General features: G+C 45.9%; 3 protein-coding genes and 1 long non-coding RNA gene across 7 annotated transcripts; 2 read left to right on the top strand and 2 right to left on the bottom strand.

The window, feature by feature from the left end:
* Positions 1-10,935: 10,935 nt before the first annotated feature.
* LOC115604159 lies at positions 10,936-26,213 on the bottom strand. The gene is made up of 3 exons (XR_003990139.1): positions 26,113-26,213; positions 22,978-22,982; positions 10,936-10,957 (listed from the first exon to the last, which is right to left on the bottom strand). It is a non-coding gene; the product is annotated as an uncharacterized LOC115604159 (long non-coding RNA).
* A 3,732-nt stretch (positions 26,214-29,945) lies between these two features.
* SESN3 (sestrin 3) lies at positions 29,946-73,816 on the top strand. Of its 2 annotated transcripts, none has more exons than XM_030476959.1 (10): positions 29,946-30,209; positions 53,219-53,284; positions 56,358-56,555; positions 57,294-57,476; positions 57,856-58,092; positions 59,445-59,592; positions 61,831-61,946; positions 64,337-64,527; positions 64,942-65,086; positions 65,906-73,816. In XM_030476959.1, exons 1-10 carry the CDS (start codon positions 30,108-30,110, stop codon positions 65,990-65,992), a joined length of 1,473 nt encoding a protein of 490 aa, XP_030332819.1. In that variant the 5' UTR covers positions 29,946-30,107; the 3' UTR covers positions 65,993-73,816. The 2 variants fall into 2 exon arrangements, with proteins under 2 accessions (XP_030332819.1, XP_030332818.1); XM_030476958.1 differs by having other exon boundaries at positions 30,011-30,209; positions 59,424-59,592.
* Positions 73,817-79,370: 5,554 nt separating this feature from the next.
* Positions 79,371-89,847, bottom strand: ENDOD1 (endonuclease domain containing 1). The gene is made up of 2 exons (XM_030476315.1): positions 88,989-89,847; positions 79,371-84,368 (listed from the first exon to the last, which is right to left on the bottom strand). Exons 1-2 carry the CDS (start codon positions 89,280-89,282, stop codon positions 83,235-83,237), a joined length of 1,428 nt encoding a protein of 475 aa, XP_030332175.1. The 5' UTR covers positions 89,283-89,847; the 3' UTR covers positions 79,371-83,234.
* Positions 89,848-104,655: 14,808 nt separating this feature from the next.
* Positions 104,656-122,963, top strand: CWC15 (CWC15 spliceosome associated protein homolog). Of its 3 annotated transcripts, none has more exons than XM_030476317.1 (7): positions 104,656-104,731; positions 106,855-106,993; positions 109,067-109,179; positions 110,098-110,186; positions 110,957-111,067; positions 119,945-120,063; positions 120,787-122,963. In XM_030476317.1, exons 2-7 carry the CDS (start codon positions 106,863-106,865, stop codon positions 120,914-120,916), a joined length of 693 nt encoding a protein of 230 aa, XP_030332177.1. In that variant the 5' UTR covers positions 104,656-104,731; positions 106,855-106,862; the 3' UTR covers positions 120,917-122,963. The 3 variants fall into 3 exon arrangements, with proteins under 3 accessions (XP_030332177.1, XP_030332176.1, XP_030332178.1); XM_030476316.1 differs by lacking the exon at positions 104,656-104,731 and adding an exon at positions 104,755-104,860; XM_030476318.1 differs by lacking the exon at positions 104,656-104,731 and adding an exon at positions 108,602-108,730 and having other exon boundaries at positions 106,920-106,993.
* Positions 122,964-140,629: the final 17,666 nt, after the last annotated feature.

A 140,629-nucleotide genomic window follows, 5' to 3' on the forward strand; every position in this document is an offset into this window, starting at 1 on the left:
TCATGACTTTAAGGTCTGCTATCTCTCAACTTGTCAAAGAAGATGTCGGTGGTCCCTAAAAAAGGCTGAAAGTTTATCTTTTCCAGTCATATAAAATTCCCTTTTCCTATCCTGCACAGTCACACAATAACTGGATCTCAACCTCATTTTTGGTCCAGGACCCAATATTGTCTAGGCTGCATTTCCATGGGTAATTACATGGGGTGTGTGGGAAAGGAATTTCCCAACAAGGGGGAAGAAAGGAAGCAGTTTTGTGCAGGTTGGTCCTGCTTCAAGGCCTGCCGGCTGCTGCCAGCCTCAGGGAGGTTTTGGAGCGAAAGGAGCACCCTTAGGAGATGGATTAGCGTGGCTGAGCACAGCGGAGGTGGTCAAAGGTGCACAATCAATCAGGATCACTGCCACGGATTCTGTGTGTATGTACGCGGGTATTTACGTGCGTGTGTAACGTAATACATCCCCATTGTTGGTTAAAAGGATCGTTGCCATCTCGCCAAGTACTTCATGATTTTTTATGGTCTGTTTAGCCTTGGATCGGGTGATACACTGAAACGGACCAGTAAGTGCTGTCTAATGGATTGCAGGCCCCTGTGAAAAACCACTATCAGTGCTGCAGCAGCGCGCTGTGCATGTGTCAGAGAAGTGCACTGTCAGCAGGATAGCGCCTGGGCGTCTATCCACGTTTTCCTTACTTTTAAAAGAGCCGGTGACCTTCCAGAGGTCTTGATCGAAATGGGATGAATAAAAACTAGGTTAGGCATTGTAATTCTCTGTGCTGCTCCTTTCCTTGTGCATAAAGTGGTCTGTATGTCCATTTGGGCACATGGAGATGGGGTTTGAACACTACTTGGGCACTTGGTGTGAATTCATCCACACAGGCTGCTACTGTCGTGCCAAGAGCAAACTGCACCTTGTGCGACAAGCTTCCAGAAGAGGATCTGGAAAGCTACAGAACAAACAAGTGAAAAACAAAATACACCTCCAAAGCACAAAATTCAGCCCATATACCCAGATTGCTTTTCTCACTCAGTTCTCGCTCTCTTTGCTCTCCTGCAGCCTTGTTGGATGAAGGTATGGACAGAATGTGCCTGCTGCTACAATTTGGGTGTGTTTTTTGAGCCAATGTGCTTACACAAGACATAAAAAGCACTTGGTGCTGGAGGGGAAGAGGCAGGAAGAAGCAGAACAAGAAGTACGCTGAGGAGATGCAAAGTAAGCTTAGAAGTGCTCTAGGTACCTGGCTTTCAGCGCTTCTTCCCAGCACTGGGAATTTGGTCAGGCAACAGCTGCCAAAACAATGCTATCAGCATTATTGACGGACAAGGCATGCCATTGGGAGGATAGAAAAGGGACCATGAAACACTCCTTTTGGGACTGAAGTCCCTCAGAGGCACTGGAAATCTGCAAATGGCTCAAAGTGATGTATTACTCTCAAAACTGAAGAGATTTCTAGACTTTTTAAGGAGTAACGCTCGAAGAGTGCCTGAGATAAGGGGTCCCTGGCTTTGGAGGATCTCAGCATACTGTTGACATACAGATGATAAATGCCTTATTGAGAGCTTGCTAACAAAGCTGGAAACACAGGAGCAGGCAGAGTCCTTCATGCACTGCATGGCTCACATTGTACTTTCACCAGTAGGTCTCAGGGCCCTTCAGGATGATTATCCCCACTCATGGATGGGGAAACTGAGGCAGGACCACTGGCAGCTCACAGCCACCCAGCAGGCTGGGGAGCACAAGGAGGGGGTGCAGTGGGCTGCCACACTCAAGCCTTCTGCTAGGAGATATGGTAGAAAAACCAGGCAAGTCTAATCTGTCCCATCCTAAAGGGAAAGCACCCCGTTGGGCTTTACTTCTGTGTCCAGCACTACAGATTAAACCAGATCTTCCCTGCTCACTGCATCACAGCACAGAAGGGAATTATTCAAGTTTTGCTGGCAGGAATGGCATGAGCTGCCCAGGCTCTCTGAGGCATCAGGACTACCTGCAGCCACCCAGGAAAAAGCTCAAGGTGCTACTTAAAGTAAATCATCAGGGTACAGTGACAGTCACACACAATGCTGCAAGGAAGGGTTATTTAAAAGCTGTGAGTCAGGCTGCAGGTATTGTACCACTCCGTTTTGCTGGGTGTTCTTTAAAGCACTCTCTATAAGGGTATGGCAGGAAGAAAATAAAGAGGGGAAGATCAGAGATAAAGCAAATCTTTCAGAGCAGGAGAGGATGAATCACAGCTTCCCAAGTGCTCTTTCCCATATATTGTCAAAGCCAATGGTCCCTGCGCTGTGTATTTCAAATGAAATTTGAAATGGAAAATAATGTGAGATGGAAAATCCAACTTTCTAATTGCAAGCATATCTTCACAACCATTTGAAAATGTCCCGGCCCGGTCTCTTTGGAGGCTGCTGCTACCCAGCCTCTGCCCCTGCCTCACTCCTTTGCTCTTCCACCCTTTTCCAGGTGTCTTCTCCTTGCTTTCCCATCTGTGGGCTCCTGCAATTCCGTTCTCCCAAGCCTTAACCATTACTTGGGTACACACTCCTTATCCTGTCCCTCTTGGGTGTTACCACCTCCTGCTACCCAGCTGGTGCTTGAACCCAGCTAGCACTAGCCTCTCCCAGTGGCAGGGTAATGGGCACACTGGGCAGCCCCTTTGACTCGCTGTGTCAGCATGTGCCTTTCCTTGCATGGGCACTGGGCCCTGCTATCCATCCCTTACAGGGACACAAATATGATACTTGAGGGCACAACAGGACGTTATAATGTGAAGAAGAAATCAAGACGTATTTTTGCCACTGCCTTCTGCAGGGTTGGGCATGTCAAATCTGAGCTGGTTTAACTCTCTGTTCTTGGGATGTCCCTTTTCAGTCAATTCTACATTCTGGCTGTAAACCTACGGCAAGAGATGTGGAGAAATGACCGGGCTAGGTGCTCCTGAAGAGCACATTGATGCCAGGAATCCCTCCATCTAGCAGAGTGTATTTCAGTTTCTGCCTGACAGGGAGGGTGCCGCTTGGTCTGTTTCAGCAGAAGGCTCTCAGAGGTAAGCTAGCCTTCCCTAACAGCGCACTCGCCTTCCTCCCCCACGCTCCCCCTCACCCCTGCCAAACTGGATGGACTGGATACCTTCCCAAGATACACCCCGGCTTTCAAAGTGCCGTTCTGCTGACATGGTCGAATTCACGTTTCCCTTCAGCTCCTCCGCGTATGGTGACACAAACTCCGGCTGACTCCCAGGAGAATGGTCATCGAGGGGGCCTGAGTTGCTGCACAGCCCGGGAGGGCAGGCTCTGTGCCACCAGGAGCAGCCAGAAGGATGTTTATCCCTGGAGGATGAGCCAGCAGCAGAGCTGGAGGCAGCCTGGCTGCAGCTTTGCGGTCCCCATGGGAAGCCTATTCAGTCTATCAATCATGTTCCTCTTCTGTACTCAGAGTTTTCATCAGGATCACGTGTAGTTTAAGACACATCATCAGAAATTACTGTAGCAGCAAAGGTGGCCCATATACTTTCAGTATGGGTTTGGTACCATTGACTGGGAGAAGATGGTTGGTTTCCATTGATGTAGGAACCGACTGACTCAAATAGGGAGATCACGAGGAGCAAAGATGCGCTGCTTCACAGCATCCACCTTTCCTCCCACTGGTCAAAGCCCTGCTTTGCCCTCATCCTTAGAAACCCTTGTCCCCTGCACCCAAACCTCTCCAAGGACAGGACAGCAGCATCAGGATTTATGAGGCCCTGCACAGGATTTGGTTGGTGGACACTAGAAAATACAAGCACAATTTTTGGTCACACAGTCTCAGTATTAACTGGAGTGAAAAGAAATCAGGTCATATTTTGAGGAGAATAGGATGTGTGTGCAAATAATAGCTCTCAAAATTCCATTTATATTTTTAGCTTTCACTATATTTGATCTGTGATAGTCCAGCACCCAGACTGACCTCTAAAACAAACAAGTAGATGTACTTTTTCACCCAGCACACAATTACATTGTGCGACTCCATGGCATGAAATGTTGCAGAGACCAATAATTTACACAAGTTCATAGAGGCCAGACCTACCAAGGGCTGCTGAAAGTAATGTTCTGGATATAATTTCCTGGCCAGGAAGATCTCAGACTGCCAACAGTGAGAAGATGTATCTCTTTATTGAGCTCCTATTACTGACCAGATTGAGCCCAGACTGAGCTGGATGGACGTTTGCTCTGGTTGCAAAGGATGGTTCTTCCCTCCATGCATGACCTCTCTGCCGTGAACATAAAGCTTTTATTTCTCCAGCACAGCTGGAGAGCCACACTTTGAGGTCAGATGTTTGCTTGTTCTGGAGGGGTATTCATTTGCTTGGGTTTTGGTTGGTTTTGTTTTGAAGAGTGGTGCGGTTAAATAAAAAGAGGTGCAGGCTGGACTCCTGCATTATTCATCAGTTAGGCAATCCCAAACAAAAGCCAGGTTGGCATTAGTGGGAGTTTCATGTGCTACTTGTTCCTCAAGGAGATCTGCTCCATCAGCGCTAATTGGTAGCCTCTACACCAGGAATCCGTGTCTCCATCTCCGACTTTCCCAGGGTATGATGACATGGAAGTCACTTGTGGCTGCTGCAGCCACCATCCAGCATGTACCCACATTCCCCATGGGCTCAAAGGGAGAATGCAGAAGTAGCAAGGCAGCTAACCCATACCTGGTTGCAAGAAAAAGTAGAGGAAGGTGACATGGATGAGTGACACCTGAATAGGAAATGGGATACATTACGTTGGGTTTTCTCTTCACATACAGTGACACACAGCAAGGCCTGCAGGGACATAGAGCGGATGGTGATGGCCCAGTAGAGAGCCCATGGAGCCAAAGTAGAGGTGCTCAGCTATTCCTGTGTTGTTGATATGCGATGTACCCAGAGGCTGACTCATTCTCATGCTACTTTGGTGGATCCCCTTTGTTGTCAGTGTCAGCACAAAACAAGGAATCACAGAGCAGTGATTTCGGGAGCTGGGGAGTGGTGTTTCCACTAGACTCAGCCTCTGTTTGCCATATTCTTTGCTGTGAAGAACACATAAGGCTATGGCATGAACTGAACTTTTAAACCCGGGCTGTTCAAGTGGGTTTGAAATTAGGACCTTCTTTACTTAATTAAAAATGAAAGGCTCTTCACAGCATTAAAATAGCCTTTGATACAGCTAAAACTGCAAGAAAGGAGATAAACCAGAATCCTAGCTGGGGTTTGGAGATGTAGTTGTTTCACTTCAGTGGAGCACAAGTTGTTTACAAAACTGATGTTTACAATAGGAACAAAGCACTCCCAGATAAAGCAAGAAACCCCCCTTTTACCTGTGGGGAGAACTGGTAACAAGATGCCTGAGCTAAAATCCCTAGTTCAGCAGGGCATACCAAAATGAGTTATTTTGTGCTGCTTTCTGTTGATTTAAAATGAGATGACACAGAGACAGATTAGCTAAAACCACAGACATTATAAATTGCAATTTGGCCTCCAAAGTTGAAATGCTTTGATCTGCGACTCAGTTGGGGCCAAACTGAAGAGCATTTAAAGAGGGGGAAACATGTACAGGGGGAAAAAGGCTTGGACATAAACATTTTCTCAAGTTACAGTAGCTGACCTGAATAAGTCTTTGCCATTATTTTCACCAGAATTTAATCATGTCCACCAGGAAAGGTGCATGGAAGCATCCACACATGGAGTTTCTGAGACAAAACATGGCAGTCTCTAGTATGTTCATTAACCACAAGCCTAGAAAGCATTTCTTCTTTGCTGCCCAGTTTGGGGCTCATATTCAGTCTGGCTTTTCTGTGAGAAGTGCGGTAAGAGATTTTGGAGCTGATACATAAGAAATTGGTTTGATTTAGTTTTTTTAAATAGAGTCAGAAAACCTAGGATTTGGCAGCTTTGAAAGTCCTCAAGGGTTAAGAATATGCTTGAAGTTAGGTATGTGAGTCAATGTGAGCAAAACTGTACTGCTCTTTAGTGAAAAAGATTCCCCACCTCTCCCTCCCTCCCTTGGTTTCTGCTCCATGCAGCTCTCCCCACTCTACCCAGTGGGTCATAGGGCAAAATCCTGGCTCATTTTCTCAGCAACATGAGCTCCTCTCACTGCTCTTTATGCAATCGGGAGGTCTTTTGCCATCTCTTACAATATTTACCTTTTAAAATCACATTTTTCTTTCACCTTGTGAGCAGGTCTCCTTTGTGCTCCCAACTCCCTTTACACGTGTCCTTGCTACATCCCAACATCAGAGGGCATCCAATGGAGTCTCTCTGGAGCACAGCAGAGATGTCAGATTTGCTTTGCCAGGAGTTTGGCACAGGTAGCTTAAGGCTAGAGGATTTTCCCACTTCCCAAAGCATAAGGAAAATGCACCTCCAGTTCTTCTCCCCTTGGCCTTGTTATTGCTCAGTGAGCATTAGCACAGCCGCATGAAGAGCCCCTCGAGACCCATCAGTGCCTCTCTATCCTCTTTTGGCATGTAGTCATAACCTGGGGGGGGGGGGGGCGTATTGCTTTTCAGAGGCTTACCAGCACAGTGTTGTAAACGCTGCCTTTCATCCCAAGAAACATCCTTCCAGATGAGAAGAGAGCCCTGGACTCCCTGGGATTACCTAGACTGGAGCCAAGAGGCTTTTGATGGTGGCATTTGGTGATCCCATGGTCTAGTCCTGTGTCTGCCATGGCACTGATTGATTTGCCACACACCATCACCCACTTGGTTGTTCTGCCTCAGCTTCCCTTTGGCAAAAAATCAGCAGTCATATACCCCAGTGTAATTGCACTGTTTAATGAGATAGCAGCCCTTGTCTTGCTTTTCTTCCTTTAATTGCTCCTACTGAAGACAGATCCATCTCCAGAGTAGGACAAGCAGGATTTAATGCAGTATTTGCACAGACCTGAGAGGTGAAATGCTGATAGGAAAGTGTTTGGATGAGAGAGTAAAGATGACTTAGAGAGAGTAAAGACAACTTACTTTCAGAAAGGCTCAACTTGGAGAGGTCAATAACTTAGATACCGATCAACATACTGCTGAACCAAATGCCGCTCTTCTGTGTGCAATTCCACTCTTACCACTCGTGCTTAAAATTAAGCATATGCTTAAATACTTTGCCAGATGAGGTCTTCAGAGCTCCATTAGTGCTGTATGTTTTTGCTCTAAATTCACTGTAATTGTTTCTCATTGAATAGATGCTCACTGAGTAAGATATAAAAAGAGCATGGGAACAAAGGGGCCCTCAATCTGAGACTTTGATCCACATATTATTCAAATACATAATGACTGCTTTGATTTATGGATTTATAATTCTATTGAGGCATTCTGGAGATTACCCAAAACATTCCAGCTCCAGCCGACGCTGGAGGGTGTTACCAGAGCCCCTGCCTGGAATTAGAGGGATAAAATTTAGTTGCCTGTTTGCTGCTGAGATTACATCACAGATTGCAGGATAAGAGCAAGCTGCATGGCAATGCACTCATTTATATTTGGTGCTAATTGCAAAGGCTTTTTTTTTTTCCCTGTCACCTAAGAAAAGCATCTGAAAGTACAGTCTCTCTTCTACTCGCAGTATATAGAGTTTTGGCAGTATAACAAGACAGCAGACTACATAGTGGGTGTGTTGAAAGAAGGAGCAGATGGTAGATTGCTAGCACAAGGATTTAGCAATGCATTTAGAAAACAGATTATTTTGGAAGATGAGAAATTATGAAGTATGATTAGCCCTGTCCCCTCTACTCCCACTCCCCTTCCCAAACATATCCCCACAAAATGTTCCTTTGGCCATGCACCACAGGAGTGACTCAGCTCCGACACTCCGTAAGACTTCTGCAAGAATTCAAATAGGTGACAGCTGTGAAGAAAAAGATGCCCTGCTTTTCATTTGCACCAATACCAGCTTAGATCTGTTGCTAACAGTGAGATTTCTAGTAAAGGGACCTGGCCTGCAAGAGGGACTGTTCCCAGATGATGGAGACTCATCACCCATCTCAGGACCTGGTCTTGCTGTTTGATCCCCACCTACTACCAGTCTTGTGGGTAGAGATGTTTCTCTGTCAGTGGTTACCCAGATCTAGGAAGGACTGACCTTCCCACCTCCCCAGCTGTAAAATTTCCTTTCTCCCATTCATTATATGTTGAGAGATTTAGGTGTGGGATAGAGTGTGATGATTGCGCTCTGTGAGCAAGCAGAAAGAATAAGACTTTGCTAAGTGCCGAATCTCTTAATGTGATCCATGTAGTCTGGCTTCTGGGAGAGAAAGAGCAACATCAGAAATGGGGTGAACCTGTACTGGTAAACCCTAGGGAGCCGTCTTTCTACATAAGGAGCCCTCTCTGTCTTTAAAGGTGGTCTTATCGGGGGGAGAGGACAGGTGAAGGGCTTTCTACTGCGACTGGGTGAAACCCCTGGCAGTAACAGGGACCCGATATGAATATCAGCAGGGGAATCTCATGCTCTCAGTCCCTGTGGCATCTTGAAATTAGATAATGGCAAACCACAGAGACAATGAAGGTCCTGGACAAAGACTTTAATTTTGGTCCTTTCCAGCTCATCTTCTCAGGATCTCAAATTTTTGGGACAGAAGGTTGAGATTCACTTGAAGACCTGGATCACTTTGGACGTTTCAATTCATGTCACCCTAAATAAAAGATCTAAAATTGCATTCTGAAGGTGCCTGTTTCTTCCAACAACTATATGATGAGCCCGGCGTAATCAGCTCAGACATAGGTTATTACTTTGTAATATTGTATTAACTTATCTCATCCAGCTGAACTGTATTAGCCAGTTAAGCTGGGTGAGATGAATGCCACCCAAAGATCCTGGTTAACTGCAAGAAATGTTCTGGTGGTAGGAAAATCAGCCACCTGCAACCCAAAAAATAACTGTAGTGTGTTTCCTATGCATGAGAATAGCACTGAACACAGCTGTCCTTTAGCAGTATACCATGACTTAAAGCCATAAGGGAGAAGAGGAGGCTGTACTGGTCACTGAGAGTAGATTCTCTTTGGAGATGAAAATGTCTGCTTCAGCTGAAATGACGCCGGCTTTAGCGTGTTATTTCACCAGGTGCAGCACCATCAGATTAGTTCATATCACTTCACAACTGAAATGATCCTTCAGTGCAGTGACATCGGACATGGCGTCCACCTGCCTGGAGATGATGGAACTGAGAAGGCAGACAGCAGCTATGCCTCAGTGACTACCACGAGCTGAGTGTTTGGATCTCATTTTTGAGTTGGGAGAGGAGTGTAGGAAACCTGATCTTACACCATGCATTAACCACTACCTCAGTATTTCAGAGGGGAGGCACATCCCTCCAGAAACCACCTGTTTTCCATTCACGCTAAGACTGTGTCCTTTTCACTATCCAGAATCCCAGGAGAAGTTTCTTCTGGTTTTAGATAGACTGGTAAGTCTGGATGGTCTTGATCTCACAGCAAAGCCAAGTGCCTATAATCAGGAAGGAATTGCTTTTTTGTGGATAGGACTGGTCTGGTACTGGAACAAACTCATGAAGTAACAGAGCCCTCAGCTTCTCTTGTGGAGAGTGGAATATAGGTACTCCTAAGATCATAGAATCATAGAACGGTTAGAGTTGGAAAGGACCTTAAGATCGTCTAGTTCCAGATGTTGGAAGAACAGACATTATCTTGCATCTGTGTCATCTGTGGTGTATGAAAGCTGGTAAAGAACTATCAGGTCCTTGGCTTAGAGATGGTCAGCACTGCTTTTGCAGGGTTGATTTTGCTTTGAAGGAGTCAATAAAGTGGTTTTCTTTTTCTCAAGAAGTCATTGCTGAATATTTGTAGTCCCGGTCACTCTCATCTACAGCATTTTCTTTTGGGTTCAGGCTGCAGAGAGGCATCTCTCAGAGGAACCAAGTGCATTTGTTCTCCTTAGTCTCATTATAGACCTGTGTAAAATGCAGAGTTGGCTTAGAATCCTCCTTCTGGAGACTTGTGATCACCAGCGACATACTGCCATTGGGCCGACTGCTGGTTGCAGACTTCCCAAATGAGCTGCTGATGCTTTTTTTTTTTCCTGAAAATGCTGATCTGACACAAAGGAACATACTTTGGGAATGGGACGATTCTGACAATACTCTGACAGAAACCAGGCACGTTTCCAGAGCAGCCCCACTTGCCAGGTGCGTTTCCAAACCCTCCTCGCTTCTTGTTGGCTCATGCACAGCACCCCTGGCAGGATGCCCTGCTGAATCCCAGGAACAGGGCTGGGGGGTACAGCAAGTTCCTGGAGCTTCCCTATACTGCATGGAAAGAGGCCAGCAAAGGTGACTGATTGCAGGTTTGCAACGCTAAGAAAGCCATCCTCCCCGAGTCTTCTCTCATTGGGAATGCTTTTAAGTGCTTGACACACAAAATACCATCTTAAAGTTTTCTCAGATAACTTTTGGAACTTTGCCATCTTAAAGTTTTATTTGCTTTTGGAGTAGACTTTTCCCTCTTTTTTTTGGTCCCATCTGTGGAACTGAGCATGGAATAAAACGTAGATCCATATGTTCGAAACTACCGATTTACGTCTGACTCCATCAACAGAAAGGTGTTGCTGCGCTGCCTGAAAATGCTTCTGGTAGTAGGTGTGACTTCTTCTCAGCAGCTTCATGCTTTCTCCCTCAGAGATCTCCACAAAGTCCTCACACATCCTCCCAAAGGGCTCTCAACCATGGGGCACCACAAGGTGTTAATCCTGTCAACCAACCTCTCTTGTTCCTGGTGGCCACAAGGAAAGGCTATTCAGCAAGATGCAGCTCTCTTTATTTTTATCAAGTCTACAATAGTCAAAGGCATGTCACTGTTTCCTCTGGTTGGGTTTTAAGCCAATCTGGGTTTTTTGTGTTGAGGGAGGGGTGGATCTTGGGGATTTCACAGAATCGTAGAATCACAGACTGGCTTGGGTTGGCAGGGACCTTAGAAAACATCTCGTTCCAACCCCCTGCCACAGGCAGGGACACTTTCCACTAGAGCAGGTTGCTCCAAGCCCCGTCCAACCTGGCCTTGAACACTGCCAGGGATGGGGCAGCCACAGCTTCTCTGGGCAACCTGTGCCAGCGCCTCAGCACCCTCGCAGGGAACAACTTCTTCCTAATATCTAATCTAAACCTACACTCTTTCATTACCTCTCATCCTACCCCTACTTTCTCTTATAAAAGCCCCTCTCCAGATTTCTTGTAGACCCTTTAGGCACTGGAGCTGCTCTAAGGTCTCCTTGGAGCCTTCTCTTCTCCAGGCTGAACTAGCCCAGCTCTCTCAGCCTGTCTCCATAGCAGAGATGCTCCAGCCCTCTGATCTGATCTGACCATCCTCGTGGCCTCCTCTGGACTCACTCCAACAGCTCCACGTCCTTCTTAAGTTTGGGACTCCAGAGCTGGACACAGCACTGCAGGTGGGGTCCTATATGAGCAGAGTAAAGGGGCAGAATCCCCTCCCTCGAGCTGCTGCAGTGCCAGGCACTGCTCTCACATGCTGCAGTTGCAAGCAGGGCCAGGAGCAGCGGGGAGCCCCTCGCTGGCACAGGGCTGGGCTGGCAGCTGATCGAAAGCACTTGGTTCCCTCTTTAAAGAAAGACTTGAAAGGCTCCACCATGAGGGAAGAAAAACACAAGAGCAGTGGTATGAGGAGCTGGCTGAAGGGACAGAGACAGGCTGCAGGCTGGGGTTTAGCAGCTGAAGCCTATTAAACAGAGAGATCAATCAATACCCCTTTCAATGGGAGGGAAAGATCAATCTTCTCTCTTTCCCTGCCTCATGGCTTACCACTACCCCTGCTCCCCCACATTCACTTCTTATAGCCAGGTCAATTTGGGAGAGCTGGACTGTGGGAAGCTGGATTTGGCCCAAGAAAGTGGCACTGGAGCAGGACCCTGCTGTGCTGTTCTGTCTGTGCCAGGGGTCCCCTCTCCATCCCAGTCTGGCCAGTGAATACCCACCTGCCCCTGGCACAGCACCTGGTGCTGTGCAATGGACACATTGCTCCGGGCAGGGAGGTGGGAAGTTAGCAACAGTCATAGTGGTATAACTCATGCTGTTAAACAACAGGGTGAGGTACAACACCTGGTTTTGACCAGAACCAAGTGAAAGACCTGTCCTTACAATTTATACCCACAGCTGAGGAGGTCACTCTCCTGTTTCCCATAGTGAGCAATGCTGGAAGCTTCAGAAGATGGGTCTAGCACCTCTTCAGCAAGCAGATGTGGTCTCTCCCAATTGGAGATTAGCTTCAACCCTGACATGTTGCTTCAGAAATGTTCCCATCAGCATTTTGCTGGGATCTGTACTTGTCCATGGGTAAGCAGAAAGCCCATGAGTCTCAAAGACTGGCCTTCAGCATCCCCTTCATCCCCTGCCTACTTAATTTAGAAAGTTCCAAAGCACAGGCCAGCCTGCTCCCGTAGCCCCCTCCAGAAACATGCAGTGCTCTAGACATGGTTTTTATTCCGAGCCATGGAAATAGTCCTCCCAGTCAGACAGGCAGAGCTCTGTATTGTTAGGAGCTGGTTCCACTGGGGAATTTCTGAATTGAGATTGCCCAACTCCCGCTCGGCAGGGCTGGGTGCCAAGGTATTTGGGCACAAAACGGCCAAGTGAGGTTTCATTCTTTTCTCTTTTTTTTTTTTTTTCTTTTTTGTAGGCAGACAATATTTTTATGCCCCGTCATGGCTGGGCAATCAAAACAGCAATTAGGTTGCATCAGCAGATGTGCTCGCTTTTAGTGACTGCCGGCCTCAGCGGCGCACAAGCTATGTTCTGTTTGGTACAAAGATCTTTTGATTTCCAAATAAAACTTGGACCTTTTAAAGTGCTTCATCAACCATCTGTAAGCTGAGCAGGGCATTCGCTTCTAGCACTCTCAGCCCAGAATGCTGCAGCTGCTTATCCTGAGCAGAACCAGTAGGTGAGCAGAAAATAGAGCCCCTGCATCTGCTTGGAGAGGGCAGGCAGAGCACAGCCTGTGCCATCGCTTGCAGTGCTGGACAGGAACAACAGAGCTTGTTTTGTTTCCACATCAGCACAAAACCAGCCCAGGTTTTGTCTGCCATGGCCAGCACAGCTCCACATCATTGCTCTTTCCCCCAGAGTGGCCTGGCCCAAAGTTAAGCAGCTCTCCTGAAAATCATGTAACGTCTCTTTGAGATTTGGGATGGTGATGGTGCTGCAGGAGGAGTCATCTGCCATGAGCTCCCCATGTCATGAAGTGGTGCCTCCTGTTGTCCTGAGCATTGACAACAGAATAGACCATCTCCTGAATGCTCCTGCCTCTGCAGTAACTGGAGAAGGTGAGCCACAGAAATGTGGCACTTTTTGCTTTTAAATGACCAAAGCTAGGTGCCATGAATCCTGCCCTCTACCTATACATAGCATCTGCACCCAGCATTCCCCAAACATCCTGCATTCCCCAAGCAGCAATGAAACTTGCTGGTACCTGTCACTTTGGAAAGTCAGGTCTTAGCCATGCCTCAAGCTTCACAGGAATTTTTGCAGGTTGGAGCAACTAGGGGATTAACTACAATAATACACATGAATTTCACTCAAATTAGCCAAGATGCAGCAAGGTAGTTACATAGGTCTAGGAGAAAGATTTGTCTCCTGCCAGTTCAGGTCATCATGGGTGCATCCTGGCACCAAGGGAGGGCAGGAACATCTACCTAGTGGCATGGGCACCTTGGGTTACAGCACACCACCCTGGAATCATGCTGCAAGGAGACAATGCAGAGAAAGCTCAGGGCTTGAAAAGCACTTAAGAAAATGGGGCTCCATTTTCATTTGAGCTTCTTTGGTATTAATAGAGTATGAACAGAATTTAACATGCTACTTCATATGGCAAAAGCACGACTTGCTCATCTTCAGGCTGTCATTAGGCTGCCTGAAAGGAAAATAGTTTCACCTCTCCGTGTTAGGTCATAGCAAATAATGTCTGAAGTTAAGATAAGCCCCTTATTTTTCCATATTGCTCTTGCTTCTGTTGTATTCACTTTGCTCCTTTCTCTCCCCTCAGGTCTGCACAGGCAGATTTGCACTGAGGATGCTCAGCTTGTAGGAAGTACATGATTCACTGGATGCTACTGGAACTGGCTCAGAAATGAATTCCACATCTAGGGTCTGAACCAAGGCAAGTAAAGATCACCCAGGAGTCTTTTACAGGCTTAGGAGGAATCCTACATATCTCCTGTATGTAAGGAAAAAACCTCCCCCAAAAAAAACCATAAAAAAACCCCAACAACAAAAAGAAGCAAATTCTGAGCCTTCCAGCTTTGATCCTGGCCCATCAGTTAGTCACTGTGTGTGGCAGTGGCCAAAGCACCAACTTCACGGTGAATGTGGGACGAGCTGGAGAAAGGGTTCATGAGTGCTGAGAGGGCAGGGACTTTTCCACATGAAGCTATGAGGGCCCTGAGCTAGGGCTGATGGAGTGGCTGTGATGGATGAGCCCGGCACTGAGAGCCAAAGGGTTCCCTGGGGCTTTCTCTCCAACGTGTCCCTTGCAGGCAGATTTCATCAGATGCAATTTAAAAGATATCAAGCTCTTTCCTAACTTCATTTGTCTGTATAAATAACTGCTGCAGCTGACAAAGGGCTGTTCCAGGATCACAAAAGGGATGGGAGCTAGTACTCAGAGCTGGAAATGGGAGAACAGACTTGAGACAGCAGTGTTATTCCTAGGTGAGCTGTCTGGGGCATCCTTTAAGCCTCTGCAGCACCCTGAGTCCTTGTCACCTCCTGCATGGCTGGGACACTCAGGCTGGGTGAAAAAGGTTGGCTGATGATCCTTCACTCATTACACGGATGGAGGATTTCAGCTGTGCATCCCCCTTTCGATAGAGAGTGGTTTGGTACTTGCTACTCATGCTATGTTACTGTGCAATTTATGTCTATTAAAACCCACATCAATCACCTCCACTTCACCAGCCTGTGTAACCTCCTTACTGAAGCAGAGCCACCAAGGCTCGGGGCAGTAAGTGACTACCGAAACATTCCACTGCATTGTGGCTCCTGGTTTCTCCGGCCTATACCAAGACAAGACTCTCACCAACACCAAGACTTGGTTTGTCTTCCTGCCCTGGACGCATGGCGGAGAGTGACTACCAATGATGGCTTCAAGGATCTATGTTTATTGAGCTAAAGCCTTGGGGGCTGATCTGCCCAGAGCCCTGGGGAGACTCAACCATTTCTCTCATGGTGTACACATCTGGGCATCAGGACATGGCCATAACACAACCCAGGAACCAAGGAGGATCCCCAGACCATGCTGACTGCAGTACTAGAGAAGGCATGGCTACATGCATGGGAACCCACAGGTCAGCATCAGACACATGTAAACCCTGAAATACCAACATACTGTAAGGCTTAGTCTCATCTGGTATCACTCACAATTATAGGAATTCCCAGTGATGCTTCAGATTTCAAATGGACTGATTTACCCTTTGGGAAGGTCCATCCCTTTGGGAAGCTCACTGCAAAGGGAGTCTGGCACATCTATTGTCCCAGCTTAAACACCTCTGCTCTGCACATAACTCAGGTGACCTGAATAATGCCCAAGAGTTGTTCATGAAACTGCGCAAACACGCACTGAGCTCTTGGGAGGAAAATGTTTGTTCATTCCTTAATCCCTTATCTGGTGTGCTGCAAATGCTAAAAGAGGCCAAAGAATTTGGCTCAATAATAGTGATGAACTAGGAACGGAGATTAGCTCCGTTCCAAACAGGGGCTCTTGGTGCAGTGGCATTTTGAAACAGGTGGCAAAAGAAGGGTATGAACCAGAAAGGAAGATTCAGTTTACTTTTGAAAGAAAGACTGGGCCTTTATATATATATATATGTAAATTCAGTTTTTAAGTTGCCTGAGAGTCTTTCCCTTTTTCCTGCCTCATTCTTACACGAAGGACAAATGCAGGGGGTGAGCAAGAGAACTGCAACACCCTCTGAATACTTTGTCAGCCCATTTGTGTCCCTCACTACCCTCTACACTACAGCAACTACAGATTTCTGTGAGAGTAGCTTGCAGCAAAGTGCTGCCTGTTGCACGTATTCAACAAAAGCAGCTGTTGAACACCTTATTCCTTTGTGGATTTTTCAAATAAGGTTTACACCCAAGGACCTGCTTTACATGCAACAACTAGGCAGAAACACCAATAAGGACTTCTTATAACAGGGGCTGTTATAAAAGTACCATTTAGGCAAAATCTCCATCTCACTTGTTGGATGCTATCCCTTTCAATGACGACTTTGCAGTATCACCAGGATGTCCTGTGTGATGCCCTTAGCTAAAGAACATCTCTGCTGGCAAAGGATTTTTCTGCTGGCGGGGGAGAGCTTGCAGTACAACCTAAGGAAGAGTACAGCCAAGTCAGATGGTTTCTGGAGTGCACCACTGCAGTAAGGCAGATTCAGAAGTTCAGTTCTCAGCTGTGCCCATGACCTGCGCCATGACCTGCACCAAGTCACTTCATCTTCCCGTTTCCTCTCCAACCTTTTCACATTTATCTCCATGACTTGTGAGCTGGGCAGATGAGTTTCATTGTGTTCGTACAATACATGCTAAACCAGAGCTGTCAGCCTGATTTGTGCCTCTTGGCACTGCCAGTGCTACCAGTTCTTGGGGATTTACTGCATGTCTGCATGGTCGGTAGCTCTCATGAAGGCTCTTTTCCTGGGGTGATGCACCAAATTAATTTTCCTTTTAAAAGGAAAGCACATTTTTAGGCAAGCTTGAAAAGACAGGCGCTAGAAGTTCATACTTGAGAGTGGAATTAATGCAGAGGTGAGGTGGTGCTACTTTGGATGTGCTAATCATTATTTTTAACACTTGGTTAAAACACGTGTTTTAACAGCAGCGTGGCAGCAACATGGAAAGAGCACAAATGACATACCCACAACAGTAAAATTAGTAGAGAGTCAAAATGCTCCTGTTGCAAAGGCACTAGACAAGCAAGCATCTAATTACCGTGTTTTAGCAGTATGGGAACGCAGTTCATTTACCCGGGGTTGCATAATGCGTCTGCATATTGTGTTTACAAAGGAAGATGCTGCCATTCAAAGGCTGTGGGGTTGTCGGTGGGGATTTTTCAGCGTGTTTATCAGCCCCACCACGCCCCTCTGCACAATGCCACTGGCGGCGCCTCCTCCAAACAGCACTGCTGCGCCAAAATCTGCCTGCTCCCTATGCATGGCGCAGGGCAGCCCTCCAGGAAGCGAGAAAAGGGGCTGGCAAGGAGGAAACATGGACTTTCTATTTCGCTGTTGTTGACTCCATGGATGGCTTGTTACGGCGTGTGATGGCCTGCTAGCCCGCCTCTAGAATGGGGATAATGAGTCATTATCCTGCCAATAACAATGTGTATCTTTATTTAATTCTCCTCCTGGCACTGGCTGCCAGCAGGTGATGGAGATGGCCTGTTTTGGGTGACAGCAAGAGGTACCAAGCATCTGGGGTGAGTGCTGGGTGTACATACACATACCGGGTAGGTGACAGCACCCAAAGGCCACCTCATCCATGGGCCTTTTGGGGAGATGCTGGGCAGGGGATCACCACCCCAGCGAGCTGGGCACAGTGTGCTGGGGAGAGGTGGAGAGCTCAGGGGCAGGGCTCCAGCCCAATGCCCCTCATTGTATTCACTTGCATGGAGTACAAAAGCAGGTTTGTTGTATTGCCCCTCAAAAGGTAGGAGGCAAAATTACTTGCCCCCAGGTCAGCCCAGGAGCCTGTGGCAAAGTCCAGCCTGCAGGCCAGATTTGTGAAGGGAGACAAAGGAGATGAGACCTCCCTCTGATGTCACCCATAGGATGCCCTGAGACTGCAGGGGGGAAAGCTTGCTGTTACCTACAAGTAATCTGATCAAGCCAAAGCTGAGGTAAGCAAGTCAAATTGCTCACTTTGGTAGCTTTATGCTCAGATCCATCCTACCTTGGTAGTTTATGAGTTTCCCAGTTTATCTGATGCTGGGGGGTGCACAGATGCTGCTGTGCTGTGCTCCGCCAAGGGTACCTTCTCGGTCCTGGTGCTGCTTGTATCTTGGCATCAGATCTTGCTGGGCTGGCGTGCCGCGTACAAACCATTACATGCAATAACAAGTAAAGCACTGCTTGAACCTTAGCACAAAGAAGCGAAAAAACAAAAACAATAAATGTATTTTCCACAAGGGCAGAGACAGCAGCCTTTGAATGGGAGTTGCTGGATCGGCTTATGACTCAGCTGGCTGCTCGCAGAGCACTTCAGCACATGCTCAACTTGGGACGGCAGCTGGGGCTCTGATGGATTTGTTGATTTCAAAGCCAAATGCATGCGGAGATGCGTGGTAAAGGGTGTGGGGTATGGTCAAGGTCTATAGCACTGGTAGAGCATGGGGATGTGTTGCCCACATCCCTCCATGTGATGGGGTCACCCTGCTGCAGGCAGCCCCTCAGGATGAGCTGGGATGCACCATGATGGGTGAAGGGCACTCTGTGCTCGGTGTGGTGTGGGGTGCAACATGCAGGGCTTGCGGGATGCGTTTCACCACCCGGGTCAAGCCCTGCTTGTTGGAGTGGGAGGAGGGAACCGGCCCAGGCGCCAAAATGTCTGTGACTCTGCTTAGATCATACTTATAATGTTTTTCTGCATACGGATCTACGTAAATAGAAAGGAACCATTCATCTCAGCTGGGAGGACTGGCAGCCTTTGGAGTCACCCTGTCCACTGATAGCTAGCCACCTTATTTTTCGCCTGGTCTTTGATTTCTGCCCTCCTCCCCCCACCAGCACTGTTCCCAGGGCATCGTCTTCATGAAACAGCCTTTTGTTCATAGGTGCCCGAAGCCAGTGTGCCTCTTTGACTGGCTGCTTCGTTTCACGCCGACACCCTTAACTGCTGGTTTCATCTTCCTGGTAGCGATTGTCTCAGATGAAGTTTCAGTATCACTGTTTCTCATCTGCGGCTTCAGAGTCCCATTTTCACCAGCCAGAAGCCAAAACCCTTGCACTTGCTTGACCTCTGCAATTACCAGCGGGACTCTTGCTCCATGGCGCTGCAGCCTCTGGCCATGGGGAAACTTTAGAGCAGGGGCCATATGGATAAGCCACGGGAGACCCAGGAACGGCACAGGGTTTGTTTTAAATGTCTGGCTCTTCCTGCAGTTTAATTCAGACTCACTGCTGCGGCCTCACTTGCTGTGAAGCACAGTTTTGATTGCAGTGTCATTTGAATACTGCCTGTGATGGCAGTGGGCCTGTCCTCACCTCTGGAGGGTCTGCTTGTTTCCTATTGTTTTTTGCTTCTCAATCTAAAAGCCACTAACCACTCTAGATTGCAAGTCTCCCATAGATCTTCCTGAGCAAGAGGCAAAGGAAAGCATTAAACACAACTATTTGGGGATTTCTCACCTCCAATGCGTATTTATGCAAGAGTTCACGCAAGTCTCTTGGAGCTGCTCAGGATATTCTGCCAGATGCGCACCACCTTTGGTTTTCATTAATCATGAACATCCGTCTGACTTCAGCCAGCAGCTTTTAATAGCTCTGCAGCAAACCCCACACATTTGCCAATGCTTTCAGCAGTGTAAGGAGCCCACAGCATATATATCTACCATCCTCTTGAAGAGCAAAGTGTGTTAATACTTCTGTAAGAGATTTGAGCGGCAAAATGGTGAGCCCGTTTTGCCCATAATGCTGCTGCACCGAGTGGGTCTGGTTTTGATTTCAGCTGCAGCACATGGGAGTCTGGCCTGGAAACCCCCGTTACACCACTGCTGCGCCGAGGGCGTGATGAGGTCCAAATGTGAACTGTGAAGATCATTAAAGCACCCAAAGCTGGTGTTTGGGTGCAGTGCCATGGGAAGCCTGCCATCAGAATACATTAACTCCAAGCCCCCTGGAAATTCTGCAGCAATTAGGCCCAACATTTAAGATAACAGAGAGGCCCGGGACCTGCCTGCCTTCCTACAGGATCTTCTCATTCAGCTATTTGTCCCTCCAGGGAAGGCTGCTTGATGGAGCAGCAGCACCATGCGATGGGTTGGAGGCCCATGGTGCTGCTCACTGGCTCTGCTCAGGGGCTGGAAGAGGGACAGACATTCAGCCCAGCATCGGGGAAGCTAACAGCTCTGCTCATGGACCAGATGTGTCAGTACAAGCTCCAGGAAACGCAAGCTTGGAGGTCTAGCACTAGCTATGGCCATGCATTGGTTTACCCAAGACAAGAAGTATTCTCCTCTTCCCATTCATTCCCCTATCCCAGCTTTGGGGGATGGATACAACCATGGTACTGAGGGGGAGGGAAAATCTGCTGTTCAGGTTTTCCCCTACGCTAACCAGTGGCAGCTAATTAGATGGCTAATGTCCCACCAGGCCTTGTATTTCTCCTAGGAAACCCTGCCTTGGCTAATCACTTTAGCATGAACTGCAGGGAAGTGTTGATAGCAGAAGAAAATGAGATCACGCTAGAGCTATCACACTGCCTTTCTTGGTGAGAAGAATAAAATGTATTCCCATCCGTCACTCAGATAACTGTGCATGATCTGTTGAGCTCTTCCCATTGCTGCCATTATCAAGAGCTCAGCAGCCACATCAGCTTTGTCTTGAGTTTGAGGATTTTCCCAATTTACTTTCTCTGCAGTTTACATAGACACTGTTCATTGATAACTCCATGGATAACTGCTCTTTCTGGACTTTTATTTTCACTCTTCAGCACCTTGTGTAAGTGGATCTCAACGTACTTTGGGAAGCCTTGAAAGGGAGTATCAGGAGGCAGGGTCTGATTCTCCAGTGCCTCATTTTGTCTTTTATGACTACACAAAGCTTAAAGACCTCCAAAGCAATTTTAGGCGTAGGAAAGGAGAATCCAGCCTCATGGATTTGCAAATCCTGGCTGCTTTTCATGATGGAGCTGGATGCCGGTGAGCATCGTGTCTCTAGAGACTAACTCTCACAAATCAGAAGACACAAGAGGTCTGCGGCAGCCCCAGAAAGCAGCAGTCAGCTGTCCTAGCTCCCAGTGCCTTGTATGAAGAGTGAGCCACAGCACACAGAGCCAGCTTGGGTACCAGGCAGCTTGGGAAGATGATGGTATTTTTAGCACTGAGGATCTTCATTGCTGCCGCAATGCCTGCCCAGGACAGGTGCCTCCACAGCAGCCAAGAGCACCCCTTCTTGTTTCTGAATAATCTCTCACATCCATAATCCCAGTGGGCAAAAGGAAATCATGCTGCAGAAAGGACATGCCTCCGTTAATTTTTTTACCAGACACCAACTATTTTGTCCAGTATTTTTCATATTAAATGCCAGCTTCTCTGCTTTGGGGCAGATAGCTACAGGTCTGCAAACCCGAAGACGTGATTTATTCACTTGTGCCCCTCTCTCCCACTGATCGCCAAACAAGCTGGTGATGCTTTAACAACAGCTGCCTGTGGGGCTCAGAACACAACTGACAAAATTACCTGGCACGGTTGCAAGTTGTTCACCACACTGACAAACAGTTACCAGTCACTTTCTTCTGCCTCCCCTAGCTTAATCATATTGCAAACCACATCCTTCTGTTGCAGTATGACTTGTCTCCACCACTTGTGGCACGTTTTCTGATTAGATGCGTGAATGCCATGTTTATCGTGGGGAGAAGTCGCTGCAGAGGTGTGGAGGATCCCCAGCTGGCACAAAGGATGCTTTGCCCACCAGCTGCAGGAGCTTGCTCAAAGCACCAGGACCCCCTTGGCCTTTAGCTAAGCACTATCCTTATGTGATGGTGGAATTCTTGGCTCACATGCTACTTGCATGGTAGCACATCACTGCTACTTCACTCAAAGGGAATCTTACAAACCTTCCGGGGAAGTAAAGGGAGAAATTCATTTCTCATAAACTGACTGTGAAGAGACAAATTCTCTGCCTACCAACAGGAACGTGCCTATGCATAGCCCCAGTGTTAACACAGATTACATATTGCATTGAGCATGGTTACTGCCAGACACCTCTTCCTGAAATTCAATAGACATTGACATTTATATCCAGTCTTTGAGGTTTAGCATGCTCCAGCACAAATATACATTTATTAATACCGCAATACACTGGGTCTTATTGACTTTTATTGAGTCTCATTCCACTCACAGATGCACTTTTTTCCCCAGACTGTCATGCTTGAAATAAGTTAAGCCAAGAGTGAATGATCTTTCAACAGAATAAGTAATATGCTTAAGGCCACATTCAGCATTATTTTCCTTACCTCCCTTGACCAAAGTGATATTTACAGAGAGGGTTACATTCTGCTCAGCAGTACATTAGTGTCAATGATATGTGACTCCAGTGATTGCAGCAAAGTGGCTCTGAACATATATCGACAAAGCAGGGAGCGGGAATTTGGCCCAGCATTCTCAGAATAGGAGCACTAGGACTGGAGTTACGCCAGGGAAGAATTTGGCCTGTACGGTTTCTGAAATGAGGGAGCCAAATAATACAGAAATGTAAACTGATCTGTAGTCTGTTCATAAGAAAACTCTGATTTCCAGTGATTTAAAGAGCCCAGCTAGAGAAAGGTTAAGTTTCAAGAGCAATACAACATGACTAGAAGTTATTTCTCCCTGTAAAAGGACATTTTCATAGAAATGAGGACAAATAAAAATCTAAAGACATGACCTTGCTGTGAAAATACAATCCTTTTATGTTTTCCATCTCAGATCATGCTCCTGTGCAGTACAACAACATTGCTCTGCCTATAAAAGTAATTTCTCTGCTTCTGCTGTCCAGCATTCCCCTGAAACTTCATCAATATAAATGCTTCAGTGGCGATAGTAAATAGTCAGGTCTGCGTGCATAAGGTTCAGTTATACCAGACAGATCTGGCAATGAGCAGAGCAAGATGCAATGACCCCTGTTATTATTCATTTATTTGCCCAAACAGCAGCCAGGTTCTGCCATTTCCAGCTCAGGGGCTCCAGCACTGAAGCTGTGACTGCCAGGGCTTCACCAGCAGAGCAAGGTGCATTGCTTACAACCTTTTTTTCTCCTTCCAGGCTGACCCTCCCTTTCCCCTCTCCAAAGATTATAAATAGAGATTGTGCCTACTGCAAAGCCAGGCTGAAATAGGTCAGAGAGTCTTCAAAGGCAAATCTACATGCAGGAGTCATGCATTTCCATCCGGCGGCAGACAAACTGGCAGGCTAGAGGAGGTGGGAGCAGAAAGGAGTTGGCTGATGTTGGTCCAGGGAAGCTGCTGCTCCTTTTCTCTTGCTCTGCAGCACCAGATGGCCAGGCCCATCCTGTTTGCTGTATTTTGGTGTATCACAGCGGGCACTGCCTGGCCATGCAGGAGGGAGAGAAGCAGAAGTGCCAAGGTTAGCGGGTTGCATGGCTCTGCACAGGCATGCTGTGCTGCGGGTTCAGTCAGCCAGCTCCCCCACAGGGGGTCTTGCTTTAAGGCTAAATCTCAACATTTGGGACCTCTCCTGTCCAAGGATATTCCCGGCATCTGGATGGCAACTGAGGAAAGAAGAAACACACCATGCAAACAAGCCTTCAGCACTTAGCTGATTTTGCTGGGGAAGATCCCATGTGCTAACTGCCTTCACTCACATGCCTAATTGCTTCTAAGCGTGGTACCTTCTGAGGAAATCCCATTTACACTGACACGCTGTTTTTTCAGGGTGTAACTGTCAGACAAATAATGAAACAGGGTAAAAACATTTTTAAATCAAAAGAAGCCAAGTCCGTAACAGATGCAAATCTTTCAGCACTTCAGCTCTTCTTTGTCTAGAAACAAAGAATAAAGCTCTGTCGTAATTCAGCCTGATCTTCCAACATACTTATGTTCATATCTTGGGGTCTTCAATGGGAAATGGACCTAAATTATGTGCCATATTCCAAAAGCTGTTGAGTTTTGTATTTGCTTTCTGTATTTGTATTTTGTATTTGAAAATAATGAAAGTCATAACATTGCCAGTGAATACAGGAAGCTAATTTCACTGATCAGCTCCATCCTTAATGTAGCATCCTGCCGTACCATGTGTTTCATTTGCAAAATATGAACAGACAAGTTCTGCTGCTTGAGACATTTTAGGATTTGTCAGCCAAAGATGTTTGTGTGCTTCTCAGTGGCTGGGCACAGAACGGAGCCAAAGCAGTGCAAGGAAACAGGCAGCAAAACCCTGGCTTCCAGTTCACCTCCCCAACCAGCAGGCATCCGAGCCAGCTGCCTCCTGCTTGGCTTCTCTTAGCTCCTTGGCTTTTGAGCTCACGGTATGCAGAGGAGGGCTCAAGGTGTTTTTACCCACCCTGACCTGCAGTGGTTGAGTTGCACTCTCCAGTGATGTGCAGTGTAGCTGGGACCCGAGGCGTGAGCTCCCACTTCCCGGCCAAAGGCCAGCAGCGTTTCTCTGTCTTCTGCAGGAAATCTTGCCTTCTAGACCCAGGCCCACAGCACTGGGGGACTCCTACATCTCACAGAGATGCCATAACCACAGCTTTGATGCAGGCACCTATGTTTAGGGGAGGGATGAAACTTCAGCTGCATCCTTCCCAGTGCCTCATGTCGTGGTTTCATGGCCAGTGCCAAGACCCAGACTTGTCCCTGTTCCACATGTACGACCCCAGGCATCCGTGTCTGCCCCATGAACTCCACCTCCAGCCCTGAAGGGAGAGGTGCTTCTGTCACCAAAAGTAGTCCTGCTGCTGTCATTAAATCTACTATGTAGGACTATCTTCAACAGTAATATACACTGCAAGGGATTACTTATAGTTGTCTTTTTGCAGAGAGTAAGACCAGGCTACCTTTGTCCTGCCTTTCAGGTTCTTTTTCAATTAATGCATTTCCCTGCTGTATCACTCCCAGAAACTGTACAGGCCAAAATACTTCCAAAGCTAACTCGAAGCATAGCCTATTTTTTTCCAGATGATCCCTATTTTCATGCTCACAGCATTGGCCAGTGTGTTCTCAGAAGGCTGAACTGAAGTAAACAACATGTTGAAATATATTTAGCGAATTACCATGCAAACCACAGAAGAACATAAAGAGAGAGAGGACAAGAGATTTCTTGGTTGGGTAGCGATTTAATGCTTTTCTGAGTTATTTAACTGTCAAAGAAATTAGATATTAAAAAGGCCTATTAGGTCAGTGCACTCAGCTCTCCTGGGCCAGGCTGTAATTGTTTCTTAAGATAAACATAATTTCGAGTGCTTTATCTAGTCAGGGTTTAAAGGCTGCAAATGAAAAGGCGTGTGCCCCCACCCTCGAGGAAGAATTCCACAAACTATCACATCTCCCTGTCTCGTGCAATTATCTGAACACTCATTTTGCAAATTAGGATGTGTAATCATAAGGAAGGGAAGTTGTTTTGGAGTGTCAAAGTGTGCGTAACATCACTCAGGGCACAAACTTTATCTGCTGCCCTTCCTTCCCCTAACAGTGTAATATAAATCCTGTGCAAATGAGAGCAAAACGGTGCAACAAACACCATGATAATGAAGGCAGGATTATCACTCGTTTGACGTAATAGCAATGGGCTGGATTTTTGGCCTGGAGAAACCACATCTATTTTCCTTTGTATCCATGTTTAGTATGGCTTTACTGAATGATTCATGGGCTCTTGAAACGTAAGGCATGTGACATGTGTCGATCACCTCGTCTAACCACGCGCACAGCACTTTATTGTGGCAGTCGGACAGGGAGAGTGGGTACGGCTCCGGAGCCGGGTGCTCAGGCTTGCCCTCCTTCCCTGCTCCTGGGCAAAACTTGAGGATCTTTTAATTTCAAGCAGGATTTCTAGTCTTGCAGCAATCCTGTCAGAACTATTGCGTGGCAGCTGCCCCCTCCCTTCCTCTCCCTCCGAGCTGCTGGAAGTCTATGAATCACAAACATATTCACTGCATAACGAGTTCGATTTTACAGCTCTTGATCTTGTCAGTCCAATCTTTTCAGGAAGCATCGCGCTGTTGCATTAATGTATGAACAACAAAAGCACTGCACACTTTATACAGTAGGTGCACAGCTTGGGGAAGCATTGTACCAAGTGCTCCGGCAGCATCTGCACTGCATGTAGCAGGTAGGCTGGCTTTGCCGGGACACAATGTAGGGTCAATACTGCACAGCTGATCTACAGAGCTACTTCTTATTGCAAGAACAATCATAGAATGGTTTGGATTGGAAAGGACCTTAAGACCACTAGACCATGACACCCAAGGCCCCGTTCAACCTAGCCTTGAACACTTCCAGGGATGGAGCATTCACAACTTCCTTGGACAACCTGTGCCAGTGTCGCACCACCCTCGTAATAAAGAACTTCTTCCTTATATCTTACCTGAATCTCCCCTGTTAAGTTTTAACCTATTCTATCACTCTGTGCTCTCTCATGGATTGGTAGTAGAGGGAATGATTGTGGGTGTATGTATGGAGGTGATGAGGTATTGCCCCATCCCTGGTGGACACAGATGCATTGTGTCCTCATCTCAACCTTCTCTCAGGAAATTCTAGGCAGAAATATTGCAGCCCCAGCAGGGGTTCAGAGCTGGTATCACACTGTTAAACCACAGTATACGTGCTCATTGTGGGGGATGGAAGCAGCTCGATGTTTGGATGAGCTATGGCTCTTAGCCGATCTGTTTGAACTATGTTCATGAGCTTGAAGGCTCACATGGCAAAAGGGTCTGGGAGAATGTTGGCCTTCCAGCAGAGGCTGTCACATCTCATCCACTCCTACAGCAACGGCAGCAGTCCACGCCTGGCTGCAATGTGCCTGCCAAAAGTGCATCTGGTGATTTCAGGAGGCAGAGAAATCCGCACTTCCCTTGGAAGTTTGTTCCTGTCTTGTTTCATCATAGTGTTTGTTTTTTAAACTTTGCAAAAGTTATGATCATTGATGATAAAAATCTGTTTAAACCCATATCACTTGTGCAACTCTGTCTTGGCAGCTCAGTAATCTCTCTGGAAGGATGTCATGGTCTCAAGCCAGTATGCTCCGTATCACCAAGAAAAAAGAGGTCTCCACCTTTCCCACACACAGCAATGACCCACAGCCACTCCAGGTGACCTCAGCAGAAAGGACTGGTTGGGTTTATACAACTGACAACCTCCTTAGAGTTTCCAGGCAGGTCAAGATGAAGATGCCAGGCTGCTTGTAACTCATTTACCTCTTGTTTCCAGGATTCTGCTTTCCTGTACAAGTCAGTAACTGGGCAAAACTTGAAAGAAATCCACAGCAGTGGATGGAGAGTGAGGTGCAGTTGGATCATAAAAGCTGTCAGACAATTGTGAAGGGAGCGCTGAATGTTTTCTGCAATACTTCTTCTGAGAAATAAGTTTACAAGGAGAACTTCCAAGAATGTGGATACATTCACGAAGAAGCCAGCTTGCACAAAGAGAGGCTTTTACTCTGCAGAACTTATGCATATGTTTAACTCAAAATGGAACAAGCCAAGAGCTTATAATCTATACACTATACACTAATTATCTAATACTGGACAAGCGCTGCATCTGGCCCTGTTAGGTCAACTTCTGATCTCTATTAGGCATCAAAACTCTTTATAAAAAGAAAATGCAGAGGAAAAAAATGAATTTCAGAAAAGATATCCAAGAGAATTCCTGTTGGGTGTGGGAAAGGATTACAAGCAACTTCCATTTGCAGTATTGTTTCCAAAAACAATGAAACACTTTCAAAGTTTATGCTTCTCTTGACATTTCTCAGCTACTAAAGCACTGAAAGGCAAGTCTGAGAGCCACAAAGGTACTTAAGAGTTTATGGTTTAAGTGAGGGTTAGTCAACCAAATACTTCAAGCATCTGGGCATACACATCCTGCCCCTTGCGCAAGAGGTTTGTGGCAGAACAGCGACCAGATATCAAATTTACTTGCCTTACAAGTCAGCCTAACTTTCACACTTGGGAAATGGGAATTTTCCTGGGTTTAATGGGCTTTGCTTTGGAGTTGTCATTTCAGTGCAGTGTTTGCCAATGTCCCAGTGTTAAATATTAAGAATAACTGAGCCTAACTCATTCTCTGACCTGTGTTTCAAACTTGCCTGCTACCATCCTTGCCAATGGATTTGAGTTTTGACCCAGGCACTTTGACAGCAAATGACTTAAAATGATCCTTCTCACGGTAAAGAGTCAACTCTCCATTCCTTGCAGCTATAATAACTGATCCTCTTCTGCTTCTTCTAAAACTTCTCATTTCAGATAACATTATCACAGAGCTCAGCAAGAAATAAAAAGCCATTTACATCACTCATGCTGTTTACTTACATTTTTACATGTGTGGCACTTGGGGACATGGTTTAGTGGTCAACTTGGCAGGACGGGGTTAACAGTTGGGACTTGATAATCTTAAAGGTCTTTTTCCAACCTAAACAATTCTATGATTTTAGCATTACATTCAAATTAGACGATGGCAACCAACCTGTTTGGCTCCCCTTTGTCACTTGGTTTAAAAGCACCATGCTGCAGCACGTGGGATTCAGACTTGGCACAGCAAGTACCTACACTCAAGCAAACTGTTTTCTCACATTGGGATGCCATTTCTATGACACTGCTTGGAAAAAGAAACCCACTTCCATTTATTCCTCTCCAAGCATTTTGCATGGCTGCCTGTGACTGCAACATTTGGATGCATTCCACACTGAATTGACTGGCAATAGCGGAGTCCACAGAGCGCCTGTCTGCAGAAGGCAGCTCCGCCTGAGGAAAAGATCCCTTTGGAAATGGATGGAAGGGGAAGGATGGAGGAGGATTTTGCTGTGGATGGAAGGGGAAGAATGGAGGAGGATTTTGCTGTGGATGGGGTTCTACTTACGATGGCAAAGTCTGATCTGAGAAGTTTTCCAGCAGCTCTCAAAGGCAGATCTAGGTACAATCAGTCCCCTTTAAGAGATGTAAATCACTAATTGCATTGTGCCCTTTGTAGGCAGCCAGTTGACTAAATTACACAACGCCTCATTCTGCAAAAACAGAAAGTATTCCCAGGCAAAGCAGATGACAGTTCTCAAGCAGCTGATTTACAAGTGCCTTGCCAGGAGAAACCTTGAAAACAATGTATGCAACACCCCAAATCTGCTTGGAAATTTCATAGGGCTGTAGCATTGTTTCCATAATGAAATCAAATCCAGCTATGCCATCATCTTTCACGACAGGAATTATATAATGGCCGATAGTAAAGTTTTATGTCAGTGGGACATGTTAAAGCTCATACAGGCGTATTTAAAACCTAGAGATGAGCGCACAAACAAGGCAAACTTTGGTGATGCCGTGGTGTAAAGAAGAGCTTTATACCCCAGCTATCCCAGGCTGCAGATGATAGATTTGCCTCTGTCCTAATTACACACTCCATCTCCGTGCATTAGCATGGAGCCTAGAAACCCTGACTCATCATTTCTAACAATCCCGGCTTCTCGAGGCAAACACACACACATGCGTGCTCCCAGCGCTCCCCTAAAGCAAACACCTAACGCTGTTCTGCCTGCCAGCACCGCGCTCTCGTCCCTGCATGTGCGAGCGGCCACCTCCAGGCAGCAGCCCCCGGTTAGCGGACCCGCTGCGGGAAGGGGCACCCCGGGCACGGCGGGGCGGGCGGCTGAGGCCCGCTCCCAGCGCACCGGTGACTCCCGGGGGTGGCTCTGGAGCGGGTCGGCTCCGCTCGGACACGGCCCGGGGCGGCCGCGGAGCGCCGGGACCCTCGAGGGCCGCCCGCCGCCCCCCCACCATTTACCCGCGCCGGGGGCGGGGCCTGCCGCGCCTCATTTGCATACAGCACACCCCATTGGCCAGCAAGAGGCACGCGGCCGAGGCGCCGGCCCCGCCCCTCTCCCCAACACTGCCCAGAGACGCGGCTGGCCCCGCCCCTCCGCGGCCGAGGCCACGCCCCTTTCCCCGCCCCAACTCGGAGGCTGCCTGGAGATGGGAGCCGGGCAGAGCTCAGCTCATTGGTCGGCGGCTTGCTGCCTCTCTGATTGGCCAAGCGCGGCGGCGGGGGGCGTGGCGGCGGGCGCGGATTGGCGGAGCGCGCAGGGGTGTGCGCGGGGGGCAGCGGCCCGGAGCGGGGCGCTGGGGCCGCGGCTGGAGGATGGGGGCGGCCGGCGGCGCGGGCTGCTGAGCGGCGCGGAGCGGAGCGGAGCGGAGCTGCCGCCTCCCCGCGTCCCGCCCGGCCTGCGCCGCGCTCCCCGCCACCATGAACCGCCTCGGCTCAGGCCCCGTGGGCAGCGCCACCACCGCCGCCTCCGCCGCCGGACAGTACCGGGTGTGCGGCATTTGCCGGAAGGTGCCGAGACAGGTACCGGAGCGAGGCGGCGGCGGCGGCGGCGGCGGTGGGGGGGGGGGGGGGGGTCGCTGTGAGGCGATGGGAGGTGAGGGGCAGCGGGAGGCGGGGAGCGAGAGACTTGGAGCGGGGCGATGGGGCAGAGGCTTGTGGGGGGGGGTGGGGTTTGCGAGGAGAAGTGGGCCATGGGGCAGCAGTGGGGCGGGGGGATGGAGGGCAGCGGAGGGGGGCTGTGGGGTGAGGGCTGTGGGGCAGCCGGGGCAGTGGGGGGGGTCTGCCCGGAGGTGGGGGGTGTGGGTGTGGGGCAGGGGGGATGCGGCCCCAGCGGTGCCGGGGGGTGCCAGGTCGCGCACCCCCATTGCGTACCCCCACCGGGGCGGGTGTCACCTTGCCCTTGCCCAGGGTTGCGCCCCCCCACACCCGGAGGGTTTGGGGGGTGCCCGGCCTCCCCTATGGCATAGCGGGGGAGTGGGTTGAAATGGGGCCCATCCGCGCCTGGAAAGTTTATCCGCGTATTTCACGGGCAGAATTCATCACCGCAGTCTCCGTCCAGTCTTTGTGCGGGGGCATCCCAAATCACAGCTTTAAATATAGGGAAAAACACCCTAAAAAGCCCCTTCGCCCCCCCTCCCCCCCAACCCGCTAACCCCCATCCCTGCAGCCACCAGTCGCTCCCTTGCCGGACCCTGGGTGCTTCAGGAGGAGGGTTAATCCCTTTACCACCTCCTCCCGACATCTGCTTAACGGGGAGCATTAGTTGAGGTGCTTTTTGTTTGTCCAGCGCAAATGAATTAAAATTGCTGAGCTGTGCAAACGCGCCGAGCCAGCCCGAGCGCCCGGGATGAACGCGATGAGCCGTCCGGGGGCTTGTTTTAATTCAGTCTCTTTCCCCATACATTCTGCTCCAGGTTGGTTCTTGCAAGTGCTAAGAAAAGCCTGTAAGTCAATGAGCTCAAATATTTGCGCTCTTTGTCCAAAAACTGTTTTTCTTCCTCTGTGGGTCAGGCCAAGTGCCAATCAAAGTTGTTTTTCAAGCCTCTCTTCCCTGCAGTAGGACTGCTTTTTTTCTTTCTTCTTCTTCTTTTTTTTTTTCTAAGGGTTTGGTTTTTTGGAAAGGAGGTGTGTGTTTAGGAAAGGGGGGAGGAGAAACGCTGAAAAATCAGTCGGGGAGAGAAGCAGATCTTAAAAAATCGTGTTTCTCGAATATTTTAATGGAAACAAAATCTTATTAAATGTGCATGCTTGGTATGTGCAGTTATTTTTTCCATAAACTCTTGGATCATGTTACAGTTGATACTTGGTGCTCAGCTCTTAGCTCAGCTTGCGAGAAATGGAATGGATCAGAGAAGCCCACATCAGCAGAGGCTGATTTTTAACCATTTCGTTGCAGGATCGAATCCCTTCTTGGCTTTAATTTGCTGCTGTTACTGCTTTAAGAAAAAAAAAAAACCCAAGTACTTAAAAGAGAGAAGTTCTGTGGGGTTAAAGCCTGAAACAGCTTCAGACTTGACATATGTCTAAATACATACAAATTAACCGGTGCCAAATATGTCTGTGGAGAAAAGCAGGGAGGGAGCTTGCTTTGTTCTGCCAAATAATCAAAATGTTTTGTTGACAAATAAAGTGGTGCTTGGCAGCGCTTGTAGATCTAAAATTAAATTTAAATTATTGAATTTTTTTGAAGCCATAGTCTCATCCTGCTGTCTAGGACTTCTTTGGATACCTCTTTAATATCAGAGGGTGAGGGGGGGAAACAGCAACACAGCAGGGCTAGATGTTGCTTTTCTGGTAACAGGAAACTTGCCAGATTAGGTTTATTTTTTACTTTATTATTTCTTTTTTTAATCATTTAGGGAGGGTGATGGTAAAACCTAAGTACCCGGTTGGGTCTCTTGGGGAAGGCAGCTCAGCGCTGTCCTGCTTTGTCTGTGGTTGCTTCAACTACTTTCATTGCAAAACTGGGGAAAGAAAAAAAGAAACTGAGTGACAGCCCATGAAACCCACTTGAAATATGGGTGTTTTGTGGTTGTACGAGGACATCCTTGCATCTGTGTTTTAGGCTGGACAATAAGCACAAGTACAAAGCTTCTGACTACATCTGTAATTATTTAAAAGTTGGTGTAATAAAAATCACTGTAAACTTTAACCTTTTGCACTTCATTGGCAAGGATGCAAGTAGAAAACGAGAAAAAAAGAAAGGCTTGGTGGAAGTGAGATGCAAATTTGACCTGAGTCTCAGAGTAATAATCTTCAGCTAAGTGCTGCCTCATCTGTTCTTTTGATGGTGTTGGGGTTTTTTTAATGCTCATGTGATAATACACTGGAAAAATGATTGGCCTTAAAACATGTTGAATCTCTTCTGCCCTCCTCAGTCTTAAGTCTTTACTTGAAGCCACTTGAACGAACGCTCACAGTTTAGGCAGTGCTGATACCAGAATTATAAGGGGGAAAGGAAGCTTTCTACTCAGTGGGATGTAATGAAATTTGAAATAGCCTAGCAGGTTTTGGATTCTCATAAGTGAAGGTAAGTTTCTCTTTCAGCAGGGAAACAGCAAAAGCTAGATGCAATGCTTTAGGTTTCAGCTAATCTCAAATCAATCCAAGTTATGTTTTTTTAATATATAAATTTCTATTAGGATAACGCTAGAAACTTGCTATGGTACCATGGGTTGCATTTGCCTATGAGGAAGGTTTTTCATATTAAAAAGATACAATTTCCGGTTGGGTTTATTGTTATGGGACACTTTAAATAACCAGATCTACTTGCAGAACAATTGCTGCTAATCAGAAGTGCTTAGGCAGTCACAGATAGGACAGCTACATCATCATTTGATTTGGGGAATAAAAAAAGAAGACAACCAGTAATAGATGATGCTGGTTTGGCTTTGGTGAGTGAGCTTGTTGAACAGAGAGCCAAGGCTGATGCTTTGACTCAGCTTAAAATAAATGGAAGAATGAGCAAAACAAGAGGAGTAGCTCTGGTTCATGGGATTGATGGGCAGGCTTTCTAACAAAACTGTGGCATATCAGTAGGGAAAGTGCTTAAAATGGCATACGAGTGCTGTCGCCAAGTGTTTCCTAGAGGTGGCTGAGAGTTGCTGCCATTGCAGTAACCAGGACAGCATCCAGCTCTCATGTTTGAAAATGCAACGTCTAGGGGAGTCCCTGGGCAGGGGAGCCGTGGGGTATAAATCTGGAGGGGGTCTGGAGCCTGATGGAAACCCCAGGGTCTCCTGCCTGAACAGAATCAATAGCCCGAGTAAGCAAGAGGAGAGTATATAGGAAGGGCTCAGTATTTCTCTAGACAAATAACTGCTTCAGGAAGGCTTTTAGGAATAAGCAAAAAGTCTTCAGGGGATGGAAAAATCCTGATATGTCAGGAAATGTAGGAACAGGGAGAGTTTGCCAACTCTTCAAGCTTAGCTGCAAATTGCAAAGCATGTGAAGTAAAAGGTTCTTTTACATGTACATACAAGTTGGTAGGATAGAAAAGAAAATGACTATAAACATCCTGGTTCCAGGATTAAATATTTGGTTTGTGTTAGGTTTCAGTGAGGGAGATACATGGGCAATGGGAAAATGGGTGATGAGGGAGTGTGGTTTATAAGGATCCATCGCTGTTGGCAAGGTGGAGGTGAACCTGGCTTAGCTGACCCTTCTGGTTTGAGCCAGTCTCTGTGCAGGAGTCCTGGGTAAAGGTATATGAAATCCAGGATATGTTCCCATTTCTCATAGACATACACAATCAGGGTGATCCTGTGAGAGGGAAATAGCCATCGGCATGATGGACAGAATTATCAGTGCTCCTCATCACCCTGAGTTACTAAAGCAAATTTTGATGGAAAAGTGTACAGCTACATGAATCATAAAATCCCAGACTGGTTTGGGTTGAAGGGACCTTAAAGCTCATCCAGTTCCAATCCCCTGCCATGGGCAGGGACACCTTCCACTAGAGCAGGTTACTCCAAGCCCCTGTGTCCAACCTGGCCTTGAACACTGCCAGGGATGGGGCAGCCGCAGCTTCTCTGGGCACCCTGTGCCAGTGTCTCACCACCCTCACAGTGAAGAACGTCTTCCTAGTGTCTAATCTAAATCTCTCCTCTTTCAGCTTAGACAGGACCCCTTAGACAAGACAGGACCCCTTGTCCTGTTACTACCTGTCCTTGTAAAAAGCCCCTCTCCAGATTTCTTGTAGCTCCCTTTAGGCACTGGAGCTGCTCTAAGGTCTCCCTGGAGCCTTCTCTTCTCCAGGCTGAACCAGCCCAGCTGTCTCAGTCTGTCTCCAGAGCAGAGCTGCTCCAGCCCTCGCAGCATCCTTGTGGCCTCCTCTGGACTCACTCCAACAGCTCCATGTCCTTCTTGTGGTGGTGTCCCCAGAGCTAGATGCAGCACTGCAGGTGGGGTCTCACCAGAGAAGAGTAGAGGGGGAGAATCACCTCCTTTGAAGGTGAAAAAAATATGTATGACATGATACCTGCAGAAGTAGGTCACACTAGTGTAATGTAGTAGTCTTCTGTTGGTAAGACATCTTCTAGAGTGTCCTCCTCTGGAAGCTTTGTATGGACTGAATGTAGACTTCATTAATTAAACATCTAATGTAATGTCAAAGGTTGAACTCCTTGCTGCACTAGCAAGTCAGTTCAAATTAAACTTTGGGATTTACTAACACAAAATGTTCCAAATAACAAAAAAGTTTAATTGGGTTTGAAAAGTATTTGGACAAATTCATAACAGAAAAAATCAAACAAAGTCTGTCAATAGGAAAGAGCAGCACTTTCCGGTATACTGTCTGTATGCTTTCCTGGCTGTTGCATGTCTGCTGTTGTCCCCTGGCAGGTTACTGGGCAATGGGGACCTTTGATCTGACACATTTTGTCTATTTTCCTGTTCTTGATAATTATAGAGGAGTGATTGGGAAATGCTGGGACTGGGGATGGTGGTGGACCATGCTGAGAGAAGTCACTGTGCCGAGAGCAGGTTTTCAAAGGATCGCTTGAAGCTAATCTGGTTTAAAACTGTCCCAAATCACAATGAGAGTGTGACTGTTTCTAGAAGACATACACACAGCAGAAAGGGTAAATGTTGTTGGCTCAAGGAAAGAGAGGAACATTTCACAGAAATCTGGGAGACCTTGAGCACTGGTGTAGTTAGAAGTGGAGTGAAATGCAGTGGTATGAAATGCACGAGTTATAGGCTTGGCTGTTTGTTACTCATAACTTTTAATAAGAGCAGCTCCTTGGAAGAGTCAGGAGAAGGATGTCAGTGCGCAGGAGGACCAGCAGCTTACTTTCACCCTGCAGGGCAGTGCTGGTGGGGAGGAGGAAAGCCAGGAAGGATGGACCCTAATTAAACAGGCTCAGAGGTGAGCTGGCTGGGTGCTGGGAGAAAGGGAGTACTGATTTTGCAGGAGAAGACTAGAAGAGTTTGCTTTTTTTAATCCAGCAGAACCAAAGGCTGAGAGGGGATATGATCCCTGTCTATAAATACATCCATCAGATGGCAAGAGCCAGTGAGGAGAAATTAGCTCAAGAGTAAATGGATATAAAATGGTCATAAATACATTTAGGCTGGAAAATTGAAGTGTCCAGAGGTGTGAGATTCTGGAAGAGTTTGTTCTAGTTCTGGTGCTGTCAAAAAAAGCACCTGCTTTTTAAGATAGAAAAATGGGTAAGCAACATTAAATGATGCAGTGCTTACAATAGCACAAGCCTGAGCTCAGGGAGCTGAGGTCATACCCCAAAAAACCCAAAGAAAAGACACACTTTCATTCATTTTATTGTCCTGTGTGGGAGAGTAAGAAAGTAGCCCAAAAGTGAACCAAAAATAGTCTAATGTCATGTCTCATAAGCCTGTGTAAGCTAAAATATGTGTCACCATGAGTCATGAAGGTGCATGGAGATGCTGTTACCTGTTCTGTAGAAATCAAGAGGCCTTTCAAGGACATCTCAGCTATTTTGAGGAAAGTCAACCTGGTTCAATCTACTCTGAACATAACCAGATGAAAACTGCTATGCCTTTGCTTGGAAAACAGCCTGGGTTTTCCATAAGGCAACATCTTTTTATTTGTGAGTTGCATAGTGTAGTTGGGTTTGGAAATCCCAACAAACCTGACTGTCACAGAGAATCTTATTTTGTAAAATGAAATTATGTCTCCATAGTTTGACCACTCTTAATAATAGTCTCCTCACACTGTAGTTGTCTTAATTTACGGCTGCCTAGGTGGCTTTAAATCTCCAATGTGCCTCTTCCTGAAGGAGTTCTCAAAGTGATTTGCAAAGTCTGTCATGAAAACCCAACTGTGTTTGTATTGGTTCTAATTTTAGCAACTTTCTGTTGTGTAAAACATGGTGTCTGCCTTCAGTGTTTGTGTCTTCCAGTCCCCTGGAGCACTGCCGTGGTGAAACCAGCTCGGGTCGCTCCTCCACTAAACCCACTTGCGCAGTTGGGAGAGAAAATGGGTCTTTGAGGGTCCAAAATGTAAAGCTATAAACCGAGAGCAACAAACCCAACCTTTTAGGGCAGTTAAGACTGTCTATGGTTTCTGTTCTTCCCCATCCTCATGAGTCTTGCAGAAAATTGTATCTTTTCAGAGCTAAAAAACCTTTTTAAATAATTTTTCTCTCTCCATTCCCTGTGTAATTATTGGCTTCGTTGCCTGGAATCAGTCAGTGTTACTGCTCTTTGCACGTGTGTGCTGGTCTTGAGGGTTCCTGGGTTCTTCCACTTTCACCTTAAAAGCTAGTATAAAATATTTTCCTTTAACCTCTCTAGTTGTATGGGCTGAAAATAAGAAGGCAGAACTATTACATTTTCATTAGACCTGTAATGAGAGTGGCGTGAGTGAAGTGAACCTCTGGTGAAGGACGCTGTTTTGCAATGGAAAGCTGCAAAGGAGGCCTCGTAGGAACCACACTGGTTTGGAATAGTCACTTTTATTTTAAAAAACAAAAGCAAAAACACAGCCTTCCCCGAATTACAGGGAGGGAGTGGAGGCAAGAAAGGGAAGAAAGTGGGGAGGAGGATTTTCTTCAAAAGAAACTTTGAGGTTAGTGTTGGGAGTGGGTTAGCCAAGCGTGGAGGTTGTCCCCTGTTAAGACTGACTGCTGCAGGTAAGAGTGGTGCGTTGCATTAGCCAAATCACAAGCTGTGGTTTGGAGATGTGGACTCCGTGAGCATTTGCTTTAAATTTATGCATGTTACTTAATTAGCTCTTCAAATCTCACATCTCTCTAAGTGGCGATGTTTTGAAATCTGAAAAACATGATATGGTTCGTTGAGCATCCTTGGTTTTTCCTCTCTCCCACATTGGTGAGGGAGCTGTTAATACTCGTTTGGTTCTTCATTTGAACCTTTTTGTCTGGCTAAGGAGATTTCAGCAAGAGAAGATAATGGTAAAATTCTCCCCTGGCTTTGTGTAGCTAGGGGAGTTGGTCTGGAGATTTTATGATCATATTTCCATTTTCAGGGCTGGAGAATAAGGAGGGATTGCAATAGTTTGCTTCGCCAAGCTGAATATTGGCTTTTGTCTAAGTGGGTCAGGACAGACTGGGGGGAAAAGGGGTGTTTTCAATAGAAAAGAAATTCGAATTGTCAGGGGGGAGACCTGAGTTAATGAGAAACTGCACCTCATCAGCTTTGGAAAAACCTGTATGGAAATAATTTATGCTGTTTAATTTCTCTGTTCTTTGCAGGTGTTCCTGTTTGTATGCAGAGGTCCTTCCCATTGTTGTCTCTGCATCCCAGCCTGGTAGTCTGTGTGCTTTAAGTAGAAGCTATAGGGAACATAATGCAGATGACTCAAATATCTTGTGAAATTCCATTACAGGGAGGTAGGGATATTCTGCACAAACAATTTTTTTCTGACTGTTTATCTATCAGTCAGTCCATTTAATGTGTTAGGGATAGTTTAAGAAATTTTATAGGGTTCTTGGTATGCCCCTCTGGACAAACTGGTGTTACTAATAATAGGGAGGCCATGATCAAGGGGTATTAATTTGAAATGTCTCTCAACCACTAATTTCAAAATTTTATTATAGGATGATCTTAAAGGGTTTTTTTTCAACCTAAAAGTTTCTATGGTGCTTCTTGCATATCAGACATTGAATGACTATCGGTTGGGGCAAAATACCAGTGTAGATGGTAGTGAATATTACGTGTTTAGGATGCTAAGAAATTATTTTGTTCTTGATATAGACCTCATCAACCATTGATTTATTCAAGTATCTTCATTGTCACATCTTATTTAAATTAAAAGTAAAGTGTTTTGAAGGAAGGGCTTTCTTCTTCTAGGGTACAGTGCTGGGGAGGGCTGAACTGGGTGCAAGTGATGGTGTTCAGAGTAGGAGAGAGAAGTTCGTGCTCTTAGTCTAGAAAGACATCTTAAGTCTTTCCTGAATGTCCCTGGTTACCTGATTTAGAGTAAGATAAACACATACAACCTCCTGATTGAACAACTGCTTTTTTTTCTTCTTAATGACTCTCTCGTATTTGTCTCAAGGTAAGCATCTTATTTTGTTAGACCAACAAGGGATATCTAATGGATTCTGAGCTCAGCACCCAACCTGGTGAACTTGGTAACAGTATGAGGCTACCTGCAGTCCCCTTCCTCAGGGAATCAGGTGAATAATAATAATAATAAATAATAATGGAGAGGAATATGAAGTATTCCTGGCTTCATGTGTTGTGGGTAGGATAGAACTGAAGTGATAAGCCTGCATCACACAAGAAGTAAGTTCCTATGGACTTGCTCCATATTGTGTGGTCGGTGTGTAGACCAGCCCTTGGCTTGTGGTTGAAGCCTTCCCACATACACAAATGTTAGTTTAACATGTATGAAAGCCAGGAGAAATTGCATTCTTGAGAATGATGTGGAACCATAGGTCTCTACTGTCTCTTCAAGCGCAGAAGACGTTCAGAAGAAAAGCAAAAGGTGACTTTAAAATCAGGTTTTCATCTATTCAGAATGAGCAATAAACTCATAAATACAGCTAATACGTCGCAACTGTGTATCTGTTTTAAAGCGTATTAGATTTGATTTTAGTTTTGACGTGGAACTACAGAGAGTTGTAAATTGTTTCAGAGTCAGTTGATACTTTAAAGAATCAATTAAATTATTCCTTTGAAGGGGGAATGGTTGCAAGGATGACTCCTCACGTAACGTTTTCACACAACATTAAATGTGACTTGGAGGTTACTTGGGAATGAAGAATTTGTGCTCCTGACCAATTTCACATAGCCTAAGTAAAATAGAGTTCTGTTGGTGATAACGAAGAAGTACTAGCTATCTTGGTGTAAGCCATTTGTAGAGCAGTACAGAGCTGCATACTCAAAATCATCTTTCATCTGTCTCCGGGCTCTTCATTACTGCGTTGGATTTGCTCTGGCTGATACCAACAAAACAACTGAATGCCAGCATATGTTCTCTCCTCTGTATGAATTGTGCAGTTAAAAACTATTTAATAAGACAGTATCTTAACAGCGTTGAACCTAATTTAATAGCATGTGCTTGTAAATATGTTTAATATCTCCTGCTTCAGCATGTGGTAAAGGGAATATAGTTGCATTATTGGCTAAATGTATCTGGAGGGGTTTGGGCCATATGGTTCTAAATCTGTTTTAATGTAATTATCCCTATTAACTAGAAAAATAAAAAATATGCCCTCCGAGTTGATTGACATTCTCCTCAGTAAAGCACCCTTGTTGCTGATTAGAGGTGTGGAAATAGTAATTTGTTCTAGCATTTGGAAATCTGATTAGACCTCTAGTGAAACGGAGCGCCTACATGCTGTCTAAATATTCTACCTGACACCAGTTGGATCTCATCCAGTGTGGAAGAACACTTGAAATGTTGCTTTACTACATTATGCTTTGTGTCTTGAAATCAGCTCTGCTGCCTGCATGCAAATACCCACTGGCTGCTCAGCGAGCAGAGTGAACCTTGGCCCTCCCTGGAAATCAGCATCAGGATTTGGTTATTCCACTGAGCACTCATTGCCTGATTGCAATAAGTAGCTTAGAGTTAGAAAATCAAGGCAATTGTTTATGTGGAAGCACTCATACCCCTGACTCCATAATCTGGATTTTAGAGTGGCTATGCACATACATTCTACGTAGTATGAAGTGTATACGAGGTAGAAGCATGCTGTTAAAGTTCACAAGTTGTCACTGTTCTTGTGTAGTAGTAAGTTGATAACACACACTATAAATGAAAATTTAAAGTTAAAGCACCGCATTTCTCTCCCAGTTATGAGCTGGCTTGTTCTGTTCCTCCAAAGGCTGATTGAAATGCCCAATGGATGCTATGGCAGCTGTTTTAGCACCCATGTTCTAAATCCTCTTTAACTCAGTTGGAGAGGTTTTTGCCAAAGAGCACTGCTGCTGGAAAACTGAATCAGGACTCTTTGTGAGCATCCTGCAGTAGAAACATCCTGTGGTGGAAACTTCCAGGCCCTAATGGTAGGAAGGGAGTTAAAACAACACTTGAGGTGCATGATGCTCATTAGTCAACAGGTCGTTTTGACTGGTTAGCTTTTCCCTCTGAAATACAGAAGATAAGCTCTAAAGCTCTACTAGAATCAGATGTAGCCTTTTGTCATCTTCCTCATAGGATTTTTTATTCTGTTCCTCCATCATATTTAATAGTTTTACATTTTGCAGTCACTACATTTAAACAAACACAGTGGAAGTGTTGAACCAGAAGAACTCCTACTAGTTTATGCTGTATTAACACTCAGGAGAATTAAGACATTTTTTTCATCTTCTGTTCCTTCCAGAAAACTCAGACAAACTGTTCAATAAGTTTTGTGTTACTGGGACAAGATTGGATGAGGCAGTAACATCAGGGCTCATGCAGGTAGAACCTGCTTTGAGATAAGTAACTTTTATGCCAGTGATTTAAAACTTGTCTCGCTTCAGTGCTGGTGCTTCACAAGCAGTTAGAAGAAAAGGTGTGTTGGTTGAAAAGGTCAACTGTAACGTAATTAAAGGCTGAAGGAGCCTGCAGCCAGCGTTGTAGTTCTTCAGGGGAGACAGAGCTTGGTGCTTGCACACCTGAGCAGGACAAGTGGAAAGAGAACGCTCTGCACTGAGGGAGAGTATGCTGGAGTTGTCTTTCACACTTTGCTTAGAAAAGCAAAATGGGAGAGGAGGTGGAAGGAAGGTCTCCTTCCATGCCCCTGCTCTTTAGGTCACTTATGCAAAGGCTGTTAGATAAAGCTGTAGTTACTTGACCTATTTATCCAACAGAAACTTGCAGTACAAGCAAAAGCAGTTTGACTATCCAGTGCTGTTGCTGTTTCGTATGGGACACTCCTTCGGGTTAAGCTGTGCCTCATGAATACTTACAGGCAGCATCCAGCCATCCATCATGAGTAATTTGTCTTGTTTGAGAAGCTAGGTCTGCAGCATTGGTTCTCGTTTCCCAGGAAAGTTGGAATACCCATTGAATGGTCTAACTTCTGTCTGTGCAGAGCAACGATGGGCACTGATAAAGGTTGTAAATGAGTCTCTTAGGAGCTGGGATTACTGTGATGCAGAGGTCTCAGTTTGGGTTTGGTGTCTTCATTCAGAAAAAGGACAAGTAGACTGGAGCAGTGGAAGGTCTCATTAGACTATGAGCATTAATCACTCTTCCATAGCCACAGAAGTATTTATTCAGGAAGGGTATAAAGCAAGTGGGTTTATTATTCTGTAGTACTTGCTGGTGATTTTTTTGTAGAGTGATTAAGTCACTAAAATGTAGCCAAAAGTCCTCTTAGTAGAAGTGTAGGCAGTAATCTAAGGAGACAGTAGTACTTGTCAGCTCTGAGGTTAGAGGTAAAGCTGAAGTTCTGCCAATCTGCTGGCCTGGATGGCTGATGAGAGCAGGAATAGCTGATCTGTCTCTGGACATGTCTCTGTATTTGCATGCAATAAATCTTCTGTAACAGTTACGAGTCTTTATTTTTGCAAATCAGCATCTCTTTTAAGCTCTCTCAGGAAAACACATTTGTACCTTAGGTCTTTGCTGCCACCAGCTCAGCCGCATTAAGTCAGAGTGTTTTGGTGATTGTATCTCAGTAGTGACTCACTTTGGTAAGATGTAGTTTAAAATGCAAAATGTTCTCTAAAAAAAAAAAAAAAAAGAAAAAGAGGAAGAATCTGCCTGACTGTAACTATTGTTACGGTAGTTCCAGCAAGTTGCTGGCTTTTGAATGTGCTTCCAAGATGAAGCCTTTCCTCTGTCAGTCTCTTGCCCAGACCGCTCCCAGACTAATCAAATATAAACCAGTTAGCATGTCAGCTCCTTGCTCATTGTCAGGCAGTCTCCAGCCTTTGCAAACAAGACTCCTTGGAGAAATAATTTGCTCTAATTGGTGACTATTTTAGGATTTCCTATCAGGTGAAGAATCAAGCGAGCTCACCCGTGGTTTTCCATCTGTGGCCCTAGCACCTCTAAGGTTTCTCTGGACTTCTTTCAAGGAGACTGTATGAAAACTTATTTCAGTAAACTTAGAGGAATGGTGCAGATGCCACCTCCTTCTGAAAAATGCTTACGAGTCAACTAATCAAAAAAGGCTTAAACTCCTGGCTTAGACAGCAAGGCGCTTGCTCTTGGAAATTGTACCTTTAGGCTAAAGGTAAAGCGCGTTAGTCAGGGAGATTTTACTTTTTGTCTGGCACGTTATTTCTGTTTGAGTCATCGACCAAAGAAAGACGGTAAAAAAAGGTGCTTCTCTTGAAGCAGGAGGACATTGCTCCTTCTGGATGTCCAGAGGGTCTGTCCCTTTCCAGGCAGAGCTTTGAGAACAGCATCGTCAGCGTTCCTTATGTTCTTTGAACTGCAATAAAGATGCTCAGTGGTCATCAATTGTACATGGGCATTTGCCTTAGAAACTTGTGCCAGGGGGGCTTCTAATTTTTTAAAAAGCTTTTCCAATGGATTAACTTATAAAATTTTAAGTTCTGTTTGCTACAAACTAGAAACCTTATATCAGCCTCTTGTTTTAATATGTTTATGGCAGCTTGAATGTTAATGTGAACAGCTTAGCTGAAGTTCTTCATGGTGAGGTGGCATAGCCAAAGTCTGCTTAAATTCTTTCAGGTACATATCGTCAATCTAAACAAACATCATCTGCCCATCAGGTGCGTAGGGAGGGTACATATTTATGTTGTCTTATATTTTAACTCTTAAGGGCTTTTTTTGAGTCACCTTTTTCAGATCTAAAGTGATGTAGCTTCTGATGAGGCGCATTTAGAAAGGGAGAAAAATAACATTTCCTTCCTAAAAACAGTATTAGTAAATAATTGAAGTGTAATGAACTCCAGATTAGGAAGTAAATTATATGATACCTAAATGATATGATACCACCTGATTTGGACAGACGGTGTAGGAATGTGCTCACCCAGGCACTAAGGAGCTCTGTAATGTGGGCTGCATCTTTTAGCCTGGATTAGCACGATGCTTGTTTCTACAGTGGTCCAGTTTAGCTAAAACAGCTCCCTGTTTGGGTGATGCCAATTCCTGTGTCTATTAGAAAATAGGGTTCATTTTTTTAGCAATTGTAGACTAAGTAGGATTCTTGAACCAATCTGCTGCAGATATATAACAGCGTTAGAGCAGGTATAGTGGGTCAGATTGAAACTCAAGTGTCCTAGTCTCTGACAGTGGCCAAAGTGAGGGTATCTAAGGAAGAGGACATAACATGGAGCAAGTTCATTGTGACATTCCCTCAGCACTGTCTGCCAGTCTCTAAGTACTTGCAACTTGAAAACTTCCTAAGATGGAGGTGTTATATTTAATATACATACATTTAATAAATGTTAATGCATTTCTCTTCCATAAGCTCAAACAATTCACTTTTAAACACATGCCAACTTCAGGTGTCCATGGTATCTTACTGCAGGGATTTGCACAGCGTAGTTGCATTGTGGAAAAGGTTAAGTACCTCTGCTTGAGCTTGTCACCTGCTGGTTGGTTCCTAATCCTTTTATTGGAGGTGGTAAAAGCACACTATGCATGGACTGTGACAGCCAGGAGGCAATCAATTAAAATAGCTTGACGTGCTTGTGACAGCAAGCTCAGCAGTTCAGAGTTGCTTTCCAAGACTCAAGCTACTGTGTTTCACAATCCTATGTGAAAAAGATGGCAGAAAGCTGGCTGGGGAAGCTCCAGTACTAAGTTGAGCACATTTCCCTCTTTCATCTGGGTGAGAGGATTTGATTTTCTGAATCTTGGCAAGTTACTTCCACAACTCTGAAGATAGTTCCCGCACATGGATTTAAAATAACTGCTATGATCATTGTACATAAAGCGTGTGGCAAAAGCAGTTTGGAAACCTATGCTTCTGCCATCTGCTTGACTTTCTTATGTCTCAAAATAGAATTTGTTTTTATATAGTACCTGGTAAGTGAAAGGTGCTTGGGAGCATGTTTCTGTAGCAGAGTATTCTGGGACACTATTTATTTGCTCAGTAGTAGTTTCTATTGAGCTGAATACACTGCAAGGACACAGACTTATCAAGAGGGAGTGTCAGCAGGGACACGTGGTGAGTTTATTTCTGGAGTCTGGGGCTTCTGCGATTTTGCCTTTTCCTTGAGATGCAGCAAAGAAGCACCTGTGATATGCTCCAAGTAACAAATGCTCCTGTGCAACAGATGTGCTGCTCTTCTGCTATAATTCAAACTTTCCCCTTAAACATCCCGGTTCAATGGTTTTCACCAGTTGGCTGCTCGGGGGGGCAGGCAGAGAGCATCACCTCCTGCATTTTAAGAGGAGGGCTACAAGAAGCGAGAGCTGTAACCAGGCAGTGACATTGCACGGTGAAATATTTGGTGACAAGTAATGGAAGTGCCTGGGAAGCAGGACTGTATGGTCTGAGATCTCATGGCCACAGGTCAAACAGCTTTTCACATTGGAAAGTTCCTCAACCTTTGCCTTCTGGTATTGAACTCTGTGGTGAGTTTCCACACTTTGCTAGTAAAGGTTTTTCAGTGTTCGGTAGTTAGTAAATACGAAGTGTTTGACAATGGTCATGGACATGGCTTGACTAACACGGCCAGCAAAATACCTTCTGTGGTCAGGACGCCAGTCCAGCCTTGTTGCCTCTGTCATGCAAGTAGTTGAAGCTGGGGAGGAAACAATCTTAGCGAGCTGGTGCAGAGGTCAGAGCCCAGCTTCCTCCCCTGCAACTGCGGGGGAATGGAGATGCTAATCAGAGGAGGATATTGTTATTATTTTTTCCATCAAAGAGCAAAGGTAGGACTCTCTACTTGCTGTGACCAGATCTCTTTAAGCTACTGTTCAGTCTGACCTGTCTAGCTTCATCATTTCAACTGGAAACTCAGCAGTGGCTGGATTAACGTTTATCTGGTTTCTCAAGCAGGTTGTGCAGCTGAGCTCCGCATGCCTGCCTGACATAGGAACTGTTAACCAAGGACTTCTTTAAAACTCCTCTAAGCCAAGGACTTCTTTAAGCTAGCTTTCAGTATTTCTAGAAGAGCAGCAGTTGTACTAGCAGCTACGGTGCAGACGTGACTGTAAGAGTCTTACCCTTAGTAAAAGTCTAAATCTAAATGTTTTAAGGCACGCTGTGCCTGAGTTGTGTCTCTCTCTGCTCTTTGTCATAATGAGTATGACGGCAGTGCCAAAGAGGAGAGGTAAGAGAATGTGGCCTCAGTGCCAGTCCCTGGTTAAACAATTCTCCCAGTCTGCTTTTATAGTAACCTGCAGTTAAACGCATCTTCCTTCCTATAAACTCTTAGTGATGATGATCTCTGCTGGAATGCTGTAGCACTTGAGAATGTTCCAGCATGAATTTCAGTGGAGTCCGTTAAATATATTTATTTATATTTAAATACTCCAAGAATATATTTTCCTTAAAATATATTCCTGGAGTATTTTGCTGTGTACTGCTCTTACATTAATCTAATATTTTGAACATTTACCATTTCGAAATGCTTAAAAAAAACCAAACCCATAACTAAGCCACTTTCTTCACAGTCGAAGGATGCCATTATGCATTTACAGCATGGACAAATACCATTCAATTTTCCTTGTTTACAAGGCATGTATTTTCAGACAATACTTCTATTAAAAATTCTGTAGAGCATTCTTGGGAGGCAGTTCTGCCAGAGATACATGATGGATTTACATAACCCTAGGGGGTTTTCTCTCTTTTTTTGTTTGTGTTTTAATATCCACCAGATATGCCTCTCTGATTGGCAGTACGCCCAATAAATCAAATGTGTGTGCCTTTATGAATTGAAGTATTTAACCATTCAATTACTGTATTGTAAAAAGGCTGTGCTATCTGTAGTTAATACAGGTATTAATTCAGGCCTGTCAAAGCAGCTGCTGGTTTATCTGTGCTTTCTATCAGATGTTTGTTCTACCTGTTGGCAGTGGTTTGCTGCATGGACCGAATAGGGAAGTTGATATAGTCTCTCCATAGGAGGATGGAGACCACATGCATGACCACGGTTGCTGCCCTTCCCCATGCTGAGCATGCAGCCCCCCAGGCATGTGGGACCCTGCTGGCAGAGCAAAACCAGGCTTGGTGAGATGGGCTGTGCTCGGGCAGGATGAGGCAGCCCTCTGCATGGGAAGCTGTGGATTAAAGGATATGCTGTGCTGCTTCAGAGGCTCTTCGTTAGCAAATGTTGCTGTCCTGACTGATGATGAGGCAGATTAACTCGATGCAGTTTTGCCAGTTTAGTGGCTAAAGCCTTATGTTCCCCAAACCAGATAATATAGGTCTGTCTCAATATGTCAGACTTGGGCTAAAGCTGAAGGTGGAAGTGGGCCAAGGTATGAATAAAACAAGTCCCAGCTTAAACTATTGAAGTTTTCCACTGTAGCTTTTGCTCTTGATACCTGATGCTGTTGAAACGTAGAAAACACTCTTCTCTCCTGCTGGTAGGATTTTGAGTCATCTGGATGATCACAAGATCTGTCCTGAGGGCACTTCTTGGGGACCACACTAACTCCAGTATTACTGTTGTGTGTGTGGGGAGGGAAGGAGGTGAGGTTCTCCATGGACTGAGGAGGGAAGCCTTGTTTCTCTCTCTTTTTCTTTTCCTGAAGGCTGAAGTAGACTAGAAGACCTTTTGTTGTCTGCTGGTGGTACGTGTCTTGCCTATCTTCAGACCTCTACATTTGACCTCGTTAGCCATGGATTCCTCTTAGTCTCTGGAGGAAAACAAGCCTTCCCATGGCACAGTTCGCAATTGATCTCATCCTGAGTTAGACATTACCTTTCTTTTTCAGTTGTAACCCGGATCCAGCTGGGTAACTGTGATTTGGGCATCTGTGTTTGGTCAGTTGGAGTTTCACCCTCTGTATCTGATAAGGATTGGGACATGGAGAACTCAGATTTTGAGATTTGGCTTAAATGACATAGAAGTGATTCTCTAGTAACAAGGAAGTAGAAGAAGTAGCTGTTTGTCTCTCATCCTTTTCATGTGTTAATAATCAATGTCTAGATTTGACTTGGCACCTGTAGTTGAGGAAATGTCATCGAGACCTTCCCATTTTTCCACTCAGGAGCCTCAGCTTTACTTTCTCAGTTAGATGTACTCTGTACTTCAGTTACCTTAAGGTTAAGTGTCTTTTACTTGATATATTCAGGACTATTCTGACAAAAATGCAAAACACATTTCAGGCTTCTTAAATAAAGAAGGGTTTTGCAGCATACCTGCTACCCTGATGTTTGAATTGCAGCCCTTGCCAGTCTGCTCACAGTTGGAGCTGAAGGTTGGTTTTGGTTAATAGACATTATCTCCAGGACAAGGAGATTAATATGACAGAAGTAGGACTAAAAAGGTTGCAGGTGTAGCCTTTCTTTATGAAAAAAGGAGATAGTTATTGGCAGAAAAGCCTATGTGCTCACTTCTGAGTTTTTCTCCTGTAGGCTGAGTGTACCAGGGATCTTTCAAAGATCAAGGAACCGCTGTTGGGCTTCTGCTGCCTGGCCATCCATCTTGGCTTGGGTAGAAATTGCTGCCCTGTGGTTTCTAATTAGTGTGGATTGTGTTCTTAATAGCTGGTGGAGGGATGGGAACTTGGGATAGGCTTCCTTTTATTGTGTGAAATCCAAAAGGGCTGTAACCTGTTACCAAAGTAAAAGCTCCCTATCAATTGTGCTGCACTGGCTCTCTTCCCAGCTCCTTGCACCACTTCATCAGCTGTTAGGCACAAAGATGCCAAATCCTTAATGTTAAAAGTGACTGGTTTAAGTATTTTGAAATGCTGTTCCATAAAAAAGATTTCCTACTGTTTGACTTCCTCTGCTAATTTTCATCTTTATTGCTTAGTTTGCATTTTTGGAGTTGTACAGTCTGTTAAGAGGAAGAAACTGTTGCAAAATCACTTGAAATACCCTTAACAAATGACTGTAGGCTAGGGCTTTGCTTTGTGAACTCTTTTAACATTCTGACATTGTTTGTGCTGAACATCTCTTGCTTCTGGAGATAGGTCCCGGGTTTAATTACAAGAATGGGTCAGTCATGAAGTAACTGCACTGTCAGCAAATAACATGTGCATCATTCCAGTTATTCCTTTTCACATTTTCTCTTTTGGCTTTTGGCTTTTCTTTATGGAAATTGTTTCAAAAACCAGGACACCCAGTTCACCACTCTCCCCCAGGTGTCCCAGGGACAGACTTGACTCAGATTATTGCCACAGCTGATAAAGTGTATTATAAAGACATAGACCATGAATTTAAATAACAGAGATCCTTAGAAATGCTAGATGGTAGCAAAATTGCTTGTAGATTATGATATAAGAAACAGTGAAATAAATAAGAAATACATACCCATTCCTTTCCGGCCCCCCCCCAAAAAAAATCATGGTTGTTTAGGAAAAAGAGTTTGTTCCTCAGAAGAAGCTAATCTTGGGATGCCCTTAGGCTTTATATGTGATCCAGTGCTGTTTATTATCCTGATCTCCTTGCGGTGGTGGCAGGTTTTGTTAGAGAGGAGGCTTTGTAGGTTCTTGCCCATCCACTTGCACTGCTCTGGGAGTTCACAGGGACACGAGTGGCAGCATTGCCATGGCTCAGAAAATTCCCTCTTGAGGTGCAAAATGCTTCTTCACAGTGATCTACACATACACACACCCCCAGTTGCAGCATGACCACCTTGATACTGAGTTCAGGCTGAAATGGTTCTTATGTGCCACATGTGTTAGAAGCCCCCGTACACCCTCATCAGTGCAACCACTTGCTTCTGTCCTATGCTTTGTGTTCATGGCTATCGAGAAGCACTTCCTAAACCAGCTGTTCCATCAGCCCCACCAGTGAGCGGCTCTGTTCTCACATCAAGCTGCCTCCTTTTACAGCTTGCTAAAAATAGCCATTTCTTTAAAGCCTGAGGACGTGGTGACTCATGTGATAGCGAAGAGGAAGAAGGGTTATTTCTTTTGCTGTAGGCTCTGAGAGGATAGCCACCGTGCTGTCCCAGCACTGGCTCATGATTGCTCCTGCTTGGGCTTCACAGCCAAGTGGCTCTGGCATCCCTTCCTTTGCCACAGCAGCCCGGCAACTGTTTGAGATGCAGGTGCCATGTCCCAGTGCCCGTGGGCTCTTGGCTCTGCAGGGAGGGTGTGCAGTCAGTGCCACAGCTAAAAATAACCCCCCGAGATGGCAAGTGGCAGCTTTTGGCTCTCTGGGGTTTGGGCAGAGCTCGCCCAAGGATGAAGGTGTTTCTTGCAAATTATAGACACGTGAATGGGAAATGGTTCCACTTTGTCACCGTTAAAATTCCTGCGAAAGCTCCCGACACTATTGCAATGGCAGCTTAAGGACAGAAAGCAAGTCACAGATGAAGTGTGCTTAGAGCTGATTCTTCATGGATTTCTGCAGCAGCTCTGCTGTGGTCTGCAGAGGTATCATTCTGCTGTCCATCACTGCAGTGTGCCACTGCAAAACCTACTTTTAGGCGCTTGCTTGCAGTGGTCCCTCTCCCAGCAACCTGCTCAGTTTTCTCTGCTTATCTTTGAAGCTCTTCATCATCTTTTTCCTTCCAAAGAAACCCCCCCAAAAAGCCACTAGGCTTAATGTAGATGGAATTGGTTGCAAACCTTTTAAGGTAACTTGCTTATACTCCAGCAATGTGTTTCTGGAGGAACATGAAGCAGAAAATGGCTGATAATCAGCACTTTAGTTGCTGAGCAACCTGTTTCTTGCTTCAGCCACTTAGCATAAGAATCCAATTTCGAATAAGATATTTGGGACCCTGGCTGACTTGGTGGTAGTTAGTGTAACCTGGACAGGAAAACAAACCTGCTTTCTTGGGGAAAAAAGCAGCTTTGCAAGAGCTTTGTCTGTAAAGGACCATATATCTGCAATGTTGCTTTCTATTTCCCATACATAGTTTTTTCATATTTGGGTTCTTGGGTAGGCCTTAAATCACTGTCGTAGATAAAGCGTGCCCAGAAACAGTGGTTCTTATCTACAGCTCAACAAAGCCAACATTATCATTCTTAATGCTTGCAAACTTCCCATGTTTTTATTAATAGCATCCTGGGAACTTGTGCAACCAGATGATATTTGCTCCTTTTCTTCTGACAAGCTTGTTTTAACCAGTTTTAATAAAATAAAGGCTTTGGCGTGAAGGCAAAATAATCTTTCGTGTTAATAGAAGGGAAGAGTTTACGCTTCTAATGTAGAATAAAACAGCTCCCTGGAAGTGTGCTGTGATTAGACTCACCAACTTGAATTACCATGTTTAAGGGTTTGGGTTTTCCATTGTTTTGGTGTTTTGCCCATTTTTTTCAGGCTTGTGTTTTTTAGAACTGCCACCACCCAAAAGGAGCTGGGTTTTGTCATTTTTGTAGTGTATTTAACACACCTCATTTTTCATGTCTGACTATCTCTTTGGCTTTCTGTCATCGTTCACAGGAATCGGAGATACTTGCCTATGTTCATCCACGCAAGTACCATTTCCTCCTTTTTTTCTCAGCAGTAGCTTATCTGCAGGGTCAATGGCAGTCACATTGAATGGGGAAACAGCAGAATGGAGCCCATCTCCTGCTAGAAGTGGTGTATGCATTTTTTTGCCCTGCTCTGGCCTTTGAGGTTTTCTTTGCAGAGGCTGAAGAAGCAGGGTATGGGTCAGAGAGCAAGATGGGGAAGGCAGTGGTTCAGCTCTGGTTTGGACCTGTGCTCCAGCGAGAGCTGGCAGTCTGCAGCTATCCAGGTTGTCTCTCTCATGCAAGCTGCTTCTCCAGGTTATTCAGTATGAAATGAAGGTTTTAAACTAATATTCAGATAACCTTCATAAAACATGTAAAATGCAACCTTAATAGTAATCTTGGACAGCACTTTTTGTTTTTAATGTTGGCAGAAATGACTGGCTGCTGTCAGGATTGTATATTTCAAGCTAGAAGATGTCTTCCTGTGCCTCGTGTATCTGTGTGAGGAAGGGGTTACGTGTGCAGATACCCGCTCTCTCTACACCCTGTCTTCTTACCTTAGACTGAGTACATTTGAATCATACGAAGTATTTTATGGGATTTGAGGGCTGGGACAGCAGGCAGCAATTGCAGTAAGCTGTCTTCTGGCTGCCGGGCTTCATACAGTAGATCCAGCTTGTTTCTGCATCTTCTAGCAGCTAATTATTACAAAGTCACAAATGTAATTGTCCTGCAAGAGTTTGCTTTGGAACATCTTTCCTGAATAATCGCTGCTGATTTTTTGCATGTTTTTTCATAATCTAATTTAGAAAGGACAGGATGTTTTTAAAGATCAGGACAATAGTTACGCAGCTCCAGTGGCTTCATTTTCCTGTGTGGAAATCGGTGGCACGCTCCTTCTGGGACCAGCGCTGCTGTTCATGCACATGGCAGTTAAGCTTAAGCCCCCCTCATAGAGGTATTTAAGGGCCATTTGTTATGGAAAACCTTGGACTTTTGCATTAGGGGCATGAAATATTTAGTATGCAAGTCTGATACTGCTGTTGATGGATAACTTATTAAGAATCACCACTGTTGCAGCGCAGTTAGGGACTTGAGAAAGTGTGTAGCCATAGTTCCCAGAGAGGTAGAGTATAACCATAAAGAGGAAAAGAAGACAAAATGAGAAGCAACTGCTTTATATTACTGCAAGGGAAGTTCAGGTAGGACATAAGGAAAACTTTCTAACAATCTGAGGAGTTAGCCACTGAAATAAATGACTGAGGGAGGCGGAAGAACCTCTTTAAGAGGAGGTTGGACCAACATTGATCAGGAATGATGTGGAGAGTGCTGGTCCTGCCCCTTGGTGAACCAGAGGAGCAGGCAGTCTCCCCAGGCTCCCTTCACCATCACGCTATGAAACACAGTTTATCTTAGTTCAGTTTCTTACCACTAATAAATCAAAGAAGTCCTCTGGCCCTTGTTACGCTGTCAGATGGTTCTGTACTAAATACATCGTTCTCACAGGGTGTTTTGTGACTTCTAGCTGGGGTCTGCACACCGAGGCTTGTGCTGCGTGTGGAGTTCTGGGCTCAGCAGCTGAGCAAGGCAGCCTTTTCAGCAGGTTCTTAGGAGAAGTCTTTAATTGGGTCTTGGGGTTGCATGGACTGTGCTTTTCATGCTAGTATATGGCACGCAAAGTGCTGACACTCTTCTCAACACTGAGGATCTCGTTACATGCTGATATTGAAGAAAACGGTATCTTGCTTATCACTTACTGAGTGTAGCTTTTTTCCCCCTCCACTTTCCAAACTTCCATTCAATCCAGTAAATGGTTAATTTTAATATCGTACCAAATGTTTTATTGCTGCTGTTCATGTATCTTCAAGCCGGTCTGTAAATCAGTCAGGATTAGATTTTTTTATTTTTTCTGTCTTATCCCCTACCAAAATTGGTGCCATTCATTTGTGCAAAGTACAGGGGTTGCAAAACTGATCTAACCAACACGGTGTGGTGGCTTCAGCTCCTTGGCAGGCTGTAAAACACCCTCGTGGCCTTGGGAAGAGAACCAAATCCAGGCCTTGAAGATCTCATGAGATAAAGTGCGTGAATATGTTCTTCCTGACACTGACCGAGTTATGTGACTGTTTTGCAGGAAAAAAGAGTACAAGTCTCCCCACCGCTGACAAGAGGACCAAGTGCCTTTATACCAGAGAACGAAGTAAGTTCGCGGTTTAGCTGGGCTGGGCAGGTGGCAGCTTTTAAAATGGGAATACTGAAGGACAGTTTTATGATCCTGCTTGTCTATGGTACTCAGATGAGCTCCTTTGCAAGCAAAAGTGATGGTTTCTCTGGAGCAGGCTCCAGTGGATAAGAATCACCCTGCCCTTCCACACAAATGGTGCCATTTGACATCATTTCGGTTGCCAGCACTCCTGGAATAGAGAGTGGCTCTGCTATTCTCATGCGGGATGGTCACTTCTCTTAATGTCAGGCCTAAGGGGAGGCCTATCCAGTATGCAGCAACATGATTATATAGCTCTCAGAGCTGTGTCTGACCTTCAGTTTGAGAGAACCTGAAAATAATGACTTAACTCAGACCACAACTGTGGTTCTTGAGAGTATTTATGGTTGAAAGGTACGGTTTGACTTCAAACTCAAGATTTCTGCCCATGATTTAATGTTCAACTTAAGCCTTGATTTGTAGCTTGCTGCAGTAAGTAGAAACTTTGCTATGCTGCTGTTCTCTGTGATCTCAGACTTCACAGAGTCTTACTTATTAATCAATTAATTATTTGGGATGGCCAACTGTAAAACCAGGACCTTTTGTTTTGTTTTAAGCACTTCCTAAAAGCAGATAATTCACATGCTAGAAGGGCCAAAAAGACATTTTAAAAGATGAGATAGCTGCTGTTCTTCGGGTCTTTTTACACTTATTTACTGGCAAGGTTTGAATTTAAAGAAGAACAGAGTGTAAAAGGCTGGCAACAAGAAAACATACGGAAGCAAAAGGGAAGAGAGGTCAGAAAGAGTCTTTTAGACTTGAGAAGAGGGGAGCAGAATGAGTTCCAGCCAGCCAAACTTGTGAAGAGGGTTTCGCTCTTACATGAAATGTGAGATGAAATTGAGAAGTCAAACTTTGTAATAACTCAATGTTTCTCAAGAAGTCAATAATTATATGAAAAGTAGAAAAATAACTGTAGTTAAAATGGTAATATATTTCGAGACAATTGTTAGTTAATTTACTTCACAGCTGATGCACCTGGTGAAGGCACTAGCCAAGGGTGCAAGGAATCACTGAGTAGCTCTCAGAAAGGAGTAACCCCAGTGGTTACCCAGTACAAGGAGGGAACCTCCACCTGTATGGGTAAAACAGCTATTCGGTATCACAAACAAATGTGAAATATTGTTTGTTAAGCAAACAAACACCTTTTTCCTCTGTTCCTTGGCATGACATAATACAGTGGAAAGGAAGAATGTAGTTAGAGATTAGTAACACACTGACTATCTCGCAAATCTTTATAATAACACTGCTCGTGTCAAAGCCTGCTTTATTGTCATAATGGAAGGAATATGGACAGAGCAATAACAATCTAATTGTAAAGGTTCCTGTTAAAGTACCATAAAGCTTTATAAGCAGAATAAGAAAACATGTTTGTGGATCCACGGATGGTAATAAATCAGGAGGAAGTATATATACAGTGTGAAAAGGATAGTAATATAGGTGGAGATAAATCTCAGAAGCAATAATGTAGCATATTGCTATGCCTAACATAGCAACGGTGCAGTCCTACAGGATTATATTTCAATTTTGTCAGCAGAATTTCTTCTTCATAACTTGTATTGTTACAAGGAAAACTCCTGGCAAGCTAGAGAAGATTAGAAACCTTACCAGGGACACTAAAAATATGATTTCCCCAAGAAACTACTAAACGAGACAAAGATCTCCTAAATACATGGGAGATAGATACGCTTGCTGAAGAAGAAGGAGGCTTCCTTGGAGTGGAGCGAGGGGTATATAGTAGTAACTGAAATAAAATGATCTCTCGTGTGTGAATAAATTTCCAATGGTAAAAAAAAAAAAAATCTTAAGGAAAACTAAGGAGGCATCATTTTGGATACAGAACAAAGAAAAGCTGCCATAGTGAAGAGCTAAATGATGGAGCTGCCTAAGTGCATAGCTACTTCTTCCCTTTCTTTCTGGGCCCACAAATTAAACCAGGCAAGTACAGTGGTGAGAAATGAAAAGGTGGCATTTTTCTCATGTTTCTTTGTATGTAACTTCTATATAAGATTTGATGGGAAAATATCTGAGACACGGTCCATTCATCAGCCCATCATAAAGAAGGAAAACATATTATAAATAGAATATTTCAGCAAAAGTATTGTGCCTTCTTGGCTTTAGGCACTTTGTTTCTTCATGTGCAGGAAACCAGCTAAAATGGTTTCTCATCTCGTGGTGTGTGCAATAGTAAGCTGGCTAGTTTAATACTGTGCTGTTTCAGAATAAATACTGGGTATTCTATTCTTGTGCTTGTAACTTCGGTGGTGAACATGTTGAGAATGGCTGTTCCTGGTGATAAACACTGAGTAATAGCGCTAATACTGTGTCAGGGCTTGCAGTGCAAGAGCTACTTACTCTTTTGCTGTTTCATTTCATCTTGTGCCCAAGGTTTGGATTGGTTGGAATAATTAAAGAACAGCTTTTGTTTAAAGAAAGCATTAAATTCCTATTCTAAATAATACTTGAATGTTATGGACAAATTAGCATTTGATCTCCTCTTCAATTATACAGGCGCAGAAGGGGTAGATTGCCAGGGCTGTTTCTGTAATTTGGTTACATAGCCCAGTTCCTCTCCATTAATTTTGAAATTGGTTTTAGGGCTGAATGCTGCGGTGGTGTGTGTCTATACAGGCTGACTTCCATAAAGACTCGACTTTCCATTTAGCTTTTCCTTACGTCCAGCTCTCTGTACAGATTTGACCTTAAGCATCTGCAAGTTTAGCTGGTTTGGAAAGATCTACAGAAAATGTCTTTTGGGCTTTGTAGAAACATATTAAAATAACAGAGGTACAGTGTAAAATGCTGTTCAGTTCTTAGTATACAAGTAGCATCTCTGTGTGCGTATTTGCACGCATGCAAGCATGTATATTTGCAAACATACATCTGGATCTCCAGCATTGCCTTTAAGTTTGTACACAAATAAACCTTTCATAGCGCAATATGCTTCTCTGCAGGAGTAAAGCTAGAGAAAATCTCTTTCTCTGTTAAGTTCTTCCATCTTATTTTCAAGGTTATGCAAGCAAATGGTTTGGATGAACGTACTAATCTTCTTGTGGAAGAATACTCTACGTCTGGCCGCCTGGACAACATCACACAGGTCATGAGCATCCATACTCAGTACCTGGAGTCTTTCCTCCGCAGCCAGTTCTACATGCTGCGCATGGATGGGCCCCTTCCTTTGCCCTATAGGCACTACATTGCTATAATGGTATGTAACAACTGGCTATGTATTTTCTTCTATTACCTTGAATTGCATATTTAAAAGAGAAGAAGAAAGGAAGACTTTAGAAAGGAGAGACTAGTGTGACGTTTTGACAGGGGGTGAATTTTTGTAGTTGATTTTCATCAGAATAAAGCATGCCTAGCCAGAAGGTTTTCAGTGAGAAGGGAGAATTGGCAATGTACATGCTTCCCTGTTTCCCACAGTGCTACACTTCTCACATGCCCACTGGAGTGAGGTTTTACAGAGTGCAGTTAAAACTGTGTAACCTTATTTCTGGATATTTAACCCTCGGCACACAACAGTAGGTGGAGATGCAGTGGTCTCAAGTGACAGCAAATTCCAGATGGACGCTAGGAAAACAATTTTTACCATGAAGATGTTGAGACATTTCAGCGGGGGCCAAGAGAGGTGGTGTGATCTCGGAGGATGGAGATGTTGTCTGGACAAGGCTCCAAGCAACTTGATCTAAATCAGCCCTGCTGTGAGCAGGGGCTTGGACCAGATCTCCTCTAGAGTTCTCTTCCAACCTAAATTTGATTCTGCAGTTCAAAATAATGTAATGAAATGTATCTTTGTTGGAGAATCCTCCATATGTATAGAAATGCAATATCAAATATGGCCCTTTGGAATGAGATTGTTTGGGAGTTTGCTTGTCTTCCACATGCAGCAAAATCAGATTGCACACTAATGTGCTTCACTTTTCCCTCTGTTTAACTATTCCAGGCTGCTGCCAGACATCAGTGTTCCTACCTAATAAATATGCATGTGGATGAGTTTCTGAAGACTGGTGGGATTGCAGAGTGGCTGAATGGTTTGGAATACATTCCCCAAAGACTGAAAAATCTGAACGAAATAAACAAGCTCCTTGCGCACCGGCCCTGGCTAATCACAAAAGAGCACATTCAGGTACCTGCTCAGTCCTGCCCTGTAACAGCGGTAAATGTCTGGTAATAAGAGCTGCTCAGAACTGTGCAAGTGTCTGGTTAGGCTTCCTTACCCTGGGTTAAAACATTCAGGGAAGTACTAGAGCATCGAATAAGCCTATAAATTCTCCTGTGTGACAAAGCCAACAGGGTTTACTTTTTAGGAATAGCATTGGCTAAAATAACCCCAAAAGAAAAGAGGTGATATATTAGGTGTCTCTTTTTAACCAGTGCGAGTTTGTGTGCAAGAGGAATGTGGTATTCTTGGAAGAAAGGAATTGATCCCTTTTTAAAAGTGTTTTCTAGGAAATCTGAGGTCCAGAAGAAATCTTATATTTACACTTTTTTTATTCTCATTTCAGAAACTTGTCAAGACCGGGGAAAATAATTGGTCTCTTCCTGAACTGGTGCATGCTGTTGTCCTGTTGGCACATTATCATGCCTTGGCAAGTTTTGTATTTGGTAGTGGCATTAATCCAGAGAGAGATCCGGATACATCTAATGGAGTCAGACTTATAGCAGTCAACAACTTCTGTGTCTGTGATCTTGCCAATGACAACAACATAGAAAATGCATCCCTCACAAGTAGCAACTTTGGGGTTAGTGTTGCAAGAAGATTCTTTTGCTTGCCTCTGTTTTGCATTAGAAAACTTTTTTCCATTCTTTCCTGTTTAAATTTCCGGGTAGTTTGAAAGCTTTTGTCTACTTTACTGGAATGCTTGAGTCTGGTAACTCTTACATTTGCTCCAGCAGTTTTCCGTGTCACCTATTGAAAACCACATTGTAACGGTGGATGGTAGTTAGAGCAAGGGGATTTTCATAGTTAATCTCACAACCCATTGGGTAAGACTAAAACTTGCCTTTCAGCTGCAAGCTTAAAGACCCAGTTTCTTCAGATAGTGCATTGCTGACTGAAACATTGTGTCGTCCACGTTCCAAACATGTGGAATGAAAAAAGAAATGGGGGGAAAAGAAAAAGAAAAAAAGCCCCAACAGAAATAATAATAATAATCATCTTAATAATAATTATGATAATAATAATGATGATAATTTTTTACTTCAAGGCCTACAATCACGAAACAGGTCAAGTCTGAAACACTTCTATGGGAGGAAATGTCTGAAATACAATGACTTAATTCTTCATGCTGGTGTTCCAGTCTTGAATCAACCAACAGAGAACTTTGATTACTAGCTAATTAACTTAAATGTGGGATTTTTTTTCTGAAAGTAAGTGGCTCTATAATGCTTTGAAGACATGTCCTCAAATTAATGCCGGCTGAGGAATTGGCCTCGTTGCCTTTGATGGAAGATCAGAATTAGGAGTAGAGTCACTAGATATGTTTTAAAAAATTAGCAGTACAATGTGCACATGTGGTTACTCAGTTCAGTTGCTGTATCTTACATTTCTGGGCTAAGACATGTTAACTCAAATCACAGGGGTGTCTTACTCCCTATTTGTGGTGGACAGGGGGCTGCTGCTGACTCTGCTGCTTGTTGAGCAGTGAGTAGCTTACTAGAAAACAATTATAGCTGTGGGCAGAAAAACAGAATCAAAAGGAAAAGATGGAAAAGAAAACCCAAACAATTTATCTTATGAAAAATCTGAATGATAAGTGCAGATCACAGAACCCAAAACCATCTACGTGGTGGAATATGTATTATAAGCAACTGTGGTTTCCACATTCAAACACCACCTCTTCCACTGTTAATCCCACCACAGGAAATTACTGTGATAGCTTAGATTAACCCTTCCGAGCTCCCTTCTTCTCACTGTCTGAAAGCTGTTTGAAGCTGTTTGTCTGTGCTGTCTGTGACAAAATGCATCTGGCTTGAATTTTTGTGTTTGCTGTCGCTATCTGTTTTTGAGAACGTTTGTTGTCAAGCATGAAATCTGAAGATGACACACGTTGTCTATCTTCTAATTTTGCAGAATGTCATGGTGTTTTTGCAGATTGCAGATTCTTTAAGTGAGCTGGAAGCCTTAATGGAAAGGATGAAGAGGCTACAAGAAGATAAAGAGGATGAAGAAGCCTCTCAGGAAGAAATGGCAACTCGCTTTGAAAAGGAGAAGAAGGAGAGTCTGCTAGTAATTAGTGGAGGTATTTGTGCTTTTCCAGTTCCGTTTTGTTTGTGCTTTGTAAGAGCTAAATACTTGAAGCCAGTTCAGTGACTACAACTTTTTCTGTCCGTGTCTTCATTCTGTCTTTGTCTAGTAGGAGTGTAGTAAGGATGGTCCTGTCACTTGCTTCATCTGCTTAAGATTTCTTGGTTGGCACATAACACCACCCTTTTTGCTACTTGAAATTTAGCTTTTGTATATTAACAAAAAAAAGCCTGCAGGCTTCTCTAAAAAGTTGGGTGTAATTTTCCCTTTCTTTATATGCCCTGTATCTTCAGATTAATTCATTCATGTAGATACTCAGTAATATTTCACAGGTTTAGGTTCTACAGTGCTTAGAACTTCAATGACACTCATACATAGCCGTCAGATACGACATTTAGTTCAGGAAATGGATTGTGAGGAGACTCAGCACCTTTACTATTTCCTGCCCACCTGGAAAGGGCATTTCTGACTTGCTGTTCAGAGTGATCATACTGCTGGGATGTTCCACTGCCTGTGTTGTGGTAGAGATTCTTAGTCATGTTTTTCATTCTTGAATGATGTTCAAACTTCTGAGCTGAAAGCTTCTTTTCCAGTATTCTTCATATGGTCTGAAGGCCTTCATCTCTAACAAACCCTACAATTAAATCTGCTTCCTGTAGACAGGAAGGTGGGTTTGTTTTTCCAAAGAAAGTGTTTGAAGAAAGAATATAGAAGACAATCAGAATCTCCAGCCATTTCCTCATAGTATAGGCTACTTGAAGATGACAGCTTGTGTCTTTCTAAGAAGTGACCCATAAAATGCTTCACATTTTACTGACACTGTGACACTGACACTGTGTGTATTAAATCTTGATAGCTTCAGACCAAATGTGTTCGAATGTATTTGGTTTTGTGCACTGATCCCAAAAGGGAGAAAGACTATATTGTGGATTGGCACAGAGATTGTTTTGTGGCTCTCAAAATCTCTGAAAGAAGATACATCCAGCAATATCATGGCTGGATTTTAAGAAATGGACATTGTCCGTTGCTCTGTTTTCCTTTGGATAGACAGTACCAACAGATAAACAGACATCCACTGCAGTTTCATCATCAAATCAGGACTTCCATGAGTCTCTGCAACTTCAAGTGTATACAGAAGAGGAGTTTGGGACAGAAGAAGCTTTTTGATGGGGTTGCTGATAGTTTTGTTGACTTTTCTCTTTGCCTTTTGCTGGTTTGAGTTGAGGAGTCTCTATGTGTTGGGCCTTTACCCTTTCATGGGTGTCAGTCCTTGTCAGGGGAGGGGAGCGTTTGTGTGCAGCGTTTTTATTCTTCACTGAGGATTTGCTGTAGCAGGATTTGCTGTAGCAGATGTTGTGCAAGCTTCCTCCTACACAGTTATGTTTTGATTGTTTAATGAGGCAAAGAGGAGATAAAGCACTTCTGCAATTCTTAGATTAACTGACTTTTCAAGGTGCTAACAGTGGACATATGGCAACTGTTCTGTCAATGCATGTGGAAGCAAGCCAGGATTTTAACATCAGGGTCAAATGCAGTCAGCTATGCAGTAGTCAACTTCTGCAGAGGTGGTTACACAATCAAGCCACCTGTTTATTTGGGAGGGAAAGATTGATTCCTGATAGAGAACCTGCGCTTGCTTAGTGACATGGTTTGGAGCTCTTTGAAGATGCTTGGTTACTAAAGCTTCTGGCAGAATTTCAGCCTGATGTACTGTAGAGCTCTTTGCTTTCATATAATCTTCAACTGATATTTACAAGTGGAGTGTTGCATTGCTTGCTGGTTGCTCATACTCCAGGTTATAGAACAGAGCTGGTGCAATTCCTGACACCATACCTGCTCAGCATAGCAATCCTGTTGTGAAGGGTACATTTTTCTGTTTCTTGTCCAGCATAGTAACTTTACTAACGGGATTCATCTTCCCGACTTAAGATACCTAGCTTCCCTCAAAAGCTAACAGAGAAAAGCACACCTCCAGACAGAATTTAGCCCTCTCTTCCCCTTTTTTAGAAGTACATTAGACATCTGGTGTAGGCTGACATTTAGTTGGCTCAATGAAAGGGATGGATCCCATACAAGCAGATTTGGATTGAAATGTTTCTTTCCTTCGTACCACTCTTCTTCCTTTGCACAACTTCTAAAACTGTTCTCTAGCCCTGTGGTAGGGTGATAGTTGGAAGTCAGCACTAACTCTTGTGCTAGCCTAAAGCAAAGCATTTTGCTGTTTTATTCACAGCATTTGATGATGAAATAGTTTCTACAGATGTCTCCCGCTATATTGAAGATCCTGGATTTGGGTACAAAGACTTTGCAAGGCGAGGAGAAGACCATCTGCCAACATTCAGAGCTCAGGTACTATATCTTTACAGTACATTCACCGAAACAATGTTTGTATATCTCATGACAGGGCAAGTAGCATAAAGTGGCTCTAGTGGGGCATGTTTATTGCATGCTCCTTTTCTTGTTCTGGTCCATTAAACAACTTGCAAGCTTCCATAAAGATACCTGAGATGAGTATTTTACTATTCAGACAAGGGAATATTGAGCTTTCAGTCTTACTCCAATTATTACCAGAATTAATGTTTGAAAACTAAAGTAAAGTTTATCACTTTAGTGATAAAGTAAAGTATATCACTTTAGTGAAAAGTAAAGCATATCACTAAATCTGGCATAAAAGTGAAAGGTAGAAAAGAAAGAATTTCTTTCGTGTCCCTTCAGATGTTGTAGGAAAAAATCCGCTGGAAGAACTCTTAATTCCTGTCATTTCATCAAGTGTTCTCTGTCCAGTGGTTGTCAATACCTAGATGTATATATGAGAGCAGTTTGGTGAGTATCATTCTCATATATGCCCCAACTCACTGGACTTTAAATGTCAGGAAAGAAAAGGAGTTCCTAAATACAATTACTGAAGTTTGTGGCTATATTTGAATATATTTTTTTAGTGCTGTTGAAAGAAAAAAATATTCATTTTACCTGTCCTTTTTCTTACATATTGGCATCTTTTTCCATGACCAGACTCATAAACTTCATAATATATATAACAGGAGGGACTTTCTGGGTGCTTCTGTTCCAGCTTATAGATTAATCAGCAGTCTAGTAATAAATTGTAAGCAATGGAAGAAATCTTAAAGCAAATCAGAGAATTTCAATTAAAAACACAGCGGGTGCAGGAAAACTCCATGGTCAGAAGATGTATCTAAGACCGTAAAATGAAGAATCCATGATCAGTCTCAGGAAATGTATTTAGCTATATAGCAGTCTCTCTTGACCTGGGTAATTTATTCTCTGGTCTTTATATGAGCCTGAAGTAGATAGATACTGCCAAAAAGAATAAGGCAGAGTGAGTGCCTGTAAATCAAACATTCTGCTTAACTACTTTAGGGGCATCAGGCTTCCATGGAAAAAAGCTTTACAGAAGTTGAAATTGGAACTAAAACATCTCTGCTCTTAAATAAACAGGACAGCTTCTAGCCTACATTCAAAGGAGTCACCTTGATAATTTAACTTTATTAGTAAGTCCTACTCTTAAGCAGTTAGATGTATATACCCACAGCCTCCCAAAAGCTCTGCTATTAATGCTGTTCAAATTCCAATAGCATCCCCAAACCCTGCAATAAATCTAATCCTTATTCTGATAAAACAAGACTGCCTTTATCTCTGTGGGTTTAAATTTAGTAATAGAAAGAGGTATTCCATACACAGCAGAATGTCTTTAAAATGGGGGTTTTCTCCCTTTTTCATTGTTAGTATGGATCAACTGCTGTTAGTAAATAGCACTTTCCTCCTCCTGGGGCTTCTGGCTTTCAGAGGCTTTTGTGGTGCCCTAGGTGTCCTGGACACCTTTACAAGGCTGGTAGGTACCACATATATCTAACAAGCCTTACAGTTTTCTGAACTGGCAGCTGGAGGCCAAATATGATGTGACATCTTTCAGACATTATTGAATGCCTCTGTTAGGCAGTTGAATACTGTCCTGCGTACTCCTCCCCACTATCCTCATTACGGGCCAGTCTCTATAAAGCACCTGGGTGAGGAGCCTTGCCCAGCAATAACATTTGAAATCAGTCAGACACAGGAAGGATGTGGAGATGATGCCCTCGATTGTAAAGATAGCATCAGTTATTGAATGATGGAACACTTGCCAAGGATGTGGGCAAACTAACATGTTCTGTGTAACCGCAGCATGGAGAGTGGTTGCACACTGCTCTGAAACAGGGTCATTCTCCCTGCTGATGCTGGGCCACCAGTCTGCAAAGATTTCCCATTCCTGATAAGAGCAGGCAAGCTTTTATCCTTGCTATCTGGGTGCTTGTCTAAGACCAAAGAGGCATGGATTTTATTAGTTTGCTCAAGGACGGTTTAGCACTTTACCAAAGATAGTACATCCTGGCTGGACGAAAATACTCCATCTCTGCTCAGAGCTATCCATCAAAGCCTCCGAGAGGAACAAGGTTTTAAACTTACACGCCCTCCAACACAGAATGACACTCGTTGAGTGGCACAGCTTGGGTTTTTTCTTCTGTAGGCTCATGATATCCAGCTGGAGGTGGGGTGTTGCGATACGATATTCGCTGCCTGGAAACCTGGGGGAATGGAGCAGGTTATATGGATGAAGGGATCAAAATGCAAATCTTCTGAAGCGAATAAAGTTATAACTAGAAGCCAACAAAACTGTTGAGCTATAGAAAGGATCAGATAGCGACTTCATTTGTACATTTATATATTTCCTTCTCTTCCTGCAGGACTATACTTGGGAAAATCATGGCTTTTCCCTTGTAAACAGGCTTTATTCTGATATTGGGCATCTCCTCGATGAGAAGTTTCGGATGGTATATAACCTCACGTATAACACTATGGCAACACATGAAGATGTTGATACAACTACGCTACGAAGAGCTTTATTTAACTATGTCCACTGTATGTATGGAATCAGGTATGGACAAAAATCCCGTGGCTTTAGGAGTGCATTTTAAACTGTGTAAACAGAATGAAAACTGAATCATGTGAAAAGCATGATTTTAGACTCCAGGTGTTAAAGTGGAGATGATACCTCAGTCTGGAAGAAAGAGTGGTTTTGCTGGCATATCAGTATAACTTTTGCTTCCAGTGGAGAAAATGATTATGAATCTGGATGGAAATTATTACAGACATACCTTTCTGAAGCCAGCATATATCCTTCGTTCAGGAAAGACAGCATCCTAGTACTAAGCCTTTTAGATCCTCTGTTAGCAGAGGGTTTTGTAGTGTGTATAATAAACGCTCCAATTCCCAAACATAAGAACAAGATGCTGCAAAAGACCATGCTTTTAAAAACTTATATCCAACAGAATGCTTGCCTGTGTTTTAGGTATGATGACTATGATTATGGAGAAGTTAATCAGTTACTTGAACGCAGCCTGAAGGTTTACATAAAGACAGTGACCTGCTACCCAGAGAGAACTACCAAGCGCATGTACGATAGTTACTGGCGTCAGTTCAAGCACTCGGAGAAGGTACGGATTTCAAAGCCAAACTGGCTTCATGGAAACCCCCATGCTGTTTAAAAATTAAAGTATGGTGACACCTAAACATACAGTATCTGTCAAACAAACCAGTTTTACCCAGAGAAAAACAAATGAGATGAGTTCATTGAGCGTTAAGGATCAATTTTACAAAAATACTTCTTAGTGTACTGGAAATGCCAGTTCTTCTTTTGCTATTATTTTGAGTGATCTCTCCATAAAATTGAACTGACAACTGTGAAAGAAAAGTAGATAAACTTCGGCATGTAGAAGCAGTCAGCTGTGCCAATACTTGGGATTTGGGGATCAAAAAAGACCTTAACTCATATATGTGAGTTAATCTTCGTGGTGTGTTTCATCAATAAAAATGTCAATGTGCCTTCACATACCCAAGTTAAATGCTTCCTGATGAGAGTCAGTGCCTGTGTGCCTGATTAACCTATCTGGCATGTAAACCATTCCTTAGTCTGTGCTCCTATATAGCGGTCACAGGTGGTAGTAATGAAAACAAAATGTAACTCATAGAAAACTAATGCCATTAGGATACAAAAATGGTTTTACTGGGACTTCTGAGATGGAAGATTGCTCAAAGCAGCAGTTGAGGCTAGTTCCTTGCAGTCCTGTGTTGTGGTCTGGTATTGGCATACAACCCTGCTGTTTGAAGAGGAACTGCAGTCCTACAGCAGGGTGCAGGGAGAAAGGATGTAGTTCTTGCAGTGATACTTTACTAAAGCCTATAAATTTTAACCTAAATGAATAAATGATTTTGCATTCAGAGGTGAACTAAATGGCTGATTTAATTTCTAACAGGTTCATGTCAATCTACTTCTAATGGAAGCTCGTATGCAAGCGGAACTTCTGTATGCCCTTCGTGCCATAACTCGTCACTTAACCTGAAGCATCCGCTGGGCAGGAGTAAAGGAGTTTTACTGAGTATGTAAAGACCTTTTGAAATAGATACACACCAGAAGCTGTTTGTGATGTAGCATCAGGTTATTCAATTCTCTAGTGTCAAAGTTTAGCCGTGCTTCTTGGCGGCTGTAATGTGCAATGACGTGTTTTATTTTCTTGATGCTTAACATTACTAATGATAACAAAAGTAACACTGAGGAGCACTACTCTGCATTGTTTCTGGCTGGATTTCTGCGCAGTGGTCAGGATCCTGAAACTGGTTTTGTTATATCCAATCCTAGCGCTTTGTTCTTTAAGCACCGGAGTGAAGTGCTTAGAGACTTCTTTTTCCAAGCAATCATTTTTCAGATTAGTGGAGTCCAGCAGGAGATGGGTTCAGCCTGTCCTGAGAACACACCACCACGTCGTGACTCGTGACAGAGACGCGCGGGCTGCGTTGCATTGAATTGCCCACTGGATTCTTCTGTGTCTCCTGGAGATGGCTTGCCAGTCACTGTCTTACTACAGCAATTGAAGGTGATGTGAGATGTGGATGTGAACATTGAGCACACTGTAATGTGAAATTAATCATGATAAATCCTACAGCATGCTACTGAAGTGCGAAATTCATCTGCTTTGTCGTGCCCCTTCCCAAGAGAAGAGGCCTCACGATTTCCCATTTCAGCCACACTTACTGCGTTTCAATCATGCATAATCTTGTTTTACTGACAGTCACCCTCAGTTGTCCTTACAATATCCATGTTCATCACATGTTGCCATTGGTTTAGTTGGCACCTATAAAGTTAATACACAGGCTGACCAAAAATAGGGTTGTGGGTTTTTTTGCACTCTCTTCTTTCTCAATGTTCTAACTAAGGAAAGTAAAGGCAGGCTAGCATTATCTGTTCTTTCATATTGGATGTGTAGAAATTTATTTCCCATAACTTTTTCATAGCATGAAATTTTAATACTTAAAGAAGTTTCTATGCATTAGTGTGAGTGAACAAAAGAAAAGTGCAATATTTAAAAAGAAAGCAAGCTTTTTTCCCTATCATGCCACTGCTAAAGTGTCCTTCTTATATAGCCATAAAGAAATTTTAAAACCAAATTTCTTTATTGTCTAAGGCCTAGCAGTTTTGTTTTAGCTTTTACGGCTTAAGACAACCTGATACTGAGATGCCAAAGCATCCCCAAAACAAAGCATTCTTGGACAACCAGTAATATTGGGGAAGGGAAGAAATAAGCTGCCAAAAATGTCACACTTTTGTGCTGTTTTCTGTTGCTTTCAACTAATTTCTAAGAGCACAAAATGTTGATATTTATAGCTTTATTTTGTATTGCATTTAATGAACCAGTGAAGTGCCTAAAGAGATGCTTAAACTTACCCAGTAGGATGCAAGTTGTCACCGCTTCAGCTTCCGTCTGTTGGTTGGGGCTTTTCATACTTCTTTGAGGAGGGTGACCTTTATTTCTGTTGCATACATTCAAAACTAACTGGATAGGTTTATTTTTAATGTGCCATTGGATTGTAGAAGTTAATACAGGATTATTTTTTTTCTCATTGGTGATTGCAGAATAGTTAAAAAACTACTATCAGTCGTATTCTAACACTTTTCATTGACAAAATCATGGACCAGAACGCTCCTTAAGTCAGTTTTCTCTTTTCTTCCCTTTTCCTGAACCTTGCTGTGACTCCACATGTTGGTTTTTTCGCTTTATCTGTCTGTTCTAGATTGGAAAGCTAAATGATTGTACACTTTTCTGCACTTTCAGACTGCAGACTCTGCATGTGAAAACCTTTTGAGGAAGAAATCAGTAATTATGGTTTTTTTTAATGTAACGTTGGCTATTTAGAAAACTACCCAATAGAGAGCATGAGAGAGAGCATTGGGTAAAACATCACATTTATTTATCTTGTATAGCTAACTGCAAAGATTTCTCAGAAGTATTGAGATGCTCCTATGTATGAACTTAGATTAACTTCCTAAGTTGTTATGATCCTTTTTGCTCCCTCTTGTGACTGTAGTGGCCAAACCTAATGGCTTTTGTGCATAAAACAGTTCTGCTGAGAGTAGTTTTCATGCAATACTTTTAGTTTTTCTCAAGTGATGGGAACTGTACAGTACTACTTTCAATTCCTTTGCTTTGAGAAGTCAAGTAGTTCTCAAGAAGCACAGTTGAGCTCTGGAAAGGAGGTGAAACTAGATTTGGTTAACTAATATGATGGCTTAGTTTCCCTTCAGAAAAGCGAAGACTCTTAGAGTAGGTTGAGTTTTACATTTGGAAACATGAGTGCCTTTACTTCTTTCCTTATGATATATACTTGCCAGCTCAAATGCCTTCTGAGCAAAGTACATGAGCAGATTTGAAATACAGCAGCCATAAATGGATTGCTTCATAAAATTTGTAGTAAACCAGTGATTTCTTCTTTTTTCTTTTAAGGTGCCATATCAAGTCACATATGGCCTGCAAGACATTCCACTGTAGGAAATGTCATTGTACAACTAGTTTGCTATTTCTCTCTCCTTTTTTTTAATACTAAATGCAAACTTGAAACTTCTGGAAATGTTTTCCATGTGGCTTTTTTTTTTTCCCCCCAAGTATTGCATTTACAGTGTAACAATTTATAGCCTAGTTTTTATACTCAAATTTATCGTTTTGAATAGGTGTTTGTTTCAGAATAGGTGTTTAAAGTCAGACAACTCTACCATACACTTTACGCACGCTTTAGGCTCACACTGTGCCAAATTTTAATGTGCAAGTGTTCTTGGATGTTTTTGCATTTTGAAAGCACTCGTGAATGTGAATCTTTACACTTTGTTTATTAATATTATCCTTACGAGTACCGTAATCGTTGTAAGTGTAGATACTCTCCCTCCCTGTTCCTTTATTGGAATTGGTATTTACCAGCGTTAATGTTAGCCCACGAAATCCCCACTGTGACCAACATAAAAACAAAGTGTACAGTCTCCTGTCTACAGCAGAGAAAGCTTGGTAGGCACAAATTAACCAACCCGCACAGGGAATGCTCTTAAGTAGGGAACAGAGCTTTTGAGCATGGACAGCTTCTTATCATTGCAGAATCGCTTCAAACTGTGTGTTGGGACAGAGTACATTCTGGCTGAAATTGCTCCGTTTTTTTGCTAATGAAGAGAAGTGGAAAAGATGCCCATTGGAGAAAGCATTTGCATTTCCCAGAACACTCCACCTGCAGCTGAACATCACAAGAGTGGCATCAGACAGGAACAGAAACCATTTTAAACTAGGGTACAGTTTGTGCAGATAGCTTCTAAAGCCAGTGTTGTGGCTTTAGAGAATTTTGAGCTGTAGATGGATTTATTTTCATCAAGACTGAACTGAAATACACATTCTTTGTCCTAAAGCCTTCATTAAAATGAAAAGGATGTACGTTCAGCTTTAGGAGTTAAAGAATTGCCCCTATCAGCTCTTCCTATGTATTAAACTTTAAGGACAGGAAAATCAGTGATTGCAAACAATTCTAAATCTAGGTCTCTATAAATTTAGAACAGATCAGAACAGAACAAAAAGGAAAGCATTTTGCTTCTCTGTTACTTGAGTGCAGAAGGTCAAAGCTTCAGATTCCTCATTTGTTCATAGTGATGCTGTAGGTGGTTTTCATGGGATTTGGAAAAAGCAAGAGTTGCCTAAATTTCAATAGGAATTTAAGCACTTAGCAAAATCCTGCAAGGTGCCCACTTGCATTTTTGAGTCAGGCTTTTAATGATACTTAGTCACCAAAATTCAACAGAATAAAATCAGTTTCCATAGAGATTAAAGGGATAATGTGTAGCAGACCCATGTAATTCACAGCGATTGTTAATGAAATGGGTTGTTTGGGGGACTTAATATAGGCTTAGAGAAATCTTTCCCAAAGCAGTTAAACTGTAAGCTGCTGCTCTTGCAGAACAGGTTCTCGATGTTTCTCATGCATGTGTGTTTCCATGAACATAGGCATGCATTTCAGGCTCATGTTCCAGAGTTTGGACTCCCTTTTAGAAGAGCTGGATTGGATTTAGCAGAGTTAATTGGTGGTAGCAAGTGGATACTTGGTAGCTTGTGCCCAGACTAAAAGTTTTGGCCAAAAAGAAATACTCCAAATCTTGATTTCAAGTGTTCAGTTAATTTCCGTAGAAGTTTGGATCCTTCTCCCATAAATAAGGGGTGATGTTGCACAAAATAGAGGGAGAAAGGAGTGGATTCATTGTAAATGAACCTTCCTGGAGCCAATCTGAATATAAAGCTGTAAGAGTTGGTTTGCCATAAGCAATCATGCCAAGAGCTGGACAGAAATGTCAATTTTCGCTATATGAACTCCAGATTTATTCTCCCCAGCACTATGTTTGTCTGAAGAGATGCACCCACCAGCTTTTCCACATTTGGGAATTTTAAATGAGATTTTTTACCTCCAAATGAAACTGAATTTAGCATTTCATACTTACTGCATAAATCACAGGTGTGGGAGATGGAGAGAGCACGAGAGTAGCATGAGGAAACTTTAGGAGCATGTTGATCAGTGTTAATGCATCCCTTAGAGCCCATTTCCTGGCATGTGGTCATGCTGCTGCTCCCCCAACTTACATCAGGCCTCTCTTGCAGACATTTAATGCTTCCGCTGCTCACCAGGGGCAAAAATTGTCACTTTCCAACCTGCCACCCTGCATCAAGTGCTTCCTATCTTCCCAACTCACAACCCCTAGCAGTCATGCAGGGACAGCCTCCTAGCCTTAGCCTTGTAAAACAATGCTGGGTTCCTCTATTACCGTTAGCTGTTGAGTTCAGAGGGACTTTCTCATGTTCAGCAGCACTTAATTGTTGTATTAGGTTATTTCTGGACAGGAGAATTCTAACTCTGGGTCAGAAGGATGACAGTCAGTACTTGCTTACAGCATCTAGGTAGCATTTGCCAGTAGCATGTTAGGTCCCATCTCTGGAGTTACAGTGATAATCCAGTGGATCCAGTAAGGAAATGCTTTCTTTGGCAAGACTCCCCATGCTTGAGCTGTTCAGCCAGGCAGGTTTCATTGAGGGACATCTAATGGGGGATTTGAGGTCTTCTTGTGACAGGCCGCTCCTCGGGTGCCTTGCAGCCAGCCTCCGGAACACGTGGATTTGGGTTTTTCACTTACCTATGAGATAAATCCAAATGCACTCCATGGAGTGGCTGCTGGAGACATAGGCAGGGTTGGGTGTTCCTGCAGGTACTGAGTATCACCAGGGCTCGTGGAAAATAGAAACCTGAGTTCTGCTTTTGTTCCCAACAGTAGTTAGTGGTGGTATTGAAGATGCCAGTTAATACACTGGTAGTGGGGAGCAAGCCATGCTGTCAGCATGAGAAGGTACAGACCACAGGCGCTCGTGAGGGGACACAACCAGTGCAGGAGGAGTTGACATGTTGGTCAGTTGGAGAAACCTGACCGATGTGTCCGAGAGGTTCTTGTGCATGTCTGTGCCTAGCGGAGATGGTGGGAGATGCCTCATTCTGAGGTGTCCAGAGGGCTTCTGTAGGACAAGAGCTGGGACCCTTTCCTTGCTCCACAGATGGAGCAGGGGAAGGGAACCCTTCACTTCTGCCTGAGAAAAACGTGCTGCTGTTGAACTACATCTTCTTGCTCCCACCAGCCCTTTGAAGGGGAGTTTTCAGACAAGATGGGTGAATCCCAAGCGTTGTATCTCCAACTTAGGAGCCCGGGGGACAGCGACAGCAGCAGGTCCAACCACCCACAGTCCAGAACTCTTTCTCATTGCCCATTTCACGCTCATGTCGTGCCACCAGACCCAAACCTCCTCCCTCCACCCCAGCTGCCACATGCCGGGTGGCTGCAGGAGATACGGCCGCTTTTAGGGGGAAAACAATCCCAATTAGGCTACAGCCCTTGGACTCGACAAGGCAACGCAGTCAGGAATCCTTTCACGACTGTGACCTGGAACTGGATGTAAACTGTAGCTTAAACAGAAATAGGAACTTTGTAAACTTGAAATCTCTCGGTTTTACCCTTTTCTCCTTTTGCTGGAAAGCCACACGATGAATGTATATGCTTTTATCTTTCTATATCCAACCTAACTGAAAATCAGACTGCCAACTCCTTGTTTTGTATTAGCCTTTTTTTTTCCTTTTTTAGAGAAAAACAACAAAAAAAAAGAAAGAGTTTGTGAGCAATATATGTAGCATGCTGTGAACGTCTGTTTTGATCTTTATAGTTACTCTTTAATCCATCAGTATTAACACCAGTTCTTTTTTGTGTTCCCCTTGGTACTTCGTATGCAGTGTAAGCAGAAGCTGTGATCGGCTTTGCAGTCCTGTGCCGTGTTACTGTAACTCCTTGATTCTTTAGGAAGCACCTGACTGTGGGCCACCCTGGCGCAGGCAGCGTGCCCGGACACGACTGCCACTTTTCAAGTCTCTTGTACTATGTATAGTTTTAAGTAGAATAAGCTTTTTAACAGAATATTGATGCGGTTTTATGAGTCACGCAGGCTGCAAGTGTCTGGTGTGTGAGAGTCTTTTGTATTTATAGTTGTTGGGGTTTGGTTTATTTCTTGTTTTGTTGATGTTGGGTTGGTTTTTTTTTTAATTCATAAAGTAGCAAACTTGATAAACATAGCCACTTTAAACTGCTCTTGCTAAACAGACCCTGCTGTAGATAAAATACCACTGTAGATACAGGGAGGTGCTTCAGCAGACCCTGGGTGAGCTGAGCCCCTCTTTGCGTAAAGCATGGTCCCAGCTGCGTGGCCATTGGATGCATTTGGACCCAAACGTGGAGCAGGCTGAGGTCTGGGGGTGTTTCACCCCTTGTGCCCATAAGCCCACCGCTGGCTGCCCCCCATGGTCTGCTCACCAGTGCATAGGGGGAACATGAGCCTTGCTGGCATGGGGAGGGATGGACGGACCAGCCGCCGCACCGAAAACATGGGCATGGCCTTTCTGCAGCCAAAAAGCTACCGAGCCCCTCCGAGTGCAAACATCAGCCCTCGATTTGCTGTATGCAGAGCCCGGCACGGTGGGGTAAGGAGCAGCGTGGCTCCCCATGGGCGGCTGTGGGTCGGAGGGGTGACAGCGCCCAGGGGTTGGCATTTCATTGCATCTCCCCCCTCTGACAGGGGGTAAGTTGTACCCAGCTTCTTGCCTCCTCCTGCCGCGGCCCCAGAGGTGTTTCAGGATGGAGGATTAAGGACAAAGCTCTGGTCCTGCTGCTCCATCCCAGCAGCTGGAACTGAGGTGGCTCCATGGGTACCGCGGTCCCTCCAGCATCCCGCGGGCCTCCCGTCCTGCCTGCCCTGAGCTCCGGAGACACGCTGCAGCCCCTGTGCTGCCACAGGGGGTTTGCTGCAAGGTGGGGCAGCTGCTAGGAGCTCACTGGGGGGTTCCACAGCAGCTTTTACCAGTTCCTTGTTCTGTTATTGCTGGTTGGGGTTTTCTTTGTTGGATTTCTTTTTGTTTTCAGAGGACAGACTGACCTAGTGAGACGGATTTTCTCTTTGTGTGTGACTTGTGTTAGTTTTTAAGTTACCCGACTTGAATTTATCTGAACAGATGCAGAAGGAACTCTTTTTTTTATTTTTTCTTCTTTTTTTTTTTTTTTGGTGAGTTAAGAGACAAAAAAAAATGCATTTTTAAACAAAGGAATCATGTATTAACATTTTAACAGCAATTCATAAATCTGCACTTTTTATGAGGTTTTGAAAAATCTATTTATAGGTACGGAACAATGGGGTTTGTTTAAAACTGTATCGCATTTATACTTGCTGAAATTACTTTCATTGTTATCAGTAGGAATTTCATTGGTTAAATAAAATGGATAAAACATGTCTCCTGTTGGAGGTATCATTTGCCACGTGCTGGGGAGCATGTCTCTGAACCAGAGCATCCTGTGGTTTGGGGTGAGATCCAGTCCTGGAAGTGTCCTTCCCCTCCATGCCCTTGTCCTGCTTTCTAATTTAATATATAATTTGATCTATACACAGGTAGATAATAGATAATAATTCTATTTAATCTATGTGAGCATAGGTCCTGGAAGATGGATCGCGCTTGCCTAAGGGGCTGTGTTTTAATCCACCTCAGGGAAGGTGGCGTAGTGCTGGGGGGCCACCAAGGGGGTTGTCCTGGGAGAGCTGCTCATCTCCCCTCCAAAGAGACAAAAGTAGTTTACACAAGCCTCAGACCTGGGGTGTTTTGGGTGTATTATAGAATCCCAGACTGGTTTGTTTTGGAAGGGACCTTAAAGCTCACCCAGTTCCAACCCCTGCCGCAGGCAGGGACACCTTCCACTAGAGCAGGTTGCTCCAAGCCCCTGTGTCCAACCCGGCCTTGAGCACTGCCAGGGATGGGGCAGCCACAGCTTCTCTGGGCACCCTGTGCCAGCGCCTCAGCACCCTCACAGGGAAGAGCTTCTGCCTAAGAGCTCATCTCAATCTCCCCTCTGGCAGGTTAAAGCCATTCCCCTTGTCCTGTCACTACATGCCCTTGTAAAAAGTCTCTCTCCAGCACCAAATGTGGTGCCTCCGCAAGCGAGCCCAGCCCTGATTTTGGTCCCTGCACCTTCCCCAGTGCATGGTGTGAGCGCTCAGTGGGGCACCCAGCAGAGTTAGGGCGCAGCTCCGCTCCCCAGGGGCCCTGGGCTTGCCCTGCACCCTATCTCCCCTCTCCAGATGGTTCCCCCTCCAGGAAAGCCAAAGCCAAACACACTCTGTGTGTTGGGGACTCTCCAGACCATCATCTTCAGGCCTCTCTGCCTCTGCTGCCATCCATCTGCCCCTGGCTTGCCTGGAAACCCAGCCCATGGCCAGAGGGACACAGAACCCAAAGGGCAGTGACAGATCAGGGACCATGTCACAGGGATGCTCATGTGCCCACCTGGGTGGCCGCGGGACCCTCTGCCCCCCATAGATGATCCCCATGGGATACCCCTGGGATCTGGGTACAGGCCATGCCCAGGTTGAGGGTGGGCAGCCCGGCATTGCAGCGTGTCCTTGGGGAAACCTGGCTGGGCTGCCCCTGGTGTGCTCCATGGCCACGAGAGCGTGGCCATCCCCGGCCTCCTGGGTGCAGGAGCTGCAGCAGGGTGTCCGCAGCAGCGATGTGCCACCACGAGAGCAGACCGGGTACCCAGCCATGGCTCGAGCAAACCCCCACCTGTAAGGCTGCATTTCAGCTGGAGTCTCCTTGGCCTCTTCCCAGCACCACCTCAGGCCGTGGCACTGGGAAGAAACAGTGACCAGCCCTGGACCACATAGAAGGCCATGAGCAGATCCTCTCTATCAGTGTCTGCATTAATGGCTGCTGAAGTGCACCCACCAGCACATGGCTTGGTTTCAGCTCCACATGCTAAATCAGCCCAGACGACAGACCAGGCAGGAGCATCGAAACTCCCCCCAATAGCTTTTAGTTGGATCAAGACGGAGGAATCTGGTGGGACACATGGACAGCAGAGCTGAGGCTCTACAGATCCAGGCTATAGATGTTCTAAGTAACGTCACGATAATGAGCTCATGTAAATATCATCCATTTTTTGCAAGCTTTTCAATGGATATAAGAAGATAATCAATGGATTTGTATTTCCTGCTAAATTAAAACCCACCCTCTGCACCCTCCACTTGTGCTTTTTGTCCTTGGGCTTTCTTCAGGCCCTTGAAGAAAACCTTGAGCATTTCTGACCTGCAGGAAAGTGCTTTTGCAGAAGGGAAGCCCTTCTTCTCCTCCTGCCTGTAGCTCCTGGTACACTACCAACATGTCCAGGGAATAACATGGTGCCAAAAAACTAGATTTCAGTCAAAATCTAATTGTTTTAGCAGCCATGACCTGCAGCATCCAGTGTTGACTTGCTCAGGAATGAGTTCCCCAGCAGTTTGCTGCTGCAGTGTGTGACCCCACAGAGGAGGGTTTAGTTCTGGCCCCTGGAGGAACTGTTGTCCTCATGGGCTGGTGTCTCTCGTGATGCACTGAAGGCACCAGGAGGAGAGCTGGGCTGGGAGGTGATGCTGCCTGAACACAGACCTTTAATCAGCCTTGCTAAATCACCTTGCTAATCCCTCCTGGCTTCCTGGACAAGCAATGAAGAGATGGAGAGACTCCACCAGAGGGTGATACCCACCCGGAGCCATGTCCTGGGGGAGCCTGACCCACCTCCACTGTGCACATCAGGGCGAACACGGCTGGGGTGCAGCACAGAGCATTGAACTCCAGCTCCCCTCTGCAGTGCAGCGCAGTGATACGGGAAAGATCAGCTGAAAACATTTGTATCAGATTAAAGCCAACCCCGAGGGGGGTTTTCCTTTCTGTTTTTCCTGCTGAAACAGGAAAACAAAGTAAGAAAAATGCCATTTTGCAAAAAAAAAGAACAGGAAGAGAAGCAGCTCAGCTGGGGTATCATTACCAGCTCTATTAGTAGACCTGGGTGCAAATCCCCACCACCACAGAGGTCCAGAACCTCAGTGCTGTGTCCAAGCAGTGCCAGCAGGAATGTGCTTGGTGCTGAGCACCTGCATCTGCTCACAGCTGGGAATGGGATGGAGAAAGAGTGGGACTGGATGGACATAAAGGACAGGTACCAGACCCCTAAATCTCCCTCTGGCTGGGCCTAGGGGGATGATCTGTGCCTTTACAGCATCTAGGGATGGACAAAACCATCCTCCATCACTGGAGCCTGAGCGCCTGTTCCCTAGTCCTTAGTGCCGCCCAGCACTGGAGTTGTCACCCTTCCTCCTGGTGGGATGATGAGCCTCACTTGCATCTCTCTGCATCAGCCCCTGGTATCATTCCTACCCGCGTGGATGGACTTGGTGGTCCAAGAGCCTTCCGAGGGGCTGTGGGAAAGACCCCACCTGTACAGTCACCAGGGTGAGCCACGTCAATGGGTCTGCATGGGTGGGACAAGCACCCTCATCCACCAACCCCAACTAAGCTTCATTGGCCCCGGCTTTGGGCATCCAGCTGAGGTGCCCAAGTGAAAGCTGCGTGAGATATACTGGACGGAGGGAGTCCAGTGCCTGCAGAGAAGAGATTTCACATGCCCACATTTGGGGAGCATAAATCCACATAGCAATGTCCCCCTGAGTCTACTGTACCATCCCTCTGGAGCTGCTCCACTCATCTCAGCAGCTTGTTGGTGTCAGGATCAAGCAGAGACCACTTCTCAGCCATCGCTGTTCACCATTTGCCTACAGGCCATTTGATTTCATAGAATCATAGACTGGTTTGGGTTGGAAGGGACCTTTGAAGCTCATCTAGTCCCAATTCCCTGCAATAAGCAGGGACATCTTCAACTACATGTGATTGCTCAGAGCCCCGTCCAGGCTGACCTTGGATGTTTCATGGGATGGGGCATCCACCACCCCTCCAGACAACCTGTGCCAGTGTCTCACCACCCTCACTGCAAAAAAACTCTTCCTTACATCTAGTCTGAAACATCCCATCCATCTGCTGCTGTTATCCCACCAGTGATGAGCTCCCATTGTTCCTCCCCTGCCCACCAGCATCATCCTGTGCGCCTGCTGCAGCGCCTGGCTTTGGTCCTTAACCATCTCCTACCAGCAGACACTGGGAGGCTTGGCAGAACCCTCAGTATCACAGCAGTAAACACACAGTGACATCTGCTCCAAACGTCCGTTCTCCTCCACGTTAAATTGGTTTAAAACATCAAGTTATTAATAAAGATGATAATGCGGAGAAACTTGAAGCCACTGCTTCAGCTTAGTGGCTTCCACAGCTTTGCTGCTGGCTCAGTGCAAAACGGCTTTCTGCCTCCCAGGAAAATGGTCACAGATTCAGTATTTTTGGAAAAGAAACAGGGATTTTTCACCCTTACAAATGGGAGAAAATGAGACACACGCTAACATGGGCCATGGCTGTGAGGGCGCTCCTCTGGGACGGATACAGCCACATTCACATGCCAGACCGGCTTTAGGCAGGAGAGGGTGCTGAATGTCCACGTCCAAACCTCTAATCCAGACCCTGGGCTGCTCTTGGATGATTCTCTCCTTGTTCCTGCCTGGACCTGGAAAACCTTTTCCACTGACAATGGCAGATTGCCACAAAAAGAGCCCTGTTTGATAAATCACCCTGTTCTGACGGGATAGGCTTCCTTGGAGGTTTTCCAGCCAGCTGTAACATTAGCACCGCTGGGAAGTCTGCAGCCTTTCTGCTTGGCTGGAAACACCAGCTCTGTGGAAATCAATGGCAGATGTTACCCAGTGTGAGATCCATCCCCGGATCGAAGTAAATCCAACAGCATGGGCGGCTGTGCAGTGAAACCCTCGCATGCCGAACCCCAGGATCACAGCCTCGCTAACACCCCGGACACACCCCACGCTCCCTGCTCCCAGGCAATCCTTCCTGGCCAGGCAAGTCACGCTGCTATTTACTTTCCAATACCTTTTCCATTTATTGGCACTGACTAAGCCGGAGAGATAACCTATGGACAAGCATGGCTCAGGTCCCTGCCCTGCTGGAGCAGCTCCCTGGCTGGTAGGAGGCAGGAGCTGGTGATGGAGGTGAGCAGCTCTGCAATGGGAGCAGAGGGGTGGCCCGGAGGAGCTGAGCACAGGGCCGTGCTGCCGGGGTTGCTGTTATTGGTGCCCAGCCCAAGGGTAAAGGCAGCAGATAAGGGTCACGTCGAGGTGCACAGAGACCCCAAAGTGTCTGGTGATGAGGCAGGGACACCTTCCCCTAGACGAGGTTGCTCCAAGCCGCATCCAACATGACCTCGATCACTTCCAATGATGGGACATCCACAACTTCTCTGGGCAGCCTGTGCCAGTGCCCCACCAGCTCCTGCAGACCTCAGAGGGACACAGACTCCACTGGAGGGGTTCATCCTCCCAGAGATACCTGCAAAATGCAGATGCCAACATCTGGTTTATTCATCCCAGGACCCCTATAATGTCAGCGGAGGAATGTGGCCACTTTTAGGGAGGGCTTGTTCTCCTTCTAAAGAAGTTGTGGTAAGACCAGCCAAGGGAACAGCATCGCACAACAGGGAGTTTCCCCCTGTCAGCTGCGAGGAATCATCCTGCTGGGATGTGATTGCTCTGTATCAACACCAGCCATCGTGCTGCACCCGGGTGCATCTCACAGCATCTCACAGGAGCAAAACATCCCCTCTCTCCCCCTCTTCTGGCACACACAGAGCTGCATTTGCTGCCTACAACCCCTCAGCTTTTACTTACATATTCTATAGCTTAATGAATTGATTCTTCCACAGCGCTCCGAGAGGAAAGGTGTTTTAAAAGCACAAAAGGGCCATTAATATCAGATGTCAAGCTATAACAAAGAACAACTGTGCTGCTGGTGCTTTCCTGATTAGTCAGGGCACCCCAGGTTGCATTATCTTGTTTGCAACGGTGACAGAAATGTGATACCAGCCCCTCTTTGGAAAAGTAACTTTTATTTTGTTGAAGCCATTTGTTTCCAAGGATAGAGCAAAGCTCAGAAGCCATAAATCATGCCCGGATAAGAATAATCTCAAACAATAGTTAAGTTTGTAGCAGGATGTTGCTTGTTCTCTGATGATTGCTCGGTGCTTGAGGCACACTTCCCATTGCCCGCTCAGACATGCAGCAGAGGAGAAAAAAGCCCTGTGCAGGTTTGGAATCTGAGCATGTTAAGACAACTTTAGTAATACTGTTCCACATCAGCCCAAACCCCACAGTGCCACAGCCCCTTAGATATTAAGGACTGTCCACTGGTGGCCAGGAGACATGGTTGCAGCGCCATGCTAGGCTGGGTAGCGGCGGTGATGGAGATGCAGCAATGCAGACCTGAGGTGCATCAGCTTTGCTGCCTCTCAGCACATAAACTTCCATGTCACTGCGAGCAGGGGGTGCCCTGGAGATGCTGAGCTGTGGAGCTGGGGTGCGGAACCTCCTGGGTTAAGGTGTAGGGATGCTTCTCTGGGTGCGGGACCAGGGAAGTGCATCGCTGGGCACTGCACAGCCAAAATGGGCCAGAGATAATGCAGAAGGCACAAGACAGGCAGCTGTGGGGGGCAGCCACCTCCTGCCGTGCTTGGGCTGCGCTTGGGAGCTGCTGACACCACACGTGGCTTCAGGGGCTGCTGGGGATGCTGGGTCTCCCCACCTTGGTGTCTCCTGAGCTGGCTGCTTCCCTGCCTTGGTGGCTGCCACGTCGCCTGAGAGCAGTGCTGGGGCTGGGACAGGGCCTGTTGAAGGAGTGGGAGCCAGCTCCACACGTGGTTGTGCAGCGGAGAAGGCACGTGTGAGCAGGCAGAGATGCATCCTTTGGTTTGGAGAGCATCCGCAGGCTGCCGCCTGCCTGCTGGGAGCAGCGACCTGGACCTTGCCCCAAAATGCCCAAACCAACAGCTCCAGCATGAAGGAGGGACTTGTAAAACACCACTGGCCTCGCTCGACTATACCCCTATTGGCACACAAAAGCCGCCTTTCCTTTCCTTTCCAATACAGGCTTGCAAGGAGGCCTCTTTTTCTCCACAATCTAGCCATGGTCCACAAAGGGTGAGACAAGGAGTCATCCTCTCTCCCCACTCATCCCACCACCTCCCCATTTCCTCCGCATTGTTGGCATCTCCAACAATGCCATTAGCACCATTGCTGAACAGGGTGCCACCCGGTTGGGGTGTGCTGGTCTGGGATGGGCACACACAGATGGTTGTGTTGACACACAGCCCCCAAGCTAAGGAAACAACCCCCTGTCACCACCATGAACCAGCCAAATCTCCTTTACCCTCTAAATCTGTGTACCCCCAGCTCAGCCCTGCTGCAGGCAGCATGAGGCAGAGAGGCAAAGCTGCCCTGATGAGTTAACTGGGCTTTCTTCAACCCAGGACTGGCCAACACAGCACCGCAGGGTTCCCCCTGGGGACAGCAGCACCGGCTTGCGCACCCCTAGGACTCCTTATGGGATGCTATGGCACATCAGGGGTCCACAACCAACCTGGCACTGGAGGGAGGGACAGAGGAGCAAGTGAAGGGAAGGATTCATGTATGTAGGACTCCCAGTCCAGACAGAGCAAACACTGCTGAGACCAAGAGATTCCCTCCTGCACCAGGAGATCCAGAGCCCCAGGGCAGGCAGCTCCCCTGTGCCCTCCTCCAGCAGTGGTGGTGTCCCTGTGCCCCTTATCCAGCTGCAAATCCCTGCAGGCTCCTGTGTCACAGATGTGGGGGTCCTGGCTCACAGCAGCGAGGAGAAGGGGTGAAGAGCGAGCAGGCAGGATGAGTAGTGCAGGAGGGAGGTTGGTCCCCCTCCAACATCAAGGTGTCTGCTTGTGCATGGGCTCACCAGGTGGGTATCTACACAGCAAAACGAGCGCTGCACCCCAGGTCAGTCCACAGTCCCTATGGAGAAACAGGGGAAGTGAAAATGCATTTTCCCTCCTCCAGGATTCCAAAACCAGCTAAGGAAGGGAAATGCCCAGCAAAAAGCTGTTGTTAGGGCTCAGTGTGAGCTTGGCCATGATGTTTCCTGCAACTCCAGCAGGCACATGGGCCTCTCTTCCCCTCGCGGGTGGCAGAGGCCTCTTCCATCAGAGCTGCCAACCTGCAAGTGCAAGTGGCTCACCACGAGTATCCCATTCCCTCTGCCTTTTCTCTCCCAATGGCAGGAATACCTTCCCTGACGTCCCTCAGACCAGCTTCATGACCAGCACAGCACCAAGGGATTTTGGGGGTGTTTAGTCTGGAGAATAGAAGGCTCGGGGGGACCTTATTGCTCTCTACAGCTGCCTGAAAGGAGGTTGTAGTGAGGTGGGGTCAGTCTCTTCTCCCAAGTAACAAGCAATAGGACAAGAGGAAATGACCTCAAGTTGCACCAGGGGAGGTTTAGATTGGATATGAGGGAAATTTTCCTCACCAAGAGGGTGCTCAGGCATTGGAACAGGCTGCCCAGGGCAGTGCTGGAGTCACCATCCCTGGAAGCGCTCACAAACCATGTAGATGAGGCCCTCAGTGGTTCAGTGGTGGCCTTCGCAGTGCTGGGGTAATGGTTGGACTTGATGATCTTAAAGTTCTTTTCCAACCTACTTGATTCTATGATTCTATTCTAAGGGGACTCACCTGCCCTGCTCAGGGCTGGCTCCTGCCCTGCTCTGACTTTACCTCTGGGTGGGGGCTATGAAAACACCAAATAACCCCACATGAAAGCAGCAAAATCCCCCTACAAGCTCTCCATGCATCTCTCCCATGTCCTCTTCCTATAGGGACATCCCTGGTGCCAACCCAGACTGGTGGGAAGCGCAGAGCTGCTTTCTTCAGCCCTAGAGGGAAACCCAGGAGGATCATTTTCGCCAGCCTCAGAAGGACAGTTGTGGTGTTACCCATCACCATCGCCATTGTTTTGTGTTGACCTCAGGCACCTACACACCGCTGCATGCCCAGGGAGCCAGCAGCAACCAAGGGAGGCAGGGTGGGTGGCAACTGATTCAAAGCCAAAAGCATAACTCCAGGGTGCTGCTGGGCTTTGGAGCTTATTTAGGGGCTTAGACCTGAATTCAGAGAATGCCACATCTTGAAACTTCAGGGCTTAGACCCTCAGTGGTCACCAAAGAGCAAGGAAGGGCTGAGGGAAGACAATCGTGGTATGGCTGAAGGAAAATGTTTTCCCACCATGCAAAAGAACAGGCAGCAGGTCTTTCCTCACAGCAAGATCCATGTGATTCCAGCTGCCTGGAAAAGCCTGAGGGCTAGGAGATAGACCCAGTCACATCCCTTCCAGCAGTGCAGGGAGCAGTGCAAACAACAGCAGGACCTTACCCACATCCCGCCCTGCTCCCCGCTGTTCCCTGATCCCAAACCCTTGCACCCATTCCCCCGTTTCCTTTCTCCAGGTCCTGGAAAACCCTCCATAACTAAAATCCTCCCCTCACCACCACCACCTCCCTGGCAGGGGTGGGCTCTGCAGAGCTCACTGTCAGTGCATAGGTTTCAGTGTTATCAGAGCTGGAAAGAAGTAACCTCGTACCACATCTAGTGCACATCTCTCAGAGGAAGCATCTTGAGATGTGCAAATCACAGACAGTTTGTGGCCTGCACCAATGAAACCAGAACACTTTACAACAGACAGAACTTGAGTTAGTGGTGGTGGCCCCCAGCAACGTCACTTCAGCCTTCCCTGTTACTCCCCAGTTGGTTCATTATTATTAATGTCACTACAATAAATACCAGAACAAAATGGACAGCGTTTGGCCACGTATCTTAAAGCATTGCCCCACTCCTCCTTCAATCCATGCCTTTGCAGCCTCGGTTTCCATTCCTGTCAGTCATCAGAGGAGGCTTTAGGGACAAACCGTTTGACTATGTGACCAGCCAGGTAACAGAAGCCGTGCAGAATGGTGGCTGTGGCATCGATGACCAGCCAGAAGGTGCCCCCGATCCCGTTGGCCATGTCTTTGAGGACAGAGGGAATGGCACAGATGGAGTGGTAAGGGAAAGCAGCGAGGTGAAGGACAAACCCCACGGGGATGCTCAGGATCCTGTAGGTGAGGGACGCCAGATCTTCAACAATTTGCAGGAAGCCCATGAAGATGTTGACGATGACCCTCCCCACATCATAAGGAATGCTGATGAGCACCATGGTGATGTTCTTCAGGTAGGACACCACCCCGTTCCACAGGTTGCAGACTCCATCCAGAACTGTACCACAAACCCGCTTGACAACAAGCCACAGAAAATAAAACACGTATTTCACCAGCTCCACAAACACGTAGATGAGGAGTTCCAGAAGTTTGATGAAAGGGGTAGCGATGATGCCAGCCACTCTTCTCACCAACCCGCTCTCCTTGGCATCCTGGCTGTCACTTGCTCTCACTTGCTCTCCAGAGCGGATCTGACTGACAGCTTGCAGTATCGCTCTTGTTTTCTCCTGGCTTTGGTTGTCATCCCCACAGCTGCCCTTGAACAAGTGAACTCCTACGAGAAGCTTCTTCTCCAGCTCTCTCACTGTGAGGTCTGCCAAGCTGTTGTCATCATTCGTGGTTTTCACTATTCCCAGGGACCAGCCCTCCGGAGCATCACAGCAGGCTGCCAGCCACAGCGTCTCTGGCACCGACAGCTTGCCTTTAACCCGGGCACTAGAAGGAATTGCCCCTGCAAGGAGGTACAGGTGATCCTTCTTGGAGCAGTGAGGGACCAGAGCTTTCTCCACTACCCTCCCAATGTCTCTGTGCCAGCTTTTGCTCAGAGACGGGCTCAGAGGGACGGCGTTTGTGAGCGTGTAAGTGGCCATCTGGAAATCCTCCTCATTGAGCAAGCTGGGATTGAGCAGCCCTCTCTCATAGCCAGAGCCCACGTAGTCTGAGGTCAGGGCTTGGTTTGCACCGAGGTTGGCCACAGTGCCAACGACATCGGCTTCATGCACCATCTCCTGCAGGTCATTTTCTGGGTCATCTATCTGAAATAGCAGAGAGAAGAGTTACTGGATGCAATTTGCCTTACTAGAAAGCAACATGTAAAATGGGCCTTGAAGTGTATTTTCCATTATGATTGCTCCTACACATTGTGCCTTGGACCACATCCTGCTCTCCCTCCTTATTTTCCTTGTGGCACTTCAGAGGAGCACATGCTCCCCTTAGCTGCTCTGCCAAACACATCAGTTTAGGCTGCAAGGGATCCTCGCAGCTCTGCAGTCTGGTCTGCAGCACAACACAGCCTCCAGAATCCCACCAGCCACCCTGCACCAAGCCTATAACTTGTGCAAAGAGATTTTTAAAAGACCAATAGATGCTTGATTTAGGGCCATGTTCTCGCCTCCTATGGTGGTGGTACCTCCAGTTCATTTAAGCACCTACTGTGGCACCTGAATTCAGTCCCTCTGAACTATTAAATCCAAACCATGAAGGAAAAACCCCATGGTATATCAGACACCTGCCAAAGGCATTTGCTCTCACCACCGTGTGTAAGAAGCCAGAATGAAGCCAGGCACCATGGCAGGTGACCTCAACTCCCCTGCCTTGAACACAGACACAGCAGCGAGCTCCCAGGGCTCTCTGAGGGCTTGTCATTAGTACTCTGAACCTCATCCTTAATGAATGCACAGCTCCTGGCATAACACAGGTGAGGATGCCATCACCGCAGGTCCTTGATGAAGTCTGTGCTACCTGCTTGTGTCTGCCATTCCCGTGCTGCGGAGCCATAGGTGGCAACTGCTGCAGCAGGAATTCGTCCTGGAGCCATGCACAGAGCCATGCACAGGGAGGTAACACACAGTGGGAGCAGGAGCACTAAATGCCAGGGCACGCTCAGGTCTTCCTTGAGTGGCCACAGCTCTGTCTGCTCCTTAGTGACTCCTGTTGATGCTGCCTGCAGCAGCGCTGGGGGTGTGCCAGATGATTGTCATTTTCCTTCCCAAATTAGAGGGTGAGCGTGCTGGTACAAGCTCGGGGGTGACAGACAGTCTCTGGCCTCGGTGCCTCTTGTAGTCTCTGTTTCAGAGGCTGTGGCCCTCAGCTCCCAGCACTGTGCTGCCCCAATTAAACCTGCAGTCTTTGCTCCTGGCCTATAAACTGTGCTATATAACACGTACTTTGGAGTCATGTGTGGCAGAGAGTTCATAGTCTACCTTGAATCACTCCCCAGTCATCCTTCCTCGTCCCTTGGGCACCCTGTAATGCACTTGGACAGATGTCCAGCTACATCCTTACGACCTTACCCAGTGTTTGCATTCCCTTAGTGCCGCATCGCCTGCCCACAGCTCTGTGCCAGCCTGTGCTGAGAGCCAGGGTGACAGGGCCAGTGCCAGCGAGTGTCAGCAGCTATCCATCACAGAGCTCTGGCTGGCCTCCTGCATCAGCCAAACCCCTGCAGCCCCAGCCCCGGGCTCTCTCTGCACCAAGGCTGGTCACAGTGCCAACACGGGCCATTGCAGAGGGCTGCATTACCCCCATCTCCTGTTAAGGAGGTTTCTTGAAGCGTCTGATGCGTATTGCTTCAGGACTGGAAGGATCACAGCGAGCCCTATGTGCTGATGCACAAGTCATAGCTTTTTCTAAATACACCACTTAAAAAGACTTACCCTGCTCTGCATCTGCTTTATTCTGCTCGTCTTGCTCAGACACCCCAAACTCACAGGCTGCAGCTGGCTGATGAGGCCAGACATTGTGTTCCACCACATCACTGTCCCTTCCTGACCCCCCAACTCCTTCTGCCTGTTCTGATGAGATGATGGTGTTGTGCTATGGCACAAGAGATGCACCCGCTGTGTTTATCCCTGCAGTACCAGTGAGGGGGGAGCAGGCACAATGCGAGGCTGTGCCTGGGAATTGCCCTCCGTGCTATTGCCCCTCCAAGCCTGACACCCCTGCAGACACTCATCCCCTCTCACTCCCAAAGCATTGCTGCCATACCACAAGGTCACTTAGACCCAAGACAGGTCAGCTCTGCCTCCTGGCAGAGATTCCCAGCCTACAGGAAGCATATGGCATAAACTTAATTTTCTCTCTTTATGAGCTGATGCATGCAAACCTTGAGGTGCCTATGAGGAAAATACGTCTCTGGTTACCTGTTCAGCTGCAGGCTTTTGCACATACCATTGGGAATGTTTAGGTGCAATTAAAAAAGAACATGATAAAAATGCTCCTCATGTGTAAGGCTCTGACATCACCCAGTTGTGTTTATAATAACTCATATAATGGTTTGTAATAACTCATGTGTAACTGAGGATTTCATGCCTCCCCCAGCTCAGCCCCAAAGGCAAGCTGCCTCCAGCACTGCATCTAATCTGCATTGCAAGCCACCTTTCCTCATTGCTTCAAAAAGCCTTTGGTTTGTGTCACTGCCGAAGCACATCTTCATTCATGGGAGTCAGCCGTGAGGCCATCTGTCCAAACAACCTGGAACAGCCAAGGGCAAGATCCAAGCAGACAGGTAAACACCTCATGCACTGCATGGGATGTAGAAATGAATTATGCATCTGAACACCTGTATGGATGTGAGCATCCAACTCGTATATCGAAGGGTTTCACAAAGTGAGGGTTGCAGTTTCCAGGCAGAGTATGAGAAGGATTAAAAGTGTGGCAACACACAGTTATTAGGGCAGGCAGCTTCCATTAGGTTTGGTCATAGGACCAAGGCAGGACGCTGTTATACCTTCCCTGCACTAGTATTTAGGATCCCAGGTGAACTTCAGCATCCCACTGCCCTCACTACTGCCTCAGGCACGCTTACGCCTTTGATTCAGTGGAAATATCTCACCCAGCCTTAGTGTGGGACTCGTTTCTCAGGGAGGAGGCACAGTGCATCTTACGCCAAGGTTTCTGTGGTAGGACGTTCACATGAGTGGCTCTAGAAGTACCTGTTTGTCTTGACTGTCTACCAAGACAGATGGCGAGAGCAGCTCAGAAGTAGCTATATTGTATATAGCTGGGCAACGCAAGTCCCACCTTGGTCATCTGGCTGGTGGTAGTCATCAACCAAACTAAAACACAAGGTGACTCATGCAGCCCCTCACATGTTAGGACAGAAAAGGCAACTCCAGAGTTTTCTATCTCTCTCTAAGCTGCAGAGCCAAACTTGTACGTTTCCAGACAGCCAAAATGAGATGAGATGAAAGCCACCTAAGGGACTTGCTCTCAATCCCTAGGAAACCTGTGGCAAAGCAGGTTTCCACACCTGAGCCTGGAAGAGTCCCATCAGCACCCTGCTCATCAGCCTGTCCTTCCTGCTCTCTAATTTGTCACTAATTGCTGAAGTAATTGGCTGTTTCCAGCTGCCGATGGGCAGTGGGTGGCACTGACATTCCTCACCCTCCTCACCCAATTACTGCCTCAGTGCTACATTTGGCATTTGTTTCTCAGGCAGACATTCCTGAGGAGGCAGGCACGCAGGGAGGGAGACGGTGCCCTCACCGCTTACATCACTCCCCCAAAAAAAGCATGTGACAACCCTGAGGCCCTCACCAGAGTGCTGAGTGTGTTTTACAGTGATTTCTGTCTGATTGCTGTGTTTCTGCATCTCCATGTGCACGCACGTAGGTGTGAGCACAAAGGGCATTGGTTGGACTTGATCATCTCAAAGGTCTTTTCCAATCTAGTTGATCCTACAATCTCCTGTCTTCATTGCCTGCAATCTCATGGCCTCAGCACCTCATCACCCCACAGGAGGAGAATGACCACGGCAGCCATTCTCCTGGGGCAGGGGTGAGCTTTGATTCTCACAGCATCCAGCACCTGAGGTCCCAACACACTGCTCTGATACTGCAGCCACTCCTGCCCTGACAAAGGGCCCTTGGATGCTGCCCATCTTCCCTGAGCTCAACAGATGGGGGCAGATTGAAGTTTGCTACAAAATTCCCTATGACCACTGCTGAAAAACCTGAAACACGAGGAAAAAATTAAAAAGAGAGGTGATGTGTACATGTTCTCTTAGGGCACAAGCAATTTTTTAAGGATTTCCCTGAAATTTAACAGCTTGAAGGACTTGCTTAGACTGCCAAGTGCTGCCAAGGGGAGACAAAAACTACCGAGGCTCCAACAAAGTTAACTTTCTAGTGCACGCTTCTTATTCCAGGATACAGCAACTCACTTCCCTACCGGAGTCTGCAGCACAGAACACACCAAAAAGCTGCAGCATCAACTTGGTGAACCGCAAATGGATGTTTTATCCCTGTGCAGCGAAGCTAAAGAACTCTTTATCAACACAGAAAGAACTCTTATCAACACTGCAGTCGCACTGGCAACAGAACAAACTTCCATTGGACACTGCGATAGTCAACCCTGCTGCCCACCAGCAGCGCTCCTGCCCGTGATGAGCTGGTATCAGAGACTTTCCTCTCTCCTGGCATTGCATATCACACGCAGCAGCCTCCCAGCTTTCATTATAGGCCCTGTGGGACAAGGAACTGTTTGTTTGCTCAGTTCCAAGCACAAAAATAAGTTCTGCTCGTGTTAAATTCCTATCAAAAGAAGTTCAACAAGCGAAGCTCCTGCCTCCTTTGCAAAATCCTAGCTCCGGCTTCATCCCGGAGGAAATGTTCCCCCGGAACCTTTGCTTTACAGTGACGGAAAAGCTGACTTACCTGCGGTTCGACCAGCCAGCTCTCCTCCTCGCTTTGGGCTGGCTTTGTGTACTTAAAAGCTGAATAAAGAGGGATTTTGTCCTTAGTGCTGTAGAGGGTTGCAAAGCGCGGCTCTTTGTTGTAGTGCTGACAGATTTTCACGTGGAACGGCTGTGTAAACCCTTCGGGTGGGACTTGTCCAGGGAAGAACACGTTACACTCCGCAAAACCAGCTTCATCCCTGCCGACAACTCTGCCCTGGGAAAAGCCTGGGAAAACCGAGAGGCAAAGCAAAAACACAACTGACGTCTTCATGGTCCACTCCCTGGAGCCGAGGGGAGCCCCGTCTGCCTGCGCTGGGTACGGCAAAGGGACCTGCGCTCTGAGTCCATGCAGCGGCCAAGCCAGAAAGCGTCTGGAATCCGGGTGTAGCGTGCGAGGGAAACGAAACTCCCAACCACAGCCGATCCCTCCGGGGAGCCAGCGCCTTGCGCAGCGGCGCGTTGTGAAACCGACCGTGCGCCGCGCTGCGCTGACACACGCCAAGTGCCCGCAGGAGGGAATGCCGAGCGGCCGGGACTCATCGGGGCTCTTCGGGAAGAGGAGGCGGGCAGCGCACGGCGGCCGGGGCCGAGCAGCGCTGGCCGGGGTGTGGTGTGCTGTGCTGCATTGCAGCACTGTTCCCGGCAGGAATTTTGGCTGACGCAGCCAGAAGCGTTCCCGGGGCTGCCAGGGGGGATGCTGCAAAGTCAGGCTCACCTCCTCCAACAAGGTGCTGGCTGCCCGCTTCGCTGCCAGCCTGGCCCGAAGTGAGCGGGAGGAGGAAGAGAGGTGGCAGGATGCTGGAAGCGCTGGGAGCCCGCTCTGCTCCTTTTTGGGATGCCTGTCATCGCTATGGCTGCAAAACGCGGGCTGTTGAGGTGCCTGGGGAAGGTGTTCTCCTCCCGTCTCTCCTGGAGCTGTATGGGGCATCCAAACCCCCCCAGTATCACCTCACCTGGGCAGATTATCTCTTAAAAGAGATTAACAAAAGGTGGAAGGATGAAGACCCTCATATCATATACCTCTAATGAACACCCACCTCTGAATATTTTGACTAAACCTATAGTTTAGTCAAAGAAAAGACAAAGAAAAAAGACAAGGATAATACAAAGAAAAAGGAAAAGGAAAAGAGAAAGAAAGAAAAATCTACCTAAAGAGAATGAAACTACTTATCCGAGTTTATGACCATCTGCCCAGTGAATAGCTGCTCATGATACCCTGGCTACTGCTGGGTAAAAGGCCGTGTTCCTTCAGTGACAGGGAAAATGAGCAGGATAGTGGGGATGGAGGCTGCAGAGCAGTTCCTCAGCATCAAGAAAATGAGCATTTTCCCACTCAAGAAGTTAGATGTGGTCAGCTCTGTTGCCAACAACTTAGAAAATCCTGGTGCCGATAAGGAACAGGTCCCTTTCATAATGTGATTTCCAAGCAAAAAAATGCAAGTGCTACCAAGCCACCAGTGCTTTGCGAAGTAGGGGCAGTCCATATGGCAGATGATGAGATGGGACAGCGGGTGGTTAAAGTGCCTGCCTGAGGTCAGAGAAGGAGCCTCTAAAAGCACTAAAAATAGACTGGACTCTAAGACTATCATTCCTCTATTCAGGGATGACTTCTAGAAGTATTAAGGCAAGGAAATACAACAGCACCTCTTGGTGTAGTGTAATCATCTGGGGGAGACAGGCAGGCTGGGGAGCAACAGGAAGTGTATGAAGTGGGCTTGTTTTTGGTCCAGGCAGATGCCTGGTCACCCAGCCCTGACAGAAAGAGTGATGTTCAGGAAAGATGATGTAAATGAAAGCACAGGCACAGCCTGACCTGAAGACATCAGCTCCAAAAGTTAGGCTTAAAATTTCATCTTCCTGGATGTAAGAAGGCTCCTGGGAAATCAGGAGCTGAAGCCAAACCTCAGCTATTAGATGTTCTTTCTGATCCAAGGCTTGCAATTACCTGGGTAGCAAAAGAAAATATTTGCACAAGCAGGGTAAGCCCTGCTTCCCAGGCAAACCTAGGCCAGGCGATGCCTTTAAACACCCCACGCCAAGATTGACATCACTGCAGGATAGGCATGGTCCCAACCCAATGAAAAGGCATCATGAGGTTTCTCAGGATGGGTGTAACAGTGGCCAGAACACTGATTTCCACCAGGAAACATCCTGTCTCTGTCCTGGACCTGCGCATCAACTTCCTGCCTCAAAGCAGCACGTGTGTCCCTTTGGATGTGTCCTTTTGCAGCTGTCTTCTGAACCTCAAGGGCTTCTTACCTGCTTCTTGGGAACTGAGCAGCTCTTTCCTGTAGGACTATGAGGCTGGGGTCTGCCTATTTGAGCTCTGGTTTTACCAGCAAACAGATAACCCTTGACTCAGCCTGAAGAGCAAGAGCCTCAGGCTCTCATCTCCCAAGAAGAGCATCAGTGTGAAAGCCCACATAGAGTTCCACTCCTCAACTCCCAATCCCATCTTCTCTCCAAGCGAGGCCCCTCTCCAGTTTCTGTCTAACACAAGATAGCTGTTGTGACCCTTGAATGTGGAGCTGTATATTTTTTTCTGTTCTCACTAACATCACTATTACTAAAGAGCCTAGTGCCATCGTCATGGTGTGGCACTCACTGTGATGAGAAGACAAAGGCCAAAGCCCCAGGAAGATCACACTCTCAGCCAAGGGATCACAGACAGACAGAAGAGTCAAACATAGTGAAATGGAGTTCGTCAGAGGTTTTGACAACTCAGTGTTCCAGTAGTTATCTGCTACCACACGCTTTTCTAGGCATCACAGGGAGTCATGCCTATAGGCAGTGATAAGGAGTGATGCCTACAGGGACTGCTGCCCAAGGGAGTATGAAGATCAGATCCAAAACAAGGGCTCTAAGGCTGTTGATGTGAGCAGAAGGGCTCTGACAATATGGGGTTGGAATTGGGCAGTGTGAGCTGGTGGCCTCACGGGAGCTAGGCCTGCATCCTCCAGACCCGCGGAGGGGTGACACTGCACAGCCCAGCAGTGCAGGCCAGCCCCTGAGGTTTGACATGGTGGAGCCCAGGGGGGATGCAGGGGCAGGTGATGTGGTCAAAGGGATGTGAGAAAAGTGATCTCTCAGTGGCAGGCAGTGTGAGGGAAGGCAGGAGAAGCTGTAGGAAATAGACTATATGGACACAGAGTTTGCGAGGAATACCAGAGATAAAGTGTGTCAGGGGAAAAGAAATTAAAGACAGAGGGGCTGGAGAAAGAGAAGGGCAAGAAAAGAGGCCAAGATCCAGAAAATGGTGTTGAACAGGAGGAAAAGGAGAATATTGGGTAAAAATTAGAGTTGAGAACGATCTGAATTCCTTAAAAACTGGGTTACTAAGGGAAGGTTAAGATGGAAAACGAGTGGAAATAGGTGTGATAAAACTCAGGGGGTGGATTATGGTAGGTCAAGTGAGGAGATGAGAGCAAGCTGAGGAAAGCTTTCTCCTTTGGTGGTAAGAAAATGAGCAGAAAACATTAGGGGGAAAGGAGAATGACAGGAGGTTTTCACCCATCTTCATTGACCTGACACGACGACCAGTCCTGCTCTTCCCCAAGGGTCTCAAGCACCAAGACCAATGTCTCAAAGAAAATAACACCTCCCTGCAAAGCAAACATGAGAAGCATGCCAGCATCCAAACCTTTTAGCTACAAGGAAGCTGCTGGGCTTGTTTGCCTGCTTTCCTACATGGTGCCTCCAGCCCTGTCTCTCTGCTCACAGAGCTGACACTGGGTTTGCTACAAATAGCATATTTTTCTCCCCACATTCCTGACCCCTCTGGTCTGGTCTTTCAAAACATTCTTCATTCCAAATATTTTTCCAGGCCAGATCTCCTGTCTCCTACCGTGAACTCTGGGCAGGGCCCTGTTGCTTGCTGTATGTCACTGTCCCATTCTCCTGAGAAGGAAAAGAAGAGGAAAGTGTCTCCAAGAGCAAACAGTCCCATTGGAGAGACACCATCTGATTCAGTGGGAATACCAAGGATTGGGCTTGGAGCATGGCAGTGCCAGCAGATGTGCCATGGCATGTCAGAGAGCATATCAGACTCCTCACTGTCTCATGGGGAAACAGCCTCTTATTAAAATTAGCTTAAAAACTTGGTCTGGGAAAGGAGCCCAGTGTTGAGCTGGGGAGAAAATTAGGAGTGAAACAATTTTCCTGTTAAAAATAAGAGATTCAAGGGCCAGGGAGCAAAAGGAGAATAAACTCTTTGAGGGAGAAGTTAGCAACATGCTGTTGGGATTTGAGTTCCCATCTTAAACCAGTCCCTGCTGCCTCCTTGTTAGGTGTTCACACAAACATCTTTACACCTTCCCCCTTGTGCTGGTGAGGAATGGTCTGCCACTGATGGTGCTGCTTGGTGCTTGCTTCTGCTGAGATGCTTATGAACAGAGATGGGCAAGTGAGGGACCACTAACAGCCTCAGGCTGCCAGGGATGCTGATCTGGCTCCTCCGCTGCCTCACTTGCCTTTTCTCCTGGCCACACTCGCAGCCACCAACCACAGCAGCCAGCGGATGCCTTGATGTGGTGTCACAGATGAAAGCAGAAGAGAAAAAGATGGGGAAGTTTAAAGCATAAAATCGTGGAGGAGGTTGTCTGTGGTGAACATTCAGAGGAAGAGGATGACAACTGGGAACGGTGAAGCATCCAAACTGCTCTATGGGTGATAACACCATTAGGAGAGGGACCAGTTCTGGGTTTCTATAAAAGCTTGCACAGTAAGAGTCTGACAGAGACCTTGTAAACTGTGAACTACTAATGCACTGCATAAATACTGGATAAAATGAATAAAATCCAGAGCCCACATCCTTCTGCACTTTAGCACAGCCTTCAGGTTCAAGAGATCTCTGTTAATCTTCAGGCTGTTAGAAACAAGCGCAATCACAATCTCATGCTTGGCAGGAGTAGGATAAATTTGAATTAGCAGTACAAGGCCACATTCTTAATAGTGCAAACGATTAACTATCAAAAGAAGTTATTTAGAGATGCACTAAAAGCTCCAACACTTTCATTCTTTAAATCAAGAAATGCTTTTTAGCACAATAACAATTAGAACAGAAGAATTGATGCTTCAACTGTAATGAGGTTGGTTTACAGATTGTTTTACAGCCTTCGTTTTACAGATCCTCAGTTGCTCAGAGCCACAGCAGTTCTTTCACACCTTAAATCTGCTTTGGACAGGAAAATTACCCACTTGCATGCTTTTCTTCTAGGTATTATTACTGACTTTTTATTATTTATTATACTTTGTGCAATGCGTTATGTGATTCAGTCAATGCTGATTGCTGCCTGAAAACAAGGTGCAAGACAGCTCCTGAGAGTCTGCATTGACAGAAAGCTGATGAGTGGGAACAAAATTAGAGGTACAGACTTGCTAGGCTTGCATCATCTCAGGAGAGGGAATGAGCAAGCCGTAATCCTTGAGAAAGCTAAACCTGCTGGCAGGATCCAGAAGCTTTCATCAGGAGGCAAGATAGCACCGCACCCAGGACTGCCTGTCTGCAGTAACACCAGCGTGTTTGGGAACCAAGGAGTGGGAGGAGTGAGATGTTCTCCATTAAGAGTTGATGGAAGTGAGGTTCCAGCCACCCCAGGCTCTGATGCCCTCTGTGCCACTCGGATCAGCAGCAGAGTTGCCCACATGGAGTCCAGTTATCCCAACAGACAAAGCAGAGAAGCAGGCATCACAAGGGTGACTTGCATCTTCCTACATGAGGCTGAGATGGCATCCTCCAGATGTGCCTCTGTCTCTGTACCAGCTGTAAAGTAAAGCCCTGGATGTCCACAGCTGCTCAGACAAACCTTGGGCAGGACCTAACATGCTCCTGCCACCACAGGGATTTAGCCCATGAAAATCAAGTGTGTTGGCTGTGCAAGGGAAGAGCGAGCAGGTCTTCCTCCGTGCTCCTTTTAGGCCTTGGCGTTGCTACTGAAATACATATTGTAACTGCTGCTAGGCGTTAACGTAGGATCATATTTTCCACCTATGTTGTGCCTTGGCCAGTACTGCCTGGGGAAAGATTCAGATGTGAAAAACAGTCACCACTCCCAGGATCCCATCATTCCATGAGTACAGGGCACAGCTCCTGCCCTTACAGTTCGCAGAGCAGCATCGGTGTACGACAGCCAGGACAAAGTGTTTCCTCTAAAAAACAAAAGCAGCAGCACTTTTAGTCACACCAACTGAACAGGGTGGAAGGAAGTACTAGCCTTAATCAGTGCTCTAAATAAGTGGGTGGCTGGTTGGGACTGCAGGTTAGATTACAAAAACCCAAAGCTTCTAGAGATCATACCTGGGAGCCACCTGATTTCAAGAACAGCTCAGAAGAAGAGAAGAACTGGACTTTGCAGCATCTCTGCTGCAAAAATGCCTGACTTGACTTGCCTGGGAGATGGTAGGAGCTTGTCTGCGGCTGTGTAACACTTGTCATATACCAGGCCGAGGAGCAGCCAGTCCCCACACACATGGTTCACCAGGTGATATTCAGGGTGCACTCAGCATCAGTGCTGTAGTGTCTCATGTCTAGATCTCCTTCCATACACTAAAACTTAGGATCTCAGGATAGGAATTATGGCTCCCCAGAGGATGCAGTGAACAGAAATCATAGAAGCCAGCACATTACACATAATAAGCTAGACAGGACTAAGGACAAAATATAAGTGTTTGGCACTGCTTTGCAAAGAGAACTAAAAGCCTGAATATCCTCAAGATCTGTAGCCATGAATCCTCTCCTGGCTGCAGGCACTCAAAGGGAGGTAACTTTGTTCTCTCTCTCTTAAGCTTAGTATCAGCATCTAGGAGATCAGCACCTAAACTAAACCCGAAAGACTAGGTTTTAGTCTTGCCTGCATCAGGACATTGGAGAGGTTTGGGGTCAACTGTCTTGCTCCCATATGAGTACTTCAGTCCCTGTCCTGCTGTCCTGGGCTGCTTGCTATTGGACTTTGTGCAATCCCTATTCATGAAGTCAGAAGGTGCAACACCTTCTGCCCTTCAGTTCTGTAGTGAAAGCACAAGAGCAAGAGACTTGCAGTCCAGCCTGGACCATGCACCTTGCAGACCCTCTGAGCAGCAACCACTGTGCCCATGCCATGACATGGTGCTCTCCATCACCCCTGTGCAGCACTCAAGAGAATGAGAACTGGAGGGCACCTCAGACTTCTACCCTTCCGCCAGCACAAGGCAGTGCATAACAACTCCACATGTTTCTAACAGAACATCCTTACCCCTGATGGGAAGTGCTTTGAAGCCTACCTAGAACAGATTATAGAGCTCATAGCTGGTGAGGACTGCAGGAGTTGGAGTTGTTGGAGTAGGCAGGCTTCAACACAATGAGAACTTGAAGGGGGGAAGATGTGAATAGTTCAGAAAGCACATTCACCACACGCCAAGCATTCCTGTGCAAGCCCTACCCCCACAGGCACCAGCTCCATCAGTGCTTCCCTCCACAGCTGCCCATTGAACTGTGGTGGGACTCCCCACCAGTGGGACACAGCACCTTGCACAGGACCAGGACTTCTCCCTCTAAATTTTACCTAGAAGAGCAACAAAACAAAGTTACTAAGGGCACGCTAAAGTAGCACTGGACAGGAGTGATAAGGTCAAGCTGCTTCTCTCATGTGTTTTTGTAGGGACAGAAGTGAGATGTGGCTCTTGCACCATGCTCATGAGAAGCAACAGGCTGAGGAGAACAGGAAAGGGAGGGAGGGGAATGCCAAGTTCAGTTTCAGTTACTAATCCTTGGCATCAATGATACAGAAACAGGCAGAGTCTTGCCAAGACAAGGCATGTCTGCAGATGTGTTTGCAGCACACACCTTCTCATTGTGCCCAAAGTCTGCAGGGAAGCATGAAACGCCCTGTCCAGAAGGCCTCCTGCTTCTTCAGGTAGGGCTTTCCTTACACCCACCGTGGAGCTCCATGTTCAGCTGAAGGAACTGGCCACCACAAATCCTGAACCAACCAACTCAACTAATTGGGCTTTGATACTCCTAACCAGCACTAACAGCTTAAACTTCATCTGAACACCTCCTGCCCCTCTGCAAGACCCCAAAACAGAGATTAAAACCCAGGAAGGGAACTTTTATCAGGCTCATCTCATCACGGAAGGGCTTCAGTTATGATTACTGATCTTGCACAAGCCTGCTGCATCCCCACTCTGTGTCCCACAGCTCAGTTGTACACAGGACTCAGTATACAACTCTAGCTCAAATAGAGGTGATGGTGGTTCTAATAGTAAAATAATGCAGCAAAACTCTCTGGGCTTTGTAATACAGGAAATCAAATTTCATAGCCTGCTGTCATATGGGATATTGTATCTACAGATTGTAAAGCAAAAGCCTTTGGTCTATTATCTGTGGGTTCATAAGGAAGGAAACGCACAGGACTTTGGGACTTTTTCAACATCCCAAGGCTAATGGCAGTGCTAAGAAGAAAATACCAGTTTCTAGAGTTCCAGCCCTCTGCACTGACACAGCCCCACATAAGCAAAAGCCTCCCTTGAGGCCTCAGCAGTTAAGATACTGTGAATTTACAAGCAAGAGCTAAGGGAAAATCAACACTGTTGATCCTGTTTGTGGGTCAAGAGTTCACTGTTTTCCAAGCTGATCTTTGTTTTCATCTGAATCAGAGTAAACTCGCTTCTGCCCACGTCTGAAAGAAACAATACAAGTGGTTAAAACTCTTCCGCAGCCAGAATTGCCTCACTACTGGGCGAACCCTTTGCACAGTGTGCTACTGCAGTAACTAAAGGATAGCTAAGGATAACTAAGGGTTATCACAGTGGTTAAGAGAACTCACTGCTGAGTGATACCAGCTAGAATCCTCTTAGGTAGGAAAATGTGACACGTTCATATGGCATCTTTGGAGCAGGTAAGGATTGATCCTATGGCTGACCTTTACAATGAGTTTGAGGACTGCATTACCGAGATGTTGCTGCAAAGGAACCTGAATTGTATTTTAAGTTGATCAGGATGACACATTATAGAATCAGAGGATGGTTTGAGTTAATGGTCATCCAGTTCCAACCCCCTGCCATGGGCAGGGACACCTTCCACTAGAGCAGGTTGCTCCAAGCTCGTGTCCAACCTGGCCTTGAACACTGCCAGCGATGGGGCAGCCACAGCTTCTCTGGGCAAGCCATTCCAATGCCCCGCCACTCTCACAGTAAAGAAATTCTTATTAATATCTAATCTAAGTCTACCCCATTTCAGTTTAAAACCATTTCCCTTGTCCTATCCCTACATTCCTTTGTAAAAAGTCCCTCTCCAGATTTCTTGTAGGCCCCTTTAGGTACTGGAAGGCTGCTGTAAGGTGTCCCTGGAGCCTTCTCTGCTCCAGGCTGAACAAGCCCAACTCTCTCAGCCTGTTTCCATAGCAGAGGTGCTCCAGCCCTCAGAGCTTCTTTGTGGCCTCTTCTGGACTCACTTGAGCAGGTCCACATCCCTCTTGTTTTGTTGGCCCCAGGACTGCAGGTGGGGTCTCACAAAAGCAGAGTAAAGGGGCAGAATCACCTCCCCTGACTTGCTGGCCATGCTCCTTTTGATGCAGCCAGGACACAGCTGGGTTTCTGGGCTGCAAACACAAGTTGCCAGGTCATGTTTAGCTCTTTGTCAACCAACAATCCCAAGTCCTTCTCCTCAGGGCTGCTCTAAATCCGGCCTCCGCTCAGGCTGTATTTCTGCTTGGGATTGCCCAGACCCAGGTGCAGGACTTGGCCTTGTTGAGCTTCATAAGGTTGGCACTGGCCCACCTCTTGAGTGTGTCAAGGTCCATCTGGATGGCATCCCTTCCCTCCAGCATGTTCACCACACCGCACAGCTTGGTGTTGCTGCAAACTTGCTGGGGTGCACTTGATCCCACTGTCCATGTCGACAATAGAGATGAAAAAAACATGCTGTTTTACTTTTCTTATAAAGTCTTCCTTGTATTCCTGATTTGGAGACTCGAGCTAAATTAGGAGATTCTGTGTTTTCACCCTGGCTGCTCTATTCCCTACAGCCCCACTTATAGAAAGTACTGAGCTGCACCTTGAAGTTTTCAGAAAGAGAAATTTTAAATCCAGAAGGATCTCATCTAACTTAACCTCATCTTTGGAACGAAACTACTTATTTTGTTTTACCTTGTAAATTCAGCGTCTTCTCCCAGCCTTTATAACACACTAATGAAATACAGGGCAGGATTTTCTGAGATTGCCCAAGACAAGTAAGTGAAATCACTTTCCAGAGAAGCCTGTCACTGTACACTGAATGGAGAAGGAATCTTTAATATCTGCCAAGACAAAGTACCTCACCTGGAACCCTGTGAAGGCAAGCCTCAAGTTAAGAGTGAGCAGCCCATTAACTGGGGGCTGACTCAGGCAGAAAACATTGATAAAGAAATAAAACTGAGAAAAAAATTATGGAGCAATATGAGTACCAGCCTGATGCTCTTGTTAAATGTTATAGCTGCAGCTGGCTCTTACAGAGACGACTGCATCTCCACTCCATCCTGCCTGACAAGATTATTTGTGGAATACTTCACTGGTTTCTTTGTTCCACATACACACATAGAAGACAGTGGGAAAGCGACCAGATCCAGAGGCAGGGGGTGGACAGCCAGCCCTTCCTTCTGCGTAACGCCGGTTTTCAGAGCCTGGGCACTGTGCTGTGAGCTCCTCCCAGCCAGACTGAGTCATCGTCAGCCAGCAGTAAGAAAAGGATAAAATTAGCTCAGCTATTAGTAGAAATGCTTGGCTAATAAATAAAACAGTGGGACATTTGTGCTTAACAGTGGATGCAGCCATAGACAGAGGTATGTCCTGGCTGCTCGCCTGGATGTAAATACTGCATGGCTAAAATTATTTGTTTTGTTCAATACCAATTAAAAAAGTCAGTTCAGTGGAAACAAGAGAGCTTCCATGGAGCTGAGCGTGCGCCCAAGACCGTGAGGCCAGGAAGCATGAGCTGTGTGTGTCTCAGGGCGTCACTTGTTCCTCCAGCACCCTCCTCCCCACGTCCCCGAGTGCCTTTTGGTTGACATCATGTCTCACGTTGAAAGAGCGCTAGGATCTCAGTGGAGAGCCCCGCATGGGGAAGCAGACAGAGTAAACACAATGTGCATTCAAAACCAGCATGTTGGACCTGCAGCACTGGTCCAGCTCGTTTAATGACACCACAGTCTGCAGTGTCTATTGGAGGTCATCACCGTCTCGGGCAGGATCTGGATCAAGTCCTAACCCTGTGCCTTTTCTTGCAGTGAATTCTTGCTTACTCCCAGGATTTTCCCTCCATTGTGAATGGATCACAAGGTCTCTCCCTTGCTGCAGAGCAGGAGCTCATACTCACTAAATCCACCCAGCACTGAAGGAGACAGCAGCCACGGGGATGGAGCTGGGGAGCAGAGAGTTGGTGAGACCGCAGTAGGAGGCGGCAGGGAAGAGGTTAAGGACCAGGATAACTTTGTGAACACAGAAAAGCAGCAGCTCGAGGTTTTTACTGTCCCATGGCAGCAGGGAGGGTGTGAGAGTGCTCAACAGCACAGGATGGCCTCACTGGAAAGCAGACCCTGCTGACTCACTGGCTGAGTCACAGCCTTACCCGGCCTCTGTTCTTTTCCCAATCAAGGAAACAGCACTTCCCACAAGCTTCTTTTAAGGCTACTGTTTGGATGCTGAGCATTCCAGCACCAAGCCTCCACTCTCAACAAACCCCTGTTGAGCCCTTCCATGTCTGTAAACCAGCGGGAGAGAGGCATGATCCTGCAAAGCACATGATGTCCTGAGGGAAGAAATGTGCTGCAGCCTTTCCAAAGCAGAAATGGGATATACTGCTGGTTGGACCTGGATGGCAAAAGACAGGCTCCTACGGGAAGGGAGGCAAGGGGAAAATTCAGCCTGGGAGATTTCCATTCCAGCACTGAACCTCTGCCCTGCTGGAGGACAATGCTCATGCTCGCAGTACCACGCTGCTTTGGAAGAGGAGACTGCATGCCCTGATGCTGGATTTTAAGGATGGGCAGAAGATAGCCCAGAGTCTACAGTGGGAGACCCAAACATTCAGGAAATGAAAATTACCTCAACTAAATTCCCATCTGGATTCAGAAACAATCAGTGGAAAGCAACAATTAAGAGTGATGTTAAAGATGGAAAAAAGGAGAACCAGATAACAAAGAGTGTATAGGAGAAGTGTTAAATAACAGAAAAACACAGGAAATGGGGAAAAAATCCCTGCATTGGCAAGGCTAAGAGGGAGTTTTTAAAGCCCATTAGGAACATAAACAATCTTCATAATGCTACAGGCCAAGAAGCAGAAGAGAAAACATTAACAAGGTTCCAAAGAGGCACAAGATTTTTAGAGATGTTTCTGTCCTCTTTCAGGAGGTGATGTCTTCTGCAGTCTTGCAGTAATCTCAGAGAAGGGCCAGCACTTAGTACAGAAATGCATCCGAGAGCACTGAGATAACCAAAGAATGTTGGTCTCCTGGTGTGATCCACAAGCAGATATAAAATTGCACTGAGAATATGTACAGGTACCATCAAGAATTTGGGACAGTAACTAAGAGGCCATGCCAGATACACCAGCAAGGCATTTCTTTTCCAGACAGATGCCTTTTAACACAGTCAAACATGTTTATGGTCCTTTCCAATCCTAACTAGTCTATGATTTGTCTCAGCTTAAAGACCATGTGGAATTCTTTACTCTGGAAAGCAACAACCCTGGGAAGGATTCAAGACTCACCAAGGAGAGGCTCCTGGATTCAAGCACCCAGTGTAGCGGTGTGGGTAGAAAGGACAGTGTGATCCTCAGATCACAACACTGTAGAAAGCTGGGGTGGAAAGTGATTTTATCTCTCTAGTTCCCATTAGTGCTGAAACAGTTCTTATGGTTTTGATGTTATAAATTGGATAGAGAGCAAGAAGCAACCTGGTGTAGTGGAAGGTGTCCCTGCCTGTGGCAGGGGGTTGGAACGGGATGAGCTTTGAGGTCCTTTCCAACCCAAACCATTCCATGATCCTATGATTCTATGTAAAAGACCTCAAATAATTGATGGGAGGAAGGAGACAATTCTAAGAGACTAGAAGAGCCCAGCCTGTTTACCTTATCCAAAGGCAGTTGCAAGACTAGACTACAAAGCGTAAATACCTGGTGAGAAAGGAGGCTTTTAAAATAACCAGAGAAAGGCACAACAGGCACCCGTGTGGTGCTGGGAATAAAGCCAGCTGAAATTAAAACTAAGGTGCAGTTCTAAACTGTGCGGATAATTAATCACTGGAGGAAATGATCAAGGGAAGTGGTGACTTCTCCTGCTTTTCATGTTTTCCACGCAGTACACAATAGCTATCTAAGGGCTGCCACAGCCAAATTGCTCAGCAGAGGAATAACTGAGGGTGCATCCTCAGTGTTAATTACTGTGTGCAAAGAGACCCAAGGCTTAGTGTGCCACAGGAAGAAAGATGAATTCAGCCTTGAGCTGTTTCGTGATTAGAGCAGCCTTGGGAAGGGGGAAGACCTGGGTTTTGTCATTGTCTGGTTGTTTAAGTTATCTGATGACATTTTATTGCAGAATCGTGGAATCCAGGAATTCCCACTTGCCACCTGTACCTTTGAACTTGACTGGTGCTCCCTTCTACATGCATAGAATCATAGAATAGTTTCGTTGGAAAGGACCTTAAGATCATTTAGTTCCAACCCCCCTGCCATGAATCTTTAATTCCTTCCCTTAAACTCAGCTTTAAAAATACAGGGAGAACCTCCCTAAATATCAAAGCAGCCTAGAGCTGCCTGATGGATGGGCAATGATTCTCCACATGTGGGGTCAGCCCTGCTTGGGAAAGGGCTATAGGATGTGCCCTGGAGGGGCTGGAGGCTGACAATGATATCCACTAGTGCTGGACACGCACTGAGAACAATTATTGGATGAAAGCTTTCTAAGCACTTGAGCTGGGGGATATACCTGTTGTGCTATGGTGAGAGCATGATGATAAACTTCTTAGTCCTAAACTCAGTCCAAACAAGTTCAAAATTGAGCAAAACTCTGCATGATTGGAGATCATAAAACCCAGAAGTTGTGGACCTGTGAAGGGTGGGTGCTTCTGCAACAAGACCAAGGTCGGATATTCACGAGTCTGGACTCAGGCACCTCTGCACCACCAATATCCTTCTTTAGTGCCCAAGTCTTCTAAGGAAACCAAACCCTTGAGCATAAACCACATCTGTAGCTATTTGTACTGCACATTGATACAGATAAATTGGGGTAAAGGGAAGCACCTTGGGGTTGTGGGGAACACTTTTGGTCGAAGACACTAAGCCATTCCTTTACTATATGAAGAATCATTGTGTCTGTTCAGAGCAGGGACTGTGCCAGCTTGTTAGCTCTCATCTGTAAGTAGTCCTCCACACAGGGAATACTTGCCATTCATTCAAACCCAAGAGCAGGAGCAGTCTCTTCAGTTCTTGAAGTCTTTAATCAAGACTTGATCCCTTCTGCCAGACGGACATTACAACTGCACAGTAGGCACTGCCTGCAGAACAGGTTACTGAGCAAATCACAACATTCTGCTGCACCACGACACTCAGGTTAGCAGAACAGCTCCTCCTGGTTTAAAGTCCACAGGTTTATAATCCATGAATAACACCCACCATCACAGGATGCTGCACTGATTTCTGCTGCTGTCATCTGTAGCCCAGTACTGGATTCCTGAGCTCCCACTGGAAAGCCAGGCTCCTTTTTGAGTCCAAACTGCCTGTAGTGAAAGAAACCATAAACCCATTTTACATGGTGCAGGCTGAGGCTTGCAGATAAGAAAACGCAGTGCCAGTGGATGCATGGTTACTGACAGAGTTGCTCTCAGGAAAGGACACAGTAATTATTGTTCCTGTTTACCTGACTTCTGAGTGAAGCTTAACGTTTATTACAAGTTGCTTAAAATAAACCGGTTTCTTTGTATACCAAAGGCCAAATTCTTGCTGGTGCTTTCCCTGCTGGCGCGCTGACTCGAAGGGTGTAATTTGCACTGTGCTGTAGCTCTCTGGATAGCAACATCTTTGGGGACCTCTTGTGGGCTCTCCCCTAAATTGCATGTTGGGTGAAGAGAGCACAGGAAAACGTTCCTGTGTTAACTTGTAAACGCATCAAAGAGCCTTTTACTTCGCATGCCTTCGTGTGGATTCGCTTTACAATCAAGTGCGTCTAAAAGCAACATAAAACACAAGAGAGCTGCGTTTTAAGAGGGGGAATCTAATTCCTGAGTGATGCTCATTCAGGCTTTGGCTTCTTTACAGTGAATATAGACCGTGTAAGGGAGTTCTTTGTAAGGGGGTGGGAAGGAGGGACTGTGCTGACAGTTGGGCTTTAGCTGGCGTTGCTAATACATGTTGCTAATAACGTGAGGTATTCCCTCCTCCATCTGCCATTGTGCCTATCTTTCCCCTTCATCCCTACAAGACACTGGCACAGGGTGCCCAGAAAAGCTGTGGCTGCCCCATCCCTAGCAGTGTTCAAGGCCAGGCTGGACACAGGGGCTTGGAGCAACCTGCTCTAGCGGAAGGTGTTTGAAACTAGATGAGCTTTAAGGCCCCTCCAACCCAACCCAGTGTGTGACTGTGGGCAAGAGGAGGAAGAGCACGGCGCCCCCATTGCCACACAGGCAACACCGCCCAGCGCCCGCTTCCGCCTCGGTAGCCATCATGGCGGACACGCTCTCCTCCCTCAGGTGGCAGTCCCGCCAGCCCTCTCTATGGTAAGTCCTCCGGCGGCGGCAGCCGTCCCGTTGTGTGTGCTGGGCCCCGCGCGGTGCATTGTGGGTGCTTGGCGGAACGATGGCGGTGGCGTAGGGCCTGTGTAGCGCGGGGAGTGCGGAGGCCGCGGTGTGAGTACCGGGGCGGGCGCCTGAGGGGAGCGGGGCGGCCGCGGGGTGCCGGGGCGGGGAGGGTGGCGGAGCCCGCTGACCCCGGCTGCCCGTGGCGGCGGTCGGAGGGGCGGGCTGCGGGCAGGGCAGCTCCAGGCCGAGCCCCGGCGCTGTCCCTCGGGTGGTAACCGCGGCGCGGCCGGTCCTGGCTCCGTGCAGCGCCGAGCGGGGTTCTGCAGGGGCCGGTGTGGCGGTGCCTGGGTGGTTTCAGATCGAGTTTGGGACCTCTGTGGCCGAGCCGAATGCAGACTGGGTTAAGAAGATCAGGGGCAGCTCCCAGAGGGTTTCTTAGTGCTTCATGCGGCCGCATGGGATCTGGTTCTTCACCCGGGTTCGTGGATCCCCTGTTACACGTAATCAGCAGAGATAAGCCTGAGAGCAGGTGACGTTCGTGGATCGTGGGGCTGGCGGAGCTGAAGTGTGTTGCTGAGCTCCATCTGGCTTGCACGGTGTCTCCGAAAGGTGTCAGTGAGCCTTGGTTGTGGAGCCAAGGGTGGGTTCTGCCTCGCCGAGCAGTTCAGAGGCACTAACTGTCCTGCCTGATGGGATGTTATTTTGAGCAGCAAGTTGTTTTACTCTTTTAACACTGAAGTCGCGTTTTGTGAGCTCATTAAAGGTGAAAAAATAACACATAATGCAAGCAGAGCTTTAGTAACTTTTATTTGTGTGTCACAAAAGCATATGAAGCAATAGCATGTTTTTTTCTTTGCTTTTTGACATTCTTTAGTGTGTTCTTTTGCCATACATACATCTGCAGGTGTGTCTCTTGTGTCTTATTATCTTCACTCTGTGGCTAATGGATGTGTGTGTCTTAGTGAAGCAGGAATGAGCATAGTTTCAGATAGTAGATTTAACATGGCACTGGTTGATCATGTTGAGGTTTTTGGCATTGGTTAAACATCTTAAAACCCTCAGTTTAACATCTTAAATGTCTTAAAACTGAGGCCCTCAGTGACATGGTTTAATGGTGGTTTTGGCAGTCCTGGGGTAACGGTTGGACTTGATCTTAAGGAATTCTCCAACCTATTTGATCCTATGATTCTTGGCACAGTGGTCTGGGAGTGCAGGGTCCCCAGCTCCTGTGTGCAGCACTGAATGCAGTGCCTGCTGGCTGCGGCTGGTGGAGTCTGTTTCACTCCTTTGCCACACAAGAATCGATAGTAACGACTTTGGGCATCAGGTAGTGCGTTTTTTAGGCCATGCTGGTGGTATGCGAGTTCCTGCAGGTTCTCAGTGAGAACTGGTGGAAACTTCTGTGTTTGTCTGAGCTTTTTTAATTGCACTTGGCTTACCAAAGGCTAAAGCCTTGTACTACCAGGGAGACATTGGCTCCAGCCCTTCAGAAGGTTTTGCTGGCCAGCTGGAGCTCTGTGCAGGTCACTCCCAAAGGACTGTGTGAGAGTGCTGTGCCTGGAACTACAGAGCTGAACAGGGCCACAACAAGGGCTGGAGCCTTCATGTTACGTGGTCTTCATTAGTATTTAGTTATCAACACCCTCCTGGGCATGCTGTGCTATGTGTCAGCCTGCGTTTCTGGTCATCATACCTAGATATGGTTTGGGGAATAAATGAGGAGTCATTCCCAGGAGCCTGTTATTTTTGGCTGTCATATTTCAGGAGGGAGAAGAATTTAGTTACAAGACTGTACTGCTTGCTTAAGGATAGGAGATCAGCTCCTGGACAGTTCTATTTACTTTACAAATATAGCTTCATACTCTTGTTAGAGTGTGTGTATCATCTTTCAAGCGTGTTGGAAAAGACTTTACTTTGAAAATCTGAATAGATTCTGTCAATAAAAAGCTCCTTAAATTTCAAGGATCATGAACCGAGTGATAGCTGGTATTCTGTAGTGGGACTTGCTGTTACTTTGGTAGTTCCAGGAACAGAGTAGCTCCTGGTGAAGGTCTTTCCCTGTATGTTGTAGTAACAACTGGTTTTATCCCTTCATTCTGTAGTAGTTAAAATGACGACAGCGGCGAGGCCAACGTTTGAACCTGCAAGAGGAGGAAGAGGAAAAGGTGAAGGAGACTTAAGTCAGCTATCCAAACAGTATTCCAGCAGAGACCTTCCTTCTCATACTAAAATCAAATACAGGTTAGTATTATCTTAGTTAGTATCTTTTAGTCTTACAGCAAAACAGGCTGGGAATGAGCAGAACTCTGCAATTGTCACAAGAGATGTTGATGTGCTTGACGCTCAACAGGCAGTGCTGTGGGCTGAAAGAAAGTGTGAGTAAGTCTCAGAAGCAGACCTGGAGATCAAAGGCATTGCAGGCAATTGGAGAGGCTTAATTTTAGTGGTATTATTACTGCTTATGGACATGATGTTAGAAGAAGGTGAGCTTTGGAGATCAAGCATTTTGGGCGGTAGAGTAGAAAGAAAGTTGTCATTGGCACTAAGCCACAGAGGGCTCAGTGCAGAGCAAGATGGGATAAGAAGGGGCAAAGCTGAGCATGTCTTAAAAGCAGGAAAACCACATCATATATTTGGCAAGGACCACTTGGGAAGAGCATTAAGACGAGGCAGGGAAATCATGGAGTAACACTTGGGCAATAGCACGTGTTGGAAGAGCTGCTGTTAAACACTGCAGGTGCTGGGAGAGGAAATGGCTTTAATCAGTGAGAAAGATAATGGGATATTAGGAATATTTTCCTCTCTTTGAAATGCATAATAAATCTTCATTATCCTTTTGAGATGAAGTGAAAACTGGAGTCAATGTGATACGATGCCTAGAATTTAAATAGTGTCAGACTAAAAATGTTCTTTTTATCTAATTGATGTTATTCTTGTCAGTGAAATTACTGTAAAGGTTTTATGTCTGCTCTTTTTTGTCCAGATACTTACCGTTTCACCTCTTCCCTCCTGCCCCTTTGGTTTTTAGGAACATGTATGGATAAGGGAGTTGGAGTGTTTTGGAGAAAACAAACTCAACAGCACAAAAAGTGCTGTCAAATGCGTTTTGTTGTTATAGGAAACATTGCTGGTGGTTTGTTTCTTTAAACAAAAGTAGGGTGGGGGACACAGGTCTGTTGTTTGAATGAAGTGTGTGGGGACAAACATGTACAGGAATATACAAAGTATGTTTTAACAAATAGCTCCCTGTGTGTGAGAGGGGGCATTAAGTGTCTTCTGGTCTTTCTCCCAAATACCTCATACAACGTTGTCTTTGTTAAATTGCCAGGACTGCACCATTGCAAGAGGAGTTCAGTGTTTTAGTCCCACTCATGTTCACGGAGTTTGGGGGGATTTTGCAGCTACATCAGGGATTCCAGGTCCAGGTTTTTAATTACACAAGTAAATTAAATACTTCATCATAAAGACAGGCTGTGCACACTATTTATTTATAAAGGCTCATGCCTGGGTTGCTTCCAGGCACTCTTATTTCCAGCACTGGGTTCACAGAAAGGTGAAAGGAATTGCTGCTTGTTTTTATTCATTAGCTCTTTTCAAGATTTCCACAGAAAATCCAGTGCTCTCCAGGTGGACCTTTGTGTGACTCAGATGTAAATAGTCTGTTGCTTTTGGCCAGTATTTATTATATAAAACGGGGAGAAACATGTATTTGCAATATGTTTCACCAAACTAGTGTTTTGCCTGTTCTCCCAGCTTTTGTTTTTATGGTCATGGGAGATTATTTGTCTCTTAGAGGGGAAAAGTTTATGAAAAGTATGTTCTAGTCTTGCTCTTATCTGTAAGCTTCAGAGACTGGGTTTGAAGGAGCAACTGTGAATGATAAAACAGTGAGGGAAATTGACTGTGATTCATGTGGATGTCTGCTAGGACACTGGGCTTGGGCTGCTGGGGAACAAGATTTAGAGGTAGCTACAAAAGGTAGATGCAGCCACCCTGGTTTTGTAGGAATTTATGTAAGGTCATTTGAGAGCCACTGGAAGCAGCATGTGTGTATAGCATTGCATGTCTGTGTGCATATAGTGCCTACAGAAAAGGAGACTGATGAAGAGAGAATAAACAAATTATAAACAAAATAACAAATAATAAAACAAACAAAATAAACAAATAATAAACAAACATGTGTCTACATGGTACTCAGTTCTTACTCTCTGTACTTACCTGTTCACCCCAGGATTTATTGGCCTCCATGAAAAATTTGCTCCCAGCTGCAGACTGTCATCTTCAGCTTTTTTCTCCCCTCTCCTGTTGTTGCAGACAGGCCACTCAGGATGCTCCTGAGGAGGTGCGTAACCGGGATTTCAGAAGGGAGCTGGAGGAGAGAGAACGTGTCGCTGCAAGAGAGAAGAACAGAGACAGGCAAACCAGAGGTAAAAGCAAAGAAACAAACATCCTAATACCTTTGTGTGCCTTTGCTCTTGCATGAAACTTGGTGTTGTAAGAAGTTTGCAGGTTGCAGACAGCATGTCATGAGAGTAGAATTTGGGGTATCGGTCTGATAGTTCAGAGCTGTTGACCTGCAAGGGAATGTCCGCTGGCTTTCCTGCTGGCTTCATGCTAGCAGAAATCCAGGCCAGCAGTAGGAGAGCACGAGCATCCTGCAGGCCAGCTGATACAGCATGAGTGTAATGAATTGGCAACAAGTCTGGACAGCTAATAGAGGGCTCTTTTTTGTGCTTGGACAAGTGAGACAGGAAGGAGAGGGGGAATGACTCATCTTCTAGTGTTACAGCGTTAGTGTAACAATAAATCCATTTTTGAAGTGTGGAATTCTGTTCAGATAAGGTGAAGTGATAATTAAAATGAAACCTGAGGGGTTTGTTTTGAGAAATACTCATTTTTAGTATTAAGCTTGACAGAATTTAGGCACTTCAGGTTTAAGTGTGATGGTATTGTGAGGCTTTCAAATTCACGGATGAAAGCAGATGTGGTTTGGACCATACTAGCCAACAGTTAATGCTCAATGGCAACCTTCCAATTGGATATGTAGAGTAAGGATATTTCTGCACAGCTTTTTCTTCTGCTGTTCGTTCTTTGTGAAACAATGACTTCAGAAAACTTCTGGAGGCCTAGTTGGAAGTTTGGGGATGTTCCTGCTTCCCTTGGGCAGAGGGAGGAGGAATTGAACATGGCATTAAGATTGAGAAGTGAGGAAGGAGTATGTATAAGCTTCTGTCTCTTACTCTCATGCAAGACAGTTTGTGAAGATTTTTGCTTTCTGACATTTGATTCTGTTAAATGAAATGACTTAGTAATTTTTTTGTTGTTTCTTAAATCTTATGCCATAGAACACACAACATCATCTTCTGTGTCTAAGAAGCCTCGGCTAGACCAGATTCCAGCAGCAAATCTTGATGCAGATGATCCCCTTACTGATGTATGTATCTTTTTTCTGTTGTCTTTCCTTTGTCTTGCCTTCAGGATTTGCTGTTAATAGAACATGTACTTCTAGGTTTGCTAAAGATTTAAGACAAGTTCCAACAGATCTTCCTTTTAGGGTTACTCTGGTGGAAGTCCAGAGTGGTTCAGAGGATTCTGGTCCATAGTCTAATGGTATTCTTGGAAAGGACACAAAAATTAGGGAACCGAAAATACCACTTGAAGGATGGGGAATGGGTGACTTTTTACACTTCAGTCAACTACTGGGTTAGTTAGAATTCCCCAAAGGTAGAACTGTTGAGACACAGTGACTGTCTGCATGAGCAGTGGATTGTTGCTCCTGGCTCCTCTCCTCACACTGATGTCTAGGAGTTAGGCCTGAGGTTTGACAGTGCAGGGGTTTTTTAATCCTGTTATATTTGGTCCCAACAATATTGGACAGGGTATTCAGGCACACTGTTATAATGGCTTATATTACAATGATTGGAGAGTGATATGGGACAGCCATGCTCTAGAATCTGTTAGCTACTTAGCATTTAGATTATAAAAACTTCAACTGCGGTCGTCCAAAAAGCACACACATGTTTTTGCGCTGACTTTACTGTGCAAGAGCAAATAAACCATTTGTATTGTGTTTGCTGCTGGTGCGAGCACCAAGTACTTCAGAAATCAGCCATTAGCAAATTGCAGCCTTAGCTGGGCAGAGTGAGGCTGTTTCTCTTAAATGAAATGAACAAGCAGCTTCTTGTTCCCATTTATTGTTATTAGGAAGATGATGAAGATGAGGACTTGGAAGACAGCGATGATGATGACACTGCAGCTCTTCTGGCTGAACTGGAGAAAATCAAGAAAGAACGAGCTGAGGAACAGGCTCGAAAGGTAAAATCTCACCCATTAAAGAGCATCTGCTTTTTGCAAACTGGTGTTTATTAGAGCTGGTGTGCCTGAAGTACTTGAGTGAGAACTGGTAAATAAAGTAAGTGTCCTTCAAAACTCTTCTCAGGTATGATGAATTTGTTCTGCTGTCTAATAATTGTTGTCAAGATTACCTTTTATTTTAGTAGACATCCTGTGATTAGAGATTGTTTCCCCATGAATGGGATCAAATCCTATGCTTTTGGCTCCCACAGCTCCTTGGTGTAAGAGAAATTGTTGGGATAGTGTGCATGAGCAAAATCCCTGATGGATGAATGGACTTCTAGGGACTCTTTGTGTGTATAGTCTGCGTTGTCAAGCTGATCAGGATTTAGGATGAACTGTACTGGCTCTAACACTGTATTGCAACAGAGTTTGGAGCCTGGGTATTTCATATCTGCGCTACAGAAACGCTCTGCCTCTGGTGGTGCAGCAGAAGGGGTGGGTATGTGCAGCATTCCCTCTTCCACTTTTAGTAGGCACTTTCTTTTTCTGAGTAGGCCTTAAATAGTTTTAGTGCTTTTGAAAAATGTTGTATGCTTCAGTCACAGTAGTTTTGTATGTTTGGAACAGGCTGCCCAGGGAAGTGGTGGAATCACCATCCCTGGAAGTGTTCAGAAAACATGTAGAGGAGGCCCTTAGTGCCATGGTTCAGTGGTGGACTTGGCAGTCCTGGGGTAATGGTTGGACTTGATGATCTTAAAGGTCCTTTCTAACCTAGTTGATTCTATGATTAGTGTAAAAAAACCAAAACAAGAATGCCAAAGCAAATAAACACACCCCCCACCTGTCATGTTTGTATAGGGTAATCTGAGGTGTTTTTTGGAACATGCTAAATAAGCATATTAAGTGCTGCTAAAGAGGCTAATCAAAGGCTACTGTGACAGCTTAATGTTTTGATGCCTCTGAACTGCTTGTAACCTTCCTCTAGATTAACACACACACTTAGAGTTTAATGTTTTTCAGGGATGCTCTCCAGTAGAGCGAGCTGGCAGTGGACAAGGCATAGCATCTAGCAGAAACTAGGGACAGCCAGGAGAGAATAATGTATTAACTGCTGTAGGCAGCAATGAGTGCTTGCTTACTCCAGTCTAACAATACAGAAATCTACCTTTAGAATCAGCAAGGTCTCCAAAACCAACGAGCTCTGTTTGGAGCAGTTTTGGAGTTAAGTGCTTTGGAAGGGTAAAAGCTTCTGTCCTGTGCTGCTTCAGTGCAGAAATGTTGCTGTAGAAGACTGTTGATACTTCATTCTCCACCTGGCCTATGAGTGGTCTTTTACATTGGAGTGTGTCTGAAAGCGTCTCTCATCTCTTTACCCAGGCATTTGAAGCACATCACACAGTAATGAAATTGTGTTCTGCAATAATAACATGGTGAAAATGACTGAAAAACACTGGCAACAGTTCTTCCATGTGTTCCTGCGTGAAATGTACTAACCTACAAATTAAGGGGAGCAATACCTAGAAAAGACTTCTACTTCGGCTGTTCTACACAGTGCTTAAATGAAAGCTTAGATCTGTAGGGTTTTTTACTTTGCCTGATAGTTGTAATTGCACGTCTGGATTAAAGAGCATAACTTGTCACATTTCACTGTAGAAAACTTCCATTAGAAAAAGGACGGCAGTAAATTGCAACACAGAGAGAGTGCATGTTTCTCTGTTCCTGTGGAGAAGGCAGGAATGTTACCGTCTCTAGGATGTTTTGTCACTAGAGGGTGCTAAAAGCTGTGAAGTATTTAGTATGGCACTTGGTTTATCTTGCTGTTTCTTAACTGGTATTATTTTTTACCTTCATGGAGGTTCTCCTTCCCCCAGGAGCAGGGTTTATCATCTCCAATGCTATGTGCATACTGAATACATGCACACTAACCTGAAGTTAATAAGTTTGTTTCTTCCTAAAAAGTAGTGTTAGTTATTTGCAGTAGCGCACACTATTGCACACTCATGGTGTGTTCTGTGCATCCTGACACTGGTTGGTGGCAAAATAGACTCTCTTAAAAATTGCCATCTTCAGTAAATAGTGGGTGCTCTACAGGTACTTGGAATTTTATTCTCTTGGGAGTTTTTCAGAGTAGGAGACTAAGACAACGTTGATGGCAAAAGTAAAACCAAGGTGGGATGCAGCCTTGGAAAGAGTCTTTAGGAGCATGAGTGTCCTTAGGAACATGTATGTGTGTTGGCTTTAGTGGTGCAATCTACTTAGATTATGCTTTATTTTCCATGGCTTTGAAATAAGGTATTACTGGCAAAACATTTTATAGCTATCTTATAGAAATCCTTTTTTCCCTCAGATATGTGGGTTTTTTCATGTTGTTATGTATTGCAAGCCATAATTTAAACCCAGTTATGTAAATAACCCTATGTTAGTCATGCAGCTGACTTCAGGGTAACATCTCATGTAAAGTCTTACTTGAGTAGTTGCTGTTAGTCCTAATCCATGTACAGGGATGGTTTACATGCTGAAACTGCTGTGCATAGTAGACAGAGTGGGTAAACCAGTGGGAAGGCAAAGGGAAGCTGCAGGGTGAGTGCCTGTTTTCTCTTTGCTCCTCATATCATTCTCAGATCTCTTTGTTGTTATACAGACAGATTAACATGTTCCTGCATCTTGGAACATGCCAGGGTTGTAACAAGATGATGAGGGTAAAATACAGTAATATATCCCAAATTTGTGCAAAATGTATTTTTTTTCCCTAATAGTTCAGTTATTTTGATTTATTAAAATGCAGGTCCAATAATTTCTGAGATTTCAGTTAAAGTAAACTGTATTTTTGTTAACTGTTTTCCATCATCGCTTTGGTGTCCAGTATTTAAGTTGCTGTGGAAGGAAGACTCCTCCTTTTCAGATGCATCTCTGGTGAGAGAGCAGTTAAAAACAAAAGATGAGAAACTGCTTTTTTTCAGCTCATCCTTCTCTCTGTTTATTTCCCTCATGTGGTAATACCAATTTCCATAGAAATCCTCTAAACCTAATTTTGACAAGTATTAGAATTAAGAAGGTCTAACTTCCTTCATGCTGATACTTCCCTGTAATCTGTGACACAGTTTGTCAACCAAATAAGCAATTCCTGTCAAGTCTTGTTAATGTCTCAAAATGCTTAAATTCCTTGAATTCTGTAGAAACATTAAAGAAGTACTACCCATGTTTTTAAAACCTGAAGGAGTGGGGGAGTCCTCCTGACTTTTCTCCAGCTCTCCACAGTTTTAATCTCTCAGGTTGTTTCTAGTAGACACTAAGCTGACCAGGACATTTTAGTTCTGAAAGCCATTGCTGTCCCAATTCTGAGTCTGTCTAAAACTGTACAAGCACAGGTCTGCTGTGTGTGTGTGTGTGTGTGTGAACTATCCATGGATAGGTTTCATGGAAACATTTCAGTATTCCAAATCCAGCATTACAGTGCTCTTGATGTTCAGTTTTTGAGCACTTCCTTAAGAGGTAAATGGAAATAATTAAACCCAAATCTCAAACCAGCGAACAGCTGAATGTGCAGTTCCAGCAAAGCTGTTTTAACATCCAGTCATTTTATGCTTATGTGAGAACAGACGGAAAGTTGTTGGTTTGGGTTTAACAGTTCTATTTCACCAAGTGTTTCTCAATCATAGAATCATAGAATGGTTTGGGTTGGAAAGGACCTTAAGATCATCCAGTTCCAACCCCCTGCCATGGGCAGGGACACCTCACACTAGACCATGTCGCCCAAGGCTCTGCCCAACCTGGCCTTGAACACTGCCAGGGATGGAGCATTTATCACTTCTTTTGGCAGCCTGTTCCAGTGCCTCACCACCCTCTATAACAGAATATATCACTTTACCAATGGTCAAAACACATCTTAGCTGTGTCCTGTGTTTTAGCCGTGTCACAGACTTTCACATAAAACATTAGAAGAGGAATCTTGATAGACATTAACCCTTTCACTTAAATTTTAAGGATCTCGATTAAGATTGATGATGAAGAACTAATTTCAGTAAAGAGGCAAAAGCAGGCAGCATGGTATGTTTCTTCATTAAACGTTAGAGACATGCTCACAATACTTCCTCTTTCCAAGATATAATGATAATGTCCCCTCCCTTGTGAGCAAAATGACAACAAATCTGTGTATAGACACCGCAGTTGGGATTTCTTGAGGTTTCAATCAGTTTTTTGAATCACTGTGTTACACAGAGTTAGGAATTCACATAGGACCAAATAACTGGGGTGGAACTTGTTTCATTCGCTGCTGCTAAAGGCAGCGCTGTCATAGTTTGTCATTCAAAAATTAGCATTTAAATAAGGTGATGTGATTAATATTTTTTTTTTCCAGCCTTCAATGAAATGTGGGTATTTCAGGTTTTCATTCAACTATTTCACATCCATAAAAACTGAGTAGGATAACTTTAATAGAACAGAGTCATTTCAGGAATTTCAGCACTTTCTGTAAAAGTAATCTTGCTCTGTGCTAAGGGCAGGAGCTGTACTGAAAAAAAGTAACCATGGTAACAATAGTGTTTTTCTTTCCTTTGTGGTCAGAAACAAATGTGCCAAGGGACTGTTACTCTTACAGCAAGATAAAGAATAATTGTTTAGTTAAGGTTAATATAGTTTTGTCCTCCTTTTTTCTTCCCCCAGCTGTGATGCCACATGGTGAGTTCAGTTGTACAGTGAAGGCTTGCTGTGAGATCCATTCACAGAGCAGCGTCTCCATCTGCTTTCCTGGGGTATGGGACTCCCTCTGCCAGTCCAGCCTCATTCCCCACACCATAATATTCCTGTTCTGTTGCCTCTGCCTTTAGCGCAGTGGTTACAACAGGGTTGACATCCAGTTCATCTCTGTAGGCAGTTGGTGCAATGTGCTGCCATTGAAAAGCACAGCCCTGCTGTCTGTAGGGATGGAATCGTCTGGAGCAGGGTTTTTGCTAACATGGCTTAGGAAAAGAGTTGTATACCTCTTGCTGAACAGACAGGCAGGCAAAGAGGCATTACTTTAGAAAGGGTGGAGTGACTACACATGTATTATTTTTCCCCTTAGGCTTTTCTTGTGTTGTGGGTTTGTTGTAGCCGTAGTGTTTCAGCTTAATAAGCCTTTGTTCCACCACACAAAAGAACAATGTAGGCTTTGGAGCAAGCAAAGCCTCTTATTCTGTGAACAGCTGCACTTGATGGTGCCTCAGAGGTGTGAAGCTCAGACAGCTATGAAGGTTACGTCTGGTCTGTTAGATTTGATACAGCCCATGCTCCATCGCCTGGAGCTTTCAGCGGAGCAGGCAGTGGGAGATTTATGTGGAAAGTTGTGAAACATAATGAAAACCTCTTTTGGCTGGAGATGAGGGATTCTGCAGCTCTGGCCAAAATGCGTTACTTAGCTTAAGGGTAAATGTCAGTTTTACACCACTGTGAGTTATGCCTCATATTTCCTCCATGTCATGCCTCCAAGATACAAAACTTAGTAAATTACCTTGTTTAAAGTCTTGGATACCTTCTTTGGGAGTTTTTAGTGAAGCCAAATAATACAAAAACTCTTCAAGACTATTCTTCAGAATGAGTCTTCTTCCTAAAATTTGTAGCAGATACGCTAAAATGTCATCCAGCCTGGAACAGCCTTATCGTAGAGTGGTTTGGGTTGGAAGGGACCTTGAAGATCATCTAGTTCCAATCTCCCTGCCATGGGCAGGGACTGTGAATGCCTGAATTCCATAGATAAGTTGCCATGCATGCTGGGTCTTTGTAATGTGCCTAAAACTGGCACTGCCTCACTCAACAGAGCTGTTCCCTGTTTGCTTTCGGACTCTCATCTGTCGCTCTTTAATGACAAAGATAAACTTATGCAGTTTGTTACTGCTTCTGGTTGTTCTGAAAGACAGCAGAGTTGTGTTTGTGAGCAGAGCTCAGAAGCAGCGAAGGATCACACCAAGTGCCGGGGCTCTGCAGCGTCTTGTGCTGTGAATATGGAAAATCAATGTTTGAAAATAAGACTGATGGAAGTTTTCTGTACCTCTTATCACTATACAAGAACATTTGACAGCTTCTGCTCACATTATGTTCATAATTGGTTTTAATAGGTGCAAAAGTAAAATGTAATCATTTGAAATTCCCAAGATTGCCCCTGCCACTTCTAATTATAGTGCAATTTCTGCTACCCTCCAGTCCTCTGGAATTGTGGTTGACTTGAGTCAGCGTAGGCTTTTGCTAGCAAGTAGCAGTTTTGGACAGAACTTAGTTGAGTTTGAAGTGCCAAGTTGTTTGGGTCGATGTGCAAATTCCGTATGCCACGTGCAGTGGAGGTGCAGCCAGTAGAGCCTGGAGCATGGTTGGTGTCCTCTGTGTGTGTTTTTCAGTGTGAGCAGAAAAGCCATCTTGACTCCTTAGTGTGTTCTCTAGATCTCTCTGAACTGTATTCTCTAGATCTCTCCGAGATGTGAGCTCAGGTGCCTACAAGCAGATGCAGATGTCTAGTTGTAGGTGTCTTCATCTGGAACTAAATTCTACTCTTAGTCTTATACTACTCCTTGTAGTGTAATGCTTCTTAAAAGTGTAATTTCAGTTTTGATTTCCCTTTTTTTTTCTGTCACCACATTTCATCACTTCAGTCTGATAATGCTTTTTTTGTTACCAGAAAGTGAACTATGTCGGGCTAATTGAAGCTGAAGGATATTGCATGCATTATGTAAAGCAGATACAAGAAAGAGACTGGATTGAGAGCAGCCCTTGGGGGAAGGACTTGGGGGTGTTGGTTCATCATGTCCGTGCTGGACATGAGCCGGCAGCCAACCGTGTCCTGGGCTGTATCAAAAGGAGCGTGGCCAGTAGGACAAGGGAGGTGATTCTCCCCTTCTGCTCTGCTCTGCTCTGGTGAGACCTCCCCTGCAGTCCTGCATCCAGCTCTGGGGCCCCCAGCACAAGAGGGATGTGGAGATGTTGGAGCGAGTCCAGAGGAGGCCACAAGGATGATCAGATAAGAGGACTGGAGCAGCTCTGCTCTGGAGCCAGGCTGAGAGAGCTGAGCTTGTTCAGCCTGGAGAAGAGAAGGCTCCAGGGAGACCTTAAAACAGCTTCTAGTACCTAAAGGGGCTGCAAGAAATCTGGAGAGGGGCTTTTGACAAGGGCCTGTAGGGACAGGACAAGGGGGAATGGCTTTAACCTGACAAAGGGGAGATTGAGATTAGATATTAGGAAAAAAGTTCTTCCCTGTGAGGGTGCTGAGGCGCTGGCACAGGGTGCCCAGAGAAGCTGTGGCTGCCCCATCCCTGGCAGTGTTCAAGGCCAGGTTGGACACAGGGCCTTGGAGCAACCTGGTCTGGTTGCAAAGTGTCCCTGCCCATGGCAGGGGTTGGAACTAGATGAGCTTTAGGGTCCCTTCCAGCTCAAACCAGTCTGTGATAAACTGAAGCATTTTCAAACATAGCTTTAAATCCAACATTTGCATTCCAACTTCAGTTTTTACTACCACCCTAGTAAATAAGGAAAAATATTGTAATACTGCCGTCCCACTGGCAATTAATTGGAGCTGGTTCTAAATTCTATTTGTGAGAAGCAGTGTAATGGTAGGTGTTTTTTCATAGGTAGAACTCAGGTTTTGAAAGGTAAAATCTTTACCAGTGGTCCTGCATCATCTATGCATGGTATTCCTATGTATGTTAATGTGGTATTGTTCTTAAGAGAGTTGGGATAGAGTTGAGGCGATAGGAATATTTCACATGCCTGATCAGTCCAATTGAAGAACATCATAAATTGTAGATAGCTTTAGTGATATATCGCTTGGTATTGATTAAATGTTTGAAGCTGGAGAACTCTGGCTAGCATCAGTGTTCAAGTTTACACTTAAAGCGTGGAACTGCTGTCATCAAGAAACACGTTTCCTCTTTTGGGATCCCCTCAGCCATGGATTTTCTGCAGTTTTGGGGAAAAAACCCAACACAACCTTGTGATCTCTTTGTCTTTAGTTTATGTAATTTTTTATCAGCCATGGTTTTAGTTTCCAACAGTGCTAATGAGACTTCAGTGTATTTTTGAACTAGAATGTCTTCAGACCATACTTAAGCATATAGAGAGTGGGAGTCCTAGTTAGTCATCCGAATTTATTCTGGTACTTTCATCAAAGAGCAATCCTTGCAGTGTATTCGAAAGGTTCTGGAAAAATATGTTGATGTAAAATGAATATTACACATTCATTTCGAAGTCTGTGAACGTTTAAGTCACTAAATATATTAATACAGCTTGCAAGTGTGGGCAGTGAAATGTGCTTTGTGTTGCCTGTCGTGCATTGCTTCACTTAGGCTTGAGTTATGTGCTTTTGATAGTACAAGGAGATGAAAATTTTTCTGTTCCTTAATATTGGAACTCTTAAATAGTCTTATGGCTTCCACTGCTCAGTTGCACCTCAGATTTGTCAGTGTTCTTTTTAATTGGTCCCTTGGGAAGTTGTAGTCGTAAAACCCCAGCAGAGTTCTGAAGATAAAGAAGTTTCAGCTTACTGAAGTTTCTTCCACCTAATGAATACTGTATAATGTACTCTCTTTTCTCAGGAGGATGAAGAAAAGCTTTTAATCTGTATACAGTTTTTAATATAATAAATATATAAGTGGTAAAGGTCGAATTGAACTGAATATTTGATGGAACATCAGAGGTAAGCAGAGCAGATAGGAATGGTGCTAGATTGACAGTTTATTAGCCATGTTAAGCTCTTAGAGTATCTCTGCTTCTGTCCTTATTTTACTCACATGCAAGTGCCAAATGCTCTGAGAAGTCTGAGCTAGGAATTAAAGCTCTGTCTCTATGAGTGTTCACAGCTAAATAATGTTTCTTTCTACCAACTAGATGAGAAGAGTGGCCTAGAAAAGTAATATATCCATTTCTGATTCACAGGAACAAGAGCAAAAGGCTGAAGAAGAAAGAATTCGGATGGAGAACATACTGAGTGGAAACCCACTGCTGAACCTTACCGGCCCAGCACAGCCTCAGGCAAACTTCAAAGTGAAGAGGAGGTACCATGCGCCTCATACTGTGATACCCATCCCCTTCCTCCCTCTTGATACTCTGAGTCAGAAAATGTTATCACTGCTGTTGGGTTTTATTTCCTTCCTCAGACCTTGTCACAGCGGTGTAATGTAGAATGAGGGTACTGATGCCTGTGGTGATTGTCTTCTGCATTTCTCTGAACCAGTCATTCTTCTACTTTTGTTTAAAAAAGAGGGAAAGAGATAGAGAATTGTGTCTGTCTGACGCTGTGCAGACGAACAGGACCGAAGTAACAGGACCAAAGCTCCTCAAAGAAATTATGTTATGCTCCTCTTCAAAATCTGGCTGGTTTGGGGGCTTTTATTTAATTTTTTTTAGTGTAGAATTAATCCATAGCAGTCTTTTTCTCAATACAATTCTTGTTTGCAGATAGTCCAATGACTGGTGTGTTTATCAAAAATAGGGCCGTTAGATTAAAGGGGGTTTTTTCTGCTCTGCTTAGATGGTCTCTATTTTCTGTAAGATCAAATAACCTTTACTGATACTCATCTTGCTTCTAACTCAGGAGCATGCAGGAGATGGCTTGCATTGGAAAACAGATCTATTTTTTCTTGAAGACTAAGATCTAATCCTAGTGACTACTTGTTCTATGTACATTTAAAAGAAGAGCCAAGCTTCCTTTATGTATTTCTGTGAATTGCACCTCATCTTCATACAAGCTTACTGAAGTCCAAAACTTTTCTTTTCAGATGGGATGATGATGTTGTCTTCAAGAATTGTGCCAAGGGTTTAGATGAATCCAAAAAGGACAAAAGATTCGTGAACGATACTCTGCGATCAGAATTCCACAAAAAATTCATGGAAAAATATATCAAGTAGTACAGTTTTATGTGCAGTGGTGCTGAAGGACTCGGAAGGTCATGAGTGTTCCCTCCTTTTCCCTCAGAATTCAAGGCTGAATACTTGGTCACGAATTCCCAAATGCTTTTCCAAGATCATCAACAGCTTCATAATTCATAATTGCTGTGTATCTGGAGTTTTTATTCCTGCAGTATGACTTCATTTTCAGTTCTAATTAAATCAGTTTGCGTTTCATGAATGTTTTTCTGTTCATACACATTTACTTTTTACTGGCTGCCTCGTCAATGGTGGAGAAAAGCTGGTTTGCAATAAATACTTCCAGTTGCTTAAATTGCTTTCCAAAGCAACCCGTATTTGTACTGATGGTGGTTTGTAACTTCTGCTACTTACGTAAACATCAGTATTATCAAAGATGGGGAATGGCTGAGTATGATAAGCAGCGTGAACTGAAGAGAGCTATATGTTCTGCAGCAAATTGGACTTCCTCTGAATAGCTTCTTAGAAACTTAGTTAATAATCTTCCTTTTTACTTTCTTTTACTGTCAACCAGGTTCTGGTTTTGGGAGGTAGCTCCAGGTTCTTAGCAGTCCTGCTTCCTGGGCTCTCCTGGCTCAGCACTTGTGGAGCAGCACCAGGTAATGCTCGGGGAGCCTTGAGCAGGGGATGCTCTGTGGAACCATCGCAGTTTTCCATTGCAGTGCTGTGTCCCTCAGCCACAGCCACGTGGCTGCATGGTTCAGTCTGTGTGTGCGTGGTTCATTACCAACAGTGTTGTCAGAAACTTGCAAGTGAGTGTTTTTATTAAAGGAGTGATCTCTTCAAGATAACAAAGTTTGCTTCTTGAATGTCCATCCTAATGCTTAATAGGACAGTATAAAATATGAACAAAAAATATCTTGGTTGTAAAGGGATTTTTTTTCTCTTCTTTTCATCATCTTGGTTGCATTTGAAATCATGGCCAAGTGATGCACTGGGTTATGAACCTAATGTTTGAAAAATGTGGTAGTTTCCTCTCTACCCAGAGGTTACAGCAGCAGAACTCGGATGTGTTTATGTAAAATTCTCACCCTTTTCCTTGCCTGTGTTATGCTCAGTCTTGTTCATTCTCCCAGACACCGTTTCATAGTAATGTTATTATTTTCAAATTCTTAATTTGAAAATAGATCTGGTTTTCTTTTAAAGAGAGTAAATGTAGAGCACAGTGTTTAATTTTTGTTGGGCATGTCTCTGGTATCCTGTAAAAGCTTTCATTACCTTTAGCTGTGTTTTCCACCCTTTCATTAGTTTCCTAATGCCAGCAGCTAATACTCGTATTTAATTGGAAGCAAGATTTTCAGTGTGCTTAAGGTCATGTGAGCTCCTACATGGAGGAATATGTGTTTGTTTCTTCACAGAAACACAAAGAGTGTGTTCAGCCTGGAGAAGAGAAGGCTCTGGGGAGACCTTATAGCAGTCTTCCAATGCCTAAGGGGGCCGACAAGAAATCTGGAGAGGGACTTTTTACAAGGGTATGTAGTAATAGAACAAGGGAGAATGGTTTTAAACTGAAAGAGGGGAGTTTGAGATTAGGTATTAGGAAGAAATTCTTCCCTGTGAGGGTGCTGAGGCGCTGGCACAGGGTGCCCAGAGAAGCTGTGGCTGCCCCATCCCTGGCAGTGTTCAAGGCCAGGTTGGACACAGGGGCTTGGAGCAACCTGCTCTAGTGGAAGGTGTCCCTGCCCATGGCAGGGGGTTGGAACTGGATGAGCTTTAAGATCCCTTCCAACCCAAACCAGTCTGGGATTCTTCTTCAAACTGCCTCATGATTCTTGGAAGCAGAAAAAGAGTTTTTAATTCTCTATTTTAAAGTTACTAAAATCTATAGGCAGCTTATTTAGAAGAGGAAAGAAGCAAAGAGCTGTACTTGCGAGGGTCTGGCAGTGGAGAAGCCAGCTACTGCTTCAGGTCTGACCAACAGCATGGTTGTCACAGCAACGACAAAATTACACTGCTCTTGCAGTATTACAAGATGTAATCACTGTGCCAAAGCGAGCGTGCAGTTGTATCGGAGAGGGGGAGATGCAGCTGAAACACCAGTTCAACACCCCTTCCTTAACCTTGCATAATGCATGGATATCCTCAGTCATTCTCCCCAGTATCTCTCTGCCTCCCTGATTCTGGAGCAAGAGCCGTAGGGACCTTATAGCTCCGGGCTGGAGCTGTGTTTCAGGTGTTTAGTGGCATTGTTGAGCTCAACCACAGAATTTGCAGATCCTATCTCTGACCTCCCCCCTCAAAGCTTTTGTATTTGAGCCTCCTGCAGTGTAAGCTGACCCACAGCCTGAGGCCTCAGCGGTACACCAACACAATATGGTAATTAAGGCATCTCAAACCTTATCTCTTGGTGGGTTTTGCATCATTAACTACCGCATTTCCTTCACCAGTACTGGAAAGCTAAAGCACCCTGTGCTTTCATTACTGCTGCTGTATTGATGTTTCATTTTCTACCGTGCCTCTTGGGAAAGCCAAGCACATCATTTATTCCTGTAAAGCTGCAGTGTGACACTGAGTTCCTGAAGAAAATCAGCATGTGATGATCTACACCTCTGCTCCCAGCACAGGTTTTTGTCCAGGAGTGTGACAAACAAAGGCAGTGGGGCTGGGAAGGCAGCTGTCCCAGGAGGTGAAGTGGAACAAACATTCGGCACTTCAAGGAATGCAGTATTTTAGTTACTAGTGATTGGGATTGTTTAATCCTGTGGTTTCTATAAGCTACACAACATGATGTTTTGTGGTATCGTTCAATGATGATGACAATGAACACCTGAACTTCTGTAAGTGGTGGCTTGAGACAAAGCCACTGTCTTCATGAATAGTTTCCCCTTGTTTATAATTATGCTCGGTGTAGCACTGGAGCTGAAAACCAGGATCTGTTTTCCACAGGGACTAAGTAAAACCAGGATCTGTTTTCCACAGGGACTAAGTTAAACTTCTAAGTTGTTTTTTTCTAAAGCCACCTCTTAAAACATTTTTCTTGGGATATGTTTTATAATTCTATAGGGATTAACAGTATGAGGAATAAGCTTAGTGTGATAGCCCTGCAGCTGGAAATAACTGTGCTGTGTGTATACAAGGTTCTGAAGTGTTTAGCATCTATTTGTCTTCCTCAAGTAGATGGCTGAATATTAAAGGCTTCATATGATTCTATTATTAAAAAAGCATCTTTTTGGTAAGTTGCCGTTCCCCTGTTACCTTGAATCTTGTTTGAAATAAAACCCTGGGGCAGAAGTGATCTGGTGCTTGGTCTGTTGGCCTTTGAGTGCCCCACGGGCAGCCCAGCCGGTGCCTGCTGTGGTGACAGCCTGGTGTCTCCTCTCAGCCATGCCCTATGGGTTCTCTCTGCTTTTTCCTCCAACTACAAATACCTCAAAGTCTCTCATGCTGGAGGCGAGGTCTGAGCACAAAGTCAAACCATCACATGGATGGGGGATGTTGCCTTGAAGAGCTTCACTTCAAAGGGAGATGTGTAGGATTCAAGCCTCGAAGGGATGTGCTGATGCTCAGACAGTGCTTAGGGCTGAAGTGGTGTATCTGCAGTCAGGGCTGGTTGGGGCCTGAAGCCTTAATTCTCTTCCAAGCAAAGTCAGAATCACACGTAGGGCTTCTCTGGTTTGCTTTCTCCATGTCTGGTGCTCTGCAATGCAGATTCAGGGGGAGGGAAAGAAAATACCCACAGAAAGGTTCCTGTACACAGAAGTTCCCCTTCCATCTCCTGTCAGCTTTTAGAATGAAATGTAGTTGTTGGTCAAGAACAAAACTTCCTGCCAAATGTTGTCTTGCTCATTAGGGAGAAAAAATTTGGGATGCTTTTTCCAAAGAAATAAAGTCTATGTCTGTTGTAAGTTTGGCTGCTTTCTCCCTGGCATATTGTCATGGTTAGTGCTAAAAGCAACTGCAGCCTCGTTATACTTTTTGTCCCCAAGATATGGTTCAATCAGAGCGCAGATAGGCATGTTTGGAAAAGTCATGTTTCCTAAAGAAGGCTCCTTGGAGCTCTCTTTCTGAATGGGGGATAAGCAGAAAGAACAATGTTTTCACAGGTGTCCAGGTCACTCATTTAAAATAAATGAAAGAAAACCAACACTGAATTCTTACGCTCTTCAATCACCAACTTCAAACCCCAACTTCCCCCAGTAAAACCTACTCCTGCCAGTGGTACATGGATCCATCACGTTTCTCACTGCAGGACTTGTTTTGGGCAGTGTGGCAGAGACAGTGAATGTTGTGAGTTATTTTAGACAATACTTCACTGGAATATCTTTATGGTTTAATGCTTTTAGGGCTTATTTTATTTCAGGTGGAGGCACGGGTAAGCTGATGGTAACAACAACGCACCATGTTTTCTGAGAGCTTTAGGAATTATTCATAGATGTTGAAATCTATAGCAACGGGTTTATGCCCACCTCCTCATTTAATTTAGGCGTGCTTTTCGAACACCAGCTTTTAAAACTGTATATTCTGTTTTTCAGTGCAGGCAGCGAGAGAGGAATAATTTTAGTAAATTCCAGAGCCAGAATTAAAAAAAAAGGGCGAATTAAAGTCCTGCTTTATGTAATACCCCTTTTAGCCATTTGCTCCAATAAAGAATCATAGAATGTCTTGGGTTGGAAGGGACCTTCAAAGGTCATCTAGTCCAACCCCCTGCCATGACTTCAACTAGATCAGGTTGCTCAGAACCACATCCAGCCTGGCCTTGAATGTCTCCAGGCCTCTATAAGCAAGATGGGCTTACGTAGGTGCTAGAGCAGGGGATGGTGATCAAGACTCTGGAGGGTATTTACAGCCACTAACCCAGGATGGTGTCCTGGGTTTCATTCCCCCTGTTCGACTTACAGTGCACAACTTGGTGTATTTGTGGACCCAGATATGAAGGGTGCAGTAATGACTTCCACTCTACTCTTAGAGGGAAGAAAAGCAGAGTTTGGTTTGGGGCTCTGCTGCAGTTTATGTGGATTTGCAGGAGCAGCTCAGGCATGTAAACCCTTCCGGGACCCAAATGGAGAGCAGGGTGCTGACACACCAGCTCTGCCCGGCTCCATTCCTGCTGAAGGGGGTGCACCTTTCCCCCTGCAGTGCTGAACCATGGGGAACCAGGCAAGGACCCACCTTAGAACATCTGGTAGCCTCAGTGCTCACAACAGGACGTCTGAATTGATATTACTCGAGGCAGAGGATGGAGGGAGATGTGTTCAGCGTTGGTCCTTTGGGTAAGTTCATGGCTCATGCACTGGGTCCCTCAGTCTGGAGGCTATCGGCCACCCATGGTCCTGCAGCAGGACGTGGGCAGTGGTGTCTTCTGCCCATCTGGTGGAGCACTGAAGTGAGGTGAAGAAAATACAGTCCTGGGTGCAGAAAGGCGCACGTTGGCACAGACAGCGGCTGTGCTGCACTTATGTGATGGGCAGTGGTCTCAGTGGGGATACAGCACCCTCTGGGATGTGCCTGTGCTGGCACTAACCCATCTGGACTTCTGCTTTCCAGGTCAAACCCCTGCAGGAGGACAGAGCTTGGGGCATACATGTCTGCTGAGCTGCCCATTGGCTCAGCTGTAGCTGCAGAGCACAAAAGCGTGGCTGGATCTAGGCTGGCAATGGGGAGTTAGGACCTTTGGCATTAAGATTTTATTAAAATTACACATTTTTGGTCAATTAGCACTGATCTGTCTCAGAAACGTACTTTTAATTTTACTCTTGCTTTTGATAGAAAGTCACTGGCAACTGCTGATTGCAGATGGGAGCGTTTATGGATAAAGCCTTTCCTTTCCATGCTGCTGTGCTTGCCTGGCTGGCTCCTCTTTGGCGTTTGTTGCTTTGGAGTGGGTTTGTTATTTCATTTCATCCATTTTTTCCCCAATAGTTCCTCCTTGCCAAGAATATCAAACCTGATAACTGGGGCAAGCATGTAGCAAGAAAACAGAGAGACGCCATGAGGAGCATCAGAGTACAGGGGAATGCGAGAAGGGACTTGGACCTGGAGGGTGTTTGGGCTGTGCTCAGCTGGAGATGGACCCAGAGCAGAGCTAGCAGATGCAGGAAGTTAAAGAAATAATAATAAAATGATGAAATTAAGGGAAGAGATCGGAATGTGATGGATGAACAGGAAAGATGAGCAGAGTACCACAGACGGAGAGAAGCTCTTCCCACTCCTATAACATGCCTTAGTCAAGGAGGTGGTAACTCACTGACTGGGACCAGATGGAATCTGCTCTCACAGATCAGCAGGACTTGTTTCAGCTGCCACAAAGGATGAGTTTCAGAGTCTTAGCACAGATCATTGCTCTTTTGACAACCAGTTCAGGGACCTGTCAACAGGTTTTCCAAAGCTTTCGATGTCTCCAGGAAAATGCTGACCACCATCTGAAACTGCAGTGAGTGAAGAAGTGTCCGAAAGGGAGTTGGGAGCCTTTGAAGATCTAATTTCTATCCCAGAATGCTCGAAAACCAGTGCTCTGAGACATCACTCCTGTGATTGGCATGGCTCTGGTTCTATCCCAGCATCACACCGCTGGCTGCAGCGGAGTTATTCTTGGTCCTCGCTGCTGTAAACGGGAGAGCAAAACCAAGATGTTTCTAAATACTTGGAATTCTTTTTTTAGCGAAATGTGTTTTCTAAGTGGAAATAACAATAAACCAAAGGCCTTTTTGGAATATCCTGAACATCCGAAGAGTCAGCCGCCTCTTCCCGCTGAGTGCAGGGAGTCTGGTGGGATGAGCCATCCCCACCAGCCACAGGGACAGTAATAACTGAGCATCGGAGAGCTACACACCAGAGGTGACAAGCTGGGCTCTGGAGAGATGGGTCGATACCGAATGGCTTCATTATGGGGCTAACCCAGCAGCTGCTGTTCTGAAGGAAAGGGATTTGTCAGCAAGTTGAAAACTCCCCACGAGTTTTCTTTGCTGATGAAGCAGAAACAGTGGGGACAGCAGGGATGTGGTGGGGCCAGCACTGGGTCTTCAGCTAAGCCAGCTTCTGCCAGCAGAGGAGTGTGTCCAGTGTGTTCTCCTTCTGGATTTCAATCCTCTTCTTTCCTCTGTAATGCCTAACTTTAAAGAAAGGCAAAGCTGGTCCCCACTGTGTACACATACAGGGTCACTCCTTCTCCTCAATGCCAGGCACATGGAAGGAGCCTGATGCTCATGAAAACATCCCAATGTTTTCTTATCTTGCTTTGAAGCACTCAGATCCCAAATCCAAGCCTCGGGCTCGCTCGGCTGCATCTTTGCAATCCTTTAATGCTACCCCAGTACAACGTGGGGATCATGGTGAAGACAAAACAACCTCATTCACCCATCAGGGATCTCTCTTGCAATGGCCTCTTTGTTGTTACAGCCCAGGGGGCTCTTCCACGTTACAGGCTGTAAGACACAGCGCGATGGGTCAAGGCAAGGCCAGAGATCCCAAGAGGAAGCAAAGAAAACAAGCTCCTTTTATATAAACTATATGTTTTCTTGTCCGTGCTCAATTTACACGCTGCATTTTTGACTCCTCTCTGCCGAGCAGTGTTTATCTGGCAGGGGACAACTCTCGTTTAGCAACGAAGGGCATCATCGTTTTTCTGTGCCTTGTTTAAACAGCTTCTTTTGCTTGTGCTCTCCTTCTGAAATGGTTGAGCAAGCGGCTCACAAGCAACCGAGGCAAGGCTACAGCACCCTGCTCCCTGCCACGTGCCTCCAGATGCTTTGAAAGTTTGAGGGGAAATAAAGCATTGAGTCAAGTAAAACATTTCAACTCGCTGATTCAGAAGGGTCAAAGAAAACCCATCCCCAGGAGACAAAGAAGGAGCTTTCAGCTTCCATCGAGACTGCTGGCTGGTGTTTGTGAGAAGTGTTGGGTCATGGTAACACAGACTAATTCTTTAACAATGTTCTGTTTACACAGAAATCGTGTTTTACATGAAAGTCTCTTCTATTGTCAGGATCTTTTCCAGGAATAGAACCCTCTTTTTTTGGAATACCAGAAGAAAAGCTGTTGTTTTTATAAGACTGACCAGTTCTAGTACTCTTCTCAGCCCTGGGGTGGCTGAGGGTGAAGGGGCAGCAGGGCAACCACTGCCCATTGCACTAGCCCATGCCCAGTGCTAAACATTCCCATTACCTCCCTGTGCCAGAGGAATGATCTTGTCCTGACTCATTTCCTCTCCTCGCTTTGCTGTGATCACGCTCCGGAGCGGAGCATCCCGCCCCGCGCCAGCCAAACCAGAGGGAAGATTTGTTGGCTTTCGGAAACAATGAGCTTTATTGGGAGCTGGAGGGACTCTTGGCAGCCCCAGCATCCTGCCAGGAATCACCGTGTTTCTGCCAGAGGCAGCTCTCTCCCTGCTCGGACCCCATCCCATGCCAAAGTCTCTCCATGCCCATAGGGGATGGGTCCATTCCAGCTCCGGGACTTCTGCCCACCTCGTGTTGGGATGCTCTGGCTCAGCATCACTGATGGGGAGGCTCAATCTTCCTCCCATGCAGCAGTGGCCATACTCCACATGTGGTTCCAACCTTGAGGACCATGATTCAGTGTACAGAGGTACCTCCTGCATCTGGCATTGAGGTCTCATTGGGACAAGGTCCCCCAGGCTATGCCTGGTGCGCACTGAGGGGGGGACACCAAGGGGTGATGTGGCTGAGAGTGAAAATGAGGGTCCCAAACCCAGGGCCTCTCCAGGGCCCTCCAGCTCCTCTGTGTGGATTATTTTATGTCTGTGTGGATGCAAAATTAAAGCGTTGTGGTCCATCCACAGCCTAAGACAAAGCTGATCCCCACTCCAGCTCCCTGGGGAGCTGGGGAAGTGCTTTGGGCCAGCCTCAAGGACAGCAAGTAAACCCACTGAAGCGCTGGGCTTGCTTCCTAAGGCATGTAGGTGTAGCGAGAGCCAGAACCGATTGTGCATTTCCATGGGGACAGCATGGATTTAAGGGTCTGGCTCTGAGCACCCCTCTCCCTGGGGATGGCAGGCACCTCCTCTTCATGGTGCTGCAGGGATAGGTCTCTTTGCCTTAGGGAAGTGCTCCATGGTCCTTGGGTGGATTTTTGCTGTAAAATGTTACACATCATGATGTATTTGCACCTCCCTTTTCAGTTCTGCTCTGCCGGACAGCAGGTCGCATTGCTGTGTTGCCTATAGCAACATCTGGTTGAAAATGAGTGAGCTGAGACAGATAGGTTTGCTGCTGGATATGTAAGAATGGTTGATGTTATTACCATTATTAGTATTATTGCTATTACTCCCACTATTATTTATAGCTCTGTGGGCCTTGCAGCAGCTATTTTTGGTTAGGCATGCAGCAGTGTGTAATTCAAAAGCATCATCACCCAAATGGCACCTCCTCAAGCCTCAGGGCACAGCAGCCCAGGGCAAAGGGACCAAGGTCTCAGCAGATCCAATCCTCTCCTCTTGCTTAAACAACTGCTTTTCTTGGCAGGGATCTGTGGGAAGAGCCTACAGCCTCAACAGGGAACCCTTTATCCTGGAAAAAATGTGTATGTGTCCGTGTGTCCGGGGCAGTTGGACAGTGGAGCATGTCACTGATGCTCAATGTGCTGCTGGTCTCCAGGGACTGTGCTGCTCAGTGAGGTTCCTCTCACCATAGAATCATAGAATCAATAGTTAGGGTTGGAAAGGACATTAAGATCATCTAGTTCCATCTAATGACCATCACTGCACAAAGTGCAAGTCAAAGGGTTTTGGCAGAAAGTGCCTTTGGGTGGGCTGAGCTGTGCAGCAGTGACTCACGGCTTTGGATGCCTTGGGTTTTGGGTGGCCTCATTGGAGTCACTTCACTGTACTCTTGGTTTTCATTGCTATTCCATGTTTTGGGGAGCTCATCAAAGCCTGTGGCTCAGTGCTCCAGGTGTGTGGTGGGAGAGACACCTTCTTGCGGGCTCTGCATCCCGGCCACAGTGAGCTGGCAAATAAGAATTAACATTTAGTTTGTTTCAGAAGTTATTTTTTGAGGAGAATGACCAGTGATTGGGGGTGGACTTTGGCCTCATAAGCTTTAATTTCTGATCATTTTCCTGTTGACCTTTAAGCAATTCACTTTGCTCTCTGGGGCTGAGGTTACTCATGACTGAAAGAAGGATGTGGTTCACACGTGGCTCTCCATCTCCCCTCCCCAGTGCTCGGCAGGCTCAGGCTTCCCAAGGTGGGGTCAGAAGTCATTGCACCAATCCACAGCTTTCCTGGAATTTCTGGTTTGCAGCACATTTTGCACAAATGGTGCCATTCGGGTGATGATGCTTTTGATCCCCATTTTGTCCAAATGCCTTCCCTTCTGGAAGGAGTCTGGGAAAGCACCCAAAACTTCAGGGCACCATCTCCTGCTCCACTGCCCTGGGATCTGTGGACCACTGTGCCCATGTCTACCCAGGGAGGGTGGCAACGGGTACCCCAAGGTGTCGTTGTTCAAAATATTCTTGTTTTAAAGAATATTTAAAGCAATTCCATTTAAACAGCCTTTTGGTGGTTTCCATCCATTCAGGGCTGGTTTCCATCATGTCATCTCCCTGCTGCAGATCCACACTTGGTTATTCACTGCTGGGTCCCTTCCTAAGGCTGAGGGTGTCCTGAACAGCATGGTCTCAGGAGGGAGTCAGGGTATTTATAGCTGGAAACACTGGGAGAAAATGTGCTTGGATGGTGTTTCCTCTAAAAGCAGCAAATCCCAGAGGTTCTTCCTGACCCTACTGGAAACAAGATGAAAATACACACTTAAATGAAATCATAGTTGCTGCAGCAGGAGATGCTCCTGAGCGTCTCCACTGGGGAGCAGCGGCAGGGAAGCTGCTCCTGCTACCAGGACTTCCTGGAGTTGAGCTGAGCACCACACGGTCCAAACATGGTTCATCCTCAGCACCATTGCCACAGCTCGGGCAGCTCAGCCACGTGAGCAGCACAGCAGAACCCCGGGGTCCAGTATGATGCTAGGTGATAGTTGGGGCTGTGCTTCAAGCCCTTGGGATCTCAAATCTCAAGTGCAACTTGGTTCATCTCATCTGTGGGCTTCCTGCTGTGTAATGTACAGATAAACCGGGGACATGCAGATGCTCTGCTGATGGGGACAGATCCGTCCCTGGAGGAGATTACCTCTGACCCTTCTGGAGCAGCCTGCGACGGGAAATGGAACACTGAAGGAAACGAAACTGCAGCTGCAAGGCCTCATCCCAAGGGCATCCTGGTAGTTCAGCATCTCTCTAACCTTCCCTTGTCATACTCTGTTGCAAGGCAAGAGCACCCATCCAGCCCCTGTCCTGCAAGCTGGAAACACCGGGCCACTGCATTCTCCTTGCATTTGGTTTGCTCTGCATTGCTTCACTCAGCCTGGGACCTGTCCCAGCTTAGACTCATCTTCCCTCCAACGTGGATGTTCTGTGTTTTCCCCTCTCTGTGGATGTCTCCCCCAAAAGCAGGAGAATGCTACTAAGTGGTACTTGGGTCTTCCAGGACACCATTGTGCCAATGGCTCATCATTGTCATCTCTCTTCAGCATGCCATTTGCTAAAGGTAATTGCCATTACCCATGAGTTCAGGCTTTTTGTCCTATTAAATTTAATCCCATTTTTACTACTCCACTCCACAGGGTTGTTCAGCTCCTCTAAAATGACATGCAAATTGTTGGGGGGGGGGTTTGGTGAAAATTATTACACATTTATGTTGCAACAAGTGCATTCACGTATTATTTCTCGTGCCACTGGCATTGCCAGAAATACTAAATGATCCCCAACAGTGATTTTGGAGGATCACCAGGAATTATCTCCCTGCAGCCTAGGAAAGCCCTTATCAAGGCAGAGCACTGGTATCTCCCTTAGCCTATTTGCTGCCCATCTCACAGTTTCCTCCCACCAGGTATAATTTCACATGGAACACAACAACGAACAGTGCTGAAGTCCAGCAAAATATGCCTGAATGCCTTTTCTTTGCCTGTAAAATCAGTGATTTGGGAAAGCTTGAAGAATTCTTTAGCAAGAATCCCGTTTGGCAGAACTACTGCAGAGGAGCAGAGCTGCATTTGCCCAGGGCATCTTTCTTGCCTTTCTTAAATTGCTATTTTCCAGCACTGCTTCTAAACCGCCATAGATTAATTTCAAATACTTGCTGCTGAACTTGCAATTTCATGGCTATTTCTTCCCTGGCTCTGGAGTGGAGCTGGCCCAGTTTCCATGCACCCAGTTCTTTGAGATTCCTTTTCCGTTTAGATGTGGTCATTTCCATATGATGTCCATCCATCTTCAGTTTGGCCTGAGATTCAGCATCCTCTCTCTTCCCAAGGCCTGACACCAAACAGCCACCTCGTTTGAGGGATGTAGTTTTAGTGTCTTCAGACTCCCTGGTCCCACCCTGGGCACGCAGAAGCCACATTCCTTTCTTCTTCTCCCATCTATGACTCACGAACATTTTGCTGGTTGTTTTAATTTCCTTTGCAAGATCTAACACAGCTCGATTTTGGCAATTCCCACATTACCCCCACACTGCCCGACCTTTAACATAAACCTCTCTTTGCTGCTTAATCCCTTTTTCCATCCATTGCAGGCTTGTGGTTATTCCTAATATTCTTTTTGTGGTAATTCTTCATCCAATTAAGGCTTCGGCCTTTCCCCTGAGAGGTTTTCTCTCTTGCCCGGGATTGCATTTCAGATTGTTGTACATTCAGTTTATTTCCCTGATTAATTCCCTTCATTTCTCAAAATTCCCCCTTTGAAAAAGTTAGCAGCAAACTAACTTCTTTTTAATTGAAATTGAAATACAATGAGGGCATTTCATCCAAGATATGTTCATAGACAATTTCCTTTATAATGTCCTTACTTCTTATCAAAGCCAAGCTAAAAAGCCTTCTGTCCTGGTGGATTAATGATACTTAGCAAAGAAACCAGACTGTTGTGTCCATGAGTAGCTGCATTTCATCATTACCAGCAGTGTGACAGGAAGTTAAAGTCATCATTAAAGACACCACTGTCATGCTTACAGTATCAGCTCTAAGACAACAGCACAGAAATCCCTGTTCGTTCCCACTCTGACCCTAATGATCTAGGTGAAAGTGCCAGCACTACCCTTGTATGGCCTTTTGATGCTCTCTCCACTCATCTTCTGGCCTCCTTTGCCTCTTCATTGCTGTCATCTTGTGAAGCTTTGTCATCCTCCTAATCCGCAGGAACAGGCATGTTTGAGGAGCTTTGAGGCTTATGGGTCTTGGATGGCTTCTTTGGGACCTAGCTACAAATGGGGCGTCAAATAGCTACTCCACTGCTGCAACAGGTTAGTGTTGCTGGTAATTTAGGAGGAACTCTGCACACCATCAACCTCTCTCCAGTGTTTCTCAGCACCGTGGTTGCAAAGCTCGATAAAAGACATCATGAACCATCTCATCCTCTTTTCTGTATGTTGCTTTAATACCATACAAGGACCCAGCCCTGACCCTTCTCTTCTGTTGGCTTCCTGGAGATAAGATCAGGTCCTTAGACCATCTCTGTCCCCTGTCTTGAAACCTGGAGGAACGTGTTCTGCCTTTACTGCGTTGGGGCTGACTCCTCTGACCTTTTTCCCAAACACATGGTTGTCTTCACAGCTAAGTGACACACAGCTTATGGACCAAACAAACATTAACATGACTGAGAACAATTTGCAGCATTGGAAGGGAAGGTTTAGAAGTGACTGGAGGGCTCTGACAGAGATGTTTCACCAGCACAAGGGGGAATGGCTGCAATGCTCACCCCAGCAATGCCCCACACTGCCCAGCAAACGATGCACAGCCATCTGTGTCCCTTCCAATTCTCCCTCTTTCTATGAGGGCCTGCTAAGGGAAACCTTCAGTGCACACAGCATCCAACGGGATAGTCCCTGCAAATGCATTTGGTGATGGGTGGACTCCAGTGTGCTTCCATGATGGTCCCACGGGCTGGCACAGGGACACATGGAGCTGGTGGGTGAGGAGGATACTGCTGAGGGGATTCCCAGGCACTGCTCAGTGCCCAAGCAACCCTGGTGCTGCTGTGCGCTTCCATGCTATGATACAGAGGGACTACCATGGGCCAGGATAACACAGCACCGCCGAGGGGCTCTGGGGCCCCAGAGCAGGTCACACCATGTGGCGCTGGAGCTGCTCCCAGGGCAGGCCTCGAATTCCCTTCCAAAGGAGAGTCCTTGTGTTGAAAAAGGTCTCTTCTACTCAGCGCTTCAAGTGCATTTTTCACATGGGAAAAGCCTTGCCGCTGGTGAAGGATCCAAGGAGAAAGCCGCCGGGTGCCGGGTGCCAAGTGCTAGGGAATGTTTGCTCTAAGGAGGCGTATGAAATTCCTCTCTAAAACCGAAATGAGCCCGATCTGTCATAGCTGGTTTGGATCTGAAAGATCAGCTGGATGGTGAGGTGAGGACTTAACACACCCAGAGGCTATGTAATAACGTAAAGAGTTCTCAAGAGCAGCCCAGTTCCCACGAGCACATCATCCTGTTTCCTCCACGCAAACTGAAAGCCTTGTGCTTGAGTTAAGCTTTTTACCTGGAAAAGCCTAAGTCTGAGCTGGCCTGGCTGCAGCCCATGGTCACAGGGGAAAACCAGACAATTTTCCTCTAGCATGGACATGCAGCACACTCTGGAATCAAATTCTTCACCTTCTAACCCTTATTTTGATACCTGTGGAGAATGAATTTCTTATTCTCATTCTCATTCTCATTCTTATCCTCATTCTCATTCTTATCCTTATCCTTCTTATTCTCATTCTCATTCTCATTCTTATTCTCATTCTTATTGTTTTCTCACTGCTTTTCTTATTCCCTGTAATGAACTGAATTTCTTGTTATTCTTACTCATTTTTATTGTTCTTATTTTCTTCTTATTATTAAAATTCCTATTCTTTTTCTTATTCCTATTCCTACCTTAGAACGGTTTGGGTTGGAAGGGACCTTTAAACATCATCTAGTCCAACCGCCCTGCAATGAGCAGGGACATCTTCAACTAGATGTGGTTGGACCTATTCTTATTCTTAGTCTCAGTCTTAGTCTTATTCCTTTTATCATAGAATCATAGAATCACAGACTGGTTTGGATTGGAAGGGATCTTAAAGCTCATCCAGTTCCAACCCCCTGCCACGGGCAGGGACACCTTCCACTAGAGCAGGTTGCTCCAAGTCACATCCAACCTGGCCTTGAACACTGCCAGGGATGGGGCAGCCGCAGCTTCTCTGGGCAACCTCTTGGTTTATCTCTTCCTCCACTATTGCTATTACTGCAATTACTATATCACTATCGCTATTAGCATCACCATCACCATTACAGGCCGGAGCGATCCTTTGGACCACAATCCAGCTGTGCTGTGTGCTACACAAGAAGCCCATGAGTCTCATCCTGGAGCCTTCCCAGTTTGAGTGCCAGGGAAGAGCAGGCAGGACGGGGCAGGAGTGAGTGGCTCTGACACATGGGCAGACCCCTCCCTGCCCATAAGCCGGCACATGGAGGCTGGAGACCAGCGCTGGGACCTGCTGGTGATGTCCGAGTACAGGGCTGGGAGGTGCAGCCGCAGCCAGGGTCGGGTGAGGCTGCGGGGCCCTGCGGGCAGGAGCGGAGCCAGCGCACGCAGCAGCTGGGTAACACGATAAGGAGCTCTCGGCATCCAAACAGAAAGGCTTATCCAGCTAAAAAAAGCGCTGTGGTGGGGGTGAGGCATTATTAACACCTAAGCGAGAGGGATCTTACTCCCCCGCCACATTTAGGCTCCAGGAACTTGTACATTTTAAAAGCAGAGGTGCACCGAGGTGCTGCACAGATAACAATAACAGTAACAATATCAATAATAATAATAATAAAATTATTAAATAATTATTAAATTATAGAATTATTATTAAATTATTAAATACATTAATTATAAATTAATTATTAAAATTAATAATAGTAATAGTAATAATAATATTATTGAGACAGTGCTTTTGGGCCACCATATGTGGCTCCACTGTGCAAGGCACTGTACAAACACTTAAATGAGGGCATCCTCTTCCAGCTGTTCAATCTTATAACTCAACAGGGAAACATGGGGAAACGGTGGCACACAAGGACCTGAACGCCTGGGCTTTCCCTGCCTGGTTGAGTCAGGAGTCAAAGGGAGACAGGTGAGAGGGGTGGAGCAGAGGCAGGGTGAGACAAGCATTGTGAGGATGAGCCTGCCAGATGCCAGCAGCACGGTTGATGCAGGGTGCGGGATAAGGACATGTTCTGCAGAGGAACAGGGCATGGAGGGGGAACATGTCCCTGCAGGAAAACAGGGCACAGTTGGGGATGTTTCCCTCCAGAGCAGCAGCGCATGGATAGAGATGTGTTCCTATGGAGGAACAGGGCATGGATGGGGACAGCCCATCGCAGTGGCCTCTGCTCACCCCACTCCCCACCAGGTTCTGCTGCCCCAGCATTGGGCCCACCCCAGACCTGGGTTTGTGCAGGTGGTGGCTTTGGCTCTCCACCCCACTTCAGCCCCAGCTGGGGCCAAACCTACACAATGTGGGCTCCCTGTAGGTGTGAGGTGAGCCATGTCCCTGTCTGCAGGCTCTTCTCCAGCCTCTGGGAGAGGCAGCTGAACCCACAGGCCCTGGAGATTCCCCATCATGTATCCTGCTTCACCAGTGGCAAGGAGAGGACAGATTCTTCCCGCGGCTGGGGTCTGCACCTGGATGATGGGATAGGCTGATCCTGCTCCTTCAACAGTCTTGGGGTTTGGGTGCTCCATGTTCCCCATGGGGTCACCAGGTCTCACCACTCTTTTGATGGGCTCGGGGCATAGACAGCATCAGAGCAAAGTCATGGTGGCCACTGATCCCCCAGTGAGAGCACAAAACTACTGGATTTGGTGCTTGGCCCACTCACTTCCGGGTGTGCTCTGAACTCAGGTGGAATTCACCCCCTGAGCAGCAACTCTTTTGTATGTACCAAATCACAATGCGATTATAAGAGCGAGCCTGCCAGAAAGGGGCTTCTTAAAAATGAGGGGACCTCCACCTTCTCACACCCTGCAACACCATTCTTTCTCTCAGAGCTTCTTCCCAGGGGGATTTCTCCTGCCTGGGTTGATCAAGTCCCAAGCTGGGGACTGGCAGAGGGATGTCGGCTGCCACCATGGTCCTTCATCCTCCCCCTGAGCCCAGCTGTCCCATGGGAAGCTTCACATGCCTGGAGGGTCACCGCTGCCCACCCCACTTCTGCAGGGGCCCCAGGGCGCTCCCAGAGCAGGCAGGCACTGGGGAGGCTGTGAACAGGGAGACAAAGAGGCCACTGAGCAGGGAGAGAAGTCACCATGATCATAGAATGGTTTGGGTTGGAAGGGACCTTAAAGCTCATCTCATTCCAACCCCCTGCATGGGCAGGGACACCTTCCACTAACGCAGGCAAGGGTATGACCTCCTGTGGAGGGGGCACTGCCATCCTCCAGCTTTTAGGTTGCTGACAGCTCTGTCACTGCCTCCCCAAGTGGTACCCAGGAAAACACAAGCTCCCCTCCAGCACTGAGTTTTGCCGCGGGTCCTCAGCCCCCCACAAGATGGGGGGAGCAATGTGGACCTGGGTCTCATCTCTCATCACTGCCCTATTTCACATCAAAGCGAGGGTGCTGGCAAAAGACTGAGGTGCGGGCTGCAGCAGGGCCATGCAGGGTTACTCTGGAAAATATGCACACTGATATTTTATTCATCTGAAGCTGAAGTGGTTGGTATGAAATAAAATAGCTTGTGGTGTTTCATACCTCGAGTCAATGAATTCCTGGGCCTTTTATAGCTCAGGAATGCCGGGCACTCTCGGTTGGTTTTACAAGGCTGTGAAGGTCTGGATGACATTAATCACTGCAGGGACAATGACAGCTGCTGTGTTTTACCTGGCCCTTGGGCAGGTATCACACTGCCTGAACATTGCACCCTGTTCTCCCCATTTGCTTTGGTCTTTAGAGTGGTGGTTATTACCTTTAGGCTTGTGGAACCACCGGGTTCACTAGTTTTAGTACTGGGACTCAAGGGGTGAGTCCAGGGCCTTAGGGACATCCCTGCACTGTGCTTCCCCCTCCAAGGCTGACATGCGAACAGCATTCCTGCACCATGGCAGTGAGGAAGAGTGCTTCCTGAATTTCCATGATCTCTGCAGTAAGAGCTACAGACCTGTAAGGAGATGGGGATCGGGGTCTCTCAACCCTCACCACTGCAGGCTGATGGCCCTGCACAGACCCACCCAGTAGCACTGACCCACCGTGGCTCTCCCATTCCCATGCTGTCTGCTGTCTGGGTGAGCAGCTCATCCACCACAGGGTACCCAAAAACCTGTCTAAGAGTGATCCAGGAACAGAACAGGATGCTCAGACCCAGCCTGGCTTGTTGGGTTGCATCCAGACCCTAGACTGGGGATCCTAAAGGCAAGCAGACCCCTGGCAGCATCCTTCCTGCTGGCGATGATGCCTGCGCTTTGTGCATGTTTCACTGCAGCATGCCTCAAATCCAGCCCCAAGAAATACCTAATGATGTGAGAAATCACAGCTTTTCCCCAAGAATGCACCTCTCTGCTGCTTGTATGTTTTGCTGCACCACAACGCAGGGAGGAGAGAGCCCTGGACGTGGTAACAAACCAGAGCAGAAGAGACATCACAGCTGTATAGTGCGCTGAATCCAAGCGAATCCTGAAAAGGTCTAGTCATTTTGGGGGGGACTTGACTTACGATTCTGGAATGCTTCTAAATGGCAATTTTGCTAGTAGTTTTAGCTGTTCTGAGCATTCTCTCTACATGTGCCCAGTAGTTCCTTTTGGGAGCATGCAGTAATTGGGGATTTTAACATTTAAACATTTAAACAAATTAACATTTAAACAAATTGACTCACGCAGTTTGCTTCTTTGCGTGTTTTTTTAAGCAAAATATGTACTTAACCTTAACATCATTACAGTGATGTTCTCATTGGCTGAGGATCCATGGTGAAGACACAACCCAAAAATGGGACAACCCCCCTCCTTGTTATACCTGAACACAGCAGGCCATGAGGCTCCTCCCAACCCAATACTGATTTGGCCTCTATTAGTTGCTTTTCTCCATGGCATTCAAAAACCAAGCTAAGCCCCAAATTTTCCCATCAAATCTTGCCAGCTGAAAAGCCATAATCTGAGCAATCACCAGATTTTTGTTGTTGGTGCTAAAGAGCTACAAATACTTCAGCTGCCATGTCTGGAAGATGGAGTATTCGGATGGGTCAGGCTGTGTTCCCACAGGGAACACAAGGTGCTGGCATGCGGGTGAAGCAAACCGCTGCTCGAGTTACTGCAGAACCCCTGGATCTTTGCTGACACAGTGCTGCCCAGGGCAGGTTGGGTTTTTAACGGGTGTGAGGATATGAGGAGAGGAGGTTGTGACAAGCAGAGGAGAACCCATAGGAGAGAGATGCCCTTAATGGCTTTCATGCCTTTCGTGCCTGCAGCTCCCTGGGACCTGATTCAGGAATTTCCTAACAGACACTTTGAAGAGCATGTGAGAGCCTGCTGAGCAAACCTCCCTTACTCAGAGCAGACACTTGGGCAACTTTTGCTCCCCTCCTCCCATTTATTCCAGTTGCATAAGCAAACGTAGAGCAGTATGTCCGCAGGGCTGGAGCATTCCGCTTGGCTGCCTAACAGCCTGAAATAGGATCTGATCTTTATTGCTTACTGAGGACGTTATAGTAACTCAGGAATATCTAGATCTCTGAGGTATTTAGGTA

Source organism: Strigops habroptila, chromosome 2 (assembly GCF_004027225.2).
Source record: "Strigops habroptila isolate Jane chromosome 2, bStrHab1.2.pri, whole genome shotgun sequence".
In the NCBI taxonomy this organism is placed as follows: Eukaryota; Metazoa; Chordata; class Aves; order Psittaciformes; family Psittacidae; genus Strigops; species Strigops habroptila.

Coding starts and splice junctions, on each gene's coding strand:
- CWC15 (XM_030476317.1), top strand. CDS start 106,863: ATGACGACAGCGGCGAGGCCAACGTTTGAACCTGCAAGAGGAGGAAGA. Junction 106,994..109,066: donor CATACTAAAATCAAATACAG/GTTAGTATTATC, acceptor CTGTTGTTGCAG/ACAGGCCACTCAGGATGCTC. Junction 111,068..119,944: donor CTGAGGAACAGGCTCGAAAG/GTAAAATCTCAC, acceptor TCTGATTCACAG/GAACAAGAGCAAAAGGCTGA.
- ENDOD1 (XM_030476315.1), bottom strand. CDS start 89,282: ATGAAGACGTCAGTTGTGTTTTTGCTTTGCCTCTCGGTTTTCCCAGGC. Junction 84,369..88,988: donor GCTGGCTGGTCGAACCGCAG/GTAAGTCAGCTT, acceptor CTGCTATTTCAG/ATAGATGACCCAGAAAATGA.
- SESN3 (XM_030476958.1), top strand. CDS start 30,108: ATGAACCGCCTCGGCTCAGGCCCCGTGGGCAGCGCCACCACCGCCGCC. Junction 58,093..59,423: donor TCACAAGTAGCAACTTTGGG/GTTAGTGTTGCA, acceptor CTAATTTTGCAG/AATGTCATGGTGTTTTTGCA. Junction 65,087..65,905: donor AGTTCAAGCACTCGGAGAAG/GTACGGATTTCA, acceptor AATTTCTAACAG/GTTCATGTCAATCTACTTCT.